Genomic DNA, 144179 nt, shown 5'->3' with positions numbered 1-144179 from the left:
AATTACACTGCATTATTTTCCTGTTTAACACTGTAAAGCTGCTTTGAAACAATCTGCATTGTTAAAAGCGCTATATAAAAAAAGTTGACTTGACTTGACTAAATGGTTTCAGCTCTCAATTGATGTCATTAACATAGAACCAGTATAAATAAAATCTATGGACGCTTTTTTCTGCCACAGAATAAAAAATAAAAAAGGTTACGGTGACTTTTTATCTCACAATTAGCCTTTTGCCGGCCCCTCCCCCAAAAATTTCTTGTGAGCACATTTCTTGCTCACAAGAAATGTGAGCAGGTCCGACAAACATTGACTCCAAGCAAGATGGTGAAGCGGTGCGCCCACAGCGTTTGTAAATTGGACACTAGATACCCCAAGAGATTGTCTGGAGGAGTTGTGTTCTTTCCATTCCCAACATGAGCGGTGCCAACAATGGATATTGTAAAAATAGTGTGGACGGCCCTACTCCCAGTTAAATGTGTCGAACATTACGAAGCATAAATACGTCTGCTCAAAGGTAAGGAACATATATGAAAGAGAAGTTACCTGGCAGTGCAAGAGCATGACTGGTCTACAAGGCTGTGCTGGTTGCATTTGAAGTACAGGTACATGGGGTTTCTCAGATTTCGCTTAAGACCGGTACGCATTAGCCTCGGTAGTAGTCGTGTCTCCTTCATTGCGTATTTTTATATTTTGAATATATCCCTCCACTGCATACTGTAACCCCTTTTGCCTGGATCTGGAGGATATCGTGGAGGTATTGCTCCAAAAAAGGCACGGGTATACCTCTTCCCGTCATGGCAATCTGTTGCGCTGGTCGTGTTTGACCATTTGTTTGTCAGATGTAGCAACAGTAACTAAGGGGGGCGGGGCTCGGCGAAAGGCTAATTATAAAGTCGCAAATGCGAGAAATAGTCAGAATTGCGATATAAACACAATTGCGAGAAATAAAGTCAGTATTGCGTGATATAAAGTCAGATATAAACTCGCAATTTCGAGAAAGTACATGTGTTCAAAACTATCTCCTTACCTTATCCCGATTCGCAATGGTAAACTTGTAATAATGTGTTATAATTTGAGTGATACTGATAGCTTTACGTGAGAAATTCGAGCATGGCGTCATTTGTCTTGATGCCAATAATTAATAATAATAATTAAATGTATCATTTTGATGGCAGATTGTAATCCAGAAAGGTTCAAACGACAATAATCAGTGACAACTGGAGATTCACCCATAGTCAAAAGCAAAAGATTAGACTGTACAGAAAAGTAACGCTAATACACACTAAATACACGTAGTCACGCAATGCTGATGTTGTTAACATTAACAATAATTAGCGATCGTTAGATTAATTGTAATGTTTTTTTCTCAGTTGGTCAGAACAAAAGTGGCAGACATGTTACTTACTTGTTCAGATGACATTTTCCGGTGAAACTTATTACTTCCAAGACGTAGAATCTGTGATTTCGAAGTACAGTATCCACACCGGTGCAGTGAATGAATGACAGCCACACATACTCCTCAAAACATTAGATTAATCCGCGCTGAGGAGCAATGCCGATGCACAACCCACGTACAGGTGATAATTCCTCAAATAATGGCAATTGCCAGCTTCAAACAGTTATGATGACAAAGAGGCAAAACTTACTTTAGAGTGAGAATTGCGAGATATAAAGTCAGAACTGCGAGATATAAAATCACAAAATTGTGAGATAAAAAGTCACAATTATCTTTTAAATTGTTTTATTCGGTGGCGGAAACAAGGAAACATTTATAAATGAGGCCCCTGGTATATGGTATCAAATATGTAATCATGTTTTTGAACAAACTGTAGAATTACCATGTTTTTGTTCATGCTAATGGTAATTTGTTCATGTGGATGATCATGTAAAGTAATTCATTACCATAATATATACCAAAAGTACAGGGCATTATGTTTTTTGAATGCAGTACCATAATGTATGTGACCTTACCATTTATAAACCATTGTATTTGAATATGGTAGTCATTCAGTATCATGCATTACCATGAAATTCTCTAAAATAATAATGTACATGCCATGGTTAATTCAGCAATATGCTGAATATATAAATATGGTTTTAGTATTGCTATAATGTTAGTCATTTAATTTAACACATAAAGGTTAAAAATGTCATAAAATCAACATATGGCAGAGCTCAAATACTGTAAAATGTATACTGGATAGTACACTGGATTGTTAGACCTAAAGGGACAAATCATTATGAGTCTGAAAAATTCATGAAGTAAATCTATGCAAATTCTAATCAGACATGCACTGTGATGGGAGAGCTTATCTCAAGGACCACGTAGACAGAAATTACCCAAGTCTGTTGTCAATTTAGAGCAGACGTGTGAATCAAACCCACATGCGGCACTTTAAATCGAGGCTGTTTGCTTGCCGAACACGGTCTCTGTTCAGGACCTCACCATATGAGCGGGGAACGCCAGAAACAGGTCCAGAGTAATATTCTCTTCCATTTATCCCTTTGAAATGTGAATTCTGAAAGACGACTGCCTTCTTTAATCAGTAGGAACTGCTTTAAACTTTCCTTTTCCTTACTTAATGGATTTTTCCAGAGAACATTATACATGACAAGCAGTTTCTCAGTATCTGAAGAAAAACCTCCATTAACTGTATGTCATCTCTCAGATCACAAATCCTAAAACGACAGGCTTCAAGGCCAGATGACACCTGGAGGGACTCATTTAAGGAATATAGGCTCTTTTCTTACAAGGAAAATTTTACAAAGCTTCATAAAAGATGCTCATATCATTTGAACACTATATTCCAGGTCTTCTGAAGGCATGAAGTAGCTTTGTGTGAGGAGAATAACAAAATGTGTGTCAGTATTCTCTGAATATTTTCCCAAATTGTTAGTGTTAAAAAAAAAAAAAGTGGCTCTTTTGGATACTTTCAAGGCAATTTGTACATTCAGTATTTTACGTTTTGGCATATAGGCGGAGATACAATCTGTTTATGCCCCAGCAGGGGTAGGTATGTTTAGGGGTGGATCTACATGTATCCCAAAATTGTATTTTCGTATGAAACAAATTGTACAAATTCATACGAAACTTATACACTTTATTGTGAGATCAGGTTGGACGCATCATGCCAGGTTCATGCAGCGCTGCGCAGGTTAATCGGCGTCTGGGATGTCGGTTTGAAATTTTGTCCAACTTAAGATGCCACATCACTGTGACGTACACCAATCAGGCATAACATTTGACCACTGACAAGTGAAGTGAAAAACACTTATCATCTCTTCATCATGGCACCTTTTAATAGTAATACTATGGTATTTGTTCATGTGGATGATCATGTAATTAATTACCATATTATACCAAAAGTACATGGCATTATCATGTTTTTTGGATATACAGTACCATAATGTATGTGACTTACCATTTACAAACCATTGTATTTGAAGAGCTCAAAGCAAATCCAGTATATATATATATATATATATATATATATATATATATATATATATATATATATATATATATATATATATATATATATATATATATATATATATATATATATATATATATACTGGATTGTTAGATCTAAATGGACAAATCATTATGAGTCGGAAAAATTCATGAAGTAAATCTATGCAAATTCTAATCAGACATGCACTGTGATGAGAGAGCTTATCTCAAGTGGGATATATATGACAGCATTAGGTGGGATATATTAGGCAGCAAATAAACATTTTGTCCTTTAAGTTGATGTATTGGAAGCAGTAAAAATGGGCAAGCGTGAGGATTTGAGTGAGTTAAACAAGGGCCAAATTGTGATAGTTAGACGACTGGGTCAGAGCATCTCCAAAACTGCAGCTCTTGTGGGGTGTCTGCAGTGGTCAGTATCTATCAAAAGTGGTCCAAGGAAGGAACAGTGGTGAACCGGCGACAGGGTCATGGGTGGCCAAGGCTCATTGATGCACGGGGAGCGAAGGCTGGCCTGTGTGGTCCGATCAAACAGACGAGCTACTGTAGCTCAAATTGCTCAAGAAGTTAATACTGGTTCTGATAGAAAGGTGTCAGAAAACACAGTCCATCGCAGTTTGTTGCGTAAGGGGCTGCATAGCCGCAGACCATTCAGGGTGCCCATGCTGACCCCTGTCCACCGCCGAAAGCGCCAACAGTGGGCACGTGAGCATCAGAACTGGACCACGGAGCAATGGAAGAAGGTGGCCTGGTCTGATGAATCATGTTTTCTTTTACATCACATGGATGGCCGGGTGCGTCACTTACCTGGGGAACAAATGACACCAGGATGCACTATGGGAAGAAGGCAAGCCATCGAAATACCGCAAGAGCGATTCGAGAGCAGCCATCTGGTTTCTCCAGAGCGGCTGCATTAGTAAACTGATGACACAGCATGTTTGACAATTGGTTGTATTCACCGATAACAACGATGACGTGTTTTGTGTTTATTCTGACGCCTTCAGTTCCGCTGATGCTCACACTGTTTTTATAACAGTGAACACTGTTTTCATGTTATCTTAACTCTTTTCCTGCCAAAAGAGTTGCCAGCCACCGCCAGATGTCATGGCCCCCAGAATATTTTGTATGAATATCTGACCTTGAATATCTGAATTTATCAAAAGAAAGAACAGACCCTCTGCTTTTAAATAGAAAAAATAAGTTTTATTGTGGCTTCATGCATTCTTTTTTTTTATCAACACTTGAATGTGGGTAAGTTTCATAAAAAAAACAACATTCAGACAAAAAGCTGAGAAAATCATGTTTTTGTCAAAGACTACATCCAGATCTGATTCAGAACGATGATCAAAACACAGGAGTAGATCGAGTCCATCAACACCCCCAAAGCTTCACAGTCCTATAGCTCGTTCTGGGTCGACATTTGCTGTTTAATGTTTACATATGAATATGTCTACATATGTGAATGATGACATATGATATCGCTTGTTTTTTGTTCACCGGTTTTTTATTTTGGTTGAACTATACACAATACAGATTGTCACTATCCACAATATATATTGTTTCAGTTTTGTATTGTGATATGCTGTGACAAAATATATTGTTACATCCCTAGTAGCTTCATGGTTTAAGGATGGTTAACCCAAGGGGTTGGTTATTGCCATACGACATGAACGCAATAAATACATTGCACCTAACAGTTATTTTTTTTAATGCAAGTATATAGTAGTTAAAGACAACATATAAAGTGTGACCAAATATAGATACACTCTATTGGAATTTAAATAATATAGGCTTAAGTTGAACTTTATTCTTGTACATAAAGTATTGAATTAAAAGTGTCACTGTTGCTACATGAAAACGTCTGAAATGTCTCTGTATTTAATACATACTGTCTGTGAGAAATATATGCAAACACTGTTTCTGTTCTTAAAACAAGTTTCTGTTTTGCACGTCTTGATTTTGCTGAGTTAGACGCATTCCTGGGTCAGCATATTTTGTTGATCCTGGAACAACATTCCTGTCCAAAAATATAGTCCTAGTCCTAACTCTAAACCTTACCCTACCCATAACTTATCCCTAAACACTGTTGTAGAAGCACCTAACCCTGGTTGTAAGCCTAAACTTGACATAAACTGTAAACTTGTCCCTCAAATCCGATTGGTTGATTGGAATGTTGTTCCAGGATCAACAAAGATATAGATCCAGGAATATGTGGTACTCAGTGAAATCAGGTTCTGCATATGTTTTCAACTGCAAGTTGAAAATCTTGCAGATCCGTTAAATCTAGTCGAACACACCTATCGATTTTTGCATGCCATGTAAATGAACATGCATGGAAAACGGAAGCTCTGACATTCTGCAAACTATCTCCTTCTGTGTTTCACAAACTGGTTTAAAACAACATGAGGGTGAGTAGACTCCAATAAAGTGCTTATTTTGCAGTGAACTATCCCTTTAAGAACACTATTTTTAACACGATCAGATGTGTCGTTATACCAGAGCAAAAAAGAAAAAAAGGTTGGATGGACTTGAAGATAAAAGAGCAGAGGACATCAGATGAGTATGTTCCTCTACGCTCCCACTCTCGCGAGCTCATTCAGATTCGTCCTCAGTAACCCAGGTGTCCCCTCGCGTTGCACCGTTCCAGGAATGATGAAGCACTGGGCCTCAAGAGCTCCACGCAGGCTGTTGGCACAATCTATTATGCATGATGAGATTTGGCCTCTCTCGATCTCTCCCTCCCTCCCTTCCTCTCTTGTTGGCCAGCTAGCTAGAACTCATTACTTTGTACTTGTTGAGTGGAAGCCGTTATTTCAGGCCCATTAGTTAGCCATAAGGGATTGTTATGTGACCACAGATGCACATTTTCTACATGCTAGCATGGAATCATTTTTTAATCTTCAGAAGCAAATGGAGGTTTGGGGCAAAGCGCCCCGTTTTGTTACTAGCATGTGCGTCCATGTATGCACGGCGAGTGATTGAAATCTGCTCGTATCCAAGAAATTCAATGCAGATACTGAAATGCCAAAATGAAAACTTTAAAGGGATTGAAATGAATTAAATTGTTTAACCCCTTAACTGCCACCCCCTTTTTTAGAATAGATGTGAAAATGCATTATTCAAACTTAAATGGTTGGTATTCAAGAATGCTTTGGAATACAGACCTAAAATGGCTTCAAAAAATTAAAGTATGATTATGTTATGGAAGTTTGAATTTACTGTAAATCAAATGTAGTGTACATGTTTTTAATATATATAAAATATATATTTGAAAAAAAATTTTTTACTGTAAAATTACTATAAAAATTTGAAGTTGATCTTACAAAAATTTAAGATTTAGTTTAGGCACTGTACCTAAAAGAGCCACCGGGTTTTTATGCATTCTCCTGTTACAAATTATTACATTTCTGTCCAAATATCATTTATATCACAAAATATGGAACCTTGAGACTAAGACCTTGCCGACGATATGTTTTGTCAAGATGTCCAATTTCAAAACGGTTTTCACAGGATGAATTTTAAGTTTGTAAGCTTTCGAATGATATCTAATTTAAGATAATTACTAAAATATGTGATATTGAAAAGAAAAAAAAAAGCCAATAAAAAAGAGCACCAAGCATCCCACTGGCGGGTTGGTGACAGTTAAGGGTAAAATAAGATTTAAAAAAATGTAATTTAAACCCTCTGACCCTCTTCATTTAGGGGTCACACTAGGCTCTTTCACTGTCAAAAGTGACCAAAGCCGATGTAATATATTTTTCTTCAATAATATTTGTTGATTATTATTTATAATTTGGAGGGGATTTTATGATACTTTGCAATATGTATACAAAAATGTCAAAATGTTACATCACATTATGAAATAAATGCTTTTCTCCAAAACAAGTTGGCCATAATTATTAAAACACCCTTTTATTAAATACTTTTTGCAACCTCCTTTTGCCAAGAGCTCTGAGTTTTCTCCTATAATGCCTGATGAGTTTGGAGAACACCTGACAAGAGATCAAAGACCATTCCTCCATACAGAATCTCTCCAGATCCTTCAGAATCACAGCTCCATCTTGCTGCTGCTTCTTCTCTTCAGTTCAGCCCTCTCATTTTCTATAGGGTTCAGGTCAGGGGACTGGAACAGCCATGGCAAAAGCTTCATTTTGTGCTCAGTGACACATTTGTGTGTTGATGTTTGTTTTGGATCATTGTCGTGATGGAAGATCCAACCAAGGCCCATTATAAGATTTCTAGCAGGTTTTGATTTTTTTTCTGTTGGCATTTGCTAGAATCCACGATATCATGTATCCGAACAAGATTTCCTGGACCTCCAACAAAATAAAATAGGCCCACAACATTAAAGATCCAGTGGTATACTTAACCGTGGGAATTGGGAACTTTTTATCCCTGTTTGCACCAAAACCATCTGGTGGGTTTGCTGCCAAAAAGCTCTTTTTTATGTTCATCTGACCACAGAATCCAGTCTCTTTTGAAGTTCCAGTCATGTCTGACAGCTGAATATGCTGGAGTTTGTTTTTGGTTGTTCTTGAAACCCTCCCAAACAACATGTGGTGATGTAGGGGTTGTTGTTCTGACCCCAAAACTCAACTAACCTTTGCAATTCTCCATCTGAGATACTTGGAGATTCTGTCTCCTTGCCGTACATTAAGACAAGATTCACATCCTCTTCCAGGCAGATTCGTAACATCTTTACTTGATTGGAACTTCTTATTTATTGCCCTGATGGTGAAATGGGGAATTTCAATGCTTTAGCTATTATATTACATCCACTTTCTATTTTGTGAAGCTCAACAATCTTTTGCTGCACATCAGAACTATATTCTTTGGTTTTACTCATTGATTAAGGGAATTTGGCATTTGTGTTTCCTCATATTTATACTTCTGTGTAACAGGAAGTCATGGCTGAACAATTTCATGCTCCTAGTCACCATGGTGTGCTAAAAAAAAAAATGAATGGGAATATACTTCAGATATTTTACTCATAAACAATTCAAGGGGTGCCAATAATTGTGGCCAACATGTTTTGGAGAAAAAAAAAACATTTATTTCATAATGTGATTTACCCCCCACTTTCAATTATTTTACTTCAATGAAAGGTTAGATTTTTGTGATTTTTTAAAAAATGAAAGATTAAAAGAGTAAACAATGCAGATTTATTGTTACAGCCATCTTTGATCATATTTACCAAGGGAGCCAATCATTTTGACCACAACTGTACATTTTCAGTCAGAAATGTTGTTCCAGGATCAATAACTTGGCAAACTGCTTAGTTTGAAATATAGGTAAAAAATGTTCATAAGATCTGGCTTAATGACAGAAAAAAGAGATGCATTGCAGTCTCATTATCAAGACTACTTTCCTGCCATTGTGCCACAAATCAAAGTAATCTAGCAAATTCAGGGAACATAATTTATGCACAAATCGGCTTCAGCCTCTATGGTGGATTTCACAGAAACCTCCTTCACTGGTTGGAATGGTAACGTAAATCTTGTCAGTGGTGAGGAGAATTAATGCAGGCCTGATAACTGCATGATGGCCCTTCAGTGTGATCATTGCTGTTAATGCCAGCTTTCTTGCTGGGGCTGCTTGACGCATATTATTGGATCATTGCAGTAGCAGACTGGATGACACTTCAGCAATCTTATTCATTACCAGGTCACATAAATCCTTACATCCTCTTGTCACTCTCTCATAAAGCCCTCTAAATGTTATTTCCCCTCTAATAAGCTCTTTAGTATAAATACAGACTTTTGGGGGGTTTTGTGAAGTGGCGATTGAGCCAAAAATTACCATAAGTGGGATCTGAGAAAATGGAAAGGAAAACAACAGAAATAATCAGCATAATAGTATAATTTTACATTTGACATTGCTCATCATCCCTAAACAAATCACTAAATTTGTGCTGTTGACAAAATGAACATGCTAAGACAAAATTGAATTATGTCAAATCAAGTGGCAAGAAGGCACAGACTAGTGAGCAGCCTCGCTGTCTAATGCCTTCATAGGCAGGGGCCTTCAAAGGCAGCATCTGCACACAGGAGATATGACTCATGATTAAAGGGTAACTTCAGTGATTTAGCATTAGGCTTTGTATCAGTAGAAACCCAGTAGTATATTCAAATTATGGTACTTTCCCCCCTCATATATATATATATATATATATATATATATATATATATATATATATATATATATATATATATATATATATATATATATATATATATATATATATATATATATATATATATATATATATATATATATATATATACACACACATGCATGATTTTTTTATTTATACAATATTTATATTTACATATAAGATAAATTATATAAATATATACAGTATATACATGCAAATATTTCTTAAATATATACATGAAGGAGAGTGTATTTATTTATACATAATAATTATACACAGTGCACACATATCATGTAAATACAAACTTTTATTTTGGATTCGATTAATTGCGATTAATATACAGTATATATATATATATATATATATATATATATATATATATATATATATATATATATATATATATATATATATATATATATATATATATATATATATATATATATATATATTAGGGGTGTAACGGTACACAAAACTGACGGTTCGGTACGTACCTCGGTTTAGAAGTCACGGTTCGGTACGGATTCGGTACAGCAGTTTTACAAAATTGCTTTTTATAAATTTTTATTCAACAGTGGTTTAATGAAAAAAAATTGTGTCTGTCCTTAAATTAATTCAGTTATAACTAAAAGTTTCTTAAAGATAATGCTGTAAACTATATAGGGAGCCCTTACTTACATATTGCTATTAAAGATTAACAACAGAGCCCAAACTATTAGCCTAAATTCAGTTGCTATTTATTTTTAGATATAATAATCAACACTCATAAGCTTCACATAAGGCAGTTTTTGCAGTAACTTCTAAATCGAATTATTATAATTTTTTCTCCAATTTTTTGTTGAAATATAATCATTTAGTGGCTGTAATTTTAATGACAGGTTTATTTAAACATACATTAAATAAACAAGACATCACTAACAGGCTAAGTAGTATATAATGAATATATATAGGCTAATATAATGAATATATAGGCTAATATAGTGCATGTATTCAGTGAAAGAGTTAATCTCTCTAACGTTAGTGAGCTAACAGCTGTGGACACTGACTTCTGAGGTAAACGTGATTCTACACGACATTGTTTACCAGCTGTTTTATTGTCTTTCCGCGGTTGAATCACAGATGGAGTGATTACACAACATATGATACGTTTCAGTAAGTTGTAATGTATCCTCAACAAGATATTAATTTATATTTATTCTCTTCCTGATCGCGACGCGTTCACTCGCGCAGCGCGCGCTGCCGCTTGAAGTTGAACTGATACGCGCCTATCAGTCACGTAACATTAAAGAGCATTAAAATGCATTTATCGTTTGAATTTCGTGATAAAATGGACTGAATACTCAATATGTTCGTGTGGGAACTAGGATTGAAGTGTGTTCCGCGCTTTAAACAAGCCGACTGTTAACTGTTAAAGATTGCATTCATAACCGTTCGGTACACGCGTGCACCGAACCGAGAGCCTTGTACCGAAACGGTTCAATACGAATACGTGTACCGTTACACCCCTAATATATATATATATATTAGGGATGGGTATTGACACAAATTTCACGATTCAGTTTCGATTCATAAGCTTGTGATTCGATTCGATTCTGATTCAATTCAATTCAATTCAATTCGATTTAATTCAATATTGATTATTTTATATATATCATGTACAGCCTACATGGCAAATTTTCTCTAGGAAAAAAAATCTCTCAACTAATGATGTAAACTAGGCCTATACATAGGAGTCAGTTGGTAGTACATTACTATTGAAGGTTAAAATTAACTGATATGTATACAAACACTTAAATTACACTCAAGGACGTTTTTATAATAATAAAGTTATATTAATATTTCTAGTCCAATTCGTTTTCTGAAATATAAACATTTAAATGGAGGCTTTGATGCACACATTTAGTAAAATGCTCCTCTTTAGAGTTAATTTTCGAGTTTATGGTCACTGAATATGTTTTTTCTGAGGTAAATGTGATTTTATGTTACAATCTGTTATACTTACGTATTTCCGCGGTTGAAACACTGATGAGACATGAGACGGATTCCGGTTGTACTGTATCTTTTAACATTTCTTCAGATGTTCATTCATCTTTATTTCACGTTGTAACTGGTATTAAAGCTGAGGAGATTAAGAGTTAATGTGCACTTCAAGTTGCCACTTCTCTTGAACTGAGATATGTCATGCAACATTAAACAGTTTGGATTTAACACAGGGTTTAATCTCACTCACAGAATGTAAGACACAGAAGGTCGCATGGACATTCATAACAGGGCGGTGCAGAGCAAAGCGAGTGTTCTCAATGAATTCCTATGAAAGTTAAGCTTCCATAGGCATGAACTGAAAACGCACCAGACTTGACACACACTGTGCGACTGTGAATGACTGTCAATGTGGCCGTGAATGAATGGCGGTCGCCCGTGCTCATTTTCGGGGCGGGTTGCTTGAATTGTGGGTTCTTGAAAACACAACAACAAAACGGTACAATGACAAACTCACTTAAATAGGCGCATTTCGCTTTGAAACCAAATCTTCCGCGATCATCTGGTCTGTCAGCTCCTCACTCTCTGATGAATTAAATCTGACTCCTGCTGCGTTTGTGCTGCGACACTCATTCGGCTCGTGCTGTATTGAGCAGACATGTTGTTTTTAATTGCAGTGTCTGTTCTCTAACTGAACTAAATTTTATTTTATTACTATAAAAATTAAAACGACGGTGGGGGCGGTGCCGCAGTGGGCAAGATATGTAACTGGTAGGCGTGACTTGGGAGGGGCCTCATAGGGCAGCGAAGCAAGTGCATTCTCTGAGTTGTTGTCTTTCATCCATATGAGCCAAAAATACATTTTCTGGCTTTTCTCAGTCTAGAAGGCACCAACTTCAAAAATAATTTCACATTTCTACTACATAAATGACCCAAATGTAAATACACATGCATCTCTGAAGTACCCCTTTAAGTGTCTTTTTCTTTAATTACTTATGTGACCTTTTACACCACAGACTGAACAAAATTAAGCATTGCTTGGTCATTGGTTTACCTAAATTGGTATTATCTAATTGGGTACTTAAATTTAACAGCTGACAGCTGATTGGTTAATTGTAATCCACATTCCTTTCTATCATAGGGATCCGACATTATCAAGATAATTTGTTCTGACACAGTTTAACTCTTTTAAGTTCTTGTCATATTTTATTACCATTTTCGAAACTTTAGCGAATAAACTGTGATAATATGAGAAAATGTTGAAGGTATCTGAATAAATTTTGGTTTGACTATATATATATATATATATATACACTGTAAAAAAAATCCTAATTTTACGGAAAATAACTCTAAATTGTTTACAGTATTTTCCTGTAATTTTGAATTATGTTTAAAACTATGTAAAATTACAAACTATATCTGTAAATAAACAACTTGACTGTTATTTTAAGGATTATATCATTAATGACAAATTACAGTAATTCTCATTTTTATAAAGGAAAATTACTGTATTATTTATACAGTATTTTTCTGTTTTCTTAAATTACATACAAATTCATGTAAAATTACAAAAAATATCTGCAAATTAACAACTTGACCATTATTTTATCATTAATGACAAATCACAGTCATTCTAATTTTTTATACAGGGAAATTACTGTATTATTTATACAGTATTTTTCTGTTTTCTTAAATTACATACAAATGTATGTAAAATTACAGAACTAATCTGTAATAAAATATTTAGCTCATTATATTAAAGGTTTATGTCCATACTAACAATTTAACATTATTCTTTGTAATTTTAAAGTAAATCTTATTAGTTTCACTGTAAAAATAAAATTGTAAAAAAATGGTAAATGACTGGCAGCTACGGTTGCCAAACAAAAACTGTAAAATTAAAGTAAAATATCTTAATTCAAATAAAGTGCAAAAACTTTACGTAAATTTACATTAAAAGTTTGAGAGAAAACTGTTATTTTACTGATTTTTCCTTATTTAAATTAAGATAATTTATTTTAATTTTATGTTTTTGTTTGGCAGCCATTGCTGCCAGTTATTTTATTTTTTTTTATTATTTTTTTTTTTTACAGTGTAGGTGTATTTTTACATTCAAACTGTAATTCTGGATACAAATATAACAAACTATATAGGAAACTAAATATCAAACAATAATCTGTTTCTAAAGAGTACAAATCTGCACTGCTCTCCAGGTTGAAACTTTCAAGCCTCTGCTCACACCACAAAACACCACTTGACCAATTAATTAAATATAACAGCAAATAAAAATAAATATACACATTTGCTAACTGTAGTTTAAAACAAACATTATTATTTGTAAGGTTATTTTCTGTCTTTACGTGTTCACTTGAGCGTGATTGGTCAATCTGAACGTCATCTAGAAATCTGGCCAATGACAACTGCCGATCAAATTTGAAAATGCACCCGTTGCCGTTGGAGTGCTCGCGGGCGCGGCAATTCTAATCTGCAACAGGACTGCTTCGTCGGTCCATTAATGCAATCACATGGATCATTTTACATCTGTTAAAATCTTATTTTGGACGAATTTTGATTGTGGGATGTTGACTGAGAACGAAAAACATGGATATGAACAGACATTTAAGTTACCAATGGCGGACAACAGATGGCAGAAGGTAAATAAATCCCTTTATATTTTTTCTACTGTCACATCAACCTATAACGTTAGTGCATTAAAGTTATATGCTAATCGCGAATAACTTGCATATTCTGTTTCTGTGTTTTGTTATGTTGTAATACTGTTAAGCTAGGACTGGGCACTATGACGATGATAGTGACTATCCAATATTGCACACAATTATCTCAAAATCCCTGTCATGTGAGGTATTCGCTTGATTGAAACAGTCAGTTATGTTTGAAGTAACGTTAGAGAGTTAAACAGTTAAAGTTAACGTGGGGAAACTCGGGTGCGTGTCATTGTGCTTTCGTTCTTAAAGGGGCAGCAGCTTAATAAACTGCCGTCCATTAATTTGAATCAAACAACAAAAGACTAGAGAAGACCTTCTGCGTTTTTAAGAATCAAGTGATATTAATGCATAGAATATCATGCAGTGAAGACTAAGCAGTATTATTCAGTAGTATTTCTTAATAAAATATCTATAAAATAACTATACTGTGATATTGTTATTGTGAAATAAAATTTCTCATGTATGAAGAATAATATGGTCATAATGCCCATCCCTACAGTCAGCTGGTTTTAAGATCAAGCTTGTCATAAAAAGTAAAGGAGTTTTGGAAAGAGTAGTCAGAGAACACTGTCATGTTCATTCATTCTGCAGAGAGGACAGGAAACCACCATCCTTGGACTCTGAAGAATTACAGGCAAACCAGGAGTTTGGATCTACTTTGAAGTTTTTGTATGGACCTGGTGAGTACATTTGGCAAGTCCATGTCTCTGTCAGTAAGTTGATAATTAATATTAAGGTTTTATCAAATAAATTAATATTCATTTGTGTGTGTGTATGTTTCTTCCCCCCTCATAATCCTGAAGTTTTGGGAATGAAAATCTGCCACATGATCTTCAGAGGAAGTGAGTATTCATGTCATATCCAACATTAATACTATTATGGTACCCTTATGTGTGTGGAAATGTGAACACATGCAACTCAAGGCACAACTCAGGTTCAAACGTACCTTCTTGAGTTTAAAAGCATAGCTCACTCAAAATGAAAACTCCCTCATCGTTTTTTTCACCCTCATATCTTATCAAACTTGTATGACTTTCTTCTGTGAAACAAAATATTTTGAATAATGTTGGTAACCAAGCTACATTGGACCAAATTTTATGCATAATAATTACCAATAACCATCTCAAAGCTGAGCGGACTCTGTGTTCATATAGCCAGAATATCTCAATGTCAAATGTTGTTTAAAGGAAAGGTACAAAAACAAAATCCTCCCTTTTTAAGGACTTTTCAGTGAATCAATATCTTTTTCTTTCTTTCTTTTACAGATCCAGCTGATTATTGGAGATTTGGAAAAGGATTGCTCATTATCTGCTGCTGTGTCTGTCCCTTCTGGTGCAGAATCATGGACCTGTTGTATGTTTTGATTTATATTTCTTATTACACTACATAGCTTGGATTCTGAATTAAAAGGTAAATGTTTGTCCACATATATTATCAGAGCTATATGGATCCCTCCGGGGTCAGTTGAATATAGAAGAAAAGAACATAACTTATTTGGAAAATACAAAGTAAATACAAAACAGTAAATGGCACAATTTGTTATTTTGTTATAAGGTGAAATCATGACCTCATCATGATATTAGGAACCCTAACTTACAAGATAAATGCAATTTTTGGTTTTTCAATTCCTCCTGGGGGCTCTGAAGAATTTGTTTACATAAATTTACATCTGAATAATACAAGTTTTAGAATCAATAGTGAATCCGTGACAATCTTGTAAATGTATCAGTTTTGTACTTTTTTTTTCAGTTTGAAATTTTCTTCAACTTTAAAAATTTTATGAAACTGTTCCACTGTTATCTGTATTTGAAATGTGTTATGTATTGTATTGTTTACAGACTGTATTTTGTCTTCCAAAATAAAACTGTAAATTTAACACTTTATTGAATGTTTTTTTATTGTAATAATCTGTAAAATAACAGTGTTTTTCTGCAGAATTTTTAGTACTGTCACTTTATTGAAGGTGTTTGATCATAATAATCTAGGAAAAATCAGTAAAATAACAGTTTTACACTGTTAAAAAATGGTAAATGACTGGCAGCAACGGCTGCCAAACAAAAAACGTAAAATTAAAGTAAAATATCTTAATTTAAACAAGGAAAAATCAGTAAAATAACAATTTAAAACTGTATAAAAATGGTAAATGACTGGCAGCTACGGCTGCCAAACAAAAACCGTAAAATTAAAGTAAAATATCTTAATTTAAACAAGGAAAAATCAGTAAAATAACAATTTAAAACTGTATAAAAAATGGTAAATGACTGGCAGCTACGGCTGCCAAACAAAAACCGTAAAATTAAAGTAAAATATCTTAATTTAAACAAGGAAAAAATCTGTAAAATAACAGTGTTTTTCACTAAAACTTTTAATGTAAATTTCTGTAAAATTATTGTTTTTGCACTTTATTTGAATTAAGATATTTTACCTTAATTTTATGGTTTTTGTTTGGCAGCCGTAGCTGCCAGTCATTTACCTTCTTTTTACGATTTTTTTTTACAGTGTATATATATATATATATATATATATATATATATATATATATATATATATATATATATACACTCACCTAAAGGATTATTAGGAACACCTGTTCAATTTCTCATTAGTCAAGTCAAGTCAACTTTATTTATATAGCGATGTTAACAATGCAGATTGTTTCAAAGCAGCTTTACAGTGTTAAACAGGAAAATAATGCAGCATAATTTTATTCAGCCGTCCAGCCATTCTGGAGAAAACGGTGATGTCATCAGCTAATTTCAATTGTCATACAGTGCCAGTGTGGGCTTTAGATCAGTAATTCGATCAGTAATTTAGTTTATATGGTTAATTTAGTTTAATAATTAGATTTATTTCGATATTTAGTTGAAAAATTTAGTGTCCCCAACTGAGCACGCCAAGCCAGAGGCAACAGTGGCAAGGAAACCAAAACCCCATCAGGTGACCTAATGGAGAAAAATAAACATTGGGAGAAACCAGGCATTAATGCAATTATCTAATCAACCAATCACATCGCAGTTGCTTCAATGCATTTAGGGGTGTGGTCCTGGTCAAGACAATCTCCTGAACTCCAAACTGAATGTCAGAATGGGAAAGAAAGGTGATTTAAGCAATTTTGAGCGGGGCATGGTTGTTGGTGCCAGACGGGCCGGTCTGAGTATTTCACAGTTACTTGGATTTTCACGCACAACCATTTCTAGGGTTTACAAAGAATGGTGTGAAAAGGGAAAAACATCCAGTATGCGGCAGTCCTGTGGGCGAAAATGCCTTGTGGATGCTAGAGGTCAGAGGAGAATGGGCCGACTGATTCAAGCTGATAGAAGAGCAACTTTGACTGAAATAACCACTCGTTACAACCGAGGTATGCAGCAAAGCATTTGTGAAGCTACAACACGCACAACCTTGAGGCGGATGGGCTACAACAGCAGAAGACCCCACCGGGTACCACTCATCTCCACTACAAATAGGAAAAAGAGGCTACAACTTGTTTGTTTGACAGTTGAAGACTGGAAAAATGTTGCCTGGTCTGATGAGTCTCGATTTCTGTTGAGAGATTCAGATGGTAGAGTCAGAATGTGGCGTAAACAGAATGAGAACATGGATCCATCATGCCTTGTTACCACTGTGCAGGCTGGTGGTGGTGGTGTAATGGTGTGGGGGATGTTTTCTTGGCACACTTTAGGCCCCTTAGTGCCAATTGGGCATCGTTTAAATGCCACGGCCTACCTCAGCATTGTTTCTGACCATTTCCATCCCTTTATTACCACCATGTCCCCATCCTCTGATGGCTACTCCCAGCAGGATAATGCACCATGTCACAAAGCTCGAATCATTTCAAATTGGTTTCTTGAACATGACAATGAGTTCACTGTACTAAAATGGTCCCCACAGTCACCAGATCTCAACCCAATAGAGCATCTTTGGGATGTGGTGGAACGGGAGCTTCGTGCCCTGGATGTGCATCACACAAATCTCCATCAACTGCAAGATGCTTTCCTATCAATATGGGCCAACATTTCTAAAGAATGCTTTCAGCACCTTGTTGAATCAATGCCTCGTAGAATTAAGGCAGTTCTGAAGGCGAAAGGGGTCAAACACAGTATTAGCAGGTGTTCCTAATAATCCTTTAGGTGAGTGTATATATATATATATATAAACAAATAACTTTATCTTATTTTTAGATATTCTTTTTATATATTATCTTCTTTTTTAACTTCGGATAGAGCGCATGTTCTCTGAATGTCAGAAACGCATATGTAAATGCACATACTTGTAAACGCTGTACACATCTGCAAGTTATTTGTAGCTCTAAGTATGATATCTAATTGTCAGTGGTGATGATGTATTGTTTTCTCTCACTCGTCGCCATACAAGAATGAACAGCTTCCACATCCTCTCTATAGTGCAATAAAAGAAAAACTCTAATTCCACATCATCTTTTACGACTTTATTATCCAAGCTATTGATTCAATTCATGTGAAATGGGGTGCCGAAGTCTTACATTTTCAGCATATGCTCGTAGCATGCCTTCTGAGCGATATGTGCTCGAATTACAACTGATAATGGATGGCTTGACATTTTGTTTTTCTAATGAAATCCTCCAAGCCTAATTTTGCTCTTTCGCTGATGAAAACATGAGTCATTATAGAGTGATTTGCAGTATAATCATTTGGGAGCTATTTCTGCAATGTTTTTTTTTCCAGGTAAGGCATAATGGGATATTTGTTTGTCAGTGATCGATGCACGTGTATCTGATTTGCGGTGTGTTGTGGGATGGGCTGCCAGATGGATTGTGGGACTGTAAAATCACAAGTGGTTTTCCTATCAAACAAACACTGGTGTAATTGGACACATGGACTGCAGAACACAACAAAAGTGTTCTGCTGCAAATTGCTGCATTCCAGTTCTTCTGGGACATTCCTACGTGCAAGTTTGCTTCAACTGTGTGTGCATTCGAGTCTTTTTTGCTGAACACATTGGGAAATTTCATATTTCTTTCATGATTTAGTTTCTCCCCCCTGACAGACAGCATATTAGTATGTATTAGGAAGAGTAATTTAAATTTTATCGATGTATTTTTTCAATGTCACACTGCCGCAGAGAATTGTGGGAAATGTAGTTTTGCCTCACAAGCCTCATTAACCTCATAAATGTGTAGGATTTTTTCTTTACAATATGACCACCATTCTTCGTCTTCATTTCTTCAAAATATGTAAACTATAAATTTGTGCATATCTTTTTTTAGCCTCATAAACCTGGTAAATGAGTAACATTTTTAACATCATTCTTCATCAACGCTGTGCAATATGTACACTATACATATTAAAATATGAATACAAATTGTTTTCTTATATTTTTGTTCTTTTTTGCAGGACAAAATATATCTAAATATCCTAAAATCAAGAAACATTTACTTAAGAAGGAAAATTACATTAAAATATCACGTCTTTTATAAATGTTCTTACCAACTGGCAAGTTTCTTTTTGTTTTAACCTGAAACCTGCCAAGCATGTATAATTTTTAAACATTTTGTTTAACAATTTGACCAACATTTTTCATTGGCAGTGAACAGAATATGTAGCCTGGCTCCGCCCTCCTACGTACTTCTGCTCAATTTTCATTTTCCTTCAGTACTCCATCTGGGATTGCGGTATGTTCTCTGGTTTTCTCAGATCAGAGGGAGTGGCTGAGAATGATGACGTTGATGTTGTGCGCTAGTCTGAGTTGTAGTTCAGTAATGGCGGCAGAGCGGTGCCACAATGGAATTAATAGCTTTGCATGCATCTCTATGCATGCGAAGCCATTCATTCCATTGTGGCACCGCTGCCGAATATCCAGAAGTTAAAGTCGGATCAGGAACAATCTTTGCTGAGTTTTGTTGGTGGCCATGATGTTGTGGCCCTCCTCCCCACGGGGTTCGGGAAAAGTTTGATTTTCCAGCTCGCTCCGTTAGTGGTGAAGGAGTTGGCCAAAGCCCTATTCGGGTGGTAATTGTTTTCCGTGGGGTCATAAGGTATTGTCATCATTTACAGGGGCTAGTCAGTGATTTTATTGCTGTCCGTCTCCCGCCACCCGCGTAAAAATCCCTGGCCGAATTACCTACTGTTTTTTTACAAACACCAAGGTCGTGTGGTAATTTAATTGCTGTCCGTGTTTTCAAGAATATATGACTTCAGAATTCACAGTTTATATCCTTTTTGACCACTGCAGAGCACCGTGCGGTTGCGCTTCGCTGTAATTTGGATGCATTTCTAGACTTGTATTTATTTAAATGCTGGCAAGTATTTACAAGAGCAATATATTTAATCACAAAAAAAAGGAAAACAAGTAAACATTTGAATTGGGCCGTTATTTACGGCAGCATTTATTCTTATCATACCAAGCATATGACATTTTATTTACAGCATACAATCATGTTATGGACCACATGAGCAGCGTGTTCCCGATCACAAAACTCTCCCCTCCACCGTGGATAAATCACCATCCGAATGCACAAGTTTTGATCACTGAGGTGGCGTGCACATTTATTTTTAGGGACTGCCATGTGAGAAACAAAGGCGAACGGCACATAACACACATCCCGACCATACGTTAGCGATTGGTTATGGCAGAACCAGAGTGGCTCTGGGCAGATCCAATAGTTTTAAACTTCATATAAACTTCTAATATATATAAAAAATTTAAATAAATTTTTTTGTTTTTTTTAATTAGTGGCACATTCTTGTCTTTTTTTTTTTAGATAAAAAAAAATCTAATTCTAATCTATCCATTGGCAAGTTTATTTTTTTAAAACCTGCTAAATGCATTTTTAGCAATAGCAAAAATCTAACAGTGCCTAAACTCAAAGAATAAATATAAAAAATAAAATAATTTTGTATAATTGTATTGTTCAGAAAAACATTTAAATATCCCAAAACAAGACACATTTACTTTAGACTTGATATTTTAATGCCATTATATTTTTTATTACCGCATTTGCAAGTTGTTTCTTGTTTTAGCCTCATGAACCTGCTAAATTAGTAGCATTTTATACAATTTGACCACCATTTTTTCATTAGCAGTGCACAAAATGTGTCTTAATTAGTAAGAAATTATTGTCTTCTTTCAAGGACAAAATATTTCTGACCCCAATTGCAGTTATTTTTCTTGTTTAAACATAAATCTCAAAATGTTTTATAAGATTTATGCTTAAAACAAGACATATATGAAAGTCTGAAAGATTCATGCATGTTTGTGACAGGAAGTTGTCATATATTGTGGGGTGAAAGAGCCATACGAACCTTGACATGTATTCAGCACTGACAGCCATTGTCATCTCCCTTCCTCTTCTTTCTGCACTTTCTCATCCTTTCTCAGTTTCTCACTCATACATCCTTTTTCTCGCACCTATTCGCTCTTTCTCACGCTCACTCCTTCACGCTCACACATTCCTTTCCGTGTTCTTTCTCTCTGGAAGTCTCAAAGTCATTATATCTCTTCGCCCAAGGTGAAGGGCGAGCTGTCACATGACTCGTCATCAGTCACTCCTCATTCCCTCGCCCAGCCAGGTAATTTGGAAGGAAGGTTTTTCCGACGGGACTATCCATGCAAGGAAAGGTACATTTCTCTGTGTGTTTGTGTTCCTGCAGCTGGTATGGGAGGAACTGTTTGAGGAGAGTGTGATAGCCGTAGCGGTTGGCATGAGGGAGCTGCCAGTCCTTCTGCCGATTTGACAGACACAGTTTTTTTGTGTCTTGACATCTGGCAGCAATCGAGGTGGACTTTTTCCTTGTTCCACAGGAATAACTTAGTCGAGAGTACTTTGGGGCCTAGACTTATTTTGTTAAAGTTATATGACGTTATATGGATCATTTTATTGTATGTGTGGTCTTTGATGTGACCAGGTACCTAAATAAACCTTTAACTCTATGTAATGAATGAAACAAATATAGTTTCCCAGTGTCCTTGAATCTGTTAACACATTTATTATTGGCTACCCCATTTTAATTTTCATGCTAAATTTTTATATTAACTTCATGTTTCGATAAGAAAGCATATATATAGGGTAAAAAGCAAATGTCCTAGTACTGAGCCTTGTGGTACTCCATACTGAACTTGTGATAAGAAAGCATATATAAGAAAAAAAATATATACTGTGTGTGTATATATATAAATGTAATATATTAGTGCTGGGTAAATTAACGTGTTAACACAGGCAATACATTTTTTCAGTTTAAAGCATTAAAAATATTTAACGTAATTAACGCAATGTTCGTTTTTATATCCATTTTTGCCTAGCGTTACATTATATGATCACGCTCTTATTCATGTAAATGCTTTTAAACCATTTAAGCGCGATAAGACACAAGAGAACACGCTGTATGTCAATGACCTGTCTGTGTGGGTGCGTCTCAATCAGATCCCTAGTTCAGTAGGCAGGGCACTGATCAGGGAGTCAGCCACATTCATGTACATTACACAATATACTGATTCACCACCTGGGAAGATAGTGAGCTCACACACACACACACACACAATGCACAGAAAGATTTGCACCAGTCTCGTGCACACATCGAGTTCTGATCTTAAAGTCACAGCAGTCAATAATGATGTCTGACATTAATGTTCATCAAAGAACAAAGGGAACAGAGAAAAGTGTAGCTTTAATGATGATTAATCTATATTTAATTTATTATTTATGCAGTTAAGAAAGGTGTTTGATAACTAATACATTTCTGTATATGTCTAACAGGGAAGGCCACAAGTAAATATAACATTTATTATAATGGGTTTATGTAAAGATTGTTTTAAGTTCCCTTTCGAGGGAACTCGCACTGCGTCGGTAACTACTCTTTGCTCGTTCCCTTTCTCAGGGAACAAGGGTTATAGTCATAACCCGAGCGTTCACTTATATTAAAAGTTGTTTTTTTTAAAGCTAATAAATGTTGAAATTGGTAGCTTTCAGTTATACTGTAATGTAATGTCATTGATGTTTCATAGAGATATTAGTATCAGTGATACTGGCCTTCATTCATAAAAAGATGCCATTATAACACACGTTTAAAATATACTGTCTTTAAATTGTTGCTACATTATTTTGGAGAGTAACTGAAATTAATACAATATCAAAATATTAAAAACTAAAAAAAATATTAAAAACTTGCGATTAATTACAGAATTTGTTTTATTATTAATTAGCTAATTTTTGTATCGATTCCCAGCACTTGTGATATATATATCACAAGTTGGGATGTATTAGGCAGCAAGAAGCATGAAAAATGGCCAAGCGTAAGGATTTGAGTAAGTTTGACAAGGGCCAAATTGTGATGGCTAGACGACTGGGTCAGAGCATCTCCAAAACTGCAACTCTTGTCGGGTGTTTTGTGTGTCTGCAGTGGTCACTGGTCAGTATCTATTAAAAGTGGTCCAAGGAAAGAACAGTGGTGAACCGGTGGTAGGGTCAAGGCCAAGGCTCATTAATGCACGTGTGGAGTGAAGGCATGTTGTTCCAGGATCAACAAGGATATTTATCCAGTAACATGTTGCACTTGATGAAATCAGGCTTTGTCAGTTGTGCTTTTTTCATGATTATTTGATCAGCTATTTCTTTCGTAGACACATACCTGAAAGTCTTGACAGACAGAAAGACATACAAACAAACAAACAAATACATACATACAAACATACCGATTTTCCCTGTTAATCTCCAGGGAAAAAAGTGGACTATATACATTTTAGAATATTTTTATCGATCACATACAAATGTTTAGTTTAGTTTAGTCTAGTTTAGTTTAGTTTAGTTTGGAGGATACAATTAACAAAATATTATTGTAATTTAGATAATTTGTGGAATTTTGTCTAAAAACTTTATAGTTACTGCCTGAGAACTGTGACAACTAGCCCCAGGCTCCCCTGTAAACACTTTAAATTGACGTTTCCATTAGCTGTTACACACTGTGCTACAGCAAAAGTGGACAGCATTTACCTTTTTCAAAGTGACATAATTTGTAATTTACATTCTTGAGTCTGTTTAACTGCTATCGACGAGGTGTGAGAGAGGTGGTCGTTACATGATCAGTTGCTGCAACCTCAAAAATTTTGTGACCCACCGCTTTATGGGTAATAAAGCTTATGTACACACCACAGCGTGCAAACAATTCACTTTTATGTCATCTCGGGCCGAGGGTGGCACAATTTTCCATTTCACTTTGTTTATGATGCCCACCTGGGCTTGTAATTAGGGGATGTGGCAAAGAGAAATGCTCTTTAAGTATAACCCACACTAAGATAATTCTCTGTCTAATTGAAATTTTAATTTGTTAGTCTGTGTTCGTGCATCAAGGGTTATCAACTTTAATTTGAGTTTGATTGTAGGATAATTGTTGCCACACTTTCTCTACAAAATCAAATAACTTGCATGACAGTATATTCCACATGTGGAACAGCTCGACCTCAGTAGCATGTCAGGTTGGGTCAGATAAAGAACTAGACATCCAACAATTAACTAGTCAATTAGTGAATGTATTCTTTTTTTAAACTTTAAAGGGTTCATGAATTGAAAAATCAACTTTTCCTTGTTAGTCCAAAAACAGCTTTTATTGTTACCAAGCACAGTGAATGACTCATTGTGAAATGTTTCTATCTATGACAGGTGAAGGATTGCCTCTGCAGAAGAAGATCAACACCTACTTCATCATTGCAACTTTGGCCCCGCCCACTGGAGTGTTAGTGAGATGACGAGGAGAGAATAGCAATACGGGGCTACAAATAACATTTCCTTCCAAAGGATCCAAATGCTTGGAATGTGGTTATTAATTTTCAACAATTTGAATGTCTGAGTTGAGCATTATTTATTTGTATTTGGTACATTTCACTGTGTATTCTTTGGTAAATCAGTCGCAATTTCAGCACAAGCTTTGCAAACAGACTTTTACGATACGGACTCAACAGTAATGCCACAACGTGAGTAACGTGCTAATTATAATGTCTGATCTGTGATCAGTGATTTCTGATATGTTATGATTCATGTACAGTCAGATGTTCTTTGTCTATGTGTCAGTAAATCAAACCAATGACTAAACTGTCAACTTAACATTGTTTCTCTTAAGGATGAAAATATGTTATTTAAACTGTGATTAAATTATATATAGAAAGCAATCAAGGATGCTTCCTTTACAATCGCTGAAACTGTCAATCAAACAGCATGAGTTTATCACACAAAGCTCCTGTTATAATCAACGAATATCTTATTTACATTGTATTTGCAATGTATTATGCAATGTATTGCAATTTACATTGTATTATGATAAAAGTATTCATGAGTGCAGAAATCGAGTTGCAATGACGAGATCACAGCATTCATGCACGTTGAGTGCAACATTATGTTGAATGTCTCTGATCGACTACAATGCTCATCATGCAACCTTTCATATCGTTAGCCTCATAACATAATTGCCTAAGTCATTTTTTGGCCAATCTGATCTGGGCAATTATGCTATGGGGCTAACGATTTGCCACAATCTAAATATAATGCCATATTCAACACTTTTCATGATTAGTTATCCTTGAGAGCTGTAATAGTACAAACATTTTAAAGGTGAGATGGTGGTCCAGTGGGTTAAACCACTGAACTGACACACAGAAGGTTGCTGGTTCGATCCCAGCGGTCACCACCAGTGTGTCCTTGAGCAAGGCACTTTACTCCATGTTGCTCCAGGGGGATTGTCCCTGTAATAAGGGCACTGTAAGTCGCTTTGGATAAAAGCGTCTGCCAAATGCATAAATGTAAAGGTTTTTGAGAGAGTTACACATTTAATATTTAGCTATTTCATATGCAAAGATACACTGAAGTTTCACAGCAGCCAATCGCAGCAGTGGGCGTTTACAGTGAAGTCTCACAGCAGACACACCCCTTCAAACTGAGCGTTCAAATCAAAGGCTAAAATCAGGATAGAAAAATGCCTTTTATTTCTGAAGTATGACAATTTTTTATGTAAAAATCATACTAACATTATCATACTGCACCCCAGGAAACATTAAAAAACAATAAAACAATGCAGTTCATGATCCCTTTAATATTTGAATAATTTATTTTATTTTTATCTTATTGTTTTCAAGTTTTTATTTCATTTTTTATTTTATATTTAGCAGTTCTTTAAATGTGCTTTTTTAAACAGTTTTAAAACATGCTTTTATAACAAATTCACTACAATTAACAATACATTTTAAGATCATTACTGTCTTCAAACCAGTCTATTTATGAAAAGCTTCTTTATTATTTTTTTTAAATATTAAATATTAAATATTTTTTATTTGAATATTTTATTTATTTAATCAATTTTAAATTGTTTTATTTTAATTAGTGCTGTCAAACGATTAAAATATTTAATCGCGATTAATCGCATTAATGCCATAGTTAACTCACAATTAATCACAATTAATCGCACATTTTTATTTATTCTAAATGTCCCTTGATTTCTTTTTGTCCCATTATTTTTTCTTATTTTAATGCTCTTATCAACATAGAAAAGTGGATCGGCTTGCTTTGTTCAAATGTTTGTTTTATTGAAAACAACATTGGCATACTGTAGTGTTCGATTTCACACCAACATTCTCACTTGAAGCAGTCATTCACACTTGGAGCAAATAATCGCTCACACAATGTAACACTGTCCATCAATAAAAGGGTGAAAAAAAATACTTTGTTGCACAAACAGCCCCTTCAACAGCCCTTTCTAAGGGATCAAAACAGGGTGATACAAAATAAAATTACAAAGTGCACATGCAAGGTAAACTAGGACTCCGCCTATAGTGCAGTTAAACCAGGGGTCGCCAACTAGCGGACTCCGGTCCAAATCCGGACCGCGAAGCCTTTTGACGTAGGCTAATGAAACAGTTAACGTTGCAATGCTCACTGTTACTACGTTCAGACCCAGACGCGCGGTCAAGCATGCAGGTGAATCACACCGGACGCGAATGACGCGACATGCACGCCGCTTAATTCGCGCCGCAGAATGTCTATTTGCGTCTTTGCATTGACTTAAATCACTCGCGCAAAACGCTTCATTCGCGTCCGGTGTGAGCGCACCATCAGAGCAGAAAGCAGCGCTCAAGACAAGCACTTTTAGTTGAAGACCTCTGAGTTAAACCATGGCATAATACGTTTCTCATTTCGGCGTCTCACGCTTGCCATCCACGTCTACTCTTTTAATGGCCCAAACAAGTGTGGGCAGCCGCAGCGTGCCTGATGTTTTGTTTCCGGTCTAGCTACATCCGGAGTGGTGTTGTAGTTTTTCTAACGTTACTAGTTGCTGCAACAGCATGTGAAAAAACTACAAAGTTTGTTAGACCAAAAAGAACGTTAATCTCGCGATAAAAAAATTGACGCCGTTAAAATAGGTTTGCGTTAACGTCGTTAATAACGCGTTTAACTGACAGCACTAATTTTAATAGGTAATAACGTAGACCTTTTAAAAAAAGTTTTTATAATATATTTCAAACCATGTCCCTAAATCACCTTAATTATGCAAGGCTTCTTGAAGAGAAGTCGATGAAGATATGTAGTTTTTCACACCCCTACTTAGTAGCTTTCAGATGGCAGTTATCTGCAAATCTGTCATTCATCTCTGGACTCTTGTTTTCTCTTCCAATTTGACTGTTTTCTCTTATCATTCATAACAGAGCTGCTTCATTGATTAACCAGAAACTCTCCAGCACGTCTGGCTTAGTATTCTAGACTGAAGCTGAACATTGCATGAAAATATCACAGGCTGTTCATTTGTATGTTGATAAAACGCAATCTCTCGGTACCTGACCGAATTTGTAAATGCGATCCTTTTGACATTTCCGAATGCCAAGCAACAATTACTCTACGCTGAACTCCTATACATCTAGGCCTCTACTCTCCCACTGGATATCCATGGGGATTTGACTGTGTTTACACCTGACTGTCGATAAGATTTTAATACCCAGCCAGATGTGAAAAATAAAGATAACACTTTAAAGCGTTAGCTGGAGCAGTTAATCATTCCACCTTTAATAATCTTCATATGGGCATGTGCATGTGTGGCAATTACACAATTGTCTGACTGTATATTTATAGTGTGGTTTGATGTTCAAATTACAGAAGTAACGTATGCCTGATTAAAGGCTGTTTCATCCAGTCCTTCACTAGCTACCACTTGTCATTTTTTTGTCATTTGATTCCATCTGGAAATCAATCAGAATAGGAAGCCTTTAATACATTGGTCCATTTTTGACTAAATGCTCTTAATGGGTAATATTTATCTTCAGTGAATATGCACAGTGGAGTCTAAAAGTCTGAGACCACATTAAAAATCTGAGTTTTGAAATCTAATTTAAACCTTAATGAACAGAAAGTTTTATTTTGAGACATTCAATGTAACATTTTTGAGACATTATTTAGATATATAAAGCAATTGAAGCACTAAAGATACATTCTCAAATCTTGCTGGATAGCATTGATCATCAGGTTTTGGCCGTCAACTCAAATCAAACTAAATTATATAAAAAATTAAAAAAAAAAGTCTTATACTTTTTGACCCCACTTTATATTTGTATATATGGTAATATACCTTGCTTCTGATCTGTTTCAGTGTCATAAAACATTTCACTCGATTCTCTATCAAGCTGCCTCATCTTGATTGTAAGTTTCCAGAAAGGGAGAGTATAATTGCTATCTGTGCTCCCAGTCAGAGCAGAACTAATTGGCACTGATGAGTTTGCAGAGTATCGTCAAAACATGACGTCAACGCACACATGCCTTTTTGGCTGTCAATGTGTCCACGCAGGCAGTGGAGGGAGTGAGAGGGAAGTTTTATTGGCATGTTCAACTCACACAGCTCGGTTTTCCTAATCTTAGTGAGTACTAGGCTAGCTACTGATTCAAGGTAGTCTGTAATACCTGGAGAAAGTCTCAGTAACAGTTACAATGTGAAAGCTGCCATTTTTGTCTTCTAAATCAATCAATTTCAAACATCTTAGTTGTATTTGACTATGCCGATCACCACAAAAATACACACACAGTCCCAAAACAAATGTACAAAACAATGTACTAAAAACGGAAAAGGTTTTTGTGGCGAGAGAGACGTGTGAGGAGCGAGCGAGACTGGTGCGTGATTGGGAATGAGCTTCACCTGCAAGGCACACAGGTCTCGAGTCCTCTCATGAGGGATTCCGGAGGCATATACGGACAAGCGACACCAGTGAAGAACGAGAGAGGACCAGACCTGTGTTATGTTTACACTATGTGTGCAGCAGTCCTTCGTGAGGAGGCTGCCTTTTCCTGTTCGCTGTTTTATTTTCTATTTTCATTAAAATTCACTTTATTGTCAGCCGGTTCCTGCCTTCTTCCTCCTTTTTAATAAAGACCTCGCTTCAACGCGTTACAGTCGTGCCGAAACCCGGGACGGAAGAAGGGATGCGCTTTCAAAGAGCCCTCGCCACTGAGTGATCAAGTGGTGCTGCAGAGATCGGGCAGTGTGGAAGGACTATGGTCGCAGAAGGCTGCCCAAAGTGGTGATGCTGGATTGCTTGAAGACCCGGAGCGGATGGAAGCGTCTGTGCCATACCCCTGGGCCAAGGTGAGATGAACTGCAGGAATCCTAGAAGGAGCGGAGGAGTCGCCATGGCTTGCCAGAGGCCGGAGCCCGCTGCCATCTGCTGGATCGGAGAGGAGCGGGGAGCACGGGTCTCACTGACGACTGCCTTCGAAAGGACGAGTCATCGCCGGCCTCCAGGGGGCGGAATATTATCGAGCCATCCCATGGGGAACAACCAGCGCCATTGCATGGCACTGCGAAGAAGAACTTGATCGTCGTGGAGGCACACACGGAAGACAAGAACAAGTTGGATAAAGGTGTTATTTTGATTTTTTTTTGCGCACAAAAACTATTGTCGTCGCATCGTAAAATTATTGTAGAGTCACTGTGGTGAGATGGACTTTGTAACGACGTTTTAAGTGCCTTTTATGGATCTTGGAAGTGTGAATGTACTGAATGCCAATGGAGGCCTATCTGAAGCCTTTCTCAGCCATCAGCTTTCAACAAAAATATCTTCATTTGTGTTCCGAATATGAACGGAGGTCTTACGGGTGTCGAACGACATGAGGGTGAGTAATTAATGACAGAATTTTCATTTTTGGGTGAACTAACCCTTTAATGACATTCTAATCAACATGATGGAATGTGTTGCTTTTTCCACTGATGAGTTTAGGGAAATAACTGTGGAATTCTGAAATGTGGTGGAAAATGAGGGCTGGCTGAGTGGGCAGCACTGTTACCTGACAATAAGAAGGCATTTGAGTCCTGACTGAGCCAAGAGGTCTTCTTTAATATGAAGTCAAATCAAGTCAAGTCACCTTCATTTATATAGCACTTTTTACAATACAGATTGTTTCAAAGCAGCTTTACAGTGATAATAAGAAAATAATGCAACAAAGACTTAGCTTGTGTAAGTTTGTGATTGATTCGCTTCTTCTGTAAAAATCATTAGTTATTAACTTAGGGGCCGCTTACACAACACTGTTTTAAACTGAAAGCAGAAAACTTTTAATGCGTTCTGGCCGTTCATTTACATTACAACGACGTTTTGGTGGCATGAGAACGCAAACTTTGAAATAGGTTTCAAAGTGCAAATTTTTATCATCTCCATGTAAACTTTAAAAACGTGAATCTGTGAAAATGGCGACGACACGCGTTATGTGTTTAGTCTATAGGCAAGCGTGTTTGAATGCGTATGTGCACCGACGCGTAGACTTTCTTTACAATGTGACATCGCCAAATTACTTGTCTGGCATGCATAATGCAGCATTAGTCGTTTCCACGGATAGTGTGAATTGGAATCATTTTGATAAGGTTTTCATCTGTACAAAGGAAAAAACTTTTGTCGCGAAAAAACCCAACCCTTTTGTCCTGCCGATAAGGCCATCGCAGGGGATTATCTAGTTGATACAATCTCTGCTGACACTTCAGGTGCGATCACGTGTGGTCGTGTCTAGGCGCAGGTCCTTCATCTGATCTGGATATGGCTCAGATCCGGCTGACTACTGTAAACCTCGGGATAAGCAGAGAGACTAATAGTAGCGTAGATGCCATTCTTCTTATGATGTAACGAGTACATCAGGTGTTATGGGAAGTGTTCCCAGTTCTGGCTGACCTAGTTAATGGAGCCTAAAGCAATCATTTAACTGATTTGAATAAAATAAATTGATAATGTTCTATGTGTATGCCGTAGTAAAGTGATGTGTTTTTAGTCTAGATTTTAACTGACAGAGTGTGACAACTTCTTCCCGAACAATGCTAGGAAGACTGTTCCAGAGTTTAGGTGCTAAATAGGAAAAGGATCTACCACCTGCAGTTGATTGTGATATTCTAGGTAGTATCAACTGGCTAGAGTTTTGAGATCGCAATAGATGTGAGGGAGTATAATGTGTTAAGAGCTCGTTCAAGTACTGGGGAGCTAAACCATTTAGAGCTTTGTAAGTAATTAGCAAGATTTTAAAATGAATACAAATATTTAATAGGGTGTGTTGACAGAACCGGGCTAATATGGTCATACTTATGAAGTTTGCATGTTCTCTCTGTGTTACTGTGAGTTTCCTCCTAGTCTGAAAGCACAATCAAATAATTCAAAATATGTAATTGAACTTTGTAATTGAGTTTGGGGATGTGTAGAACACAAATTGGAATTGCAGGTAGAGATTCCGTCTGGGCTTGTATGAGCTGAGAAATAATACACAACTACAGCTAATTTATATAATAACATTTTAGGTGCATGGAAATAAGTTACATTGTGTTTCTAAGAAGACTGACTGAATTATGCCTGGAGACACGAGGAGGGAAGATGAAAAGATTTCATCATCTTTTCCCAAAGACATTGACGTGACTTGAGGCCCAACTCCATACTTGCCCCAGCGTGGCATCCTCATGGGAAGTGTGTCAAACAAAGCGTGCAGAATATGAAAGAACCTGGATCCCCTGATCTATCCAGCTACTCGCGAGAGGGTCAAGATGAGTGGAATTCATTAGAAAACACATGCTGTGCTGTGCCGATGCTCTCCTGATGGGCTTTGCATGAAAAAAAAAAAAGAAAATCCTGAGCATGCCACTTGCATTCTCTCACTAGTGACAGTGTCTTTTGTCATGTACAATATAAGTGCGACCCATCAATCAAAATGCTGCGGGTGCAAAGAGGGTCAGTGCAAAATGAATGCGCTGACAAAAATGCTGAAGCAGTGCTTTGGACTACCGCCATACTTCAGGCCTTGTTATGCAATCCCATGTGTGTTGCAAAGAAACGTAGATGAACGAAAGGTTAATCTGCTATATACACCGCAACAAATAATAAAAATTATAGTGGCAGAGGTGTCGGTGTAATGCTCATTAGCGAGATGCAATAAGGTGCAGGGCAGTATGGCAATTGCTTTGCAGCAAATTAGAACTGATAAATATGGCGGAAAATGACCCCCTTCTCCTTCCGAAGCAGTGTTGGATGTGTTCAGCTAATTAGCAAATTGGTATTTGCGGAGTCAGACTCTATTTCCACAATTTGGTGGGAGTTCAAGTGATCATTTGCTCTGAAAATTAGGCCCAGAGGAAAGGGTAAACATCAGCAATTAATGGCTGGAAGATATGGCTACTCCTGGACAACGCAGCTGGATTGGCTGTTAGGAGTTACCGGGCAGCCAAGGGAAGTCTATCAACTGATGAAAGACCCTATTTCCCCTCTTCCGCTCTGACTATTGGATAAAGCAAGTGCATTTTAGCATTGGTCACTGTTGCCAATTTAGATGACGTCACGGCTGTGTGTGCGTTAATCGTTGGAGTATTGATTTATCTAAATCCTCTTGGTTTATGTCGTCCAGACAAATGAAGACAGAGGGCTAAAAGTAGGTGGGGATTTTATTGATGGCGGCCTTCCCATTGCTTGCCCTTCAGGTGCTCTCGTGGAAATTTAAATGCTGTTAGGTTTCTTAGCAACCCGAGAGAACAACCCAAAAATGTTCCATCCCGTCTTACAGGAATTTATGAGCTGCACACAATGAATTTTATGTCTTCTTGATACCCAAAGTACAAAGGCTAACGTTGTATGGATTATACTTGCAGTCACTGTCACACAAATGCATGTTCAATGAACGTTCTCATTGTTGAATGGATTTCGCTTAGTTCAGACTTGACAGCTGAATGGCACCGGCTGCTCCTTTGCACAACGGAAGCCCGATGGAGCTCAGCCATAGAGGCCTCTGCAAAACGTGCTCTTCACATCAGCCAAAATATCCCCCATTCTCAAGGACAGAGGCATGATGGGCTCGAAAGTAAACAGATAAATGGGTATATGCCTGAAATAATCAAAAACATTTGATAAACCCTTGCAAGACTTAAAATGCAATCTTATGATCAAATGGATTGTCTGTATCAGAAATGACACAGATAGGAAAGGACTCTTAAGGTTCTTCTCAATTTGTTCCAGTCTCAGCGATCAAACAGCATGATGGATGATAGCTGAGAGGGATGGATGACTGTTTTGTTTTGTTTGTGCTTTTTTTCCTGATCTAGGATACAAAGTCATCCTAAAATTTTGGCATGTGCGATGCGACAGTCATTGTCAACTTGTCAATAACAATCTATATTAAATCTTTTGGGGGAAAAACAAACAAAACACAATCCACACTGACAAAAAAAGTACCATGGTGTCAAGTACCATTCTTTGAATTATCGTTAAGAACCATGTAAAAGGTATTGGTTGGCTAATGATGATGGTAGCGCTGAAAGCATATTGTAATTCGGCCTGACAAGGGCGCTACAAAATCGCTCATAACTCCTAAACGGCAATTTTTTCAGGTATTTTGGATTTTTTGAAAAACCTACGTCTGTTAGGACCACTATCGTAAAAGATGATTGACAATTAGCATATAGTTTGGATTGACGGTATGGTTCTGTTTGGGCAAGAACTCCGTGCGCATCCATGCAGCTTAGCATGGATAAGAGAAGGAAGAGCAGCAATAACCCCCCTTAGGGTAAACAGAACAGAACCAACATAATGTATTGCAGTTATCATTAATGTCAATATTTAATGTACAAAATAATACAGTAATTTAGTCTGATTCAAGGGAAATCAGAAGGCCTCCCAAGTCTTTCTGGTAGAACTGACGCTACGCTTGATTTTTGTGAACTATAGGTTTTTGGCCCAATCGGAACCAAACCAGTGCAGCAAGATGCACGAGTCTGATTGTCAATACCTATCAAAAAAATGTCTAAGGGCCACCAAAACATTCAAAGTAGGCATGGCCACTTTTACTAAAATGGCTATAACTCTTGAACGGAATGGGTATTTTCACCAAACTCGGCACACATGCGATGAAGAACTCATTCTGTGGTTGAGCAGCTTGAGCAGCTATCAGACAGGGTTAACGGAGGCCGATCGGAACTAAACTCGCTGGGCCTGTTTGACTCACAGCCCTAGAGGTCTGTGAGAAATTGGAAAGAAATCGGCCACCAGGAGACCACCTTCACATTTTTCACGTGCATACAGGATTGTATACTACGCGATTTGCCGACAACATTCATACCACATGGTAGAACTCCTCATTCTAAGACATACAGTGCAGTACAATTCTCGGGACTCTCTAGGTCAATAATTATCCATTTTTTAAAAACGTTTTGGCCTTTGGATAGCTATAGAGCTGGGTAATTTAGAAAAAAGGTGTGGCCAAGTCTACCCAAAAGCCTATCACTCCTAAACAAAAACTTGAAAAGAAAAAGAGAACTTTGCATCACTAGCTGAGCACATGCGGCAAATGATTCTTAAGAAGCACTTTTATGGAAAACAGCCAATGGGTGGGGCTATAACTGTTAAAAAGCTTTTAAAATCATACTTTTCTTATGGTAAATTGCATGTGTTGGCTGTAAATGGTATTTTCCATCTATGATCAAAGTGGATATGCTAAATAAAACAAAATATATTTGTACGCATTGGCTTAAAGGTCTTAAAGCGCTTGAACCCTGATATTTTTTTTTTAATTAATTACTGATTCATCATTTAAATCAATAGCAGAAACGTTACTTTAAAAAGTGAAAAGAACCAGGTTTTTGGACAAGAGACGTTATGTTCCCACTCCTCTTCAATCAGATCATTTTAAATCGTAAACTCCTGGAAAGTTTTCCGTCCAAGGATCCAGTAAGTAAATGCATTCGAACAGTTAGTCCAAAACAGCCCTAATGCAGAGAAAACACATCCGATTTCATCAGAGATGGCAGAGAGAATAGTGTATTTGACTTCAAACCATGATCCCTCTCCTTTTCTGTGATTGTTTCAGAGCAGCCCAAGCCGTTTCTCATCGTGCTGTGAAATACAGACTGAACGGCGGCTCAAAACACCCGACTGCTGCATGAGCATAATAATACGCAAACAACATCCCTCAGTTGGATAAAGCAAACCAATGTTGTGCTAGTAAAGTTTTGATGTATGACGATTGTAATAAAGGTAAAGACGATTACAGTGACCCTGGATCAAGCTGGGATTTATACATACATGTCCTTATCTCTATCCCATATGCCAATCCTAAACATGATGCAGTGGGTCATGTACATGCTCAGGACAAAAGCTGTTGGCTCACATACAGCCTGATTTGAGTCTGGCCAAGGTCATGTCCAAATCCCACCCAATAGTTATGTCCAGTGGAAACTATATGTCCTTAAAAAAGGTACAAGTAAAATGGCATAAAAACATCCTAAACCATATCCTGGGCTGCTATCTTAACCATTAGATACATCTATTCTAGGAGAATGTTGTTCAAGCCTTAACCCAACTTTGCTTTACACAAAAGTGCTATCTGATATGATCTGTCCCATTGTAGCATTGTAGTACCATATGTTGTTCAGGCTTTAAAATCATATTTGAAAACTAGCTTCGCCCTTTGGGGCCTGTAGTTCTCTGAAAACAAACATTAGCTTTAGCACTAGCACTAAAGACGAGACAAGTCAAGTCAAGAGCGCTGTCGGCTAGAATGAAACAGCAATTATTTATACTGCTACCAAATTTAGTGTGCCCTCTTAGGGATGGTTGTCTCTATCTTAACGTCATTTTTGCTATACATCATTTTTGAGATTGATTCGGCAAGATGAAGTGCTCTCAACCAGTAGCCCGTCATTCCATAAAAGTCCATAACTTGTCTTTTCCATCCTGCCTTTTTCATTTTTTAATTGGTTTTAAAAGGTGATGTCAATGATGCTAGGAGTAATTTGACTGTCAGCGGGATATGCCCTTTGTCTTGGCTAATGAGTGCAGGCAGCAGGGAGGAGTAATTAGCCATAATTTGCACTATACTAACTTGCCGAAGGTTCCTAAAGCTCGCCTCGACTTTTCCCCTTTCTCCGCCCCAAGAAATGTCAGTGGCCGTTGTGTTAAACGATGGTGGCGTCTAATCAGCCCTAGCTGGCATGTGCCTGTGCGAATGCTCATCATTAGCGCCCTGCTTCTTTTAACACACCCCAGTTTTGGGAAGGGCAGTACCTTCATTGCGACCTTGAGTAAAATAAAGAGCTGGATCTTGTTAGCACAACTTTGTACCTACTGGGTATTCATAAGCCTCTGGATTTAAATCCAAAATCTTTAGTGACCCAGGATGTAATTTATTACCCTCGCCCTCATTCATTTTTTAAAGTTAGACATCAACCTTCTTAGTATTCCTCAATCAATTCATTATGAACAATATAACAAGAAAAAATCAAATACAATTTTAAAAGAATGCCTGTTTCCTCATTCTTTTTTTTTGTTGTTGGTAAAAATGTGTATAGGATCGCTAAGGACCTGAGGGGTAAGTATATTTTTCTGCACAACAATAATTGAATATTTGATGACTGAATAAGTGCAATTCCCCTTCAATGTCTGATACACAATAGCTGCGTTTCCATTACCCTTCAAAATGCGCAAACTGAAATTGCGAATTGAAAATACGGCCAATGGAAATGCGCCAATCTTGCAAAAACTCCCATATATCACAAAAAAAGTTTTAACGCTTGCATGAGGTGGTTTTTCAGGCAATTTGGAAAAAGGAAATTTTCGCAAACCTGCAATGGAAACAGTTTTTTCGCATTTACAGGTCACCTGGCACTTTTGTTTGGACAAAAAACGAGACAGAGTTCTTTATTAAACTAATAAAAGAAAATAGAGTTACAGGAATACTGATTCTAAACAACAAAAAAATGCCACAAATGATCATGAAGACCTTGAAGCAGATATGAGGGAGAAACACCCAGGAACACCTCATACATGCCGCTCCCAAAGGGGCTTTCCTTGCCATTAATGCTTGGATAACACGCCTACGTCTGCTTCCATTAATAATAACGGCCAGGGCTGGGATATACATAAACCCAACATACGGGGCATAATTTTTGGAATTACTTATTGCGAGAGGAAAAACGTCTCGGTTACGTGTGGTAACCCTCGTTCCCTAAAGGAGGGAATGGAGACGTCCGTCGGTTGTACAGACGAATTGGGATCACTTCAGAGAGCCCCTATCAGCTTTGAGATATAGAGAACGGACCAATGGGCCATTGGCATGCGAGATTTGCATCTCGTGCTCCGCCCCGCACTGCGGGTATAAACAGGAAGCGAAAGCAACACACTGACGTTTTTCACTGAGGAGCCGAAGTGACTCGGCCATGCAGTGATGGTAAGGAACTGTGGCGACAGGGCGTACGTCTCCGTTCCCTCCTTCAGGGAACGAGGGTTACCATATGTAACCGAGACGTTCCCTTTCAGTCGGTCACGTTTGACATACGTCGGTTGTACCGACGAATTGGGATCCTTTTGGAAAACGCCACAGTTACTACCACTTCCAGCGCCCAGCGAGAGCCCCTCAGACCCCGTTCTGAACCGGGCTGGGAAATTCACGCAGGGAGAGTCACACTGCTGTTCCGCAAGACGCACTCAGCAGACTATTGGATAACGCTGGGAAAGCGGGCCCCAGAGGGACGCTGCGGAAGCCACATCATGCCCGGAGGGAGTTACCATGTGGAGAATACACGTATGGACTGGCCTTGGGCAGTGCAACATACGGAAGTCCCAGGAGTGGCCCCGGCCTGTTGCAGGTGGGGGAACAACACCGTACTGAGACGGCAGAGGAGCTCTGCTGAGGGAAAGACACGAGCTCGCCGAAGGGAGCTGTACCATGGAGAATACACATATGGGACCGCCGCAGGGGTCGCAACATATGGAACCCAGCCTGACACAAGTTCCACCAATGCATAAAAGTGCCAGACCTGGCGTTGGACGCTCTGCCACATCCGACTGCCGCGGGTTGCGGAGGACTCAACAGGGTTTGCCATTTCCTGGGGAACTCGACTGGAGAAAATAAGCGCACGTATCCGTTCCATGGGGAAGGGAATGGAGCAGCAAGTCGACACTTAGAACGGGCACTTCAGTGTTGCTGACTATGGGAAGTGAGCACACGAGAAGCAACCGGCTCTACACGTAGGCTATAAAATCTAGCGAACATGTAAGGTGTCGCCCAGCGTGCAGCTCTACAAATGTCTGTCAGCGAGGCGGCACGAGCCAGCGCCCAGGAAGAAGCTACACCCCTGGTGGAGTGGGCTCTAACCCCTAGCGGGCTGGGTACGTCTTAGGATTCATACGCCAAGACGATGGCATCCACTATCCAGTGGGCCATCCTCCGCTTGGAGACAGCCTTTCCCTTCTGCTGGCCTCCGTAACAGACAAAGAGCTGCTCTGAGGTCCTAAAGCTTTACGTTCTGTCAACATAGATGCGCAGGGCACGAACTGGACAGAGAAAAGCCAGGGCTGGGTCTGGCTCCTCCGAGGGCAGCGCTTGCATGCTCACCACTTGGTCCCGAAAGGGAGTAGTGGGAACCTTGGGCACATATCCGGGCCGGGGTCTCAGGGTTACCTGAGAGTTGCCTGGCTCGAATTCCAGGCACGATTCGTCAACCGAAAATGCCTGCAGGTCCCCTACCCTCTTGACAGAGGCCAATGCAATCAGGAGTATCGTCTTTAGAGACAGGATTTTCAGCTCAGCTGACTGCAAAGGCTCAAAGGGCGCTCTCTGCAGTGCGGTCAGCACCAGAGTTAAGTCCCAAGAGGATATAGAGGGAGGGCGAGGTGGATTTAGTCTCCTCGCCCCCCTGAGGAACCTTATGATCAGCTTACCTAAGGATTCACCATGATTCGCGGCAATAGCGGCATTGTACACCTTGAGGGTGGAGGGAGACAGCCTTCGCTCCAACCCATCTTGAAGGAAAGAGAGCACAGATCTGACCGAACACTTTCGGGGGTCTTCTCGGCGAGAAGAGCACCAATCGACGAATAGGTTCCACTTCAGCGCATACAGCCATCTCGTAGAGGGGGCTCTGGCGGAAGTGATGGTGTCTACCACAGCCTGTGGTAAGTCACCTAGAACCTCCGCGTCCCGTCCAGGGACCAGACATGGAGTTTCCAGAGGTCCGGACGCGGGTGCCACAGGGTGCCCCGTCTCTGAATCAGGAGGTCCTTCCTCAAAGGAATGGGCCAAGGAGGTGCTGTCGCGAGGAGCACTAGTTCCGGGAACCAAGTCCTGTTGGGCCAATACGGAGCGACCAAGAGGACCTTGCACAGTGTCTGTGCGAGAAGGCTCACTGGGGGAAATGCATATTTGCGTAGGCCCCAGGGCCAGCTGTGTGCCAGGGCATCCGTGCCGAGGGTTCCCTCGGTCAGGGAATAAAACAACTGGCAGAGGGTCGTGTCGGGGGTGGCAAACAGATCGATCTGTACGACCCCAAAGCGACCCCAGACCAGCTGGACCACCTGGGGGTGGAGTCTCCACTCTCCGGGGAGCACCGGCAACCATGACAGCTCGTCGGCCGCACGATTGAGCGGGCCCGGAATGTGGATGGCACGAAGGGACCTCAGATGCTTCTGACTCCACAGGAGGAGATGGCAGGCGAGTTGGGACATGCGGCGGGAGCGTAGACCACCCTGTTTGTTGATGTATGCAACGGCCACAGTACTGTCCGTCTGGACCAGAACGTGCTTGTCTTTGAGCAGTGTTTTGAAGCGGCTGAGAGCAAGACGAACTGCCAGCAACTCCAGGCAATTGATGTGCCATTGCAGTTGGGGCCCCGTCCACAGACCCAAAACTGCAAGCCCGTTGTACGTGGCACCCCAGCCGGTGGATGAGGCATCCGTGGAGACAACAGAATGCCTGGACACTTGTTCTACAGGCACTCCTGCCCATAGAAATGAAGGGTTCGACCACGGGCTGAAGGTTTGGCGGCATCTCCGCATCAGAGGGAGCCACTGTGCCCATCTTGGGACTCGGTCATGTAGCCAGCGTTGAAGCGGTCTCATATGAAGCAACCCTAGCGGCGTTACTGCGGCTGCGGATGCCATATGCCCCAGGAGCCTCTGAAAATGTTTCAGTGGTACCGCTGTGCTGCGTTTGAACAAATTCAAGCAGTTCAACACCGACTGGACGCGCTCCTCGGTGAGATGCGCTGTCATGGCGACCGAGTCGATCTCCATCCAGAGAAAAGAGATCCTCTGTGTGGGACAGAGTTTGCTCTTCTCCCAGTTGCCCCGAAGACCCAACTGGCTGAGGTGCCGAAGCACCATGTCCCTGTGTTCGCACAACTGATCCCGCGACTGGGCAAGGATCAGCCAGTCGTCGAGATAGTTGAGAAGGCGAACACCACGCTCTCTCTTGGGAGCAATGGCCGCCTCCGCGACTTTCGTGAAGACATGGGGCGAAAGGGACCGCCCGAAGGGCAGGACTTTGTACTGATATGCTCGTCCGTCGAATGCAAAGCGTACAAAAGCATGTCGAGGGAGAATCGAGACATGAAAGTACGCGTCCTTCGGGTCGATCGCTGCAAACCAATCTTGGGGACAGATTTACCTGAAGATGCGTTTCTGCGTTAACATTCTGAACGGCATCCTGTGGAGGAGGCGGTTCAAGTGTCGCAGATCCAAGATCGGTCGTAACCAGCCGCCTCTCTTGGGTACAATGAAGTACGTGCTGTAGAACCCGGACTTCATATAAGCTGGAGGGACCGGCTCTATCGTGGTGCTGGAGTGGATCTCTATGGAGTGGTGCTGTAGCCATCTCCTGAAGAGCAGTTTCCTCAATCTCTGGGTGGCCCGTCTCAGGGTCTCTTACGACGCCGCTTGCCACCTGGCTTGGCAGCGGCCTGGACGTCCTTCCCGCGGCCAGCTCCACACCTACGCCCGGATGGAGGCTGCTGCTGGACTGGGGCGGGGGCGGCGGCAGGCGGACGTCCTCTGCGACGGGCAGAAGAGGGTGCTGGGCCGGCGGCGGGGTGGAGGCAGCAGTGGACCGCCTGTCCGCAGGACCTTTAGGCCTTCGCAGTCAGACTGGAAGAAAACCTACATGCCTTGGATGGGAGATGAGGGTCTCCGCGGCAGTTGGAGGCGGTCGCCGGACACAGTTGCATCGCGACGGCCCGCTCAACTGGTGGGATTCTCTCGTAACCCTTGGCCTGCCCGCCGTCAAGGGTAGTGAGGAGGGAGGAGCCACCAGGTCTGTTTCTGGCACTGAAAGGTGTTGTCCATGACCTGGTAAGCTCCTCATGCACCTCTGGGAAGTATGGTACTGGGGCGGGACGCTGAGAACCAGTGCGACCCCCCCAAGAAACCATTCATCCAACCTAGAAGGTTCGGGATGTGGTGGAGGGTTCTACACCAGCCCAACCTTTTCGGCGGCCCGGGAAAGCATAGCCGTCAACTCAGGGTCCGACTCGACCGTTGTCACTCTCCCAGAGGGAGGCAGTACAGCCGAGTCTTCATCCTCTGAGGACAGGAACTCCCCCTCCGATGCAGCGATCGACATCTGCTCGTCCGCGGGCGCCCCGAAGGGAGGGGCCAGCATTTTCCTCCGGAAGCACCACCGGCTGCGGCGCTTGTGAGGGATCAGGGGCCTGCGGAGGTATGCTCGGCGGGTTTGTCCTGAACGTGATCCTCAGGTCACCCCGGCCATCCGTCGAAGTAGATCTATCTTGGGAGATAGCTCTAGATTGAGGTATGGGGAGGGGGACTCCACCTTCCCGGAGGTAAGCGAGTCTCGACCTAAGCGGCGAGATAGTCATGTTCCTGCACTGAGAACATGAGCTATCCACAAAAGCCGCCTCAGCGTGCTGAATGCCCAGGCACGTGAGACAGCGATTGTGACCGTCAGCGAGCGACAGGGAACGACCGCATCCAGAAACGCACGGGTGGAATGACATCTTGAAAAAGACGTAGTATCACACCCGTTTTGCTCTCTTGTTAGGAAACGCTTTTTTCAGAAGTGCTGAAGCACCCAGGGAAGACCGCGGCAACACACAGGGAATAGTGCAGCCTGTGTTTGCACTCAAGGAAACGCCCCACCATTAACCAACAGGTTGCTGTGAAAACAGCAGTTTTTTTTGTGGATGCAGCAGAGTCTCGCGGTCGCGCTGGTCAAAGCCGTCACACCAGCACAGCGTCCCTCTTCCTTCTCTGGTAATCTCTTTTTTTTTGATGATTTCGCTGAATAATCAGGAAAGCAGTCTGCTTCATCAACGCCGTTCGGCTCCGAAGTGAATGAGGTCAGTGTGTTGCTCTCGCTTCCTGTTTATACCCGCGACGCAGGGCGGAGCGTGAGATGCAAATCTCGCACGCCAATGGCCCATTGGCCCGTTCTCTATATCTCAAAGCTGATAGGGGCTCTCTGAAGTGATCCCAATTCGTCGGTACAACCGACGTATGTCGAACGTGACCGACTGAAAGGGAACATACATTTTAGTCACATGACATCGGTTAATGGAAATGCTGTCATTTCACAATCGTTTTTTATCGACATTTAGAAAATATCGCAAACATTTTATGCAAATCTGTAATGGAAACACGGCTACTGATGAAGTGACGTTTCACTCATAGTTACTGCAGGTAATAGACTTGCAATAGAAAGTATAATCAGCAAAACTTGAAATGGCTCAGCGATTTATTGCTGAACGCAATCAAATATTAGTGTCACTTGATGGTGGATCTGGTGAAGAAGCTGTCAGCGATCAAAATATTGATATTGAAGATGTTGAGAATGATAGTTTTGAGAATATCTTTGAGATGGTGAATGTACTGGGATATGAGCTCTGACGAGGACAGTGATGATGGTATAAAACATCTGCTCAAACTGAACACTTCCAAGCTCCAAAAGGGAACAAAATATGCTTTATTTTATTCTTCTGTAATTGTTACTCTAATATCAGGAGAGTTTTATATTATCGCGACAGGTATTCATTCGTGTGAGATATAGATCCGGGTTGCTAAAGACCCGAATATGTAATAATATTTATATTCCACCACAAGCAGACACGGGGCTGGCTTTATCTGCCCTCCATGATGTGACCAGCGGCTTCATAAACAAACACCCCGACGCTGCTTTCATCGTCGCGGGTGATTTTAACAAAGCAAACCTAAAGAAAGTATTGCCAAACTTTCACCAGCATGTCTCCTGTCCCACACGAGGAGCAAACACACTGGATCATTGCTACTCTCCGTTTAAGAACGCCTACAAAGCTCGTTCACAGCCAGCTTTTGGCAAATCGGACCATGCCGCCATTTTCCTCACACCGGAATATAAACAAAGGCTCGTTCAAGAGCCCCCGGTGAGGAGGGAAGTCAAACGCTGGTCATCCCATTCAGAGATCACGCTACAGGCAGCTCTTGATGACGTCGACTGGGACATGTTCCGCGCGAGTTCTGAGGACGTCAGCGAGTTCACAGAAGTGGCGCTCTGCTTTATTAACACACTGACAGAGCAAGCCACACAAACAATAACTATAACGTCCTTCCCTAATCAGAAACCGTGGGTGGACAGTTCAATTCGCACTGCAGTAAACTCGCGCACCACCGCTTACAATGCCGGTCTCCTAACGGGGGATATGAGGGAGTACAAAGCTTCATGTTACGCCCTCCGGCGCGCCGTTAAAGCCGCAAAACTCCGCTATAAAGACCGAGTGGAATCTCATTTCCAACTCAACGACTCCCGGCGGATGTGGCAGGGACTGAGAACCATCTGTGCTTTTGGAACTAAATCCTCTGCAGAGGTGAGAGCTGATCCGTTACTGGTGAACGAGTTAAACTCTTTCTACGCTCGCTTTGATGGTAATCGCGGCAGCGCGACTCCGGCGAGTGACGCGTCAGAGAGAGTCCCTCAGAGCAGCAACGGTCACGTGATCTCTGTCTCGGAGGACGAGGTTCGGAGGGCACTCAAACGTGTGGATGTCAGGAAAGCTGCTGGGCCGGATGGTATTTCAGGTCGTGTTCTGCGGTCCTGTGCTGATCAGCTCGCAGGGCTCTTTACATCCATATTCAACGAGTCCCTTGCTACATCTGTTGTCCCCACCTCCTTCAAACGATCCTCCATCATCCCTGTACCTAAGATCAGTAAACCCTCTTGCCTAAATGACTATCGTCCAGTGGCTCTCACATCTTTAGTCATGAAGGTCTTTGAGAGACTCATTAAAAACAACATTTGCTCCTCCATTCCTGACACTTTGGACCCTCTTCAGTTTGCCTATCGTCCCAATAGATCGACTGAAGATGCCATTTCTCACGTCCTTCACTCCTGCCTCACTCACATCGACAGCAAAAGTGGGAACTATGTCAGGCTGCTATTTATTGACTATAGCTCAGCCTTTAACACCATAGTTCCCATTAAGCTAACACACAAACTCCTGGATCTAGGCCTGAATTCTTCTCTCTGCCTCTGGATTGAAGATTTCCTCACTGGCAGACCCCAGGCGGTGAGAGTAGGCCAGTTCACCTCCACCTCCATCACCCTGAGTGTTGGAGCTCCACAGGGCTGTGTGCTGAGTCCCCTGCTCTACTCTCTCTACACCCATGACTGTTTGTCCACACACAGCTCCACCTCGATCATCAAGTTTGCTGATGATACTGTTGTCCTGGGTCTCATCTCCAACAACAATGAGACGGCATACTTGGACGAAGTGGAGCAACTGACATCATGGTGCCAGGACAACTGTCTCTCTCTGAATGTTAACAAGACCAAAGAACTGATTGTGGACTTCAGGAAGAGACAGCATCGGTCATACTCCCCTCTCATGATCAGCGGGACACCGGTAGAGAGAGTGAGCAGCTTCAAATACCTGGGTGTGAACATCTCCGAGGATCTGACCTGGACTACACACATCCAGACACAGGTGAAAAAAGCCAGGCAAAGACTGTACCACCTGCGCCAGCTGAGGAAATTCAGGGTTTCACCAGCCATCCTGAAAACTTTCTATCGAGGGGCGATAGAAAGTGTCCTGACTCAGTGCATCACAGCGTGGTACGGGAACAGCACCAGTCACGACTGCAAAGCCCTGCAAAGAGTGGTGCGCTTATCCGAGCGCATCTCAGGCTCAGCTCTCCCGTCTCTGCAGGACATCTTCACCAAACGCTGCAGAGGTAGAGCTACTAAAATCATCAGAGACATTAATCACCCTGCAAACTCTCACTTCACCCTGCTGCCATCTGGTAAGCGCTTCCGTAGCCTGATGGCAAAGACTGAAAGACTCAGGAGGAGTTTCTTCCCCCAGGCCATCAGACTCCTGAACTCAGTCACGTGACTCACTTCACCCCCGCACACGCATAAACATACGGTCTTTCAACATTAACATCCACATACTGCAATTGCACTGCACTTTACGTCCCTATTGTTACTGCGTAACAACCTGTAATAAACCTTGCACATTATACTTCTTTATATATACATATTATATATTTTATGTTAACCACTTATTTTTAAGTCTACAGTTTATCTCACTTATCATATCCACATATTTTTTATATTTTTATTTTTATCTTATTTCCTATTTTTATCTTTTACTTGATTTATTTATAATTCTACTTATGTTAATACTTTTTATTCTAATTTTATTCTATTTCTATTTAATTTCTTGTAACTGTTATTTGCACTGTCCATGGAGCGGACCTGTTTACATTTCACTGCCAGTTGTATATTGTGTATATAACTGTGTATGTGACAAATAAAACTCTTGAATCTAATGATTGGCAAAACATTCTGCATTTAAGGGTTAAATTAGCAAACATTAGAACATTCTGATGGCAGAGACTGGATCTATCATTTATGTGTTTGACATAAATACATATGATAGCTTTAGGCTATTTTGATATTATCATGTTAGCGTTGCACCTCCATATCCTTCTTCCAATATGAATCCAAATCAGATACGCCTGTAGCTTCCTGTGAAACAATTGGGGACAGAAAATATGAAGCATTCCTGATAGCGAATCCAGAAGGATTTCAATTCACCTCTTCCATTCCTCGTACCCTGTTGTGTCTAGTGTGCAGGCAGAGTGCACACTTCTAGCACACTTGACAAGATAACAATCATCTCCCTCAGCTGTTTATTTCAAGATTTTCAGCACCAAAACCCAGAAATGTCATTTTGATGTTCTGTTCAAAATGCTTGGGTACTTAAACCACAGCGCTGCAGTTGACGGCGGCACCCATGGTCTAAGAAAGTTGTTTAGTATGCTCGCCATTATGGTAACAGGGTGAGAAATGACTGGAGAGTCGTGGTTGGATCACCATGGTGAGGATTGTGAGAGCCTTATAGTGAGTGCCTATCTTAAGAGGGCTGAAGTCTCTGTTTGGGAGCTATAAGTCAGACCAAAATCACCCGCTGCCTTCTTCCTGGCTCTCGAAGAAAATAGGCCAGTCTGGAAGTGGCGTCTCGCCTCGCAGCTGAATAGCTGAGAATAATAAAACCGGCAGTGATCCGTATGGAAATATGTACTCCCCTTATAATCTGAGTTATTCATGAACCCAGCGGCCCAGGAAAGCTGCGACTTTCTCTCAGATGCGTATGTTTATTTATATATCTGTGTGTTAATAGAAGGTCAGATAGCGAGATTAGCATGGACTCATTTTGTGGGATACGGTGGGAGTTTTTTATATGCACTTCTTATCCTTTTTACTGTCTATCTCTGCTGACGCATCAAATCAGATTTTGTCCTCTGTTACACTTCTGCAAAGAAATGATACTGGCGTAATTTTGGACTCTGCAATGAGACTTCTTGTATTTGACTAATGTCTCTAGGCCCCTATCTTTGGCCTCCCCATCACTTCTGTTTTCCATGCTGTCATTTCTACCATCCCTCTTCAACTTTCCTGTCCTGTTTGCCCTCCTTATCTTTTCGGGCACGTCGCCCACTCGTTTTTATTCCCAGCTTGCTCATCACCAGAATTTTGCTGTGAAATCTTTAATTAAAGTTTTACGACTCGTGAGATTTCTCACCCACTCACATTTACCCGCTGAGGAGTCACTTCATTCTTCTTCCCAACCCTCTTTCGCACTACCGTTTCCTTCCGGAGCTCTGGATTGGCAAATGACATATGCTGCCCAGCTGTTTGGAAAGATTGGCGGGCTTCTTGTGAACTAGGCGGTTTTACAGCTTCGGCTCTGCCTGTCTTCACGTCTTCTTAAATGCTTAAATGTTTCTCCTCCCCATGAAGAGTCTCTGGAGCTGGATCAAACTGCTGGGTAGCTGATATCATCTTGCTAGATCGGAAAATGTGGATGCATAAAACCGTTTTTTTGTCTCTGCTTGGGATTTTCTAGCTCCTTGTGTCATTCCCTACAATGGTAGCTGTAATGGGTGGTTTGAAACCATGTAATCCTATTTCCCTCTTACATTCCAGACTGTGGAGGAGGATATCATTGCAGCTCAGACTTGCATAGTTCTCTGCGTTCGCTAACTCTACAGCTGTGTGGTGGAGGGTAATCATATACCCATATAATGTGCAAACACAGTTAGCACCCAACAGAGCATGAACTACCAAGCTAACTCAGCAAAATAATGTATTCTGACTTTTATACAACACGAATAGATCTTAGAGCACTTTTTTAGATGCACTCACGTACAGTTGCAGACCCCTTGCAGAATCTGTGAAAATGTGAATAATTTGAAAAAAATAAGAGGGATCATACAAAATGAATGTTATTTTTTTTTAGTACTGTCCTCAATAATATATTTTACATAAAAGATGTTTACATGTAGTCCACAACAGGGGTTTTCAAACTGGGGAAGATTCCAAGGGGTCCCCAGAAAATTTCAGAGAATAAAAAGACAAAAAAAAAATTGATAAAGTCTACTGAATATTATAACTGTTTCATTTCTAAATGTTTCTCTCCTTTCTTGCAGTATACATTACAGAATTGTATATGTTTGCTTTGTATTTTTAGTTTGTTTTTCTCACTATAGTCCCCTTTATCTCGCTCACTGGGGTTGTAAGGCGGTATTCTTAACGCAGTACGTAAGCTGCTTACATAAATTTATTGTGAAAGTTGCTTATACAAATAATTTTTAATCGAAAATGTTTTTTTCAGGTTTATACATCCAACATTAAAAGCCAATTTAAGTTGGGAAACAATATGTTGTATTTATAATGTCACCATTACTATTTATCTGACAGTTTAAATGTTTTTTGAACATAAAAATAGATGGATTTTAGGAAGGGGGTCCCTCATAAAGGTTCATCATATTTGGGGGTCCTTGGCATCATAAAGTTTGAAAACCCCTGGTTTATAAAAGGACCCCATTCAAAAGTTTATGTACCCTTGATTCGTAATGCTGTCATCACCTGATGATCCGCTGTTTTTTTTGTTTTGTAATGGTTGTTCATGAGTCCCTTGTTTGTCCTGAGCAGTTAAACTGCCCAAAGTTCTTCAGAAAAATCCTCCAGGTCCCGAAAAGGATATTTGAACCCTTTCCAGCAGTGACTGTATGATTTTGAGATCCATTTTTTCACTCTGAAGGACAATTGAGGGACTCAAACAACTAGCCTATTAAAAAGGTTCAAACATTCACTGATGCTCCAAAAGGGAAAACCTGTTGCATTAAGAGTCAATCTTCTTTTGAACATGCAAGTATATTCTGTTGCTTCCGAAGAGCAGTACTAAATGAAAAAAAACAACAACAAAGATATTTAAACAAAATAAGAAACATTTGGACATCCTGTCACACCCGGCTCTTAATGCATTGAGTTTCCTTCTGGAGCATCAGTGAATGTGTCAACCTTTTTTACTAGTTGTGTTTGAGTCCCTCAATTGTCCTCAAGGGTTCAAATATGAAAAAGAGGCTGGAAAACTGAAAAATTTGCAGGACCTGGAGGATTTTTCTGAAGAACATTGGGCATTTTAACTGCTCAGGACAAACAAGAGACTCAAGAACAACCATCACAAAACAAAAAAACAGCCGTGGATCATCCAGGTAACGGCACACAGTCTTGTATACTATATGTAAAGATATTTTATGCAAAATATCTTATTCAGGACAGTACTACATAACAAATTACATGCATTTTGTATGATCCCTCTTAAAATTATAAACATTTTCACAGATTCTGCAAGGGGTTTATAAACTTTCAAGCACCACTGCAAGCATCAGTTGTGTGCAGTGGTGTTTTAAAATGAGGAGGCAAAGTCCTCAAATTTTTTTTATATACATCAAATGTAAATTAATGTTCCTGTTACACTTAATTTTCCTGGTTAAATACACATTACATAAAATACAGTTTCCTTTCAGTCTGTCACTCCGCGTTACCTCAGTGACTGACAGAATGGGGGTTTCGCTTAAAAGCCTATCACCTTCGAGTTCTACAAAACGAGCCAATGGCAAAACAAAGCCATGGGTCTGCGGAATTTGCATAGCGAACTCCGCCCACCAGCATGGGTTTATAAGGAGCTGCGCATGCAATCTCGCATTATGTTTCTGATTCGGAGCCGAGTGTTCACTTGTGTTCACCGAGTGTTTACGTGGCCGCGATCTCTGAAAATGTTTTCTGAAGAACATTGGGCAGTTTAACTGCTCAGGACAAACAATGGACTCGTGAACAACCATCAAAAAACAAAAAAACAGCCGTGGATCATCCAGGGAACGACACACAGCACTGAGAATCAATGGTTCATAAACTTTTTATCAGGGTTATTTTCATAAATTCAGCTATTTTTTTTGTCTTGTGGACTATATGTAAACATGTTTTATGTAAAATATCTTATTCAGGACAGTACTAAATAAAAAATAACATGCATTTTGTATGATCCCTCTTATTTAGTTAAAATTATTCCCATTTTCACAGATTCTGCAAGCGGTTCACATACTTTTTCATGCCACCGTATATATATATATATATATATATATATATATATATATATATATATATATATATATATATATATATATATAATTTTTTTAACTAATGTTCAGCTTTTCTTTTTAATGGTCAATCATATCACTTTTCCCCATTCATTTCAATTACTAACCACTAAACCCACCGCACATATTAGGGGCTCTATTTTAAAGCAATGGGGAAAGAGGAGGCGCGTCTCCCACTGTAACTTCACCTGCGGGTGTCGCTGCGGGTTGGACAGTACAGTTTATAAAAACGAGTAACTTTTATGCTTTTAATCGTCAAATTTTGTAATATTTGCTGTTTTACTTTTGTAATATCGATTATTTTGTCATTTTGAGGAGGCACTTTATATATAAGTTTATATATATATATATATATATATATATATATATATATATATATATATATATATATATATATATATATATATATATTAAATACTGTATTACACTGTAAAAAAAAAAAAAAAAAAGTTGCAGCCTGAAATTAAGTACAATCAACTTGGATGTTTAAGTCATTTCAACTTAAATTAGACTGACTTTAAAAAATGAGTTGTATCTAGTATAACTTATAAAAAAAAAGAACATTTTGATGAGTTAAAGCAATGTAAACACATATGTTATCATAGCTTATTGATCATATCATTTTTTATAGTGTATGTTTAAATAAATGTATCCATCCATGTTGTGAATAAATGCTCAGACTTATACTATTTGCTTTATCTCAGTAATATTCCTTGTTACTGAACAGTTCAGTAAAAAAAATTAATAATGACTACAAATACATTTCTAAAATTTCTACTGCCATTGGTAACTGAAAACTTGAATTTAATTCATTATTTGCTATTCCGCATACATCAACAGTCTTGGAAAGACTATTTTGACTACTGCTACATAGTATTACAGTTGCCAGCATTTTACAAGGAATTGTCTTGAAAGGTCATAAAGCACAAGTTATTTTGGAACTTTTATTTGTTTGGACCTTAGCTAGAAATTAAATTGAGAGACTGAACCTCTTGGAACTTTAATTAAATACCACTGTTCTAGACCTTTTCTCCCAACTAATGTCACTTTTCTGGGCCATTTTTGCAATGACCTTTAATAAGCTGGTCCCAAGGTGATTTTTAGTGGAGGAATGAAGTCAGTTCCACAGGTGTTCTATAGCAGAGCAACCACAGGTGTAATTCATCACAGAAATTAATTTTGCTACTCTAAGGGTACTTTTACATGACAACGGTGTACTAAAAACCAAACACTTGTTAATTTGCTTTTTTCACACACAGAAGACAGCATTGTCAAAACAATCCCTGTTTATCCTTACAGAAAAACCATATGAATTTCACATGTGATCACATGTGGGAAACATGTCACCACATGTTGCAACAAAATTTAGCACATGTGGCAAACATGTTACCAACATGTGAAGCACGTGGAAAATGTTTCCACGTGTTGTAATGGCTTTTAAACATGTGGATCACGTTACCACATGTCACAAATACAGCTTAACTGTTGTTACTTGTACCAAATGTTGCCACAAAATGTGGCACATATGGCAAACATGTTACCACGTAACAAATACAGCTTAACTGTTGTTACTTGTACCAAATGTTGCCACGAAATGTGGCACATGTGGCAAACTTGTTACCACGTCCCAAATACAGCTTAACTGTTACTTGTACCCTGTTGTTTTGTGTGTTAACTCGTATTGCTCTTGTTTCCTGTCCAGTGGTTGTAGTACCTTGTAGTTTTCCTTGTTAATTATTTTTTGACATGGAGTTACAACGTTAGTTAGTAGAATGTCTAAAGTGTATAAAAGACTATTGTTTTGAAGCTTACCAAGTTTTAAAAGTTCACAATCTACTCACATTTATTTTAATGACATACAAACAATTGTAGTGTATGTGTGTGTGTGTGTGTGTGTGTGTGTGTGTGTGTGTGTGTGTGTGTGTGTGTGTGTGTGTGTGTGTGTGTATACGGATCATCTAAAACCACTAAAAATGCTGTATTATTCATGCCAGGCCAGTAGTTATTGATGTCACTTTGTAAAGAAACACTACGCACCTATAAATTGGACACGTAATACACATTTACATTTACATTTAGTCATTTAGCAGACGCTTTTATCCAAAGCGACTTACAAATGAGGGAAATAGAAGCAGCTAGAGCAGTCTAAGGGCAACAATATCAACAATATGCAAGTGCTGTAACAATTCTCAGTTAATCTATCACAGAACAGAAATCTATTTTTTGTATTTATTTTTTTTATAAATAAATTAGACAGACAGACAATGAATAGAATGATAAGTGCTATTCTCGATCGGTCAGGTGTTGCTGGAAAAGATATGTCTTTAGACGTTTTTTGAAAATGGCTACAGACTCGGCCGCACGAATTGAGATAGGCAGGTCATTCCACCAGGTGGGAACGGTCCAGGAAAAGGTCAGTGACAGCGATTTCATGCCTCTCTGGTATGGCACCACGAGGCGTCGTTCACTGGCAGAACGCAAGTTCCTGGAGGGTGTGTAAGTCTGAACGAGCGAGTTTAGGTATGTTGGTGCAGAGCTAGTGGATGTTTTGAAGGCGAGCACCAGTGCGCACACATGCGCATGACGTCACCGTTTTCAAATTTGTTTTTGTAGTTTACACTGAGACAACAACGGTATTGTTTGCAAAAACTTGCACTTTGAATCCTGTTTTAAAAAGTTTGCGTTTTCAGGCCCCCAAATGCATAAAAAGTGTTCCCTTTCGTTCAGTCACTCCGAGTAACGTCAGTGACTGACGAATGGGGATTTCGCCTAGAAGCCTATCATCTTCGAGATCTTAGAAAACGCCTAATGGCAATGCCAATGCCATGGGCATGCGGAATTTGCATGCGTAACTCCGCCCCACCGCGTGGATATATAAGGAAGTACGGAGGCACTATCGCATTATGTTTCTGCTTCGGAGCCAAGAGCATCTACGCTTCACTCCTCAAGCCTTCTGAGTTATTGTCAGCTTCTTCGAGACGATCAGCTTTCCAGTTCGGTGTTGGTGTGATGGCAGGTTCCAGTGATCGCATACTTCCTGTCTGCTGATCTGTGCAGTGGCCTGTATCCAGCTGGTGTGCGCTTCCCTGGGCGATTCGGCATCGACTGCGAAGCTCAGGCAGCGCTTGTGGATGAGTCATGTCGGTGCTACGGTCGAGACTCAATAAACTCCGTCCCGGAGCGAGAGTCCCCTCTGCCACACCCCAATCTGCGGTCTCCACGAGAGGGGGCACTTTGGCTGGTGGCCAGGGTGACCTGAGGGTGATGGTGTGGAACAAAGCCCAGATGCTCATGCCTCGGGCCACACCCCCCTCTAGCGCGCCATACCCGCCTTGCGTTCAGGCTGAAACATCGGGGCTGGCTCCTGCTGTCCCGATTGTTTCGTTTGGCGCAACGGAAGATGAAGAGATGTCGATCGCTGCATCTCAAGATGGGCTGGAGTCATCCGAGGATGATGATTCGGCTGTGCTGCCACCCTCGGGTGCACCAGCATTGCCCGAGTCGGACCAGGATATTGACAGCCATGCTCTCCCGGGCAGCCGCGAATCTCGGGTTAGAGTGGAACCCTCCGCCCTGACCTGAGGGCTCGCGGCTGGACGATTGATTTTTGGGAGCGCTGCGTGACACCCGTCAGGCCAAGCCCCCAATTCCTTTCTTCTCGGAAGTGCATGAGGAGGTTGCGCGGTCCTGGAAGTCCCCGCTGTCTTCCTGTAAACATTCGGCAGCATCCTCCGCCTTCTCCACCCTTGATGGGGCCGCAGCTCATGGGTACACTGGGGACCCCCCAGTTAAACGTTCTGTTACGATGCAACTGTGTCCGCAGGACGCTTCAACCTGGCGTGGTGACCCAAATCACCCCTCCAAGGCCTGTAGGTTCACATCAACTCTGGTGGCAAAATCCTACAGAGCTGAGGGGCAGGCCTCTTTGCATGCCATGGCTACCCTTCAGGCCTCCCAGGCCAGGATGCTGTGCGACTTGCACAAGGGTGGAGCTGACCCAGGGCTCAGAAATGAGCTCAGTGCCGCCATCGACCTCGCTCTCTGGGCGACAAAGGTGGCCGCACACTCCCTGGGCCAGGTGATGTCCACAGCCGTGGTCCAGGAGAGGAACCTCTGGCTCAACCTGGCCGATATGTGGGACGCAGAGTGGACACGTTTCCTCGACGCCCCCATATCCCAGGATGGGCTATTCGGCGGGGGGAATTGAGCTTTGCCCAACAGTTCTCAGCTGCTCAGAAGCAGACTAGGGCTATTAAGCACATACTGCCCCCAAGGCCAGCTGCTGCCTCCACCCAGCCGTCGGCACAGTCAACTCAGTCTGCTCCCCGCCGAGGGCCCCCTCCTGCGGCTCCCACCCCTCCCGCACGGCCCCAGCAGCAGCCTTCACCCGGGCCGCACCGTGGAGGATGCCACAGGAAAGCGCCCCAGTCTGCTCCAGCCCCGCAGCCCGCAAATAAACGCCAGGCTAAGCGGCGCTCCCGATGCGGACAGCTCAGGGATGGGCAGTTCTTTCCGGGAGATGGCAGCAGGGGCACTCCTTCCCCTGGTGGAGGGCAGGGGGAGAATCTTTTGTTCCGCTGCTGGCCCCCGGGTCAGCAGCACCCTAGTGTGGTTAAAGAAAGAACTGACACCCCCATCCCTGAGCACCCAGAGACTGGTGACGGCAGTGTGTGCCGACCCCGGGCCATGCCACTCTAGTCCCTCTCTGTCGCTAGCCTCCTCTCAGAGCAGACCCCAGTGGAACGTGTGTCCTTCCCTGGTCTCCCTGTCAGAACGCAGCGGCTGACTGTGCCCCCACACCGGGACGCCAGTCACGTTGCCTCGCTGCCCCACCCGGGGTACGTCTGTGGTCCGAATGACCCCGCTGGTGCAGTTTGGTTGGCCGATTGGTTTGCAGCGATCGACCTGAAGGAGGCCTACTTCCATGTCTCCATCCTACCTCGACACAAACGGTTCCTACGGTTTGCTTTCGAGGGGCGGGCATATCAGTACGCGGTCCTCCCATTCGGGCTAGCTCTGTCCCCTGGCGTCTTCACGAAGATTGTCGAGGCAGCACTTGCCCCCATCAGGCAGCACGGGGTTCGCATCCTTAACTACCTCGACGACTGGCTCATACTGAGTCACTCTCGAGAGCAGGTGTGCGAACACAGAGACCTAGTGCTCCAGCACTTAGCCCGTCTGGGCCTTCGGGTCAACTGGGAGAAGAGCAAACTCTGCCCAGTTCAGAGGATCTCTTTTCTCGGAATGGATATCGACTCGGTTGCCATGTGCGTGCAGCTTACCAGCGAGCGCGCGCAGTCACTGCTGACTTGCCTCCGTCAAATCGAGAGCAAGAGTGCGGTACCACTGAAGTTATTTCAGAGGCTCCTGGGGCATATGGCATCTGCAGCTGCGGTAACGCCACTCGGATTGCTTCGTATGAGAGCACTTCAGCACTGGCTTCATGATCGAGTCCCGAGATGGGCATGGCAGTCGGGGACACGCTCCGGGTACAAGTGACTCAGGCCTGCCTGCAGACCCTCAACCTGTGGTCAAACCTCAGCTTTATATGGGCAGGAGTGCCCTTAGAAAGAGTTTCCAGGCATATTGTTGTATCAACAGATGCCTCTGCCACGGGCTGGGGTGCCATGTGCAATGGACATGCTGCCGCGGGCTCCTGGACGGAGACCCAGCGCCTCCTGCATGTCAATTGCCTCAAGTTGCTGGCAATACGGTTTGCCCTGCACCGCTTCCGAGCATTGCTGAGGGGTCAACATGTACTAGTCCGGTCAGACAACATGGCCACTGTAGCGTACATCAACCATCAGGGTGGTCTACGCTCCCGCCGTATGTCTCAACTCGCCCGCCATGTCATCCTATGGAGTCAGAAGCTCCTGAGGTCCCTTCGTGCTGTCCATATCCCGGGAGATCTGAACCGTGCAGCCGACGAGCTCTCACGGTCTCAGCCACTTCCTGGAGAATGGAGACTCCATCCCCAGGCGGTCCAGCTGATTTGGGAACAGTTCGGCGACGCACAGGTAGATCTGTTTGCCTCCCACTACTCTTCCCATTGCAGCCTGTTTTATCACCTGACAGAGGGCACACTCGGCTCGGATGCACTGGCGCACAGCTGGCCGCGGGGCCTACGCAAGTATGCGTTTCCCCCAGTGAGCCTTCTCGCACAGGTTCTGTGCAAGGTCAGGGAGGACAAGGAGCAGGTCATGTTGGTCGTCCCTTACTGGCACGGCTGGACCTTGTTCTCAAAACTCCTACTCCTTGCGACAGCCCCTCCCTGGCCGATTCCTCTGAGGAAGGACCTTCTCTCTCAGAAACGGGGCATCCTTTGGCACCCGCGTCCCGATCTTTGGAACCTCCACGTGTGGCTCCTGGATGGGACGCGGCAGGTTTGAGTACCCTACCACCTCCGGTGGTGGCTACCATCACTTCAGCTAGGGCAGAGTCTACTCGACACGCCTATGCGTTGAAGTGGAACCTCTTCGTCATCTGGTGTTCTTTTGCCAAGAAGACCCCTGGAAATGCCCGATCGGGTCCGTGCTCTCATTTCTCCAAGAAGGGTTGGAACGAAGGCTGTCTCCTTCCACCCTCAAGGTTTATGTGGCCGCTATATCAGCCTACTATGACCTTGTTGAGAACAAACAGGTAAGCAAGCACAACCTGGTCATCAGGTTCCTGAGGGGAGCCAGGACTCTACATCCTCCTCGCTCTCCCCTCGTACCCTCTTGGGACCTCGCAGTAGTCTTAGATACTCTGCAGGGGGCTCCCTTTGAGCCATTGTGGTCAGTAGATCTTAAGTTCTTGTCTATGAAGACAGCGCTCCTGACTGCCTTGGCCTCCATCAAGAGGGTAGGGGACCTGCAGGCATTTTCGGTTGACGAAGCGTGCCTGGAGTTCGGGCCGGGCAATTCTCACGTGATCCTGAGACCCCGGCCTGGATATAATAATAATAATAATAATAATAATAATAATAATAATACATTTTATTTGTAACACACTTTACATTAACCAAAATCTCAAAGTGCTACAGATTTAAAACAAAAATAAAATAAAATAAATAAGAATAAATAAAACTGAAAAATAAAGTAACAAATTAATCAAAAGCTCTGCTAAAAAGGGGGGTTTTAAGACCACATTTAAAAACATCAACAGTCTGTGGGATCCGCAAGTGGTCAGGGAGAGCATTCCACAGACGAGGGGCTGCTGAGCAGAAGGCCCGATCTCCCATAGTACAGAGTTTGGTCGTGGGAGTTTTAAGAAGACATGTTGAAACAGACCAGAGGTTACGTGTTGATGTTTGTGTGGTGAGGAGTTCCTTGAGATAGGTGGGTGCGTCACCATGGATGCACTGATGAGTGAGGAGGGAGATCTTATACTCAATCCTGAACGAGACAGGTGGAGTGATTTGAGAATGAGGGTGATATGGTCGTATTTGTGCACCCTCATCAGGATCCTAACAGCACTGTTCTGAATACACTGCAGCTTCTGGAGATTTTTGCCAGGGATACCGATAAGGAGCGCATTGCAGTAGTCCAGCCTGGAGGCGACAAAGACGTGGACAAGCTTCTCCGCATCTGCCAGTGTTAGTAAGGGACGAAGTTTGGCAATGTTTCTGAGGTGGAAGAAGGAGGTCTTAAACAGATGTTTGATGTGAGCTTCAAAAGTAAGTTGGGATTCCATTCTGACCCCCAGGTTGGTGACTGATGTGGAAAGTGGAATGTCCTGATCCGAGAAAGCAATGCTGGTGATAACGGATTTCCAAACCTGAAGTGTAGTGTCGACTAGGATTGCTTCAGTCTTGGAGCTGTTTAGCTGCAGAAAGTTTTGCTTCATCCACGCCTTTATCTCATCCAGGCAAGTGATAAAAGTGGATGGAGTGAGGTCAGCAGAGGGGGTAGAATTTGTCCTAAGGTAAAGTTGAGTGTCATCAGCATAGCAGTGAAAAGAAATCCCATGCCGGCTGATGACACGGCCAAGGGGGAGCATGTAGAGAGGATGAACAGGATGGGGCCGAGCACTGAGCCTTGAGGGACACTGCAGGTGATGCTGTGAGACAGGGATGTAGCTTCTCCCAACGCAACATATTCAGTTCTCCCAGTGAGATACGATGAGAACCAGTTGTGGACAGAGTCAGAGAGCCCGATGGTGGAATGTAAGCGGTGAAGGAGGATGTTCTGATCAACCGTATCGAATGGGGAACCAGCATCTGCCGCCATCAAAAGGTTGTTTGTGACCCTGATCAAAGCTGTTTCTGTGCTGTGTCCTGTGCGGAAACCAGACTGAAATTTCTCATACAGATTGTTTTGTTTTAAATGGACCTGAAGCTGTGCAGCAACAACTTTTTCCAGCACCTTAGAGAGGAATGGAAGGTTGGAGATGGGTCTGTAGTTGTCAGTAATATCTGGGTCTAAAGTGAGTTTTTTAAGAAGTGGTCTGATGATAGCAGTTTTGAGTGATGAAGGAACATGGCCAGCCTGGAGGGAATGATTAATGATCTTGGTTATGAGGGGACTTAAGACACAGAGGTTAGATTTTACCATGGCTGTGGGAAAAGGCTCAAGTGCACAGGTGGATGGTTTCTTCTTTCTGATGATGTCCTCAACCTCGCGCTGTGTGATGGAGAAGCAGCAGAGATGTTGGAAAGTCCCAGGCTGTGGATCGACAGTCGGGACAGGCAGAGCGGAGGTGCTAGAAAGATATGTGCCCAATTTTCCCACCACTCCGTTCAGAGATCAGGATGTGAACCTGCAAGCGCTGCCCCGGGAGGAGGCAGACCCAGCCTTGGCACTGCTCTGTCCAGCACGCACTCTCCACGCTTACGAAGACAGGACGCAGTGTTTCAGGACCTCAGACCAGCTCTTTGTCTGTTATGGTGGGAAGCTGAAGGGAAAGGCTCTCTAAAAGCAAAGGTTGTCTCACTGGATAGTGGACACCATTGTTTTGGCTTACCAGATGCTGGGGCGTCCATGCCCCCTTGGGGTAAGGGCTCACTCCACCCGGAGTGTAGCCTCCTCTTGGGCTTTAGCGCATGGCGCTTCGCTGATCTGCAGAGCTGCAGGCTGGCCGACACCTAACACATTCGCAAGATTCTACAATCTCCGAGTGGAGCCTGTGTAGCAATTATGGCCGCAGACATATAGATGAATTAATCTTCCAAATGATTCGATCAAATTAACATCCTTTTCACAAAAGCCCAATTCAGCTGCTCTAGACCCCAGGAAATCGACCATCGATCACGAGAGAGATGGGGGCTCAATTCTGCCCGGAGCTACTAGTTGTGGACAATTGACTTCCTATGGACTCGAAACTCAATTATCGAGGACAGAGGGCTCGTGGTTAACACAAGACAAAGAAACAGACCAGAGATCTGTCTTTGCAATGACCGGTAAATGAACTCCACGTGACACAGCTAAAACTCCAAGCAAGCTCACAGAAACTTTTAGCTTATGGAGTTCATCAAATAACTGATTATTGGACTTTCATTCAAATAGCCTTCGACATAGCTTGTTAGTGTGTTTGCAACGTGACTATTAGGCATGTATATTACTCACAATTCATGCAATTATGTAACTATTGAATGAGTGGATGAAAATGCATCATGTTTGGTACCGGTGCGTTCGTATGAGTATAATCCAACAGATGAGCTGAATGAAATCTTTATAGAATTGATCATGTCCTTATAGTAAGAAATTAGGTATAAATTTACTCTCTGCTTAAGAGCAGGAAACTAAATTCTATAAGATAACCCAATTTTGTGGGAGGGGTGGAGACACAGTCAGGCCAGGTGCCTCCGTTTCCCTCTGGGCGACCCCCACACGTGTATTTCCACCGTAAGCCTCCTTAAGCAGGTGTCTTTCCCTTGGCAAGCCCTTGCCACCCTGGGGTTAAAAACCCACCTTCGGCTGGTACCCCAGAGCTCTCCATATGCAGCCCTTAGCGGGTCATATGTGCATTCCTAAGTCCTCCCTACGGGCAGGCGTCTTGCCGCATTTTCCACCTGGAATATGCTTCCCAGTGTACCTTGGTATTCCTGTGATAAGTGGGAGTCCTTCGTCCGTACTAGTCTTACGACAGGGTACTCGCACTTATGTAGGGCACTGGAAGACAGCCGAGTGGCGTGATTACATTGGGACCCCCATTCGTCAGTCACTGGCGTTACTCGGAGTGACTGAACGAAAGGGAATGTCTCGATTACGTATGTAACCCTCGTTCCCTGAGGAGGGAAAGGAGACATAACGTTCCTCTGCCACATCCGCTGTACTGCTGGAACGGCCGGGAGTTCAGTCTTGGCTCCTCAGCAGGTAAACATAATGCGATATTGCCTCCGTACTTCCTTATATACCCACGTGGTGGGGTGGAGTTACATATGCAAATTTTGCATGCCCATGGCATTGGCATTACCATTGGGCATTTTCTAAGATCTCGAAGATGATAGGCTTCTAGGCGAAACCCCCATTCGTCAGTCACTGACGTTACGTCTCCGTTCCCTCCTCAGGGAACGAGGGTTACATACGTAACCGAGACGTTCCCCTTTTAATTGAAAAACTGTGTTGTTTAAAACGGCCCTTAAAAGTATTGCCAAATGATTTTATTTTGTTGTATAAGGCAGAAATATTCAGACATTAAGTTTTGCTTAAGTGTCTAAATATATATATATTTTTTTATGGGTACTGTATATCCTAATAATATTAATTGTAAGAAATACAACATTTCTAACATTTATGAATGCAGCGTATTGAACAATAACAGATGTGAATACTGCAGTGCATCTGTGTTTTTTGGCACATGTCGCTTTGTAATGCTGTTAAAAATATATTTGTGTCTTTGTTCTGTATTATTTTTCAATATTTTTCATATAACCGTATCATACGCCAGAGATGGAAATAAAAATACAAATTGTGTTATCACAAAGGTTACAGCATGCCTTCCACAACAGAAGGTCAAGGGTTCAGGTGCATTGTAAATCACTTTGGATTAATAAAATCTGCCAAATCAATTAATGAGAATTTGTTTATTTTTATTTGTTTATACTTTAAATAACACCATAATTCCTTTGAAATCACACCAAATCGAAGTAAATCTTATGGATGAGAATTCCCACTTGATGGATCGTCTCCGACATCCATTCCCTACTTCCCTCCATTGCGGCTCTTCACACAGAACCATCTGGACACTTGTGACAAAACAAGCTCTCAGGTTTTGAGTGAAGACAAAGCTGAAAGACTGAAAGATCTGTGAGTTTCTTTCATGGCCATCTACCAGGGGATTTGGTTTGGTGCGTTACCAACTGCTTGCACATTATATCCTGCCTTCATATACATCAATGCCCACAAACACTCATACTCCCTCTCTGCATCTCAGACTGCCTAAGCGTGCATGTTTGAATTAGGAGATTTACCAGCTGATCCTTTGAAGGTTCTTGATCCTAACGACAGAGAAAAAATTGTGTCCCAAGAGAACATGAAAACATTTAACAGCTCAGTGGGCATCGAATTACAAAAATCCAATCTAAACAAGGATTATGTGATATAATAGCACCAATAAGAGTGTAAAAAGGATTGTAAAGTGTTAATTTACCGTCAAAAAAGTGGAAATGCAAAGTTCATGCATTCAATAGAAATCAAACCCATGACCTACTGTTCTACAGGAATACTTTACAAAAAAAATATTTTGCAGAATGTCCAGAGTCCTCTTTTCCATAATACAATAAATGTGGAGAACCAATGATGTTAGACATCATTGAATTCAAACCTGATCTGAATTTTTGCAGGTCATTGCTAAAGTGTTCTGAGTGCATTAATATGGTATTCTAAGGTGTTCTAAAAAGTTAACTTAAAGGGATAGTGCACTCAAAAAGCAAAATTACACCATGATTTACTCACCCTCAAGCCATATAGGTGTATATGACATTCTTCTTTCAGACGAATACAATCAGATTTAACATTTTTATATTTAAAAATGTCCTGGCTAATCCAAGCTTTATAATGGCAGTGAATGGGAGCCCAGAATATGAAGCCCAAAAAAGTGCATCCATCCATTATAAAATTAATCCATACTGCTCCAGGGGGTTAATAAAGGCCTTCTGAAGCAAAGCGATACATTTGTGTAAGAAAAATATCCATATTTAAAACATTATAAAGTAAAATATCTAGCCTCCGCCAGACCGCCTTCCGTATTCAACTTACAAAGAAACGTAACTGGCGCGACATATGACGCGTACGTGTTTTTGAACTGCAAGAGGAATTACACTTTCTTAGTGTATATATATATATATATATATATATATATATATATATATATATATATATATATATATATATATATATATATATATATGAAGAGTTTCGTTGCAAAACGAGATATATCCATTTTGAGAAATGTTGGTTATTTGACATTATTATTTAAGACATCAACAGTCAAGTTCATTCACAATTTTTTGTACATTAAACTATTACTTGAGCTCAGTGAAGGCCGGGACACAATATTCTTCAAATCCAGGATATTTTTTATTTAATTTTATGTCCATAAATAAGTCAAAAACCATGCCAAAATGCAACATATTTATCTTAACATTGTCAAACATCTTAAATTGGTTAAAAAAACAATACATCATAAATATATGGAATAGTATATACAAAGATTGATTAATAATAATAAGATTCCGAGTTAGTTTTGGAACATCAGAACATACACAACACAACATAATTTTTTTTTTTGCAAAACGCTATATATCCACCTTAGGCTATATTCTACTACTGTAATACCATTAAGAAAAGCTAGTGAATCAATGTTTTGTGTGTGTGTGTGTGTGTGTGTGTGTGTGTGTGTGTGTGTGTGTGTGTGTGTGTGTGTGTGTGTGTGTGTGTGTGTGTGTGTCGGCATGACAGACCAACATTACTCGCAGTCGCACGATGACAACAATTCATCTTTGTATGTTTTCCCTCCCCTGAATGCCTTGCCCGTTTGTCTTCTCCCTTTGATGATTTTCTTAAGATGCCGTCCTCTTTCTCCCAACAGCAGCTGGAATGACCGGCTCCAATCCGTCATCGAAATCCATAACGTTAGCTTGACTCTGAAGCTTTGATTCTCTGACTGACAGACAGCTGTTGATCAGTGACGTAGCCTACGTGACTGACAGCTCGCCTACAGTATAAACTGGTAAACGTTTTTTAGTTAGCCTATTGAATCCTCTTTTTAAAAATATGTTTTTTGTTTCGATATTATCGTTAAATCACTGAGCAAACTCGGAGCACTTCACCGGCGGTGACTCTCTCCTCGCGTGACATCCTGAGCTTGCGCGGCATCCTGAACGTTCTATATCGCACTTTGTAAAGAAACTGGGCTGGCGGATATCGCGTTTTGTGAAAAAATACATTTTGTAGTTGGCTTAAAATGTACATTTTCAAATCTTATTAATGGCAGCAATTCACACATAGATTAAGGTACATCTAAACAGTGATTTCCAATAATAAAATCCAAATGTCAAAAAATGGCGTTTATCGCGTTTTGCAACCAAACTCTTCATATATCCACAGATGCTTGATTGGATTGAGATCTGGGGAATTTGGAGGCCAAGTCAACACCGCAAACTCGTGCTCCTCAAACCATTCTTGAACCATTTTTGCTTTGTGGCAGGACGCTTTATCCCGCTGAAAGAGGCCACAGCCACCAGGGAATACCGTTTCCATGAAAGGGTGTACATGGTCTGCAACAATGCTTAGGTAGGTGGTACGTGTCAAAGTAAGATCCACATGGATGGCAGGACCCAAGGTTTCCCAGCAGAACATTGCCCAAAGCATCACACGGCCTCTGCCGGCTTTCCTTCTTCCCATAGTGCATCCTGGTGCCATGTGTTCCCCAGGTAAGCAATGCACACACTTGGCCATTCACTTGATGTAAAAGAAAACGGGATTCATCAGACCAGGCCACCTTCTTCCATTGCTCCGTGGTCCAGTTCTGATGCTCACGTGCCCACTGTTGACGCTTTCGACGTGGACAGGGGTCAGCATGGGCACCCTGACTGGTCTGCGGCTATGCATCCCCATACGCAACAAACTGTGATGCACTGTGTATTCCGACACCTTTCTGTCAGAAACAGCATCAAATTCTTGATCAATTTGAGCTATAGTAGCTCGTCTGTTTGATTGGACCACACAAGTCAGCCTTCGCACGTGCATCATTGAACCTTGGATGCCCATGACTCTGTCGCTGGTTCACCACTGTTACTTCCTTGGACCACTTTTGATAGATACTGACCACTGCAGACCAGGAACACCCCACAAGAGCTGCAGTTTTGGAGATGCTCTGACCCAGTAGTCTAGCCATCACAATTTGGCCCTTGTCAAACTTGCTCAAATCCGTACGCTTGCCTATTTTTCCTGCTTCTAACACATCAACTTTGAGGTAAAAAAATTTCACTTGCGGCCTAATTATATCCCACCCACTAGCAGGTGCCGTGATAAAGAAATAATTAGTGTTATTCACTTCACCTGTTATGTTACTTTATTTATGTTAATAATGTACATTTCAATGACATGTTTTTTTTTCAGACTTAAACAGCATCCATTTACATTAATTGTTCAGAAAAGAGTGACTTTGACAAGCTGCAAATTTCTCCTTTTTCCACAGAAGAAAAAATTTCACGTGGGTTTGGAAAAACATGTATTTTTTTATCTTTACACAATTCAACTGTAATGATCATCCATGTTGTATTCTCCATTATTCAGTCTGTCATCTTCCATATCAAAGCTCCATGTGCTGCTTTTTCCATTTTCAGTGATCTTGCACCCGGCCACGGCCGGCCCACAGGATTAATGCTCTGGATTAGGAGTCAAAGAGGGCACCTGTACTTTGTCACCTGTTGGAATTGTATTGTGAAGCCTACAGGGTACAAATCTGATTGAAGCTTTCTCACTACTGGAGACATTTCCCTACAGTCACCTTCAGGTACACACACACACACAGCTGAGAAAATGTAATGAGGTCTTGGATGAAGCCCGGCACACTATCCTTTGCTTTTTCTGTCCTTTTTCTTTTTCTTGAGTCCTTGTGGGTCTCGTCGCCGAAACAAACTGGCCATGAGTTATTTAGCCAGTTTTGCTTTTCCGCCTGCCAATTTTCCTTCTTAACGTTCCCTTGCCACAGATGGCATAAGGAACAGCAGTAGTTAAACTTTGACTTTTCCGTTTTAACCTGCTCAGATTGAACAACATCACTCAAGTTGAAAGTGAGCAAGTGAATGCAAAGAAAACAGATGGTAAACACATTGCCAATTCCAAACGATAGCAGAATAGAAAACCGGCAGCTGATTTTGCGACTGTCATTAACACGTATGACTTCTCGACAAAATTTGTAGTCTGAGATATACAGAAATATATGCTTTCCGGTTAGTGTGTGGGCGCGTGGCAGAGAAAGAGATGGTTTGTGTGTAATTCTGAGCCCTGAGGGAAGTTACATACCCGAATGGCTAAGAAAAGCAAAGGCTAAGAAAGCAAAGACACGGACTTTGGTGAAGCTCCGATTGGTCAAGGGGGGTGAGACTAGACAGAACCCCATACATTATTTAGCATAGGAGGGGAAGCAGATATGAACAGCACATCTAATTTAAATAATATTATGTTTTTTATTGGCAAATGGCACCAGGAAAAAAAAAGAAATATGTGTGAGAGCAATTAAATCTATGTCAAAAAAAACACATTTCAATTAAAATTTTTATTGTATTTACATATCTGTTTATGCAAACATAACCTCAATACTCTCATGTGGGTATTTTTAGAAATATAGTTGAACTCAACAAGGTTTCTGGACAAAGCTATTTATTAGAATTCCTATTTTACACTTTTAAGAACCCTCCAAAAAATTTGTCAAAACTATATTAAAATGTAAAAGCAATATATATTTAGTTTGTAAGCAAAATTATTGTCAGAACATCTTCTTTTGTTGTTAGAACACGCCAGTATTGGGGAAAGTTACTTTTAAAAGTAGTGTTACAATACTGCGTTACTTTCTGCTTTTGCGTTACTAAACTGAGGTCCTGACTCTCTGTGGTCATAAAAGTTCCCAGAATGTCCTTCGTAAAAAGAGTAGGGGTGTAACCCCGGCATCCTGGCCAAATCTGCTGCAGTTCTTAATACTTTGAGGAAAGATAAAGGATGGAGCAAGATTTGTTTTGCAAACTTTAATGTTACATCAGTCATTCACATTAGTGCTCGGCTAACTTATGCGCTGTTATTGATACAGTTCCCGCATGTGTCCCGCAATAAATTAGAAACACATACACACACCCTTGTTAATGCTTATGGTGAGGAATTACAGTTGAAACATCTCAAAATGTACCTCAAACTGAGTAGCATCACTGAGAAATGTCCTGCTGAAGGTTCGGGTTGAATAACTAGTTTCATCATCGATTCGGACTCGCGCTAGGATTGGTGTAAAATCTGTGTCATTGTTATGGTGTGTAAAATCGCTAAGCTTTAGGAAGTTATGATAATGGGCGTTTATTTCCGAAATATGCACTGTACGCTGTAGACCAATCACAACAGACTGGGCCATCTGACCAATCAGGGAGGGATTTAGAGAGACTGATTCATCCATCGAGTCGTTTGAGAATCATTGAACATTGTGGTGATGTGCAATGTATATTATGAGAAAATTAAACTGTTTTTTGACCTTTGAGACTCCAAAACTAAAACTTTAAAATAGCATAACAGGGGCACTTTAAATTTCAACCACAAAACTCCATTTTACTGTTTTTGTTCATTTTGAGTAATACTGAATCTGTTTTTGTGCAAGTGAGATGAGTAAATGCATGCTCACATTTAGTCTAGAACTACAGTAACCATCATGTTCACACAGAGCACACAACGCCTCTGCACTGACTACTGATTTCTCTCAACATGGGGACAAGAGAGCTGTCAGTCAATAAAAGGTAGAACAAAGTAACTTGCGTTACTTATTTGAAAAAGTAACTAAGATATTTTGTAAATTTAAAAGTAATGTTCCTTTACTAGTTACTTGAAAAAAGTAATCGGATTATGTAACTCACATTACTTGTAATGCTTTATGCCTACCAATGCCTCTGACTAAATAATTTATCAAATAATAAAAAAAAAGAAAAATATTTTTTAAACTTCTACAGTATGTTGGGCTTGTTCAGACGGCAGCAAGACAATGGACGATTCAGTGGAAGACAAATGTGGTAGCAAGTTCTAACGTCATCAGTATAGTTCAACGAGTCTGCGTTTTACAAAACCATAGTTCCAACGAACATTCGCAAGTTGTGTTTGGAACGACAGCTTTCGACCTGTGGTTAGAAGCTTAGTTTGCATGACGTGGACTTAATAAATCCTTATCTTGAGCAAAATAAGCAAGCTTGACATTCAGTACAATCTATATCTTTAATTTCAGACACATACAAATGTAATTTACATCTTTTAGTTTGTTTTATAGCACCGTTTTAGGAGAGTGCGCATGTGCATACATGCTCTAGTACATAGGAACGAGCCAATGATTGAATCATTAAAATGAGAAATTAGTCCTCAGATGCTATATCCGTAATTTATAGCAAAAAATCTGGCATTAATTCAATCTCAAACCGATTCTTTAAAAAAGTTATTACTCCACCACCCTGCGTGACATCATTAATCAACATGGCTGAAAGACAAATTTGCGACAATACGGCTTTGGGAAACAGTCATGACTAGCTAGTTGATTTCTTCAAGGATGCATCACACTATGGTAGTGAAGCAGCGAGTTACGTTGTTGTATGGGAAATGCAACCCAGAGCGTTACTGATAGACTGGGAAGAGAAGAGCTGCAACAATGTCAAATATGTGAAACAAATAAAGTGTTTTTGAACATTCAAGCATAAAAAAAACTGTTCTAGTAGCAAGGTTATTTTCGTAAACGAAAACTGAAGACTAAAACTATAGGTCAAAAAACATTTTCGTAAACTGAAATAAAATTAAAAAATCATAATAAATGAAAAACTAAAACTAAACGAAACTAACAACTCTTACTGAAAAACGAACTAAAATAAAATAATAGTTAGCAAAAATAACTATTTGTTTTCGTAATTAATAAGCTATCTTTACTGTGGCGGAAAATCTGACCTGTGGCGGTTGAGCGAGTGTCTGTATATGGCGCTACTGCGCGTGAAGTGAGCTGAGGAGATTAACCGCTGTCCTGTGATGCGACATGTGCAGTGAACACTGCTAGTCCTAGGCAGCTGCTCACAAAGAATGCGTTCGTGCCAGTGAAATGGGAAATTTTAACTTAAGCTCACTGCTTTTAGAATGCTGTTTCATACACGACAAGAGTAATTTGGTGCAACTACAAATTTGTTGGGGGCGCAGCCAGGCGCACTCTAGTGGCGCCCTTAAACTTACTTCCCATTAAGCATAGAATTAAAACAAATCGAAAGCGAAATAAAACACACTGTTTATTAAACATGATCATCCTTGGGCGCCCCCTCAGCCACACGTTTAATTACTTAACCTGATTATTAGATTGAATTGATGGTGAGTATTGTCGAGCACAGATGTTCAGGCATTAGGTCAGGCAAGTGCTCATCACTGGCGCGTTCTTCAAAAATGAAGCGGTCTAAACCCTCGAGTGCACAGGGACGGAAAAAGAGAAAGGCAGACGATCAAAAGAAAGCCCAGTATAGAGGTAAGTCTTCTCATCTCAGCCATAAAGGTGTCAAAAGAAATAAATTTACTTCGTATTATCGATATTATCAACTTCAGATCAACATCATATTTGGTCAGTCTAATCTAAAGGCCTTTGCAACGTTAAATTGCGAAGATCTTGAGTTTTCCCTGAAGGGCGTGGCGTGTCCGTGGCGGCCTCACAAAATCTGATGTTTTGCCATGAAACAGGAAGTTGTTGTAAGTCAGGCATACAATGTCCAACCTGCCACAAACTTCATATGTTTGATTAGAGTCCTGGCCTGAAGACATCTACATATAAGTTTCAGAATTAGGCGTGGCAAAATGGCTCCATAGCGCCACCTACAACATTTCAACTAAGTGCCCCTCCCGCTACGTTTCACGTACATGTATGAAAGTCGGTAGACATATGTAACAGCCCAATACCTACAAAAAAGTTCCCTGGTACGAAATCTGAAAAACCAACAGGAAGTGAGATATTTTGATTTTTCTTTACTAAATTGTTGCAAATTTTCCCATTTCCAGATGTTGTACTTTAATCAACTCCGCATAGAGATTTAATCAGATCAACATCATATTTGGTCAGTCTAATCTAAAGGCCTTTGCAACGTCAAATTGCGATGATCTTGAGTTTTCACTGAAGGGCGTGTCCGTGGCGGCCTCGCAAAATCTGATGTTTTGCCATGAAACAGGAAGTTGTTTTAACTGGGGCATACAAATGTCCGATCTGCCCCAAACTTCACATGTTTTATAAGAGTCCTTGCCTAAAGACATCAACATGCCAATATTCAGTGACAGTCATAGCGCCACCTGTGGGCAACAGGAAATTACATGTTTAACACTGTGATGAACTCCTCATTGAGATGTAACCAAAACAACATCCTATTTGGTCAGTCTAATCTAAAGGCCTTGGTGATGTTATATTGTGAAGATCTTGAGTTTTCCCTGAAGGGCGTGTCCGTGGCGGCCTGACAAAGTCTGATGTTTCGCCATGACACAGGAAGCTGTAGTAAGTCAGGCATACAATGTCCAACCTGCCCCAAACTTCACATGTTTGATAAGAGTCCTGACCTAAACCCATCTACATGCAAATATTCAGTAAGTCATAGCGCCACCTGCTGGCAACAGGAAATGGCATGCTTTATACTATAATTCACTCCCAGAAACACTTTTAAATATGCCATGAAATGCCAAACATGCTAGAAACACAATAAATCTTTCAACACGTGGATACGTGCTACTGTATGTGATTTACGGTATTAAACAGGAAGTTGTTGTAACTCAGGTATACAATGTCCGATCTGCCTCAAACTTCACATGTTTGATAATAGTCCTGACCTGAAGACTACATGGCAATATTCAGTTATAGTCGAAGCGCCACCTGCTGGCAGAAGGAAGTGTGGCACATTGAAGTGAGTTTGCCATATTTCTCCTATATTGACCCGCTTAAATGCATGTCGCCCACTATTCACTGTTTTCCTGAGGCCACCGGGTGGCGGTGCATGTGCGAGGGCCCTTTCATCGCTGCTAGCAGCTTTAATTTGTTTAAGTGTCTTTACAGGTGCTTAAGAGAGTTTTTGCACAGTTTATGGAGTTAATATTTGGTAAATATCCTTGAACATTCTTTCTAGCATTTGTGTATGACCAATTTATTGCAGTTGATCCTTCAAGTCTTAATTTTCTTGATTAAGTGTTGGAATGACTGTAAAAGCATTTTTGTTTGTTCATCCATAGTTTGAGTCATAATTTGTTAAATATCTTCCAACGTTCTTTGTAGCATTTTTGTTTGTGCAATTTATTAGAGTGTATCATTTAAGTCATAATTAGCTTTTTAAGTCTTGGAGTAACTATAGGAGCATTTTTGTTTACAGTATAGTTTTTTATAAATACTTAACCCATTTGTTCCCAATTTTTTCTGAATGGCATGTTCTCATGGGCGGATCTACAGGGGGGCAAGGGGGGGCAGGTGCCCCCCCCCCCCCCCCCCCCCCCCCCCCACTCTAGAGCCTTGCCCCCCCAGCTGCCCCCATAACTTTGATGATCCAAAAACTGTACTTGTAAAAACAACCCGCCAGTATGTCCGGGTATATTTAAATATTTACCAAAAGTAAACCGTTTAATTTTTTATTTTAAATGTATTAAAATTAAAATACATAAAATACCCCTCCCCCCCGCCCCTCAAATACTAGCTACGTCCCTGATTCAAGCGTGCAGAGCGGCGATCGCTCAGTCTGGCTCACACACAGCGAGTCTGCTGCGGTGCGGTGGCCCTACAAACCGACTGGAGAGACTGAGCTGCCCCAGAGCCCCTGAAGGTGAAGTGAGTTTCCCCAGGTGTAGTTTAAACACATGTTTAACTTAAAATTACATTTTTAATGAATGTATTGTATGCTAAAGAGGATTCAGCATCAGCAAAAACAGCGAGTCTAATACGTTAGCCAAAATCAGCGGTTGTGATTCGTAAGAGCACTCTTCCCTTTGATTAGCCTAATTTTGATTTTAGTAAAGACAAGAACAGCTTAATAAAAAATATTGTATCCATAACAGCCAACTCTCACGCATTCACCGCGAGACACACGCAATTGACACTTTTCACACTCTCACGCCGCACATACATTTTCTCACGCACAGAAAAATCGCGAAGCAAAGAGGACACGACAGACTAGACAGAGCAGGTTACTTATGATATAAAAAAAATCTCAGCTCTCAGATTCTGTCACTTTTATTACGAAATTCAAACAATAAATGCCGTTTTGGCGCTTGTAAATGTTATGCGACAGATCCCTAGCTGCACGTGTACCGATCATCTCTACTAGCTAATAGTAAATAAACACGAATGGACAATGTTTAAAGAAACAGTAGCCTACAACTTACCAAAATGTATATTTCTCATACATAATATCGACCAATCAATCTAACAAAGGGGTCAATAAAACTGGAGAACAATTATGTCACATAACATTTACCTCAGGAAAGCCATTTAATGACCATAATAGGCTATAGCACAGGGCTGTCCAAACTCGGTCCTGGAGGGCCACTGTCCTGCAGATTTTATCTCCAACTTGCCTCAACACACCTGCCTGGAAGTTTCTAGTATGCCTAGTAAGACTTTGATTAGCTGGTTCAAGTGTGTTTAATTGTGGTTGGAGCTAAACTCTGCAGGACAGTGGCCCTCCAGGAGCAGGATTGGACACCCCTGCTATAGCACATTAGTTGGCTAGAAAAAAAAGAGCTATAGAGAGTATTTTGCTAAATATGTGTAGTGTACCATATTACATATTTATTATATTATTTATATCATTAAATAAAGTTATTATAATAAAAAAACGCATTATATGTAATTTGAGTTATTTTTAACCTTAAATAACACTGCCAGCTGATAGGGCTCTCTGTATGTTTACAGCATTAGGTGAGTTGTTTTTTCTTGAGATTAGGTACATCTTTTGTGCCTAATAGTTAACCAAATGAGTCAATATTAAATCAAATCACAATAATTGAATTTAATTAAAATAGCACAAAAGCGTAGCTTACCAGAAATTGTACCATGTAAACACCGTAACATGTTGTCACTAAATCCAATAAAATTCAGTTGTTACTAAAATGTTAGTGACAATCACAATACACTTATTGTGATGCAATTATTTTTACATTTGATTTAGTTAAGCAGTCCTATTAAATCCAATTCCTCTCAGATATCACAGCAATGAAACCAGGTTACAACTGGGGAAATAACAAATACAACAGGATTAAGTAGTCTAAACATAACTGGTGTGTGCATGTGATAAGTCTTTCTGATTTTATATTTGTTATATAGGCTACTTATTAGCTACATGGCCCTACAGTGTAATGTAATACAAGGATAACCAGAGGTTTTCACAAATTGACTTTTGCAGGCAAGAGTAGTTGAACAAAGTAGCTGAAGTATACAGTAGTATACTGTTTTGTTTTGTTTGAACACTGGGCTTATTCCTGTTGTGAATTAAAAACCTTCGTAGTGTGTAAGGGCATGATTAAACAATAAGTATTGTAGTTTAAAAGTGGTTTTGTGTTTGTTTTGTTAAAGCAATTCACATATAGGGATTTCAATGTACCGTCTACCCCTGCCACCCTGCAAAGACCTCTTGCCACCCCTTTGCCCCCCCATGTAAAATTTTCTAGATCCGCCACTGCATGTTCTGCATTTATTTTCCCCAGGTTTTGGTATTTTTTCTTGAAAATCGTATTTGAATCTGTGGCAACTATAGTTGCTGGTGGGCAAATATGTTGTATGCACCCCTTCAATGTCAAAAATGAATAAGAGGAGAACATTTAGCATCTAACTCAAAATAACTGCTTTCAACAGATCAATCTTTATTCATAATCAAATTTATTATGTTTGACTAAGTATACTAAAAACTATAGATCTGTTGTAAGATTTGTTTTGTTTGGATGATTCTTGAGACCTTCATGATTATGTTGATATATATATTTGGGGGAAACCAAAGCTCAATCTCGCAGGGCAACCAAAGAGCTAGAGCCGGCCCTGCATTTATTTGGTTCTTTGTTCAATCTCAGACCATTGTTTGTTGTATAGGTCATAGTTTGACTCTTAAAGGTGAAGACCCAACTTTATGCATGTTTTGTAAGATTCCCCTCTCCGTTAAACATGTTTTGTTGGACTGTCCTGGGTTAAAACAGGTTTAAACAAGTTATTTCACTTAAGGACTTATTTAGTAAGATTATGCATGAAAAGGTTTTGAATATAGCCTTAGATGCTGACATGGCATTAAATAAAACAATCTGTATTACATTATTTTATTATTATTATTATTAAGATGTCTGCATAAGGGTAAACTCTAATCTGTGCAAACATTAAACTTTGCTGAAATTAAAAATCTTGCTTTGGTCTTTACACTTCGTTCTGGTAACTCTGCTAAACTATAATTACTAAAACTAAAACTGAAACTTAATATATAAAAACTAAATAGAAATGTGTTTACAAAATAAAAACTAAACTAAAACTAGCAAAACAATTTATAAAACTAACTAAAACTAAACTGAAATTTGTAGCAAAATTGAAAACGATAATAAAATAAAAACTAATTTAAAAATGTAAAACTATTATAACCTTGTCTAGTAGAGCCCAAAAACCAAATCAAGACTTTGTAAAAGGGCATAATAGGTCCTCTTTAAATGCATACATCTGCTCATCTCTTTTGCATGGGAGGAAGACGACCATCAGTTCATGTATAATTGAGTGGCCATCAACCCTCCCTTCAGCTGAGCTGGGATCTGAAGTCCTGTCTCAAGTCCACACCCGAGACCACCAGAGCGTGAGCAGGTGGAGGGACCCAACAGATGGTGACTCTCTTTGTGATTTCAGGACCCCGCTCACAGGACAAACCCACCCACATTGAGAGTGACATCCTCACCCTTGATCACTTCAGCCCTTGAAGGCTGGTGCCACTTTCCTCTAGTCAGATGGGCATCTCTCTTCAAAGATGCCTGAAGAAACTCGATCCAGACAGGCTTTGAGAGACAACAAGGTTCTGAGTGCTGTTTTGGTTTCACATTTCACCACTATTAAAATGAGTTATTCCAGGTTGGGCTGCATCGGCAAGTGCTAATTGTGGACGCAAGCTAAATTAAGTACTGTTATTTTAACCCTTCTGGTGGTTAATCAAAGTAATTATCTCTTACAGAGGCTCATAAACATAAAGTTACTCTAATGAGCCTCTTGTGCTGATTTTCAAGGAAGCATGTGCATCATTTGGCCGTGTTAAGTGTGCCAACTATTGTTGTGTATATTTAGATGTAGCTATAAAGAGGTGGCAGATAAGAAATCTATTAAAAAGATTAAAGAGAAGCGCAAGCGCATCTGTACTCTTTGAATCATATTAACCTCATGGCATGTTTAGATTTCATTATATGCACTTTTGACAAGATAAATCAGTTTGCCTTATCCTGTTCCTTTGAGCCCTTCAATGTCAGAAACCGTTTTGTATGAAATATATTTTCTATTTTCTATTCCTTTTGGTTTTGTACGAGTTTTATCACCTCATATTTCTATTAATATATATATATATATATATCACCAATTAAAACTTTATGCCAGGGGTCTTCAAAAGGGGTTCATCAATTGTTTAATCTCAATTATTATGAATTATAATTTTAATGTCATTGCATATGTACAGTAAATACATTATGTGATATGCCTGTTATTGAAAAAAACATGTTTTATATAATATGGAATCATCTTTCTATCCAACAAGGATTTCCTGGCCTAAAAAAGGCTGAATATCCTTCGCCTGCATAACATAACTATTTGTGTGATGTTGATTTATTAATGTTCACTATTAATAAATCATTCTTATATTCACATAAAATGATTTATATGCTTGATGTACATTATAATAATTCTGATCCATCTGTCAGAAACTTAAATGAGCTTCATGAATATAGCCATAAAGAACCAGAAAAATGGAAATATTTGATATTAACAACGCAGAATGTGAAGTTCTTCCTAATGATGTTCAATATCTGACTGGAACTCGCAAAATTCCCCCAATAAATGAAATTGCTAAGCAATAAATGTTTCATTAGGCCCTGCATAATAAAAAAATCCTCCTGTCAATTAATTTTGCACATTTGCATGTAAATATTTTAGACTTGCCAGAAGCCATTGAACTGCAAAACACAACTCATTGTCATATTCTAAAGAAAAATAAAATGTTCCAAAAGTCGCCAACACAATTCTGCGATGTTGTGAGGGGTTGCCAGGCTGTTTCTATGGTTTTCTGTGTAGTTTCTAAGCTTTTTCTTAGCCTATCTGCTAGTGTTAGCTTGTTAGCGTTTACATCCTCTTTTGCTAGCCTCCCCATTTGACACTGCGCTCCTGGATTATTGATCTGAAAGTGCATTAATAGTTAATGACTACAGACAGATGGCCTTTTCTCCACGTTGAGCGTGTGATTCAGGCTGGATAACTGAATAGAGGTCTAAGATCCGCGAGCACGAACATCTGCAAATAGTGAAGCAGACACAGCGGGTGGAAGGCTAAAGGGACAAAGGAACTAGTGAATAGTGTTTGTACGAAGAAGTGGAAGAGCAAATATATAAATTATGGATAAAACTATATGTATATGTGGCCGTTCAAACGTTATGTCAGCAAATAAGACACAGCCATAACATCTAAAGAAAAGGGGTTCTTTTATTCCTGACTGAGCCTCAAATGAGACACAGCATTAATGTATGTTTTTGTTCAAGAGAAAAGCAGTTTTAGAAAAACATTCCAATTAATAAGTAAAATTGGCATAAAATAAACTATCAAAGTGACTCCAATGAGTGCAGAAAACAAAATAATAAGAGTCTTGCAAAACAAAACAAATAAAAAGGTGGTTTTCACATTGATAATCTCAGAAACAAATAAAATGAGTGCCAAAAACAACGGTAGTGGCCTGTATGTGCCTAATGAAAGAAATAAAACAGTATACATGAGAAATCTGCACATTTCACCACATTAATACATTATAATCCACAGTTTGACCCCTTCTGTTCAAATCAAACAGTAATTACACTCAAGAAAAATAGTATACACTTGAACAAAGGCACAAATATTCTTTATAACTTATACATTAACACTTTAGGAAAATAAAATAATCAAAACTCACTTTTATTGAGACTTTGAAGCACAGAAAAAGCTCACGTGGCAGCTGGTGCACGTGCAATATCACGTGTGGTTGTTCTCCCCTCTAACACGGCATAAAGAACAATAATTACTCAAAGTTGCATTAATATATGAAATAAACCGTGTTATTTAACCTTTCAACAACTTTTTATAACATATTACAGAGTAACTCACGCTCAATCTTCCCCAACGTCTCTGTATTTCCTTTCACACGGAAGATCTCTCACGTGCAGGAACACCACACTCGTATGAGCAGCGAAATCAACCATACACTCGACAATATCACACGACTGTTATCACCACAGATTCACAAGTCAATATCAAACTGGAAATGTTCTCTCTTTAACAGTTTAATCGACTATTTAAACTGTGTGAACTCCCTCTGTGTGACTCTGTCTCAAACTGCGCTCTCTTTCAGTCTGACGCGCTCCCACTCATCTGCGCATGCACACACCCTTAAAGGGGACAGCGCACGGCTGAATCAAAGCAAACATAAGGGCAAATCACCAGGAGAATTTATCAAATATCAGGCTATTCCTGCCCCGGTTACACTCTCCCCTGCCTACAGTCAACGTCCTCGATGACTTCAAACATGCTTTAATCATCCACTACTCCTTGTAGTTTTCCAGATGTATACAAAACTATCCCAGCTAACACTTGGGAAAGAACATCGGGACTAAAAGACACAGAATTGCAAGCCGATTTAGGCAGCCTGTTTGGATTGCTATGAACCCCAGCAGTAGGCCGCTGGGTCCTGCGTGGTGAAGGACAGGGTACATCCACCTGGGCACTCTCTGCCCTGGGCTTTCGGGGAACAGGAACTGGTTTATTCACCACCACATCCAATGCTGAATCCTTTCTTTCTGTTTTGGGTTGAGGGAACTGTCTTACAATACTCGCCTCATCATCTACTTGCACTCCATCATTGTCCTCCACTTCTCTTATTTCAGCATCATCCTCTGGCTGCACCACTGGCTGCTGCAATCTCCCAAGCACTTCGTCCACTGGATCCTCCTTAGTCCATCTGGTTTCCTCCACCAGCACACATTCTGCATCCAGTGTAGGCATTCCTTCCACCAACTCCGAGGTAGGAACTTTTACAGGTGTCACTCTTTTCCTAGGCATCGGCACTGGGACTGATCTTGGACAGGGCCTGATGTCTGACCTATGCACTCTTTTTGCAGGACCACCTCCCACCGGTTCCACGGTGTAGGTTGTTCCATGCACCTCAACTACCGTATACACCGTGGGAGCCCAGGCATCCTGGATCTTGTTCCTTCCTGGAGGACGATATCGTAAATACACATGCTGACCCACTGCTACCTCTGGACAATACACCACATTCTCACGTTTGGCAACACGGTCCACTGCCTTTCTTTCAGCATACTCTCGTGCTCTGGAGTGTGCATCCTGAAGCCGTTCCTTATGGACAGACAACCAGGTAGGCTCTATTTCCCCTCCTGTCTCCTGACCCAGCAAAGCATCTACTGGTAAGTGTGGCTGCATTCCAAACAGCATGTAATATGGAGAGTAACCGGTGGAAGAATGGGGAGTCACATTGTAGGCGTACACCAGCTCAGGTAAGTACTCTGGCCATCTCCGTTTCTTCTCAGGTGGTAATGAACGCAAGAGATCGTGCAGAGTGCGGTTGAATCTCTCACACTGCGCATTTCCCTGGGGGTGATGTGGCGTAGTGCGGGATTTTCTTACCCCGTACAGCTTACAGAGTTCTGCAATAACGGCACTCTCAAAGTTCCTCCCCTGGTCTGAGTGAAGACGCTGTGGCACACCATACTTAAGGAACCATTCCTTCAGAAGGACCTTAGCTGTAGTGTCTGCCTTCTGATTGCGGGTGGGGAACGCCTGGCTGAACTTAGTAAATACATCGGTTACAACTAAGACATTCTCCCGCCCATCCGATGCAGGCTCTAGTGTGGTGAAATCCATCGCAACCACCTCTAATGGATGTGACGCCAAGAACGGGGCCCAAGGTGCTTGTATCTTCGGCTGCGGCATTTTGGCTAACACGCACCGCTGGCACTCCTTCACCCACTTATCCACAGCATCACTCATCCCAACCCAATAACAACGCTGCTTGAGCAGGCCCAGCGTCCTCTCAATGCCCTGATGCCCCATCTGGTCATGGACACTTTGCAACACCAGCTTGACCAGACATGCAGGGAGCAGCAACTGCCGGCATTCCCCATTGAACACATCTTCAATGACTCTAAACAACAGCCCCTCTCTCTCTTGGATTCTATCCCACTGCTTAAGCAACAAGCGCACAGATCGAGACAAGCCTTTTCTCTCCTGCTTTGTGGGTTTCCTCTTCTTGTCCCAGAAACACTTAAACGTGCTGATGGTCGGATCTTCCTCTTGGAACTGACGGAGCTCATCTTTCGTATATCCAGGTAGCGTTGGGGTATTCTCCAGGAGTTGTCCCTCTTCATTCCCTTGATCAACGATGGCTGATTGTAGCTGTATCGTCCCTCCATTTCTAGGCCCTTCCATTAGCCCTGACAGATCAGCCTCCACTGCCGTTCCGGTGCGGAGCCCGCTGCAAATAGCCACACAGCCGTCGTATTCCGAATCTTCAGTTACCACCTCCATTCCCTCTAGCCCTGGTCTTCTAGAGAGAGCATCGGCTGCAGTGTTACACCGACCAGGGCGGTACTGCACGTCAAAATCGAAGACTGCAAGCTGTGCAACCCACCTCTGTTCAATTGCACCCAGCCTGGCCGTGTTGAGATGACACAGAGGGTTGTTATCTGTTAAGACAGTAAACTTCGATCCCAGCAGGTAACTCCTGAACTTCTCCCCCACTGCCCACTTGAGTGCCAGGAGCTCCAGCTTCATACTGCTGTAGTTCCTGTCATTTCGCTCTGCACCCCTCAACCTCCGACTTGCATACGCTATCACGGTTTTCCTTCCTCCTTGCTGCTGGTATAGCACAGCGCCTAATCCCAGGTTACTGGCGTCAGTCTCCAGCACAAACGGTAGGGTAAAGTCCGCATAGCCCAGCGTTGGCGCACAGGTAAGCTTCTCCTTGAGGTGCTCAAAGGCCTGTTGGCATTCTGTTGTCCAGCAGCCCTTGAACAACTTATTGGCCTGAACCACACTCCCCTGGTGAACACAAGTGTTAACCACATCATGAAGCGGACCCGCCACTCTAGAGAAACCCTCAATGAATCTTCGATAGTAACTGCAGAACCCTAAAAAAGATCGCAGCTCCTTTAGAGTGTTAGGGATCGGCCACTGCTTCACTGCACTCACTTTGTCTGGGTCTGTAGACACCCCCTGCGCTGATACAACATGCCCCAGGAACTTTACCTCGGACTGCAGAAAATGGCACTTTTCCACCTTTACCTTTAGACCAGCCTCCCTCAACCTTTTTAGCACAGTCTCGAGCCTCACCAAGTGTCCCTCAAATGTACTTGAATAGATAAGCAAATCGTCCAAGTATACAAGTACCATTTGAAAGACCAGATCACTCATTATGCTTTGCATGAGACGCTGGAATGTCGCAGGCGCATTACAGAGTCCAAACGGCATTCGCTGGTACTCATACAGCCCAAATGGTGTAATGAAGGCTGTTTTGTTCTGATCCTTCTCATGAACTGCCACCTGATGATAGCCACTCGCAAGATCAATAGATGAGAACACATTGGCCTTGCTCAAAGCATACAGACTCTCGTCAATTCGTGGCAATGGGAATGCGTCACGTCTAGTTTTAGAGTTCAGCTTCCTGTAATCCATGCATAGTCGGAGACTCCCATCAGACTTACGAACTAACACCACCGGAGAAGCATACGAACTGGAGCTTTCTCGGATGACACCCTTCTTAAGTAATCCGGAGATATGGTCCTTTACCTCCTCAAATTGGTTTGGGGGTATTCGTCGGTATGGCTGTGAGACAGGGAGGTCATCTTTCAGGGGAATCTCATGTTTTACCAGGTCAGCATAACCAAGGTCTTCGTCACAGGTGGCAAACACATCCAAGTATTTCATCAGGAGTGCCTTCAGCTCTGCCTGCTGTGTAGGGGTACCACCTATCCGCACTTTATCCAATGGACACTGCAGGTCACTCCCAACCCCTGTCATTGATCTCTGGTAGACGGTAACTTCTTCATGATCTGCGGAGATACGATGGAATGTAACCTCGCAGGAGCTACCCTCAAAGCGACGACCCTGGGTAAGTATCCCGAGTTTCAACTTAGGCGGCAACCACACATCCTCTGGTGACAAGTTTACTACCTGCACTGGGAACACTCGACTACCAGGTGACACCAATGTAGGAACCAGGACCAGGCCACCTGGCAATGAGGTATTACCTGGTTCAAACAATCCTAAGCCCCCATTTCCAATCAGTTCCTTGTGTGTTTTAGCCTGAATTGTAGCAACTGAGCCTGCAGGTACATACAGCTTATGTGTGCCTATTGTCCGAACCATAGAGGTCGCCTCCACTGGGATAGCCTCTTGCACCTTGTTAAAGGCGGCTCTCCAGTCAGCATCCAACGTCCCTTCCAAAGCATTGTCAAACTCAGCCAGAATCAACTGTTTACAGCGCTGCGCTATGTTCATGCCAAGTATGCCTGGGGGCGCTGAGTCGGTTGCCCCTTCCTCTTGGTCACGAATCACCAGGAACCCACACCCAGGTATAGTCAAACCCATTACCTGGATATCAAGTTCGACATACCCAAGGTAGGGAAGTGGCAACCTGTTGGCAGCGGTAATCTTCAACCACTTGGTCGTACAATGCATGTCTTTATCTTCTCCATGAAGATGCTCTTTAAAGAAACTCTCTGTCAAAGTACTCACATTGCTGCCAGTGTCCAATAGGCACCTGACAGCTATCCCCCCAATGTGAATTTCGACTTCTGGGCACTTGCCCACTGCACGCTCCAGGAATCGCTCTTTGGTAAGGGTGCCACTGTTTGAGCCATCAGTGCCACCTCTCATTGCTCGGCTCTTCGCAATGGAGGCGCACAGTTTCCCTGAAGACTCTGAGACTCTGGCGTAGCTGGCACAGGGTTTTCACGGAAGCGTGGCACAGTGCATTGCCGGGCTATGTGTCCAACACCCTCGCATCTTAAACAAATGGGTTGGCCATCACGGGTATATTTTGGCTTAAACCTGGCCTTACTAGGTTTCTCACCACTTGAGTCAGACCTCTGGATCGTGAGGTCACGGACAGCATTGGTAAGTTCCCCGATTGCTTTCCCTTGTTGTGTAATTACATTAATTACTTCCTGCAGGGCTACACTCAAGTCACTTGGTACGGTCGCAGACATTCTCGCATGCTCTACATTTTCCCCCACACCCACTAGATTTCGGTTTCTAGCAAGATTAGCTGCACGGGGTCTCTCTTCCAAACACCACATAAGGGCCTCCTCACGGACTTCAAATAATGTAGCGTGAGGTCGCTCTCTAATCACCTTACGCAGTTCCCTACGGAGAATTGAATCCCTCACCCCCTCTATAAACTGATCTCGCAATGCCATCTGCATGTTCGGAACAATATGGGGTGACTGCTGGAGTGCAGCATTGAGCAGCAAGGACAGGGCGTGTGAATAATCACGGAAATCTTCACCATCCAATTGTTTCCGTGCATAAAATGCATGTAACAACTGGGGGGTGCTTCGCTTTTCCCTGAAGGCTGCTCTCAAGTAGGAGAACATGTCTTGAGGTAACTTATCCTCCCCTCCCATACACAACCTGACTTCATCTAGAGCGGAACCCCTTAAGTGGGAGAGGATAAAATCCACCTGATCCTCTGTATTTAAACCCCTAACTCTGATTACTCTCTCAAGTTCCTCGATGAACTCATCAACATTTTGGCAATCTTTACCCGGATCCCCACTGAAAGGTACAATCTGTCTCTCTCTTGGGATATACACATAAGATCTAGTAGGTACATTAGTCATGTTAGAAAGCGTTGACATTACTTGGTCATGTCTACGTCCCAACTCCAGTATCTGTGACTGTAGCTGCGAGATGGGGTTACCTCCCTCAATGTCCATTTCCGGAGCTGCAGCACCTGCACCCTGAATGTCCTCACCCTGGGAGGCTGCATCGTCCCTGTCCTCAGCGTCCATGACTCACAGTTGCAGAAAGTCTCAGTTCTCAAACAGTTCAATAAGCACCGTCCTTCACAATCTCCTCCGTTGCAGCAGTCCAGGTTTGCTGGCCCTTGGTCCTCCTGCAGCTCTTTTCAGGATGGCACACAATATTCTGCAGGTCCTTATAGCACTCAGCCGCCCTTAACCACTACCGTTGTTTGCACCCTACTATTTTAGCACTCTTATCACAAAAATAAACCAATCCCAAAAAAAAAACGGAAACCCCACTCCTGGTACCAAATTAGATGTGGCCGTTCAAACGTTATGTCAGCAAATAAGACACAGCCATAACATCTAAAGAAAAGGGGTTCTTTTATTCCTGACTGAGCCTCAAATGAGACACAGCGTTAATGTATGTTTTTGTTCAAGAGAAAAGCAGTTTTAGAAAAACATTCCAATTAATAAGTAAAATTGGCATAAAATAAACTATCAAAGTGACTCCAATGAGTGCAGAAAACAAAATAATAAGAGTCTTGCAAAACAAAACAAATAAAAAGGTGGTTTTCACATTGATAATCTCAGAAACAAATAAAATGAGTGCCAAAAACAACGGTAGTGGCCTGTATGTGCCTAATGAAAGAAATAAAACAGTATACATGAGAAATCTGCACATTTCACCACATTAATACATTATAATCCACAGTTTGACCCCTTCTGTTCAAATCAAACAGTAATTACACTCAAGAAAAATAGTATACACTTGAACAAAGGCACAAATATTCTTTATAACTTATACATTAACACTTTAGGAAAATAAAATAATCAAAACTCACTTTTATTGAGACTTTGAAGCACAGAAAAAGCTCACGTGGCAGCTGGTGCACGTGCAATATCACGTGTGGTTGTTCTCCCCTCTAACACGGCATAAAGAACAATAATTACTCAAAGTTGCATTAATATATGAAATAAACCGTGTTATTTAACCTTTCAACAACTTTTTATAACATATTACAGAGTAACTCACGCTCAATCTTCCCCAACGTCTCTGTATTTCCTTTCACACGGAAGATCTCTCACGTGCAGGAACACCACACTCGTATGAGCAGCGAAATCAACCATACACTCGACAATATCACACGACTGTTATCACCACAGATTCACAAGTCAATATCAAACTGGAAATGTTCTCTCTTTAACAGTTTAATCGACTATTTAAACTGTGTGAACTCCCTCTGTGTGACTCTGTCTCAAACTGCGCTCTCTTTCAGTCTGACGCGCTCCCACTCATCTGCGCATGCACACACCCTTAAAGGGGACAGCGCACGGCTGAATCAAAGCAAACATAAGGGCAAATCACCAGGAGAATTTATCAAATATCAGGCTATTCCTGCCCCGGTTACATATATGTAATGAGGGTGAGAATTATGATGACATGGTTTAATGTATTTAGACAGTAGAGCTGATAATAGCTCGGGTGGGTAACTGGAAAGTTGCTCGTTCGAGACGTGACCCAACACAATGTTCCTGTAACACACAACCTGGCTTCATGGGAAAAATGGGACTTAAATAGGCAACATTTATGCAAAACATGAAGTACATACTGCATATACAATTCACTGGAGCTTTTGCAGTGCTACTTCAAATCAAGTATCTACACAATTTTAACAATATATTCCAAGTCTTTTGAAACTTAGTTTTGTGGGGAATGAACTGAAATGTATGTGTGTGCATGAATAAATATGGTGCATAAAGATGCATTCCCTCGTGAAAAAAACTGCACTTTAAAGTGCCCCCTTTTATGCTATTTTAAAGGTTCCCAATTTTGTTTTGGAGGTCTCACAGGTTTACATACATCCAAAGTCAAAATAAAGAAAGGAAAAAAAAAACTTTATTTTTCTCATAATATCCATTGAACATAACCTACTTTCTCAGTGTATGAAACGGTTCAATAAAGGATTCAGTTTCTCTAAACCCCTCCTTTCTAAAAGACACATGCTATGTTTGAAATCGCCCCCTATACACCCATTCACTATTCCCTACATTGGTCCACTGATATAGTCCACTTGAGGGAGTGAATGAAAACGAGTGAATGAATTCGGACATTGAGTGAGCCAGAAGGGCTGCCACTTTTGCAGTTTCTGCTTGCTGTTTATTTGAAAAATAGCAAACCAGCAGCTCCAGTAAAAATGAAAAGATTTATCTTGAACTCTGCCGTGGAAACTCCCATGTATAAACCTTAATCAAACTATTTAATAATCAATTAAAAAGGAATTTATACCTGTATGCATGATATTGCGCTGGGCCAGTGCAGTTTGGAAGATGGATGGATGATTGATTCAGCTGCGGGCGCCATCTCCTGGCAGAAATATCCCCCTTTACCCTTGAATAGGGCGCTATTCGAGGGAACAGCCATTGTAGTGGTGTCCGAAACCATAGTGGACGTTATTGAGTGCACTCATTCAATCGCACAATGCACCGCTATAACAAGTTTACAACCGATGTACGCTTGACGGCTAGAGAATACCCATAATGTACTGTGACTGTGAGAGTCGCGCCGCGTGTCGAATTAATTTCTGCGTCTCGCCAGGAGATGGCATCCAAGACCAATGCTATTGGACCCACTCACTTTTATCTTCTAATTCAGGACGTCTGTTTACCTACCCCTAACCGATAATATACAACCAATATAGTAGCTGGTCAGTAACTATATAGTATATTATATTATAGGTTACTATATAATTATTTTTTTTACATACAAATAAAGTCATTATTTTTCAAATAAATGTTTATAAGTTACTTTATTATTATTCCTTGTACATTATTTCCCCGTAAGTTCTGCGCCACACAAGTAGAGAGCGCAATAGGGTTAACTTTAAGCTTGTTGACTTACAAGCTGTTGACCATTGCGTAAGAGAATAGAACGTCTTGTTGTATGAAAAGTTATTCATTTTGTTGTTCTCTCAGTTCTATAATTTAAAGAACAATAGAAGATAATATTTCGTAAAAGCACGACGTGGTGATGCAGCAGCTGTTCTCTGAGAAAAAATCTTACGGGAATACTCGTGCAGGTATACGCACTGCGCGTCACAAAGCAATCACCACACTGTAAGCATTTTATTTTATTTTTATTTTATTTTAACTAACAAGCAAAGCTCAAACAAAACGGCATCCCCTCCGGCGCCTTCAGTGTCAGAATTCGCTCACTCGTTTTCATTCACTCCTTTAAGTGGACTAGTGGAGCAATTGGGAATGAGGGTACACGGGGCGAATCGGACAGCGGTAATTCATTCAGCGCGCGACTCTCACAGTGAATTGAGAGCACAGTATATGGTTGAGAGTGAGAGTGATTCAAAAGCATAAGGAGTCGTTTGCTCTCGAAACGCTCTCGCGGTACTTATGAGCCGATCGGTCTGCGCAGCGCTGGTGCATTGAACAAGCCTCTTCTCCAGCCATTGCTCGTACTACATCGGCTGTACACTCGTTATTGCGGTGCATTGTGGGATTGAATGAGTGCACTCAAAAACATCCACAATGGTTTCGGACACCACAAACCCAAGTGGCTGTTCCCTCAAATAGTGCCCTATTTAAGGGTATGGGGGCGATTTCGAACACAGCCCTAGGGCTGTTTTAATAATAGCCTCGTTACTCCTCTTCCATTTCGGCATGTCTTCATTCCGGCTTGTCGTCATAGACAGTAAAAGAAATGGACACAGCGACCCCATAGACTTCACGGAGAAAAATTGAGGTCATGTAGAAGCACTCACTTCCTGATGGCTGAGCGTACTGCGCAGCCGCAGACTGAGCTTGACGACGTAGATGTGACGTGAGCAACTTGTCTGACAGTTGTATGTCTTCTAGTAGTTGTGCAAAGGGAAATCTGAATCACCGAATCTTGTAGAGACAGAGACAGTGAGCAGGAGCAACTTTTGATGAATGTACAGGATTTGTGAAATCTTTATCGGCGTTTATGCCTCCATGTCACCCCGATTGCCTCATAGACAGTAAAAGATTGCCTGTGAGCTTCTCCTTGGGTCTTACGGTACAGCGCGACAGAGTCGCGTGGTTAAGACGCAATAGCCTACGTTTTACAAAAACGGCTTCTACGGGGCGATAGTGTAAGATACAAGGTAATGGAGCATTTTATACATTGTCGTGTTTGTTTAGAAATAAACAATGGACAAATGGAGTCTTTAAACGCCTCAGATGTAAAGATATTCGCTGTCAAAGTGAGGCCAAAATGAATGGGAGGCAATGGGATGCTAACAGCAGGTGATGGCTTGGTTAGCAATGGCTGCCCCTATGGAAGGTACGCTTTCCGGGGGCTGGATTACCCCCTTGCTTGTCGTCAAAAAAAAAAACTTGCCAGATAAATCGCGCCATCCGGATAGAGTGAATTTGATTGTGGTTGGATGAGAAGGTTGGATGTTATCAATAACCATTTTTTTTTATATAAATGTACATTTGGTGAGTTTTTGGGCTTGAAATCGTCGACCCAATCTGGCAACACTGATCACACATTCAAATCATGGTTATTGATAACATGCCTCTGAATTTTGACTTTTTGCACCTTTACAATATCTATAGGCAACTAGTCATCCAATCTTCCACTCCATGAAACACGGCTGAAATGGTTAGCCGAGTGCATCTAAAACATTTTTAATATAACATTATAGTCATTATGGCCTTTAGAAATTATTTTTTTGAGGAGGTGGGGTATCCACTGTGGCGCAGCCTAATCTTTTGTCCTTAAAGGGATACTTCACCCAAAAATGAAAATTCTGTCATCATTTACTCACCCTCAAGTTGTTCCAAACCTGTATGAGTTTCTTTGTTCTGAAGATATTTTGAAGAATGTTTGTAACCAAGCAGATTATATGCAACCATTGACTGCCATAGCATTTTCCCCCTACTATGGCAGTCAATGGTGGCTCTATCTGCTTGGTTACAAACATTCTTCAAAATATCTTCAGAACAAAGAAACTCATACCGGTTGGAACAACTTGAGGGTGAGTAAATGATGACAGAATTTTAATTTTTGGGTGAACTACTCCTTTAATGGCATTTTCCCCCCTTACATTACTTTTACTTTTATACTTTAAGTAGTTTTGAAACCAGTACTTTACACTTTTACTTGAGAAAAAAGCTTGAGTTGATGCTTCTACTTGAAGTCTTTTTAAACCCTAGTATCTATACTTCTACCTGAGTAATGAATGTGAATACTTTTGACACCTCTGGCCTTAAGGGAAAAAAGATATGTAAGTCCTTTATGTAATGTAAAGATTTGTAATGTTGCTTTCAGTTAAAACAGCTCAAACATGCATTTTAGTCTGGGACTAGATAAGCGTTCACTGTGAACGCTTAAAAAGAATATATTTAAGTGTGAACTGAATATAATGTTTTTGGACACTTAATTGCAAGTTATTTACAATTAAATGAAACTATAGTTTAAAGTTATATTAAATGGATTTTGTTTATTTTTAGAGGACTTAACTCATAATTCATAAAATAAATAGGAGAGTATTATTTTATTTAAAAATAATAATAATGAATTAATGTTTAATAATATATTAATGTTTTTGTCACACCAACAAGGTAGCCACGTTTACATGCGCACTTTTTTGTCATTCCGATTGAAAGATTCGGTGGACTGTTTACATGAGACGTTATCTAAACCGATCTGGTGTTTACATGTGCTGACTTTCAGTAGGAATCATTTTGTGACATGCGCACACATCTGCCGCCTCAGATTCGTTACGTATCGTGGATCAATAGTTCTGTGTTGGTAATTTTTATATTTATTTATTTTTCTGTGGGCGGACATGCAGTAGTTTAGCCTAATTTATGTCCTATACAATGGCTAGTTCAACAGCTGTGAATGATGAATGCGGAATCAAAAATTAATTCAATTCATTTATTTTGAAAAACACAAAATTAACAATAAAATGCCCTCAAATTATTAATAAAAACATAGGATATACGGTGAAACAGGAATGAAGCATTCAAGACGTGCTCAGCATCATTACTAGTAGTACTAAACATATATATTTCAGATGATTAAGGAAAGATCCCATAATCACAAAGGTATAAATATTAACAAAAGTAATTAAAGTAGACTGTGGGTAATGTTACTTAACCAATTTGAAGCAGTTGTTGATTTTTTTTTTATAGCTAACTTAACTAACGAGAAACAGAGAGCAGCTTGAATGTTCCCCGTTGAAATGGCAGCTCTCAACGGCCACCAGGACTTGTACAGTTTTATAAAAGCTATTTATTATTTGTCGTAAAGTGTAAGAATCACCTCAGAAAAATAAATTATTCTGTCAGGCGCAGTTGAAGCCTAGGACAAACGCTGTCAAGATGAGATGGTGGAGCCAGGCTATGTCTGTGTCATTATTCCAACATCATGTTCATAACATGTTCATAACTGCAGTGGTTTTCTCTGTGAGAATGTAATTTTCAATGTTGCAATACTGTAAAAAAATAGTCAAGTTTTTCCCTTTAGATCAGATTGGTAAGTCAAATGAAAGTCACTTTGCCATCTGACATTAGTGTCAGATAAATGACTACTAACTTACAAATGCTGTAATTAAACTTAATTTATTCAATATACAATGAGTAACTAGACAATGGGAAAGACTTGGTAAAGACTAAAATCCGCAATCTCTCAGTCCACCCTATATAAAACCGATTAATCTTAGTTAGGCATTTTCCTCTAAAGTGGCTATTAATACTCCTTTGTAAGACTGGAATGATCCAGTTGTGTAAAAATGAATCAATTCATGACATAAATGTGGATCCATATGAGGCGCTTATTCTAGATTGTGATTGGGTCGGTGGAACACCCACACACCTATTTTCCAGCTTAAAACCCCCAACAAACAGCACAAATCTCCATAAAGGAAAACTAAATGAATAGCACAAGAGGATTAGGGAGGTTTTCAGTGAAAGTCACTGGTCTATTGTTGCTTTTGGGTGAGAGACTGGTATTTATTCTTGGTTCACCCGCTTTTTAGGGGTCGTGAACTATCATTCTTTTGTGTCCTAGCACAAACTCCTTTCTTTCAAGAGTCAGACTTCATTTCCTGTGGCTTTTCAGGGTCAGCGGTTTTGTTCTCCTTGTGGATCACTGGGTCTATTAAGACCGAAGCAACAGAAGCTGATTAGGTGGACCTTAATTACTCCGCCGGTACCCTATTACTCTACCACTGGCTGTTTTCACTCATCCCTGTATTTTCATCTATCGTATCTCTTCTCCTCTGAAATTAGCTTCACTCTTTTGTCACATTAATGTGAAGACTGAAAGCAGGGAATCTGTAGACGAGCGAATCCGTTAAACCTAAATATGAGAACGTATGATAAAAGACTTGAGCTAAAGTTAGAAGCTTTATGCCGCCCAGTTGTGGATGGTTATTTGTTGCACTCATTCAAGCTTTGGTTGACCTACTCCACTTTCTCTTTCTATCTTTCTTTCTTAAAGTTCTTAGTTCTTAATTTTCTATGATGATACTTATTTCAAAATAATTTTAGGGGTTTAAAGACATCATGTGACCATAATTAAGAAAAAAGCCTCAGTAAAGGGATTCTTGAAAGAAAAACCTATTTAGGTAGTTCAATCTGTCATTATTGGTTCTTACTACTCAGGGCTATTATAGGTAACTAAAACCATAAAAAACAAAGGCAACATTTCTTATTTTCATTTATCATAATTGATGTAAAAAAATAAATAAACAAAAACACACACACAAAAATCAGATGTTTAACTACAAAAAAACTGAAAATATAAAACTGACTAGTATTATTAAAACTATATTAATATGTCAGTGATACTAACACAGTTACTGCTTCTCCACTTATTAATATTGGCAAAAATAAATAAGTAAATAAAAATACTTTAACATATCTTAAAATATATTTTAAAAGAAAGAAAGCAAGAACAAATGTGACAAATTATAAGAAATCATTTATAACTGTAGAAATCTACATGACGGTAACTGTAACATGTATGCTTAGTTTCTGAGATTCTGTTTGCCTTAGTTCACTAATTAGTCTCGTTGGTTGTTAATTAGTTCCCCACACCTGTTCTGTTTAGACTCTGATTACCTCTTGTGTTTATAAGCCCTGAGTTATCCTTTGTTGCATTCATTATTAAAAGACTATTATTTCTTTAATCTCATTCCTTGTACAAGCTGTGACTACAGCCACCTGTGACAAAATACAAGACTAAAAAGATAGAAGATGGACTTACCAGCACTGCTTCGCCTCATCACCTGCAAGAATCGGCCACTGGTGGAATATTGGTGGTGGAAGCTCCAGCAGGGCGATGCCCCGTTCACCATCAGTGAGGCAGAGAGGGAGCCCGGACCCACGCATACCACCACTGCAGAGTCGAAGTGCAGCTCCACTGGTGTTGTCCTTTTCCTCAGCTCTGCCCAAGCCACTAACTCTGTGCGACCCATCAGATTCGCCTTAGGCTTCCAGATTACCAGCTCCACACAAGGATGAGGATTCCCTGCTTCACCTCAACCTCCAGGTCCACCTCAGCCTTTTGACTCCATGCTCCCTTGACTCCAACGTGGTCTGTCAGCCCCAGGACTCCTCCCGGCTCCCTCATCCTTCTGGCTATGCCTCAGTCAGTCGTCGCTCTGCATCCAGCATGGACTTCCAGGTCTCCGGCTGCGCCTCGACCCTCCACCGCTTCCGCTGCACCAGGCTCCTCCTTCCCTCTGGCTTCCCCACCGTCCTCACTTCCTCAGTCCCCCGCCCTAGTCTGTCGAGCCCCATCTTCAGCTCGGTCCTGCGAGCCAGTAGCTTTACCTTGGGCTTCCGAGCCTTGGATGACGGGGGCGGTGACAGAGGGAGTAAGGATGATGGGGAAGCCTCAGTCAGTCGTCGCTCTGCATCCGCAGTGGACTTCCAGGCCTCCGGCTGCGCCTCGACCCTCCACCCCTTCAGCTCCACCAGGTTCCTCCTTCCCTCTGGATTCCCTGTCGTCCTCACTCCCTCAGTCACCACCCCGGTCTGCCGAGCCCCATCTTCGCCTTGGTCCAGTGAACCAGCAGCTTTACATTGGGCTTCCGGGCTGTGGATGACCGGGGTGGCAACAGAGGGAGTGAGGATGATGGGGAAGCCTCAGTCAGTCATGGCTCTGCATCCGCCATGGACTTCCAGGTCTCCGGCTGCGCCTTGACCCTCCACCCCTTCGGCTCCACCAGGCTCCTCCTTCCCCCTGGCATTCCCTTCCCTCGTTGTTTTGGTGTTTATTAGTTCCCTACACCTGTTCTGTTTCTACTCTGATTACCTCTTGTAGTTATAAACCCTGAGTTATCCTTAGCTCCTTGTCCTGTATCGTTTAGGTTTGATGTGGTTGTGTTCTCCTGAGTTGCACTTATTATTAAAAGACAATTATTTCCTCAATCTCCTTCATCACTCGAGTCGTGTCTACAACTTCCTGTGACAGTTGTAATACAGAAATACAGTGTTTACCTTCAAGTACACAATAAAACATTAACATAGTTAAATTATGTCCCAGGCTTCTCAGGTGAATATAAATAGTTTTGTTTGCATCAAACATCTACATTATCCTCAGAACAAGCACACAGTGACTTTTTGCTCTAGAGTTCATTCTTTAAAACATCAAAAGTCTTCTTGACTAAAGATCATTGTTTATGCGCGCCTACTCCAATAACTGCCTACTCCAATATCTGACAACATTAATAAAATAATTTGCATAGGGAATTGTTTTTTCTTCTCAGTCTCAGTATTAAATCAGCCTGTATTTGTAGCTGATTATTTCAATGTAATTACATTGTTGTTCAATGTCATGAGAGCCAAACATAAGTATGAAGCTAAAAATATCAGTGACCTTAAAAAACGAGGCCCAAGCTCTTAAAGCGGCTGTTAGCAGCTAATTAAAAGCAGCTTGAGTACTCGCCCGTCTCCTCAGCTTGCTGTAATTTGTGAAGGAAGTTACTGTTAAGCACTGATCAAAGTCCACATTGGTGCTACTCCTAACAAGTTAGGGTACCAGTTGGATTTGGTGCTGGATTCAGCCCAGCTTAAGAGGGGACGTTTTGCTTGAAGCTAACTTTAGCAACACCATCGCTGAGGATTAGCCTGTGGCACTTCAAACCATCTCTGGACTTCTTTCCTGGAAAAACCAGGTCATACCAGTCTAGTGTAAGTCACCAAATTGACCAAGGTGGTCTACCAGCTAGTAGTCCAGCCAATCAACAACCTAATCCAGCTTGGACTTGCTACCCTTTGAAAATGTACTTGTTTTGTTCACTTTTTTTTATTATTGCAATATACAAAGGGTACAGTGATATTATTAAATGTATACAATACTTTTTTATAACTAATAAGGGTGGACACAAACATGAACAGTAATGACACTAATACATTTTCATTTAATTGCAGTTAAGATGCTTTTAAGTGTCTCAAAATATTACATTCAGTTCACACTAAAATATATTATTTGTAGAATAAATACTCTTTTTAAAAACTATCTTAAATGTCCTTCTTTTTCACTAGGTGAATGACGATTCATGTGGGAAAAAGCTGTTTTCTCTACCAAATCCGTCCAAGAGAGTTTTATTTATGATTAAACAATCTAGAAAGGACAAAGTCACGTCCGGTTCCCAGAGCACAGCACAGAAAAGAGCAACATGGATCTTGAACCCACAGCGAGGTCAGTTTCGTAACATTTTCAAATGTTCGTAGGTCACTGTGCATTTCTGTTGTCAATTCAGAGTCAAAGGTGCTAGTAAAACATTTAATCTGCAGGGACTTGAGGAAAAGAGGCCAATGGACAAATGTCTCAATAAATGAATCCCTACATGTTGTCCCTTTGGGATAGGTTGCTAGGTAACAGAGGCCTTGTTTTGCAAGCACGACAATAATGGTAGTTGATTTGGAATAAATAAACTGGACAGGAGGGTGGCATATTCAGGGCACACGTGTGTCCAAATAGAATGGGAGGGTAATTTAAGGCATTAGGTGAGCAGCACATTGTGATTTTGTGGTTGTAGGAAATGGGAGCACTCTGGTGTGGACATGTACCCATTCAGCATGAAAGAGAGGTCTGCTCTGCTTATAATCACAATTAAGGATTTTAAATAGATATTCTGATGAATATGGTCATATTTCACTCAGGCATTAAAAGAAAATACATTATGTACATACAGCAATTGAATCCTTTTTTTTTTTGTTTAAGGTTACTCTCATTCTCATTAGGATACTCTATACGTTTTAGAGGTATTTAAATGGTACATAACACACACAGTTCCTGCCAATATCATGTTAATCTTGAGTACCTATAGAGTAGTATTGTATCCTACATATCTCTGAAGAGTCTTTAGTTTTATCATATTTATAAAAGACAGATACACTGTACTGATTCTTTCTGAAAACAGCCAAACTCATGGAGGCGTGCAGTGGGTGGAGCTAAAGAATCACAAGCACACACATACCTATGACACATACATACACACACAATACATCATTGCATTATCCCTGGATAACTTTCGATTCACTATACATATGTGTTGTTTACATCATATGCACTCGAATCCTGAAGGAGTGTATTTGGCACAGAAATACTCATAATGACTCAAATGGACGTCATACGTCCAACTCAGTTTTTTTTTATTTAATTTTGGCCATGTTTAGCATGCAAATCCAACACTCAGTGTACATAAAATAGAATGCATGAAATAGCATTACCCCTTTAAAGTATTTGACTCACTGTAATGTGATTTTACTATGATTCAATACTTTCAAAACTTTTACCTTCCCTTAGGTAAACTTTGCGTTCAATCTCAAAGAGCTCAGAGTTTTGCGTGCGAACACAAAGTTTCTCGGGGGATGCAAACATTTTGGGAGGGAATGCAAAGTTTCTTTGGGGAACACAAAACGAGAGAGCACAAAAGCATTAAAATATATTTTTTTCTCCCATCTTATATTTTTTCCCACCACAATGTTAATTAGGGAATCTGTACCTATTGTCCTAGATTATGCAGACAACTTTAGTCAAGTAAATTCAAGTCGTTTGGACTATAATGTGTTTTTATGAAGTCACAATGTTACTCATTTAAATAATCTCCGCCCATGGCATACGCAAAAAGAGGATGAGGCCTGGTTGAACTGCATTAGAGAAGGCAGTGTTTATTTTTTACAAGGCACTTTTTTCACCTCATTTCCATTTTGTTTGACCTTCCTAAGGCAGACAAACTTTAATTATTTAAAATAATTTTAAACACTGTTCCTAAACATTATAACCCCAACGTTTATCTGTGTGCTGCATCTTTTACAGAGAACAACTTACAGAATCTAAGAGAGTACAATGCAGGCTATGTAACAAAAGCTTCTCCTGAAATAAAGCAGTTCCCACTTTGTCGGGAGAACCTGTTGTTTGTGGATCACAACTTGTAAGTATGTCTTATTATTTCTAGTTGTGTTTTCTATTAACAGTTCCAATTATACGTTGTTGCTACGATGTAAACAAAGGGCAAAACTTTACCTCTGCTAGCCTGCTAGCCAACATTTATAGTGTATTAACATAGAGTGTATACTGTAGCATTTGTAAGCTCTCGCTTTTGTAAGGCTGTTCATTGCCCCTTAGGAAAACTATAGTTTTGTGATTGATTACTGTTTGTATAAGTTTTGCGACTAAGTATCATGATTAAATGGTGTGTAACTTTGTATCTAAAATGTATAAAAAGATTACAAAAAAAACATACCACTCTGTTTGCAAAGTTGCTCTGGACGATCCCCTTGTTTGTTAAAATTTTTAAGTGTCAGGCTTGAATTGGTTTGAAATTGACACCATCTTTAATATTTACTTCTGAGTAGAGCTCGCGGTTATGGTAAGGGGCGTGACATTTACCTAACACGCAGTGTCAATCACAATACACTGAGCAAACTAACTAATCACAGCACATTTCGGAAGGAGGGGCTTCCTCGAAACAGGAACTAACAACGCTTTCGGGCCAGACTTGGGAGAGAGGAGCCGTAACAATGTAAAATATGTGATAAATTGTGGTATTTGAACAATCAAGCATGAAATCATATTCTAGTGCACCCCAAAAACAAAATCAGGACTTCATAAAAAGGCATAGGACCCCTTTAAGTCATTGGATGATTCCTCCAACACAGCTTTGGGGCGGGACTATCTGTTTGTCCAACCAATGACAGACAGGGAGTGGTTGGGGAACATTTTTGGAAATTATTTTTCAATAGTGGCACATGAAATTACACAGGTTAGTTTTAAAAATATTTATTTTATATATCTGTTTTTTTTTTCATACAATGAAAGTGAATGGTTACTGGGCTGTTGAGATCTAAAAAAGCCACAAAAGTGGTCCAATTAGCTGAAATTGAGATCAGTATTTGATCCGCTTCCCCTGCAAAGGATGTTTCACGTTAAATAAGCATGAGGGTGATTAAATGATGACAGATATGTAAACATATCTAAACATGAATGGTACATTAAAAAAATATATTTACTTAATTTTTGGGTGAACTGTTCCTTTAACTGAGGCTACAATGTTGGACATTTTTGGATGTGCATTTCAAAGAAAAAAATAGTAGTATAGCTGCTGTAAACGATGTTATTGGATATTAATAAAAATCTCTTTTCGCCCTTGAGTACATTCTCAAGCTCTTCTCATTTTGAATGTGCAAATGTTTATTTGGTCATGTTCTCACAGGGATATCATGGTATATTTGGATCCAATTAGTTCACACTATCTTCCCTCTAATCCCAGATTATGTTACGCAGCGTGACAGTAGCATGGCAATTTTGTAATCTTCAGTTATGTATTTTAATGTGTTTGTTTTTAATAGCGAGGGCTGGCTAAACTGATCAGAAGAATCTGCACAAATTCCCCCGGCTGCACGGTGACCAAATAACTTTCATGTCATCATTGTATGCAATCTTTTCCACACGGTAAATATGCTAATGACCAATTATGATGCAATAATCCACAGTTAATGAGAGAGCAATGTCAAATGGTTTTTACATGCAAATGGAAGGGCGTATAGCGGTTTATAAACATACATGTCTTAAATTACAGAGGAGCCTGGATACCATAAAAGATTCAAGCTTAATAGTTTTGGACATGCTGCATGCTTGATATTGGTTAATTACAACAAGAAACGCCAAGGGCGAATACTGAAGATGTGTGTGCGTCTATGGAAGGGAGTGTGCATTTTTCCGTGTAAAATTCAAGAAGAATTCAAGGTTAACCTTGACAAAGACTCTTTTTGTTTATTTTAAGATGTCTCTATGTTTAACAGTGTTGGGAAATAACTGGTTAAAAGTTGCGATTCATTTTTAGTAGCCTGATAACATTTCACTTGGCATTTTCAGTCGGGAACTGATTAAAAAAATATTATTCACCAGCTTGTGTGGCAAGTCTATTTAGAACAAAATGTTTGGGTACTTTTTATTTTTATAAAAAGTTATTAGCAATGTTTGGGAAAGTTACTTTGTGTTTACAATATTGTGCTACTCATTTAAAAAAGTAACTAGTTACTTTTATGAAAAGTAATGCACTTTTGTGTCACTTTTCCTCACCTGGGCTGGGCTTGCTAGTTTGTTTTTAATAACAAAAAAAAAACAAAAGTATTATTTTTGGAAGATGTAAAGGCTCATTCGCACCAACGGTGGAATGAATAAGCCTCAGGCTAAAGGAAATGCAAAATCACACCTGTACAGTAGAGTACAAACCTTTCAGCTGTGCTGCCATTCTGGATCACAGAAGAAGATCGCAAATGTGATGTTTAACCAAAGACATTTTTGAAGCAACAGAGACATTGGTTAATAAAGTGAGATTAAATACATAAAGTGTATTTGTGTAATTTAACATATTTAATTATTGCAGGTTTGTGTAATTGTTACAATCGCTTAGGCAGGTATAGGCAGAGACAAGTAGGCTAAGTCGAATAGTCAAATGACGCTTTACTGAACAGGATACAGACATGTAGCAACACACTCTGCATAAACGAGGCCGAACACAGACTGAAGGAGACAAGAGAACTAAATAGCAGACAGTAACAAGTTAATAGACAAGACGCAGCTGAACAGAACTAAACTAATGAGGGTAACCATGGAGACAGATGAGTGGCGGGAAACTGAACAAAGGAACATGTGACAAACGAAAACAGGAAGTCCATAAACAAAACTTAAAGTCCAAACAGACAGATATGTAACAGTAATATTCTGAGTTTGCATTTTACTGTTTTTTTTTCATTTCTAGAAATACTGAATCTGTTTTTGTGCAAGTAAGATGAGTAAATGCATGCTCACATTTAGTGTAGAACTACAATTACCATCATGTTCTCACACAACGCCTCTGCCGATTTCTCTCAACATGGTGACAAAAGAGCTGTCAGTAAATAAATGAAGACAAAAATATATTTTGAATATAACAAAACAAGATTGAAGCCATTGACTTATATTTTAAAAACAAACGCTTTCAGGTAAAAGTTTCCCTACAAGTTCATCCAGAAATTATAATTCTGCCATCATTCCCTTGTGAAAAAGAAGTGCACTTAATTGTACTGAATGTGCACTTGTAGTGTACCTCAAATGAAGGTCACTTAATGCCTGGCTCACACTACAGGAGTTTTAAAATCCTATCCGATTGTAAAATCTGGTTGCAGCACACACTTCAGGAGAATCTTTGCAGATTTTCTTCCCTCAAATCTTAAACATGCTCACACTATAAGATTTGAAATTCGTGAAGCATCACACACTACAAAATGTTATTAAGATTATCGTGCCAGAGGAAGCGCGTCACGTGATCTACGCAGCAGATCGGAATCGGAGAAAATGGATACTGTAAACCGTAAACTTGCTCTATCAATAATGATCGCTTGTTGTGAAAAAAAAAACAAAAGCGTAAGAATAAACGAGTGTGGATGAGAAAATGTTTGGGGAGACGGGATCAACATGGACTGTCAGTTCTTCAGCGAGAAATGGAGGTAAAATTTACCTTATATTACTATCATAAGCCCTAGTATTCGCACGGGATTAATATTATCTGGGGACCTCGTGTGATTTAGAAATTACTCCCCACATCTGAATTTTGCGTGGCGCATTCGCACGGGATAAGCAAAGCCTGTGATTTTACTCGAATTTACTGACTTATCTCCCGGATATGATGTCAAGACTTAATGTTTTTTTTGTTATAGATATAGCTGTATGAAATTATAAACAGTCGTATCAATATCATTTTGATTGTTTTATAGTAATAAAAATAATAATTTAGTTAAGTTAGAGAACAGACGCTACAATTAAAAACTGAACTGAGCAATATAATATATACGGCGGAAGATTCAGTTTCAAACCTAAATGTAAAAGCGGCCATTTAAGCGAGTTTGTCATTGTCATTTTCTGTTTTTGTGTTTTTCATTAAGAATATTAAACACACCATTCAAGCAATTTACTCCCAAATTAATGCTCATTCTAAAGTGAAAGTATAATCTGCGCGGCCGCACGGGAATTCATAACGGTGCGCATTTTATGCAGCCTAGCGCCATTCTTCGTGAAAGATAAAGATAAAAATGCACACAGGAAACAAAAACCTTGCAAAAATGATATACGATCCGCCTAAACCCGGCCAAATCACAGAGATGCCGATTCGCAAGGGACTAATATTATCACAGGGCCTCGGTGTTTGGCGAAATATGGTAGGTCATTTGCGGGGGAATATTTACTTTACATATTACAGACATGGCCGATTCGGACGGGATTAAGATCACAGACATTCTCTGCAATTAATACAAATCACCAGATGTCCCCAGATAATAGCCTACTAAACCCGTGCGAATAGGGCTATAGTGTGCTAGAATGTTTACCGTTATAATATTGCCTGCCTAGTTCAAAAGCGACAGTGTCACCTTTTACAGTGTAGATTAGTGCTGTAATATGAAAATACAATTGGTGCTAGTATAGTATAGCCTGACGTCGTCATACTCAATTCTAGTCAGAATATGAGTCTGATTCTGCTCCGTTGGGCTGTGATTATGGGGCATGTTTCAACCGAACCAGGAAAGACCTCAATTGGATAGACCTACAACCAATCAGAGCAACGGAGCGACGCTTAACGTTAGTTATCAAATGTCAACAGAACTCAACTGCACTGGGTTCCCATGTCCGCGGGTTGAAGCGACCCCAATTATGTGATATACAGACCCAGGAATGCGATTTTTAGCTGCCAGCCCTGCCAAAATAACACATATTTTACCCCCCAAATGCCTTTTTTTCCCGGGAGAACCCCCCTGGAAAGCTATTGGGCTTGTTTTTGGCTAGTTTTGAGGAACGTTAGCAATTGGGCGGTTTTCTTGTAAAAACTTGGCAACCCTGTCTGCACGCACGCTGGAATAAGTTACGTTAGAAGAAAAAGATGTGTAAAAGAGTGTAAACGATCTTTGCCGGTGTTGTAAAAAAATTATTTAAGGATACACAGAGTACTTACCAACACGATCATCATTTCTGAGAGAAATAGTAAAGGTGAATGCATATACAACAAGTTCTCCTTTTAGGATTAGAACAAATTGAACCCAAGCGCTCTTTGGTGACGTGGATGATTACGTTACTGTTGATCATCTGTCCATCATCGTCTAAAGCCCGCCCTGACAATTTCATTGGTCCGAACAGTTTCTGTTCGGGCATAATTACTTCTCTACGGAGAAAGTCCAGACCGAACTGCCCGAGTAAAAATGTTGTGGGCGGGGCTAAGTTCGGCTGGCATCCAGGCTAAGTATAGTAGGCTATGTATTATGAAATGTGTCTACTTATAAGAAACAATGGTTTGCAGCTTTCTCTCTCTCACACACAGCGCGCGCGCACATACATAGTCGTAGACTTGTTTCCTTTTGGCTATTGTGACAGTACTGACGTTATTACAATCTTGCTCATCCCGATAAATATCAAACATGTTTGATATGATCAGGGCGAGCCCGATTTGTGTGAGAGCAGATCGGGAGGGGCAAGATTTTATCTGTGAACGTCTCACATTACCAGATAATCTGCGCCGAACATCGGAACCGATCGAGGTCGTGGACTAGATTTTTTCTCAGAATCTCGGGAGGGGACAATCGGCCATAAATCGGCCTAAAACTCCTGTAGTGTGAGCCAGGCATAAGCGTACTTAAAGAGAGTACACTTTCGTGACTTTTTCTTAACACATATAAGTACACTTTAAAAAGTGCACTTTGGAATAATGTCAAATAAAAAGTTCTAATCTAATAAATTATTATGTTTCAACAATATTTTTTTTCTTTCTTAGCGTTATTCCTGCTCATTTGCAGGGAAATGAGCTTCCGCTTCACACACACTTGATGCCCTTCCTGACACAACCCAGCACTGACACACACACATACGCATGCAAGCACGCACGCACACACGCACGCACACATACACACGCATGCACACACACACACACACACACACGCATGCACACACACACACACACACACACACACACACACACACACACACACACACACACACACACACACACACACAGTTTTAACAATATTTTGATGTGCTTTAAAGAAGTGCACTTATTTTGATGTCTTATAACATATTAAAGCACATACAAAGTACTTGATTATAATTTTATTTTATAAATTTATAAATTTAAAAAGTACTAAATAGCAATATCACCATTTCAAATGTGTAATTACAAATATATTTAAATACATGACATATACGTTTCAACAGAAATTGTATTTTCAGTTCACACCTACTGTAAGTATATTCGGTAATACTATTTTTACAGTGCTTTGTTACACATTACATGTACTTACCATAATAATTACTATAATTTGAGTATAATTACATTCAACAAACCTTATCCACAACCTAACACTATAGTAAATACATGTAGTTAATTATTATTACTCAGCACTTAAATTTATAATTACACTGTAACATGGACATCTTAAAATAAAGGGTTACACTTTATTTTAAGGTCTCATTGTTACTCTGTAATTATATATTTAAGTACTGAGTAATAATAATTAACTAAATGTACTTACTATACGGTTAGTATATAGTTCATATAATTAAATTACTAAATATTCAACTATATTACTTTCCATTAAATTCTGTTGCATTATTTTCCTCTTACCATTGTGAAGCTGCTTTGAAACAATCTGCATTGTAAAAAGCGCTATATAAATAAAGGTGACTTACCTGCTGAGTTTGGATTAGGATTTGGTTGAAGGTTAGTTGCATGTAATTATGCATAATGTACTGTTATTACTATGGTAAGTACATGTAACGTGTAACAAGGACACTGTAAAATAAAGTGTTACCAAATAAAGTGTAGGGTATATTCTTTTAAAGTATATTATTTCTATAATAATCATGCTAAAGTGCTCTTCTTTCTCATAAAAGCTATACATATTTTCACAGTTAAAGCATTTAGTGTCCATGGACCACAGAAACACCCTAAAACCAATCCTTATGATTGTAGTTATTCATATAACTAGTTATTCTGAAGCCATACTATAGCTTTCTTCTATGGAAAACGGAGACTTGAATGTTCTTTCGAGTCCTACAGAACAACAGTTTTTTGAGTAAACATTCTATGAATCAAACCGATCTACATCTCAGACTAATTAAAGTTCAGTGGGAGGTGTTTTTTAAGATCTATTGACGTCTTGAAATCTATTGACGCCTGTGTGACCTTGCAAGACTGAGGCTTGGTTTTTCATTGATGACTCATTTTGCACACCATTGACCATACCATATGCCACAATGTGCTACACACTTATGGAAATAGACGTCTTCTAGCAAACTATAGTGTGGAGAAGAATTTGAAATATGTCGTCCAGGTTACTGAACTGTTTCTTCAGTAAACAGCACTTGGTGAATATTGATTTTGCATGCAGTGTAGAAAATATGTCATTTAGTTCCTCTATGTGTATTTTTCATTTCACAGTTCAGATTTACTTCAAATGTCAGCTCCATTAATTCACACTTGATTAGCTGCACAGGTGATACGGCTTTCTTCAGACAATATTGAAGGTTTGGATCCAGCTGGGAGTTTTTAGGGTACGTCATGTGAGAGTTCTTGCCCTTGTGACTCACTTCAATCAATGAAACTCACTCCAAGAGAGTTAAAAGCCATTCCTCAAGGGTCCAATGGATGATGATAGCACCGTCCTTGATTTGCGCTAACGTGTTAATGGTTTGATTAAAACAGAAAACAATATTCTCAACCATAACAATGTCCTAATGTATTCTCTGTGTCTAATGACTTTTGGTAATGGACAATTTGCTTCCTTAATTTAGCCAGGGAGTCCCAGACGTGGGGGAAGTAAAAGAGAGAGAGGGAATAGAGGGAGGTTAGGAAAGACAACATTGTCTAATGAAAAAGGCCAAAAAGTTAACTTAACAATAACAACTATTCTTCTGATTTTGCTATGTGGTTAAACCTCTTTAAAATGTAAAAATGTAAAGTTTTTATTCAGTGAGATTAAATGCAGTTCATCATTTTAATGTGCAATTTATTGCTATGTGGTTGCTGGGGTGTTGCTATGCAGTTACTGAGGTCATGTGAGTGGTTGCTAGGGTATTCTGATAGCCTAACAAACCAGACCCACATCAAGATGTTAGGTCTGGGAACACTCCATTGGAAGGGCTAAATCCGAGGGGCGGGATAAATGGTTGTCTTTCAAATTCCCAATGCACGCAATAGGATAGCGCTACAACCAACCAGAGCAACGAAGAAGGTGAAGCGGAGCTAGTTGATAGATTAAACTTTTGCCATATCCGGCCAATTCGAAAGACAGCTGTTTGCCAGCTTCTTTGTTTACAAGTAAATCAATTCTGCCATCATTATGTTAAGCCCGCCCACCGACTCTATACATGCTGTGATTGGCCTGACTAGAGTTTGTTTTTTTCTAGCTTGCAGGCCAATGGAGAGTTGCTAGATGCCCTGGCTGCAAATTATATTTGCTGCAGCTAGGGTGATTCTAGATTTCTAGGCTAGTGTTCTGAAGTATTTTTGCAGTGCATTGTTATAGTGTTGTGAGTGGGGTACTAAGGCATTTCTAGAGGGTTGCTAAGGTTTTCTAAGTGTTCCATTGCATTGCTGTGGTGTTCTGAGTGATTATTACGTAGTTTCTAGGGTGTTGCTAGGTGGACACTAAGGTGTTCTGAATTTATTTTATTTTTTTTCAGTTTGTTCCTATGGTGTTATGAGTGGTTATTAGGGTTTTCTTAGTGTTTCAGCATATTGCTATGATGTTCTGAGAGAAGAAGAAATAAATAAATACTTAAAGGGGTCATGAAATGGCTTTTACATTTTTTTATACTGTTGTCTGAGGTCAACTTATGACGTTTGCATGATTTTTACATTCAAAAACATCATAAAGAATAAATTAATAGGCTATTTTATACCCTGCTTTGAGCCTAGCTCCTGAAACGCCCACTTCTATGATTGGCTAACAAGTTTTCGCATATTATAATGAGCTTCGGCTCCCCAGTCATTACACGTGGGGAATTGTTTTGAAAACTTCCAATGTGGAAAACGGCAACCAGAACGATTCGCCCCCAGTACTCGCAAAATGTCTTTCAAACAAACACAATGATTTATCTCTCATCCACCCACAATTAATTAAAATTTTATTTTTTACTATTTGGTGCGCCCGATCGGTGGATATAACCACAAACCGTGCATCACTAACACACACACGCATGCACGCACACACATACAAGCCAAGTATGTGCATCAGTAAAACTTCACTGCAGACAAATCGTCATGTTCAAAACTTCCACGATTGTATTTTTCCTTCAAATATCAAGTCAAGAGAGTGAACAATGCACATCAAGAAAGGAATTTTATTTCACTAAGATAGCCCGTCGGGCAGGCCGGTGATACTCTTTGGTAGCCCGACTGGAAAACACATTAGCCCCTGGACATCGGGCTAGCGATTTTGCGAGCCCTGGCCCATGCATGTTCGAGTCTGATTCCGAATCGCAGGAAAATGAACCAACAACACCTCTAATACAAAGGATACTCCAGCTTATTTGTTGCACCATTCCTGTCGGATCCAATATAGAAGGCACAGCATTGTTTTTTAATCTCATTCTGTCTGAAAATCCAGTGAACAAACGTGCAATGTCTTACACACGTTAGTTGGAACTTCATTCAAAATAAAGTTCAACCACATTCAGTATATTGGAAACCGAAGGAAGCTTATGCAGTGGCTGTGTTCTTCCACAACCAGGCACTGCACACTCTTTTGTAATCTTCAACGGCATGTTTATGGCTTGGTAGCTCGATCCGGTTTAGAGATATGTAGACCTATGTTATTTATGTTACATGTCATGTGCGAATCTGTGGGTGGGGCTACAGATGTATTCTGCTCTGATGTCACAGGGAGGCAAATTCGCAGATCCCTCGTTTGATGAGCCAGCTGTCAATAAAAGCTTTTATTTGACTAACAAGGACGTTTTCAGCTCCGAAATGTACAGGATATTCTTATATTACGATGACCTTTTATATATCAAAAGCTCAAGGAAAAGTTGATTTCTCAATTCATGACCCCTTTAAGATTGTTTATTGCACACATGTACATATACAGGCTACATGGAATATAACAAAGAGCACAATGTGCTGATAAATATACATTTACATATGTACATATGTTTGATCTGAGCACACCAAGGAAAGTTTTCCATATTCCACAAAATGTTATTTATTTCCATGAGTTTTCTTGGTCTGGAAATAACCATTTTAAAATTCCCTATTGTTTCTAGGTTATCCATGAATTATACTTTTAGAACTAAAATTCTACCAGAAAGACTCGGGAGGCCAGATGATATACGATAAAATAGCAAGTTTATTAACAGACCAGCAAGTATTATAATTAGAGGTTCTTTGGCGTAGGCCCCTCCGTAGCTCTCATCTCGAAGGTAACAGACTCTGCATTTCCTGCCTGATGATGAAGGCAGGGGCGCAGCCGACCCCCTGGGAGGTATAGACGGGGACCATCCTGATGGTGGTGGTGGGGAGGATGGAGGTAATGTTGGCATCAGCATCTGAGAACTCGGACATGTGAGTACCGATCTTTTATACTCTGAGAATTAGAACATGATTGGTTAGGTCTGGATGTAATGAGTGATGTAACATTGAATCTTCCTGGCAGAACTTGCGCTAGAGCTTCATATAATTCGGTTAACAATGCATATGCATCAACAGGATTTGCAGTCCCCCTTTTGCTGCCAAAAGAGCCCTGGCTCGTTGAGGCATGGACTCCACAAGACCCCTGAAGGTGTGCTGTGGTATCTGGTACTAAGATGTTAGCAGCAGATCCTTTAAGTCCTTTAATTTGTAAGCTGGGGCACCCATGGATCGGACTTGTTTGTTCAGCACATCCCACAGATGCACGATTGGATTGAGATCTGGGGAATTTGGAGGCAAAGTCAACACCTCAAACTCGTGCTCCTAAAACCATTCCTGAAACATTTTTGCTTTGTGGCAGGACGCATTATCCTGCTGAAAGAGGCTACAGCCACCAGGGAATACTGTTTCCATGTCAGGGGGTTAACATGTTCTGCAACAATGCTTAGGTAGATGGTACGTGTCAAAATAACATCCACATGGATGGCAGGAGCCAAGGTTTCCCAGCAGAACATTGCCCAAAGCATCACACTGCCTCCACCGGCTTGCCTTCTTCCCATAGTGCATCCTGGTGCCATGTGTTCCCCAGGTAATTGACACACACACACCCGGCCATCAACGTGATGTAAACCTTGATGTAAACTTCTTGAGTAAGTAAGGAATAATTGACGATGGGCCGTTGAATTATTAGAAGAATAATGCACAATGTCGTGACCGCATCACCACCTCGGGTGTGCATTATTTTTCTAATAATTCAACAACCTGGAGTCAATTATTCCGCTTATACTACGGTTACCACACCTCAAGACATCGATCCGATGATATATTTAAAGGGATTCGTTCGGTTTTTGTACTTAAATCGCGATTGTGAGTAGGACTATTTCTACCGCGTCTCATCCAAAGGCTTGAGCCATTGACAGCATTCTTCTGCAGTTATTCGAGAGCGACAGAGACACACAGAGAGAGAGAGAGAGAGAGAGAGAGAGAGAGAGAGAGAGCGAGCTTGTGTGAATTAGGCTACCTCTGTGCGTCTCTAAACAGCGCTGTTATTACGTTGAACATTTTATATTCACCGTAAATATTAAAATTTACTTTAGGAAAATCGTCTGTCATGTTGTTGTTTTTTTTAGTCCTGTAATTTCCGTTTTTACAGTTAACTATGTGAAATGATATGGAACTGTAATGCGGTCAAGAGATCTGCCTGGAACTATGTTCGCTGTGCGTTTCCCAGAGAATAATTGCACACCTCAAAACGTTCATCAGCCAATCAGATTCAAGCATTCAACCTTAGTATAATTTGCATTAACTTCTTGTCTCTTTTTCATCGGACCACACGGGCCACCCTGTTGCCGGTTCACCACTGTTCCTTCCTTGTACCACTTTTGATAGATACTGACCACTGCAGACCGGGAACACCTCACAAGATCTGCAGTTTTGTCAAATTTGCTCAAATTGTTAAATTCAAATTCTTCTAACACATCAACACATCAACTTTGACACCCACTAACAGGTGCCGTGATGAAGAGATAATCAGTGTTATTCACTTCACCTGTCATAATGTTATGCCTGATCGGTGTATATAAACATACACACAGATATACATATACACACACATACATGTATATATATACACACGTTAAATTGTCCATCCATGAGTTGCTGTTTAAGAAGTATAAATATTAGGAAATACAAAGGCCAATTTTCCTTAAGGCCCATTCACACCAAGAATGATAACTATAAAGATAACTATAACTATAGCTATATTAGCATCTACACCAGCAGACGACATCTTTCAGTTTATTCTAAGTGTGCGCGCTTGTCTGTCACTTTAAAGGCTCGAGCTCATTACAGCAGGATGGATTCTGATTGGCTGTCAATATTTTATCGTTCATCAGCTGGATTAAATCGTTCTGAAAGTGATTCCAACGTTTCCCAGTGCAGTTATCATTATAGCTGTAGTGTGAACTCTGCTATTCTTTAAAGGGGTCATGAACTGGCTTTTTACATTTTTTTATACTGTTGTCTGAGGTCAACTTAAGACGTTCCATGGTTTTTACATTCAAAAACATCATAATGAATAAGTAAAAGGCTATTTTCTGCCTTGGTTTTGAGGCTCTCTGAAAAATGTTTGGTTTTGATGGGCGTGCCGCACTGAAAACTTGGAAGTAAACGCCCACAGCTAGGATTGGATAAGATTTGCATATTTAATGAGCTTCAGCTCCCCTCAGTACATGTGGAAATTATTTTGAAAGCGTCTGGAGAAATGCTCACAGGGCTCGAAATATATCTTTATCAAACAAACACAATGATTCATCTCTCATTCACCCGCGATTGATTGGAATGTTGTTTTTGTATTACTTGGCCGGCCCGATTAGTGAATATAACCGCGAACCGTACACACACACACACATGCGCGTGTGCGAGAAAGGAATGTTATTTCACTATTTAAGGCCGGTGATACGCTTTGGTAGCCCATCTGAAAAACACATAGCCCCGGAACGTTGGGCTTTGCGAACACTGGTGTTACAAGTCCGAGTCTGATCACGAATTAACCAATAACACCTTCTCCAGCTTGTGACAGCGTGCTAAGGTATGTAATCAATAGATATCAAACGATCTGTAACAATGCAATACTAACACATATAAAAAACATGTTTTACTCACATAAGTGTGTTGCACCATTCCTGTCGGATCCAATATTGTGTTTTAATCTCAATATGTCTGCAAATCCAGTCTCAACCTGTATCTTGTTTACAATCGATTTCGCGGTGAAATGAAGCAAACAAATGCGTAATGTCTTACACACGTGAGCTGGAACCGGCATGTTTATTGCTCGGTAGCGCGACCCGTTTAGCTCCACGAGTCGGTAGGTTGGCTTGAGGCGGTGCAATGACGCAATGTCATTGCCATAGAAACCAATGCAGATATTCTGGAAAACTAAAGAGTGGCATGGACACACAAATTGGATCAGAACAGTTGCGATACACAATGTGGACAGTCAGTCATTTTAAATCAGATTCTAAAAAAAAGATTTAAAAAATTGTATTGGGGTAACTGGGGTAACAAAAAAAAAATCCTCATAATCCTCTGCTCTCATCCAAAAAAAAACAAAAAACTGCAGCATATTCAGTTGTCAGACGCACTGGAACTTCTATAGTCAGATTAAGCTAAAAAAGGAGATTTTTAGCAACAAACCCACCAGATGGGTTTGGTGCAAACAGGGATAAAATAAAAAAAATGAAATACCCCATGCCCACAGTTAAATATACCGCTGGATCTTTAATGTTGTGGGCCTATTTTTTGTTGGAGGTCCTGGACATCTTGTTCAGATACATGGTATCATGGATTCTTGCAAATACCAACAAATAAAAAAATCAAAACCTGACGGCTTCTGCTAGAAATCTTATAATGAACAATTGTTGGATTTTCCATCAGGATAATGATCCAAAACAAACATCAAAATCACCACAAAAAAAGGTCACTGAGCACAAAATGAAGCTTCTGCCATGGTCGTCTCAATCCCCTGACCTGAACCCTATAGAAAATGAGTGGAGTGAACTGAAACGAAGCAGCAACATGGAGCTGTGAATCTGAAGGATCTGGAGAGATTATGTATGGAGGAATGGTCTTTGATCTCTAAACTCATCAGGCATTATAGGAGAAAACTCAGAGCTGTTATCTTGGTAAAAGGAGGTTGCAAAAGCATTGAAAAAAGGGTGGCAATAATTGTTGCCAATGTGTATTAGAGAAAAAAAAATCATAATGAAATTTCCCCCCATTTTCAATTGTTTTACTTCAATGAAAGGTTAGATTTTTTTTATTTTTAAAATAAAAGATCGAAAGGATTAACATTGCAGATTTATTTTCACAGCCTTCTTTTCTCATATTTACCAACGGTGCCAATAATTCTGACCACAACTATATATATATATATATATATATATATATATATATATATATATATATATATATATATATATATATATATATATATATATATATATATATATATATATATATATATGCAAGGCATGTTTTACTTCAGAATATGATCAGAAATATACAGCACTCATATAAAATAATAATAATAATAAAAACATAATGACATTTAAAAAAAATAAAACAAGGAAGGAGGAGGGGGATTCAGCTAGGAATATGACTTCCCGGTTTGTTGAATCCATTCTGATATAAAACAAGTTCAGCTGTGGTTTTATGTAATTGAAATCTATTTTTGTTGGTGTGCAGTGATTGAATCCTATGATGGCATTAGAATACAAGCATCGCTCCATGAGGGCTGATCTCAAGTGCTTGCTTCAGCTTAAGCAGACTTTATGCCTACTCTTCAATGTCATCTTTTAAAATACACTTCATTCCTTTGTGTTTTCCTCTGTGGAGAGGTCCGACCCTCTGGAATTGCTCATAATATAGAAGAGCTCTAAAATAAAGTGTGAAAAAAATGTGGTGTTGCATTTAAAACACAGCATTAGATACAGGGAACCTCTTCAACTCTGATAGTTATTATGAGGGATATTTTGATAGTCTTAAGTGTGGATCGTATAATATGTGTGCAAAGAAGCAGAATATATTATGTGCAGGGTCTCTGCTGGTTTGAAGCTTTTAATCCAAATTTGTGAAATATATATTTAAGAAATTCAAGTTTTAAGGCCCATTAATACTTTCAGTGGAACTTTATGAATGGTGATTAGGACAGGGTGATACCAGTAAAAAAAAAAAACCCTCCCTGTTTAACAAAGTCAATATCTGCCACTGTAGGCAGTACAGAAACTGTATCCCCATATATATTATGAAATGCATTGATAGTCTTTTTTAATGCAGTACTGTGTTCTGCATACTTGAACGTTTATTATTGATTTTTTTTTTTATGCAGAGCTGAAAAAACAACAATATGAGCTGTAAATTCTTTGATTTATTTTAATTTCACGTTTAAAGTGGCTCTTGTGCCTTTTCAAGGGCACATCTTTACCTCAGAGGCTCATTCAAAACCAAAACTTAAAGCAAAAAGCAAAAAAAAAAATAAATCTAAGCTGCCATAGTCTCTTGTCTGTGTAAATAACTTTGAGAATGTAAGATCTCCTCAAAGAAACAAAACAAAACAAAAAAACACAAACACAAACAACACAAAAACCAAACAAACAAACAAAATAAAATAAAAACAAAAAACAAAAGCTGCCTTATAATTTTCTGTCAATAAACATAAGAATTTAACTATCTGGTGCTCTTCGGTCATTTCTGACCGAAAACTTTTCTGTTTTGAAATGTTAAAAATCACAGCTTCATCGGAATGATATGAAACATGGTGAGTTTTCTTGCATTATGTATGTAAACACACAAAAAAACTGGGGTCATGATTCGAGCATGCTAATTGGTCGTTAAAAAAAAAGTAGCGTTCATTGTCTTCGGTCATAAATGACCGACCATAGGAAATGAATGGGAAATCGGCAAAAATTCACCGAATATTTGTGTACAATCTACAAATCGGCCACAATGCTGAAAAAAGTACACAGCAGTAAAGGGGTGGCACTCTAAAACATCAAGAGTGTGATATTGACACATCCACTCACACTCACACACACACACGCACACTTACACACACACACACACACACACACACACACACACACACACACACACACACACACACACACACACACACACACACACACACACACACACACACAACACACACACACACACACACACACACACACACACACACACACACACACACACACACACACACACACACACACACACACACACACACACACACACCTATGAAAATCTGGACCTATGAACCACATTTGGAATTTTTAAAAATCACAGCTTCATCAGAATGATATGAAACTTGGTGACTTTCCTAGCATTAGGTATGTTAACACAAAAAAAATTGAGGGCATGATTCGAGCATGCTAAGTGGTCATAAAAAAATACCCCCACTTGTGCTCTTCGGTCAAAAATTACCCCCATAGGAAATGAATGGGAAATCGGCAAAAACACAAAAATTCACCGAATATTTGTGTGTAAAATCTACAAATCGACCACAATGCTGAAAAAAGTACACAGCAGTAAAGGGGTGGCACTCTAAAACATCAAGAGTGTGATATTGACACATCCACTCACACACACACACACCTATGAAAATCTGAACCTATGAACCACATTTGGAATTTTTTAAAATCACAGCTTCATCAGAATGATATGAAACTTGGTGACTTTCCTAGGATTAGGTATGTAAACACACACAAAAAATTGAGGGCATGATTCGAGCATGCTAAGTGGTCGTAAAAAAAATACTCCCACTTGTGCTCTTCGGTCAAAAATCACCACTATAGGAAATGAATGGGAAAATCTGCAAAAACACAAATTCACAGAAAAAATCTATATTTCTAACAAAACAAAAAAAATATCGGTAACACTTTAGAATAATGGTCATTAGATAACATTAGTTAACTACATTAGTTAACATTAACTAATAATGAACTGCACTTATAAAGCGTTTATTAATCTTTGTTAATGTTAATTTCAACATTTACTAATGCATTATTAAAATCTTGTTAACATTAGTTAATGCACTGTGAACTAACATGAACAAACCATGAACAGCTGTATTTATATTAACTAACGTTAACACAGATGAACAAATACAGTAACAAATGTACTGCTCATGGTTAGTTCATGTTAGTTAATACATTAACTAATGTTAACTAATGACCATTATTCTAAAGTGTTACCAAATATCTAAAACTTTATAATAAATAGTCTTTGAGATTTTTTAAATATATATTCAAATCCATCAAAAACAAAATTATTAAATGTGTTCAAAACAGAACTAGGGAATTCTCAAGCCTCTCCATAGAGACCTCTAGTGATTACACCCATGGTTGCATGATTTCTTAAATAATTACAAAAGAGGGCACTAATCTGCCTTCAAAAACATTTTTTTGGAAGGCCTAGACTCTATTTTTTACCTGAAATACTGCAATAATTAAATTCTTTTTTTTTTTTAATTACAAATACATTTTTTGTATAATTTTCAATGGCAAAAATAGACCATAATTATTGTATAAATATTAAAAAATACCATCAAATCATCTCAAAATACAAAATTAAAAAGAAAAAATATTATTGAAGAAAAATAAATTGCATTGGTTTTACTGGGGTGGAGGAAGTTTAATTTTTAGGTGTCCGGTCACTTATGACCGGGAAGACAACCAATGTGTCACAATTCACCAGTGTGAGTGCCCATGAGAACCACCGGAGGGCACTCCACTTCAGACTGTCACTCCACCCCGGACTTGTCACTTCATCATAAACTCCATTACCCATAATCCTGTGCCCGGACTCATCATCATTCATTGTTTGCACCTGTGTCTCATCACCTCATTACCCCATTACCCCAGCCTATATAAACTATGTTCACTCTATCATCAATGGCGAAGTCTTGTTTGTTGTAAACTGCATTTCTGAGCGTTTCCCTGGTTTCATGTCTCTGGTTTTGGATTTCTTGCCTGTTCCGTGGATTACCCGTTTGCCTGTCTCTCCTGCCTTGTTTGCCTGTTTGGACTGCTTGCCTGTGTATGACCTGTTACCTGTTTTTGACTACGAGTGTGGATTACCCTCTAAATAAAGCTGCATTTGGATTCTCAACCTCTGTCTCGGAGCAGTACGTTACAGAAGACTTCGCCTACAATGAATCCAGCAGCACAGATCATGCGTCTCAGACAGGGTGATCGCCCGATTGAGGACTATGTGCAAGACTTTATTGAACTAGCACACCTTTCCACGATGGACACGGAATGTCTAATGATTTTTTTTAGAGGAGGGCTATCTGAGCCACTCAGTTCATTTATGCCACTGCACAATCTTTCTTGGACTTTAGAATTTTATATTGACTTGGCACTACAACTGAGCGGTTCTGCATTCACTGTGGGAGTTTCAGATGAGGAACACTGCACTCCCGCAGTACCCACCAGTCCAGAGTCTCATTCCATCACTGACCAGCGTCCAGAGATGGCTCCAGCCACTGACCAGCGTCCAGAGATGGCTCCAGCCACTGACCAGCGTCCAGAGATGGCTCCAGCCACTGACCAGCGTCCAGAGATGGCTCCAGCCACTGACCAGCGTCCAGAGATGGCTCCAGCCACTGACCAGCGTCCAGAGATGGCTCCAGCCACAGACCTGCGTCCAGAGATGGCTCCCGCCACTGACCAGCGTCCAGAGATGGCTCCCGCCACTGACCAGAGTCCAGAGAGGGCTCCGGCCCGTGTCCAGAGTCCAGAGAGGGCTCCGGCCCGTGTCCAGAGTCCAGTGAGGGCTCCGGCCCGTGTCCCGAGTCCGGTGAGGGCTCCGGCCCGTGTCCCGAGTCCGGTGAGGGCTCCGGCCCGTGTCCCGAGTCCGGTGAGGGCTCCGGCCCGTGTCCCGAGTCCGGTGAGGGCTCCGGCCCGTGTCCCGAGTCCGGTGAGGGCTCCGGCCCGTGTCCCGAGTCCGGTGAGGGCTCCGGCCCGTGTCCCGAGTCCGGAGAGGGCTCCGGCCCGTGTCCCGAGTCCGGAGAGGGCTCCGGCCCGTGTCCCGAGTCCGGAGAGGTCTCCGGCCCGTGTCCCGAGTCCGGAGAGGGCTCCGGCCCGTGTCCCGAGTCCGGAGAGGGCTCCGGCCCGTGTCCCGAGTCCGGAGAGGGCTCCGGCCCGTGTCCCGAGTCCAGAGAGGACTCCGCCGCCTTCTGTCACGAGTCCAGAAAGGACCCCGCCTCCTGTCACGAGCCCAGAAAGGACCCCGCCTCCTGTCACGAGCCCAGAAAGGACCCCGTCTCCTGTCACGAGTCCAAAGAGGACTCTAACCGGGCCACCTGCTCAGCCTGCTCCACCATGGGGGTCTTCAACCTCACCTGCACTGCTGTGGTGGTCATCTGCTCCACCGTGGGGGTCTCCAACCTCGTCTGTACTGCTGTGGTGGTCATCTGCTCCACCGTGGGGGTCTCCAAGACCGCCTGCGATGCTGTAGTGGTCGTCTGCTCCGCCGTGGGGGTCTTCAACCTCGTCTGCGCTGCTGTGGTGGTCGTCTGCTCCGCCGTGGGGGTCTTCAACCTCGTCTGCACTGCTGTGGTGGTCGTCTGCTCCGCCGTGGGGGTCTTCAACCTCATCTGTGCTGCTGTGGTGGTCGTCTGCTCCGCCGTGGGGGTCTTCAACCTCGTCTGCGCTGCTGTGGTTATCTGCCCAGCCTGCTCCATCCTGGCCTCCTGCTCTGCCTCAGTCTCCAGGCCCTCTTCCACTCCACGGGCCTGGCCCTCCATCCCGCCCCCAGGTCCACCTCCGCTCCACCTCCCTCCAGTATTATTATTATAGGAGTGTCTGGAAGCCACTCCTTAGGAGGGGGGCTATGTCACAATTCACCAGTGTGAGTGCCCATGAGAACCACCTGAGGGCACTCCACTTCAGACTGTCACTCCACCCCGGACATGTCACTTCATCATAAACTCCATTACCCATAATCCTGTGCCCGGACTCATCATCATTCATTGTTTGCACCTGTGTCTCATCACCTCATTACCCCATTACCCCAACCTATATAAACTATGTTCACTCTGTCATCAACGGCGAAGTCTTGTTTGTTGTAAACTGCATTTCTGAGCGTTTCCCTGGTTTCATGTCTCTGGTTTTGGATTTCTTGCCTGTTCCGTGGATTACCCGTTTGCCTGTCTCTCCTGCCTTGTTTGCCTGTTTGGACTGCTTGCCTGTGTATGACCTGTTGCCTGTTTTTGACTACGAGTGTGGATTACCCTCTAAATAAAGCTGCATTTGGATTCTCAACCTCTGTCTCGGAGCAGTACGTTAGACAATGCAACCCCTAAACGAAGAGCACCAGAGGGTTAAGACCTCCACAAACAACATTTAAGATTTTAAGGCTCCTTCAAATCAAACCAAACTAAAAAAACGAAACACAAAACAAAAAACCAAACTAACAAAAGAAATTAAAACCAGCGGTTCTTCAGAGGTTCTTTGACTAAGGTGCTATATAGCACCTCTGAAGAACAGCTGAAGAACCACTGAAGCAGCAAAATTGGTGCTATATAGCACTAAAAAAGGTTCCCCTATGATTACGAGCCAAGAACCATTTTTGGTGCCATATAGAACCTTTTTGTTTTAGAGTGTATAAACAAGCTCGAAATACACATTGACTCTTATTTTGAAATGTCTGCGCCTTACTATTGCAGTTGCAGAATGCTTCAAGTTCAGATGAGGGAGATAAAATATGCATTGTTACAACCATCTAAAACATATTACTATATAAACGTCGTAAAGTAAACATTGTCATTAATCATCAGCATTAGATCATAAACAATTGCCTGGCATAAATGTGCGTTATTCGTTGATTGTGAACTGCTCTGGAGCGCTGTATTGGGGATGTGTGAGCCTGTAGAGCGTGCAAAAGCGCCGTGTTTTCCAGCGGTTAGATCAGCACTTTCAAATCAAATGTGCGCATCTGTTACATAGGTTATCGGTTTTGACTGGATCTCTTCCCTAATCGTCCCTCCCTAACATTTTCGTCTCGTTTTTTATTTGTTGCCGAAAATGACTAAGTATTTGTCATAGTTTTTGTCATCCAACACTAGTTTTTATTTAGTTATCGTCTCGTTCTCGTCAGTGAAAAAAGGTTGTTTACGAAAATTATTTGTCAACGAAATTAACACTGGTGCATGCTGATGACGTTTTATTTTCTGTAATAACTTGTGTCGTAGGTGTCATCATTGTACAGTCTACACACATGTCGTATCCAAGTTTATTAGATCCATGTCGTACAGCATGATTTGTAATCTGACCAAAATCGTCTGTAGCAGGCATTAATCAAACCAAACATGCCAAGTGTGAACACACCCTAAAATACCCAGAAACAACTTTTAAGAGTTTATGAAGGCAAAATATGCACACTAAGGGCCAGATTTACTAAACAGGGCAAATTAGCGTGAAAATGCAATTCCAAAAAATCACAGATGGGAGTGGAAAGTTCAGTGTGATCTACTGACGACCCTCAACATTTTTTTTTGTGGGCGGTAAATAATGTCGCAAATACCAGTAAATTGGCAAACCTTAGCACATCACCTTGCATGATTCGTTTAAATACTCTCCTCCCAAAACTCCTACAAATGCATATGCAATAAGATCAGCCACAAAAATAACCCTGCCCACGCCTTTTGGGCCCTATTTTAACAATATGAGCGCATGGTGCAGGTGCACTTAGGGCGTGTCCGATTCCACTTTTGCTAGTTTAACGACGGTGCCAGGCGCAATGCCTAAAACGATTATACCTAGAATCTAGACTCTGAGTCATGGGTGTGTTTTGGGCGTAAAATGCAATAAACCAATCAGAGTCTAATCTCCCATTCCCTATAAAGGTGCACTGTGTACATTTTAGCGGCATCTAGCGGTGAGTTTGTGGCAACCGTCTACTACTCACACCTCCCTTTCAAAGCACGTAGAGAAGCTACATTGGCCGACACAGTAGTCGTCTGAGACAGCAGAGAGCAGCTAGCGCTCTGTAGAGCAGTTTGTCCGTTCAGGGATACTGTAGAAACAGTGTGGCACAAAATGGCGATTTTACTGTTAGGGGACCTGTGGTGTATGTAGATCGAAATGGCTCATTCTAAGGTAATAAAAACATAACAGTTCATTATGTAAGGTCTTTATACACCACTGAAAACATAGTTATGTAGGCTATATTATATTGCATTTCTGTCAACAGATCCTCATAAATACTACACATTGCACCTTGCAAAGCCAATAGCGCTCGTGCCATGGCAAATTCGCTATTTACATGGAGGAATTTGCGAGCGGAAAGACTGAACGCTTCTCCAGAGAGGCATCCTTTTATTTTTAACATTTAAAAATGTTTGTGTGCTGCTGCGCGTCCCTGTGTGTTTGATAAGCAGAGTGTACACGCATTGTGCAGCCGCCTATAGGTGCATATTAGGCACTGAGACAGGCAAGAGCAGCTTCCAAATCCACAGTACTTATCTTACTGGATTTGTCTGCTGCTTTTGACACAGTCAATCACCAGATCCTCCTGTCAACTCTCATGAAGATGGGCATCTCAGGAACTGCTCTCCAGTGGTTCAAGTCTTACCTCTCAGGTAGGTCTTTCAGGGTGTCATGGAGAGGTGAAGTGTCGCAGTCACGTCATCTAGCCACTGGCGTTCCCCAAGGCTCAGTGCTTGGACCACTTCTCTTCTTCATCTACATGTCATCACTGGGATCTGCCATTCAGAAACATGGCTTTTCCTATCACTGCTATGCCGAAGACACTCAACTCTACTTCTCATTTCAACCAGATGATCCCACGGTTGGTGTTCGTATCACTGCCTGCCTAACAGACATTTCTGCCTGGATGAAGGAACATCATCTGCAACTCAACCTTGCAAAGACAGAACTGCTTGTGGTCTCAGCCAACCCAGCACTTCATCACAATCTCTCCATTCAGCTAGGTTCATCAACCATAACTCCGTCCAGGACAGCCAGGAACCTTGGGGTTGTGATTGATGATCAGTTAAATTCACTAACCACATTACTGCAACAACCCGGTCCTGCAGATTTGCGCTATACAACATTAGGAAGATGTTAGGAAGACCCTTCCTATCAGAGCAGGCCACACAACTCCTGGTCCAAGCTCTTGTTCTCTCCAGACTGGACTACTGTAATGCTCTTCTAGCGGGCCTTCCGGCATGCACTATCAAACCCTTTCAACTGATCCAGAATGCAGCGGTGAGGGTGGTCATTAACCCTTGTGTTATGTTGCGGGTCAATTTGACCCGTTTAGATTTTTAAGTTGTCAGAAATATCAGTTAACCTATGTTTTTTTCTTTAAATTTTGTGACTTTTTCTCATTTAGGGTCATGTACATGCATGCAAAGTTTCAACACGCTGATGTGTTTTGACATATACACACACGTTTACTGTTACGTTCGTGATGTTCACGGGTCAATTTGACCCGCATATTTTAATGTTCTAAGGCAATTGTAGAGACCCAAAATAATAACATTTCTTGGTTATATTTTGTTATTTTAGTTTTTTACTAACCTATGAAGCTAAAAAAATTGCTTTTCCCCATTTTTTCAATACAGAAATATTTTTTGTTTGCCACAAATGGTAAAAATTAGCTATAATATCTTTTTTCAATCTATCTGAAATACTATCTAACCTACATTGTTTTTCTTGAAATTGTGTGACCTTTTCTCATTTAGGGTCATTAACATGCATGCAAAGTTTCAAAATGATAATGCGTTGTGAAATGTGCATATCAAAATTTTATACACTCTTGCTGTTTGTGGATCAATTTGACCCATATAGGACAGCTGTTCAAAAGCAACTGTACAGACACAAAATACAAAACACTTTGTTGTATCTCAGAGCTCTTCAACTATTAACAACTTCAAGAAGCAGTGTTTTGAAATCGGCCATCATTGTATAAATCGTAAAAGTAACGTTTAAAACAAGTTATAGAAGTTTATGAACATGAAAATATATAACATATATATTTTTATATTTTATATAAAATATACATTTTACAAAACATGTTAAATTCTAAAACCTCAAGAAAATCAAAGCTAAATATCTGAACAAATTCTGTACCAAATGTTAGGTTGATATCTCAAAAAAAAAAAGTTTTTGTGTGCAGTACCAACGTTTTCCACTAGATGACATGTAGACTCTTCGATTTCCATATATGGTTTGAGTGATCTGAACGTTATATTTTCATACTTTTCAAAATATCTTTGAAGTAGACATCCTATTGAGAAGTAGTTTGGGCAGTAATGTTAATATTTGATTTGAATTCAATCTCTAAAATGCATATAAAAAAAACATGGAAAGAGTCAAAACGTGCGTTATAATTTGGTACCGCATCACAAATGACGAATCTATTGCTCTTTATCTCCTACTCTGTCATCTCTTTTGAAAATCAGTCACCAAATATGAAAATTAGAGTCTGAAAGCTTTAAAATGCTATATAGTTGGTCAAGATTACTTTAGGTTTAGACTAAGATAGTATTGTTCTAAATGTATAAAAGCAAGTGTCCTAAGGGGCAATCTTAAAAATAAAAATGGTTAAAAGTATTTTTATAAATCGTAAATTCAGATATTTATTCTTTGTAATGTGTGAAAAGTATTGATATTAAAAGTTAATTGTTTGTACCTGATTGTATGTGTTTTTTCATAGTGTGATTTTTGGGGAATTGTATTGAATCCAATTAGGGTCAATTTGACCCGGACCATAAGGGGTGTAACCAGAAATCGAACAGTGCACAAGGGTTAATGAGCCGAAGAGAGCGCACGTCACCCCTCTCTTCATCAGTCTGTACTGGCTGCTAGGGCTGAACGATTAATTGCATTTGCGATAATATCGCGATATGATAAAACACGATTTCCTAACCGCAAAGGCTGCGATTACAGTCTGGTCACGTGACACGCGAGAGTAAAGTCTGCAGAAGAAGCAACTTGGCACGTTACACATGCCTGGCCTAAAAGTGGAAAAAAACTGTTTGTGTTTGATCTATCTAATATTGTGTTGTTCATACTATAGGCTACAATAGAGGTGGGAGAAAAGATTCTTCTCCAATGATTCTGGATCGATTCTGAGCTTAGATTTTAACTGCAGGTGCGTGGTGGCGCTGCGTGTGTTTTAGAAACACCCATATTCTGATTGCTTCCATTATCTCTCTCTTTCTCTCTCTCTCTCACACATACACAATCACACACGAACCATAAAATAATATTTCATAACGTCCGGAACGGTTGACGGCGCGAATCGCAATGACATTCGCAGGCTTCTTTGCACAGGATATGCGCTGTGAGAAACTTAGCTTTGATGTCACGCTTCCAGAGTGTGTTCTCGCCCGCCGGTATTTTCCTTACAAACGCTCAACGAAGGCTTCATTCATGTCGTTAGGAATGCAGTGTGCTTGTATATTAAAAATAAGTAACTCACAGACAGAAGGTTTTCCATTTCAAATGCTCACGCGGCGCTTTGTGAAGAGTGCTCGCGAGCACGCGTCTGTGTGAGTCTCAAAATGCTTTTATGACGCAAAATTAATGTAAACACCGTCAGTAATGTCTTAATGTCTTAATGAATTAATCAGACAGGGCAAAAACATCTTATATTTCAAAAGAGATCTGTGCATTAGTGTGAATGCAGGTCTCCCGCTGTCTATGATGATGTCATGATTAATAATCAAACAACAGTAAAGCTGAGAAAGAGAAAAATCACTCAGTTCAGACACTCTTAAATACTGAAAGCACTCTTTGTTCATTGCTTGTAATATGTTTTTTGTTCCTCTTTATGATTTACTAGCTTATGTTCCCTTTCGAAAGGGAACTCTCGCTGCGTCTAGCTGACGCTATGGGGAACGCCCTCGGCGTGACTGGTGTCTGAAGCTACTATCGAATCACGGCAAAGTCTTTGACCGACGTCAGCCCATGACGTCATCAACGTGCGACCCGGAAGTATAAAAGGGCGCCGTGCCAACACATACACATCTTTCTCGTCTTCAGGGACTGTCTGTTTGAACTGCTATACGAGTTAAGGTAAAACAAATTCAATTATTAATACACACGAGTGTGTATTTACTGCCTGGGATCAAGAGCATGCACAGTCAAGTTCATTTGAAGTTGTTTGTGTGTGAGTGTGAGCGGTTTTCAATCTGAGATCGCTCCACTCTAGTCTGGCTTTTTTCCTGAGGGAAGAAAGTTTGGCATATGGGACTGGATGATGCTGTCCCGCTCAAGCTGAGGCTGAGCGTTGGCATACATCATGGGTTCTCAGATGCAGCTCGCCGATCGTCGCGACGATCTGGCGGTTAACGAGACTAAACAGCAAGTGCTCTTAGGGATGGCTGGTGAGAGTGGTATGAATCCTCTCAGCCACCCTGACCGTGTATGCTGAGCTGATGAATGTTATGGAACGTACTGCAGGCAGGCTGCGGCTGCCATGTTGGCGCGTTAGAGGAGAGATCGCTCGTGGTAGATTGCACAATCGTTTTCTCCTTGGCCATAAACCATCAGCTCAGATGAGCCTTCCATTCCTTCTTGATCTTCTTACAGAGATCGAGAGGGCATGGAAGAATCCATATTCGACCCAATATTCATCAGCATCAGCGTTTAACTTCGCTGATGTCGAGGGGATAGGGGAATATGGATATGTGTTGAGGCTACCGACTGGCGAGGAAAGTTTGCAGACTTTTCTCGCATTTCGTGGGCATCAACACTGAGAGCTCAAACTGTGCTTTAATGGCAGGGGCATACACGGCAGCGGGTCAGGCTGGTGCTGCTTTTCACACCATGGCGGTGTTTCAGGCGTACCAGGCGGACCTGCTGGAGGATCTCGACCAGGGGGCCGGGCTGTCCCCTGAGGCGGTTGCTGAGCTGCGCCGCACCACAGATCTTGCTCTCCGGGCCACCAAGCAGACTGCTGCTGCCATCGGCCGCTCTATGGCGGCTATGGTGGTCACGGAGAGGCATCTGTGGCTGAGCCTGGCTGATATCGGGGAGAAAGAGAAAGGCTTTCTCCTCGATTCGCCGGTTTCGCCGACTGAACTTTTCGGCACCTCCGTTGAGGCGGGGGTTGGAAAGTTCAGGGAGGCGAAGGCGCGTTCAGCGGCATTTAAGACATGCATACCGCTGAGATCCGCGCCCCCACCCAGGCAGGCGGGACCTGGTCCTTCACGGTCTGAGGACCGTAGGCAGGACCAGAGAGCTAGCGTCTCCTCTCGTGCCCCCCCCCTCCGTGGAGGAGCAGGGCACAGAGGAGATGGGATTCCCGGGGGGAAAAAGGATCTGAGGGAGGTGATCCAGGACCAACGCTCTCGGCGTTGGTGATGGATCACTTCCCTTGAGGGCGGTTACATCCTAGCCCTCTCCTTTTTCCTTTTTAATGTCTTTTAATGATTTTTTACTCAGGCACTTCTTACATCAGGCCTGAGGCGGGCCCATGATGAGTAGAACTATGTTCTGACGGCCCGCCCGGACCTGCTCAGTGAGAACGCCCCTTTCAGGCATTCAAGGGCGGTAGAACATGGTGGTGAGAACCGCACAATGAGTCTTCGCTCAGCATGCCGCAGGTGAGAGTGGTCATTTTTGTGTATTACACTAAAAATATGTATTTCTTACAGACCCCAGGTTTCCTGTATAGAGTTGGGTATTCATCAACGACTGAACGCTGAGGCGTCAGTTGGGATGTGGATGAAGGAGGCGCGTTGCTGAGGCACCGCCACCGTTGGTAATATGTACCACTTAGATCGGAGGCTCTAGTAAGGCAGATGCCAATGCTGAGGCATCAAGGTACTGCTAGCCTAGCTGGCTATCAGGTTAAAGAGGGGCAAAAACGCTCTCCTGAAGGTCGGCTGTCAATTGTAGGCCTCAGTAGGCCTCTTGAACAAGGCGCGTTTTCAGTTGGAAGGCCTCAACCAGGCCTCACTGGAGGTATGTACCGATGTGCGCATCGGGACAGCTAGCCTGGCGGCTATCAGGTTGTAGGCCTCATCAGGCCTCCCTGAAGGCCCGCTGTTAGTTGTAAGGCCTTATTAGGCCTCCCTGAGGGTGAGCTCTCAGGTTGTGATCACTACCAGAGGCAGGTTGTAGGCCTCATCAGGCCTCCCTGAAGGCCTGCTGTTAACTCTAAGACCTTACTAGGCCTTTCTGAGGGTGAGCTCCCAGATTGTGGTCACTCCCAGAGGCAGGTTGTAGGCCTCATCAGGCCTCCCTGAAGACCTGCTGTTAAATTCTAAGGTAGTAGGCCCCATCAGGCCTCCCTAAGGTGTTCCTGGGATCCAGTCATCTAAAACAGTTAAGCACGAATTGCAAACAGGTAGCAGGCCTCTCCAGGCCTCCCTAAAGGCTGATTATCTGGTAGTAGGCCTCAATAGGCCTCCCTTGAGAGCGAGTTCCTTAATCAGGATGCTCGGATAGCCTGCGTAGCTTGACTGTCGACTAGTAGGCCTCAATAGGCCTCCCTGAGGGTGAGCTCCCAGGTTGTGGTCACTCGAACGAGGTAGTAGGCCCCATCAGGCCTCCCTAAGGCGTTCCTGGGATCCAGTCATTTGATACAGTTAGCACGCATTGCAAACAGGTAGCAGGCCTCTCCAGGCCTCCCTGAAGGCTGGTTATAAGGTAGTAGGCCTTAATAGGCCTCCCTTGAGGGCGAGTTCCTTAATCAGGATGCTCGAAAAGCCTGCGTAGCTTGACTGTCGGGTAGTAGGCCTCAATAGGCCTCCCGGAGGGTGAGCTCCCAGATTGTGGTCACTCGAACAAGGTAGTAGGCCCCATCAGGCCTCCCTAATGTGTTCCTGGGACCCAGTCATTTGAAACAGTTAGCACGTATTGCAAACAGGTAGTAGGCCTCTCCAGGCCTCCCTGAAGACTGCTTATCAGGTAGTAGGCCTTAATAGGCCTCCCTTGAGGGCGAGTTCCTTAATCAGGATGCTCGAAAAGCCTGCGTAGCTTGACTGTCGAGTCCCAGATGGTGGTCACTCGAACGAGGTAGTAGGCCCCATCAGGCCTCCCTGAGGTGTTCCTGGGACCCAGTCATTTAGCACGTATTGCAATCAGGTAGTAGGCCTCTCCAGGCCTCCCTAAAGGCTGGTTATCAGGTAGTAGGCCTTAAATAGGCCTCCCTTGAGGACGGGTTCCTTAAACAGGATGCCCGACTAGCCTGCGTAGCTTGACTGTCAAGTAGTAGGCCTCCATAGGCCTCCTTGAGAAAACAAGGGTAACCTCAGCAGGCGGTATTGCTGTCAGGTAGTAGGCCTCACTAAGGCCTCCCTGAGGACGGAGTCCCGAGCCTGGATGCTTGGGTTTCCAGCATGGCTTGCGGTTAGGTAGTAGGCCTCTATAGGCCTCCCTGGAATACCCGCTATCAAGTAGTAGGCCCACAGGGCCTCCTTGAAGTTAAAGTTCCTGAGCTAGGCACTTTGATTACCAGTTCTCTGTGAGAAATTGTGGTAGTTGGGCTTACAGCTGGAGGTTACTCGCCAGGCAGGCTCAGCTGCTCCCCTCTATGAGGGTCGTCTATGAGTGCTCAGCCGCCTGAGCCTGGTCAGACGGTCGTAGGTCTCTCATGAGGCCTCCCTGTTAGATCAGTCATTAAGGCCCTTTCGGCCTCCCTACTGCTTTGAAACACAAGCACCTGGTAGATCCTTGATTTGAGCAGGCAGACTCCCCTCGATAGCAAGGGTTGAAAAGCACTACGCTGAGTGTTGCTCTCTTGGATAACCCGTCTCTGAGTTCTGGGCTAAGTAAGACTGCCTGTGTTTCAGTCCCTTAGCTTGGACGCCCCTTGGGCACCATCCAGAGGCTCTGTTTGAACAGACAGGGTTGGCTAAACCGAAGTGTCCATAACACTTAGGGCACCAGGTCAGGCCTCCCTGGTGGCACTCGGGAGAACATTTCCCGAGTAGTGACTGGCTGGGGTTCCTTCGGGTCCCCTAGCCACATTCCCTTGAAGGGACCCCTTCTTTGGAAGTAGTGGTCCCGGGCCTTCAAGCTGTCTAGATGGAACTCCACGCAGTGCGTTAGGGTTCCGTTTAGTTGTATAGCTTGGGCTATGACCGTAGGGAGTGCTGTCACTGTCAGCCCAGGACCTGAGGGGGAATCGCTCAGGTTTTTCTATGAATTACTTGAGTTGACAGTTGTCACTGCCAATGGGCAGACACTCCCCTCAGCATGGCGGCGTTGGTATATCGTTCCCCATAGCGTCAGCTAGACGCAGCGAGAGTTCCCTTTCGAAAGGGAACGTCTAAGGTTACGTATGTAACCTCTGTTCCCTGAGAACAGGGAATGAGCGCTGCGTCGCGTTGCCATGCTTCAGGGCCTATCTGCCATACAGTCCCTTCAGACGAGAAGATGTGTATGTGTTGGCACGGCGCCCTTTTATACTTCCGGGTCGCACGTTGATGACGTCATGGGCTGACGTCGGTCAAAGACTTTGCCGTGATTCGATAGTAGCTTCAGACACCAGTCACGCCGAGGGCGTTCCCCATAGCGTCAGCTAGACGCAGCGCTCGTTCCCTGTTCTCAGGGAACAGAGGTTACATACGTAACCTTAGACGTTTTGCAGCTATATTAGTTTATATATTTAAAATTATTAACATGCAATTGTTTTACTTAAAATGTTATAATGTCCTAGTTATTTTAAAAGCTTATAATTACATACATCATAATAAAAAATTTTTTAAGTTTTTAATAAATTAATGAGATTAATTAATAAGGAAAAAGTTCAAGAATTGTTTTGGAATCGGATCGTGACTCCCAGAATCGGAATCGGATCGTGAGATACCAATTAAAGATTTCCACCATTACTATACAATGATGTATTGTTGAATAATACAGAAGATAAAGAGTTTAAAAAATAATCGCAATATTGGTATAAAAAAAAAAAAAAAAAAAAAAAAAAAAAAACAACGCAATTAGATTTTTTTCCAAAATCGTTCAGCCCTACTGGCTGCCAATAGCCGCTCGCATCAAATTCAAGGCACTGGTGCTCGCCTTCAAAGCAACCACTGGCTCTGCACCAATATACCTAAACTCGCTTGTTCAGACTTACACACCCTCCAGGAGCTTACGTTCTGCCAGTGAACGACGCCTTGTGGTGCCATACCAGAGAGGCATGAAATCGCTCTCACAGACCTTTTCTTGGACCGCCCCCACTTGGTGGAATGACCTCAATTCGTGCGGCCGAGTCTGTAGCAATTTTCAAAAAAAATCTAAAGACACATCCCTTTGTTACAAACAGAGGTGACACGGAGAACAAAGGCACGTGAAAGCAGAGTTTATTACTGAACCAGGAAGTGAGCAGGTGCGGTGAGAGTCAGAGTGAGAGTTTCTGGTAATGCTGTATATGTTGATAATACGATACCTCTTGGAATCTTGAACACAGGAACAATGGATCGAAGGAGACGAGGACCAGGAGACAGGACAAGACGAGGAGACACTCAGGGTTCGTAGGAGATCAGGTAGGTTATCAGGTGAGTCCGAGGAAGCAAGCATGTAGGGTCATGTACAAACGATACCGGACAGTGACTGAGTGTGAACATGGGGCTTAAGTGCAGGTGGTGATTACTGTGGGGATGACGTGCAGGTGTGTGTGCTCAGTACTCTGGTGATTGGGATCGTTGTGGTAGTGAGGAGGTGGAGCCTAGCATGCTTGTAACATTACCCCCCCTCCACGGCCATCTCCTGAGGGCCGAGGACCCCGACGCCGTGGTGGTCGACCTCTACCCCGCGGTGCCGGTTGATCAGGGCAGGTAGCGTGGAATGTCTCTAGTAGATTTGGGTCAAGGATGTCATGCCTGGGTACCCACAATCTTTCTTCAGGGCCATACCCCTCCCAGTCTACCAGGTACTGGAGTTGACCACCACGACGCCGGGAGTCCAAGATGTCCTGGACCTGATATGCTGCGCCGTCGTCAACGAGAAGTGGAGGGGGAGGCTCCGGAGTAACGCCAGGCTCTGGGGAAACAGAAACAGAGGGGTAGTGAGGTTTCAGGAGAGACACGTGGAAAGTGGGGTGAATCCGGTACTGAGGGGGTAGTTGGAGTTTGTACGTCACCGGATTGATCTGCTGCAGGATCTCGAAGGGGCCAATGAACCTGAGACTCAACTTTTTACACTGCAGACGCAGTCTGATGTCCCGGGTGGACAGCCAGACCTTCTGCCCCACCTGGAACGTCGGAGCATCGGAGCGGTGAAGGTCGGCTGTCAACCTGCGTCTGCAGAGTGCCCGTTGTAGTTGGTGATGGGCTGAGTCCCAGACCCTCTCACACTCCCGGAACCAGTAGTCATCCGCAGGGACGTCGGAGGGTTCCCCGGACCAGGGGAAGAGGGGCGGTTGATAGCAGAGTATGCACTGGAAAGGTGTCAGGCCGGTGGTGGGTTGTCGAAGTGAGTTCTGAGCATACTCGGCCCATCCTAGGAACTGGTTCCAGGAGTCCTGGTGGCTGTGACAGAAGGTACGGAGGAAACGGCCAATCTCCTGGATCTTTCTTTCCGTCTGCCCGTTCGTCTGAGGATGGTATCTGGACGTGAGGCTGACGGTTACACCTAGGAGTGCGAAGAAGGCCTTCCATACCTTGGAAATGAATTGAGGACCTCTGTCAGATACGATGTCTTTGGGAATGCCATAATACCGGAAGACGTGGTTAAACATGGCTTCCGCGGTCTCTAGGGCTGTGGGAAGTCCTCGTAGTGGGAGCAGCCGGCAGGACTTCGAGAAGCGATCAACCACTTCGAGGATACAGGTACAGTTCTCAGAATTGGGCAGGTCTGTGATGAAGTCCACCCCTAGGTGTGACCACGGACGGTTGGGAACGGGCAGAGGCAGGAGTTTCCCAGCTGGCAGGTGTCGAGGGCTTTTAGCCATGGCGCATTCCCGGCATCCCCGCACGTACCTTCTGACATCAGCTGGCATGTGTGGCTACCAGAAGCGCTGGCGTAGCAGCAAGAGGGTTTCATTGACCCCAGGGTGACCAGTGCCCAGTGATGTGTGTGAAGAGTGAACCAGATCGTTGTGCTCGAGTGATGCATTGCAAGCCCGGAGGACAGCCCGGCGGCACGTTGGTGGAGGCATTGGTAGAGGGCAGGGTCTCTTCTGACCATGTGATGGGACTGAGGAAGAGCTTCGTGGGGAGAATGGGTTCCGCTTCTTCCTCGGAACGTTCCTCTGGGCCGTGGATGCGGGAAAGGGCATCCGCCTTGATGTTCTTGGCCCCTGGCCGGTAGGAAATGTGGAAGTCGAACCTCGTGAAGAAGAGTGCCCAGCGAGCCTGTCGGGGGTTGAGTCGTCTTGCCTCTCGGAGATAACCCAGGTTCTTATGATCAGTCAGGACCAGGAACGGATGTTTGGAGCCCTCTAGCCAGTGCCTCCACTCCTCCAGTGCGAGCTTGATGGCAAGGAACTCTCGGTTACCGATGTCATAGTTAACCTCCGCCGGGCTGAGCTTGCGGGAGAAGAAGGCACATGGATGGAGACGGCTGGGGTTCCCCTGCTGCTGAGAAAGGAGCCCACCCACCCCTGTGGTGGAGGCGTCCACCTCCATGACAAAGGGAATCTCGGGATCAGGATGGACCAGGAGGGGAGCTGTCGTGAAGGTGTCCTTCAGGGTCTGGAAGGCTTGGGTGGCGGATGGGGTCCAGGACAGAGACATGGGCTTGTTGTGGAGAAGGCTGGTGAGGGGACTGGCGATGGAGCTGTAGTTTTGAATGAAGCGTCGATAGAAATTTGCAAAACCCAGGAATCGTTGCAGTTCCTTCACGGAAGTGGGAGTTGGCCAAGACCGGATGGCTTCCACCTTCCTCTCATCCATCCGGATGCCACTGTGATCAATGTTGTACCCGAGGAACTGCACAGAGGGCTGGTTCAAAGGAGCACTTCTCGGCCTTGAGGTAGAGCTGGTAGTTCCTCAGGCGTTGTAGGACCTCCGCAACGTGACGGTGATGGTTGGCCATGCTCCGGGAGTAGATCAAGATGTCATCTATGTATACCAGCACGAACCTGTGGAGACACTCCCGGAGCACCTCGTGGATGAAGTCCTGGAATACGGAGGGGGCGTTGGCGAGTCCATATGGCATCACTAGATACTCGTAGTGACCAATGGGCGTGACAAAGGCGGTCTTCCACTCGTCCCCCTCACGTATCCGGATGAGGTTGTAAGCGCTGCGGAGGTCCAACTTCGTGAACACAGTGGGACAACGGAACTTAACTGTAATGTTGTTTAATGACCGGTAGTCGATACAAGGCCGCAAGCCTCCGTCCTTCTTTGCCACGAAGTAACTGAAAGGGAAATTCCAGCAGCAGTAAGGTTCACAGTTGTGGTGAGTGGCTTCATCTTAGAGAGAGAAGGGATGATTGCACTCACCATGGGTCGAGGAGGACGGACTGGGCATTCAGAAATGTTCGAGGGTTCGAAACTGTAGAGCATACTCATTAACTGTGGAGGTACCTTGTTTCAGATGATATAACTGTTCTCCGATCGACGAATCCCATGATGGTTTCCCAAAGACCTCCTTAAAGTGAGACATGAACCCCGACAGGGTCTGGATCACTGGACTGTCTGTGGACCACATGGCTTCCGCCCAACGGAGCGCTTTACTGGAGAGTTGAGATGTGATGAACGCTACCTTAGTGCGATCGTTGGGGTACAGGCGCGGCTGCATCTCCAGGACCAGCGAACATTGCAGAAGGAATCCGTTGCAATCCTCCGCCAAACCAGAGAAGGGCGCCGGTCTGGCCATGGGACTGGCGTACTCGGGGGCGAAGAAGTGGTTGTGTGGATCCCGGAAGTGCTCGCCGGTGAAGGTGCAGGTGCGCTGGTGGGAAGAGCTCGCCGAACGGCGTCGACGAGCTCTTGGAAAGGATCCGGGGTGCTCATCCTGGTGCGCTGTGTTGGTCCGGTATTCTGTTACAAACAGAGGTGACACGGAGAACAAAGGCAAGTGAAAGCAGAGTTTGTTACTGAACCAGGAAGTGAGCAGGTGCGGTGAGAGTCAGAGTGAGAGTTTCTGGTAATGCTGGATATGTTGATAATACGATTCGTCTTGGAATCTTGAACACAGGAACAATGGATCGAAGGAGACGAGGACCAGGAGACAGGACAAGACGAGGAGACACTCAGGGTTCGTAGGAGATCAGGTAGGTTATCAGGTGAGTCCGAGGAAGCAAGCATGTAGGGTCATGTGCAAACGATACCGGACAGTGACTGAGTGTGAGCGTGGGGCTTAAGTGCAGGTGGTGATTACTGTGGTGATGACGTGCAGGTGTGTGTGCTCAGTACTCTGGTGATTGGGATCGTTGTGGTAGTGAGGAGGTGGAGCCTGGCGTGCTTGTAACACTCTTCCAGCAGCACCTGACCAATCAAGAATAGCACTTATCATTCTATTCATTTTCTGTCTGTCTAATTTTTAAAAATTAAAATAAAATAAATTCTGTCCTGTGTGTTCTGTGCTAGATTAACTGAGACTTGTTACAGCACTTGCATATTGTTGCCCTTGACTGTTCTAGTTTCTTCTATTGCTCTCATTTGTAAGTCGCTTTGGATAAAAGCGTCTGCTAAATGACTAAATGTAAATGTAAATATTACTAACACGCCCTTTAACCCTCTGAACCCTGAGCTGTTTTGGTGTTTTGACATGCCCTGACATTTGAGCTTATATCTGTTACTTGTATAATTTTCATGGCTAAAGTCTGAATATTCAGCACAAACTCTGCTACAATAATATGTGAGCAGCATGTATGTAAAAGTTTGTAGTTTTGAGAAAATTACGTTTATGCGTGGTTTGTAAAAAAAAAAAAAAAAAAAAAAAAGTAAGTCACTGAAATAAAGCCATGAAACCCATACTGAAAGTTTTTTCACAAGACTTTCGATAACTGGATCACGTAGGCTAGAATTTTTGCTTCAAGACTATGTAAAAATCACTCTGGCCACTCATTCACATAAAACAATATACTGATTTAAAATTTGTAAGACATGTTTTGTGTCTGGAAGGCTTATGCGAGGAGGGCATGAATCATGAATATTGATGTCTTTCACACCTGAGAAAGGTAAAGACCCTTCCCCTAATCCCAATGGCCCTATATCAGTTTAATGACTGTGAGGTAACTTGAACAAAGAATGTGAAGAGATTAAAAGAAGGCTTTTTGAATTGTTTGCATTCATTTTCAACACAACATAACGAAGGACAAAAAGTGGGACAAAAATAAGGGATAATTGTGGTTATTTATAAGGGATCTAAAAACAACCTATTAATGCACAATTTAATCCTAAAAAGATTGTTCATGTCTGTGAGGCCAAAAATTACAGAGTAGGCCTATTTTAAGTTGTTTTACACAGTCATGAAGAAAAATCAAGCAAAACGCGCGGGCACGTTTCTCGGGTCCTGAGGGTTAAATAACACAAAAAATACTGCGCTATTGACATTAGACCAGGTTTTTGTTGGTCAATGGCACACTTGTTTTCAGTTTAATCAAAATGGCAAACCGCCTGAACACACCTCGTTTTCAGACCAGCACGCACATGGGCGAACAGATGGGCGCGAGTGCATTTGCTATTTAAATAACGTGCTGGGTGTGAAAATTATAACTGCTTTGGGCTGAAACGTGCAAAAAAAAATTGCTGCGCCTGCCGTCGCATTGCGCCAGGTGTTTGATAGGGCCCTTTGTTTTCAGCGCAAATTTTTCAATGCGTGTCTTTAGTAAATCCTTAAAGTAGTTTTTTAGTTTGCGTTGGCGCAAGCTGTTAGTAAATCTGGCCCTAATTCTGCCAAATAATCTCCTTGCGTGTGGATTTGATAAATATTTTGGCAAACTTTCAAACCTGTTTAGCTACCAGTTTGTATAGTGATCTCCACATTTAACAAATTTCAAACAAATTGTTCACAAACCAAATGGTTCACAAAAGAATGAATCTATGAAACAGAAAACTCAAATCTATTTTGGAGATTTTCCCTCAAAATGTCTGACATTTATGACGAAGAAGCTGCCTAGCAACACTCTAGTAAATGCCATAGAGAACATCCTTGCAACCACTGAGCATTTGTAGCATCACTTTTTTTTCAAATTTTTTTTTCATACAATGCTATTTATATATAATCTAGCTAACGCGAAATGTCTGAGCAGGATAATACCAGACAGATTTTATGTAAATGTTACAGGCTCCACTTCATTGATCTGAAATTCCATTTAGCCATATTAATGCAGCAATACTGCAGTGAAAACCACATCTCTTAATTTCCACTGAAAAACAACAGCAGTTCCCTCTTTGGAAAAGTATGTCATACTGTGAATCGCAAATTATCATGGAGCTTTTGATTAGAGCTCTTGGCTTTGTTCTTGCAGTAGTAATCATTCACCAGCTTCCCACATTTCTTTCTTTGATGGTACGTTTGAAAACAAGTGTCTGAAGAAGTGTTTCACAAATACTCGGGGTCTTTTCATCCAGTGTATTTGGAGTATTTGCTGAAATTGCACAGTGCATCTGAAACAATATTTGTCAACCTCTGACTGAATGCAACCATGGGCTTCTTTTGTTGTTACTGTCCTTAAAAGCCCTAAATATGCGCAACGAGAATGGGATGTGAATTTCATTGCACCGCTTTCCTGCGATGCGTGAATGAATTCACGTCATATTTTGTCAATGGGTTATTTCAAAGGGAATAAATGTCATGATGAATTTTCCTTGGGATCTGACAGCGCTTTCACAGTGGCTATTTAATGATGCCAGTAAGTTATCGCTGCAGCACCAGGTACAGTGTAAAACGCTGGCATGAGCTGCCCAAGGCGCCTCAGCAGTTTTTCCCCTCCGTTAATGAGGTTCAAAATGAGCAACTCGCCACTTAATTGAACTTTGTGTTTTGCTGGAGTTCAAACAATGGATTCACTCTGCTTTTCATTTTAGCAGCACCAAAAGCAGAAAAAAATCCATGAACAGGCACTGTAAGTGGAGCGCTGAGTGTTTTAACAGGGTTTATAATGAGACTGAGCCACACTTATTGTGAGGACTTGGTTTAAAAACAGAAAAAATCAGGTATTTTCTAAAAGAATACATTAACTATCACTTTTATTAGATTGTAAGTTTGTTCTTGTTCCAGTACGTAAGACTGTCACTACAAAATCAAAATCAACTGCAGGCGGTGGATCCTTTTCCTATTTAGAACCTAAACTCTGGACCAGTCTTCCTAGCATTGTTCGGGAAGCAGACACTCTGTTTAAATATAGACTAAAAACACATCTTTTTACTATGGCATACACATAGAACATGATCAGTTTATATTATTCAAATCAGTTAAATTATTGTTTTAGGCTGCTTTAACTAGATCAGCCAGAACCGGGAACACTTCCCACAACACCTGATGTACTGGTTACATCATAAAAAGAATGGCATCTATGCTAATGTTAGTCTCTCTGTTGATCCCAAGGTTTACTGCAGTCAGCCGGATCCGGGCCGGATCCAGATCAGATGGCGGACCTGCGCCTAGACATGACCAACAAATCCCTGAAGGCAGCAGAGACCGTGTCAATTAGACTCCTCTCCCCTGTGAAGGCCTCATCGGCATGACATCCTCAACAAACCCGTCTCCGGTGTGATGACTTGGCTCTTTCGAATATTCCGATCTAATAAATGCCTCATCGACACGACATCCTCAATAAACACGTCTTTGGCGTGATGACTTCTATCTTTCGAATATTCCGTTTCCGATCTAATAAATGCCTCATCAACACAACATCCTCAATAAACACGTCTGCGGCGTGATGACGAATATTCTGATCTAACATGACTTCTGATTTGTAATGTTGCCAGAATCATGATCATACACTGTTTGTTCGTTGGCCAGAGGAGAACTTGCACCCCAAGTGAGCCTTGTTTCTCCCAAGGTTTTTTTCTCCATTATGTCACCTGATGGAGCCATAAATAAAAATTGTCATGAAGAAAAATGTACTGAACTCATCACTGACTAAAACTATTAATAAATTATATTCACCAACAATACTTTCTTGCCACAGATCAGGCATTCTGAATTTTGATTTTTAAATACATTCTAGGGGCAAAAAGTTTAGACGCACACAGATATCAAGAATCAGCATCTGAATCTCAACAATGGTGACATACTTAATGCTGCAGTGCATGCTGGGAGCCTGGTGTTTTATACTGTGGTGGCTTAGTAGGGTTGGAGCTAAACTCTCCAGGACATCAGCTCTCTAGGACCGAACTTGCCTACCCCTGACTTAGAGGTACAAAAATGTACCCTTAAGGGTACCACCCCAGTGACAAGCCATTGTACCTTAAAAGGTACAATTTTGTACTCTTTATTTTGAGAGTGTGAAGCTGCTTTGAAACAATTGGCAGTGTAAAAAGCGCTATATAAATAAAGGTGACTTGACTTCATATAGTATGATAAAGTGCTAATATGGAGCTCATACATAAAACACCTCAATTTTTTCACCTACTCTATATCTGCAGATAATTATGTCTTAGTAAGATGGTATTTAAATGCTTAGTTTTATGATCAAAGCTCTATAGTTTTAAAACGTATGGATAATACATTATGGATCATATGATACATTTTAAAATGAGTTTTCTAAAAAAAAATAATAATAATAATATTAATATATATATATATATATATATATATATATATATATATATATATATATATATATATATATATATATATATATATATATATATATATATATATATATATATATATATATATATATATATATATTTATTCTTATATATACGTAGACCATTCTTCTAGAATCGCATTTGTGAGGTCAGACACTGATGTTGGACGAGAAGGCCTGGCTCACAGTCTCCGCTCAAATTCATCCCAAAGGTGTTCTATCAGGTTGAGGTCAGGACTCTGTGCAGGTCAGTCAAGTTCCTCCACACCAAACTCGCTCATCCATATCTTTATGGACCTTGCTTTGTGATGTCATGTTGGAACAGGAAGGGGCCATTTCCAAACTGTTCCCACAAAGTTGGGAGCATGAAATTTTCCAAAATGTCTTGGTATGCTGAAGTATTAAGAGTTCCTTTCACTGTAACTAAGGGGCCAAGCCCAACCCCTTAAAAAATAACCCCACACCAAACTTTGCACTTGGCACAATGCAGCCTGGCCTAACCGTTCTTCCGGCAACCGCCAAACCCAGACTCATCCATCGGATTGACAGACAGAGAAACGTGATTTGTCCTTAAAGAGTCCAGTGGTGGCGTGCTTTACACCACTGCATCCAATGCTTTACATTGGGATTGGTGATGTATGGCTTGGATGCGGCTGCTCTGCCATGGAAATCCATTCCATGAAGCTCTCTACACACTGTTCTTGAGCTAATCTGAAGGCCACACAAAGTTTGGGAATTGAAAAGGAATTGAATAGAAAGTTTATTTTTTTGAATGGAGAAGTGCTACTGTTAAAATGTATTTTGATGTTTTGGAGTTCGGACAAGTACATTTTTGTGCTTCGATTTTCTTCACATATAAGCTCCAAGGAGGCGTTTTTGAGCCAGTCACCTGAGTCGTAGGAACATGACATCATGAGCACAGTGGTTGACGGATGGTGCCGCAAGCACCTTCAGCAAAAATAAACACTCAGATGAAATCAATTGTTGCGCTTGAACCTCACTTGACCACGACAGTCATTGTCAAAAAGAAGGCATTTCTAAGTTATTACAAGCGCTCAATATTATACATTTCCAAGCAATCAGCGAATACTATCAGTCAAGTGGTTATCTGCCACTCGTTGCATCAAGATAGGCCTCGATTGCCAGCGTCAGAATGCTTGACAGCAGCTGAAACATTACGCTGCATAAAAGGGGAGAAAAGCAGTCTTAAATAACATCTGAAGAGTAGGTCGTGTTATTGAATTACAACAAGGGCTGGGAAACAATTAAGTACTGATTAAATTCCGTTTTCGCTGACAGGAGGCAGAGACAGACAGCAATTTCCGCTTCCCATAGATTAAATTAGCCACCATCAGCACGATTCCATTGAAGTTTGGGGGGCCAAGAGAGCCTACAAGGAGATTAGTTACTTTGTGCTGGAACGCTCTGAAGTTGGTAAAGCGAGTCGGCGATTGATTGAAAGATTTGGGACTAGAAGGGAAATTTAAGCAAATTCCCTCTCTGATACGGGTCTCACTTACAATTGCCCCACGCATTCAAATAAGACTCACTGCCTGATAGTTTTTCCAATGTCCGCTCTCCGCTTCTTTCTGAAGTAGACAATGGCACCACAAGCTGCTGCTTTTGACTGCAGGACAGCTTTTCCTACTCATCATTATTCAGCACAATTTCACAAATATATTACGGATGATTAGAACGAAACATTAGCGTACATGTGTTTTCACAGGCTCCCAGGGTTGACAAGCACTCAGGTGATAAGTAGCAATTGAATTTGGAGATGATATTACAAATGTTCATTATGACTTAATCAGGGTTTAATTGGATGAAATTGACTGGAGTGACACTTCACTAAAGGTACTCCTGTTGTCAGAACAGCTATTATTTAAAAAAAAAAAAAATCAGGCAAAAAAATTAAATACTTATTACATTTCAAGCTATCACTTATTTTAAATTCTACCTTAATTACTTATTATATAAATTAGCACTGTTGATTTTATTCAAAACAATTAAGTATAAATAAAACAATTAATAAAAAAGTAAGTAAATAAATAAATAAATAAAATGTACCTAAATATTATAATAAATATAATATAACACCTAAACGATTACTGTTTCATAATATTCATTATTATATAAATAAATAAATAATAATTTCCTCTTGTCCATATTTTGCTTTAAAAATTTAGGTAACACTTTCTATGAAGCCCATGCTTGTAATGAATTACAGCCCCATTTATACTTAATTATAAGAATAAAATAGACCTGTATTAAGACCTGTACTGCATTATAAGAACAGCTATAGTTACATTTATATTATTTGTATAATTACTTAACTGAACATTATGACATTATGACCTATAAAGTGAATAACACTGATTATCTCTTCTTCACGACACCTAGTGAGAGGGACATATTAGGCTGTAAGTGAACATTTTGTCCTCAAAGTTGATGTGTTAGAAGCAGGAAAAATGGGCAAGCGTAAGGATTTGAGCAAGTTTGACAAAGGCTAAATTGTGATGACTAGACAACTGGGTCAGGGCACCTCTAAACTGCAGCTCTTGTGGGGTGTTCCCGGTCTACCGTGTACCGTGGTCAGATCAAACAGACGATCTAAGTTAATGCTGGTTCTGATAGAAAGGTGTCAGAATACACTGTGCATCGTAGTTTGTTGCGTATGGGGCTGCATAGCCGCAGACCAGTCAGGGTGCCCATTCTGACCCCTGTCCACCGCCGAAAGGAGCATCAGAACTGGACCACGGAGCAATAGAAGAAGGTGGCCTGGTCTGATGAATCATGGAATCATGTTCTCTTACATCACGTGGATGGCCGGGTGCGTGTGCATTGCTTACCTGGGGAACACATGGCACCAGGATGCACTATGGGAAGAAGGCAAGCCGACGGAGGCAGTGTGATGATTTGGGCAATGTTCTGCTGGGAAACCTTGGATCCTGCCATTCATATTACTTTGACACGTACCACCTACCTAAGCATTGAATAGAATAGAAAACTTTATTGTCATTGTACAGCTGTACAACGAAATTGTCTCATTTTGAAAGTGCATACACATAAGAAAACTATACAATTAAACAAAAGTAACCCGTGCAAATATGACAGATATGTGCAGTAAATTGTTGGAGACCATGTACACCCTGTCATGGAAACGGTATTCCCTGGTGGCTGTGGCCTCTTTCAACAAGATAATGCGCCCCCGCTACAAAGCAAAAACCGTTCAGGAATGGTGGAGCACAACAACGAGTTTGAGGTGTTGACTTGGCCTCCAAATTCCCCAGATCTCAATCCAATCGAGATCTGGGGAATGTGCTGAACAAACAAGTCCGATCCATGGAGGCCCCACCTCGCAACTTACAGGACTGAAAGGATCTGCTGCTAACATCTTGGTGCCAGATACCACAGCACACCTTCAGGGGTCTAGTGGAGTCAGTGCCTCGACGGGTCAGGACTATTTTGGGAGCAAATGGGGGAACAAAACAATATTAGGAAGGTGGTCATAATGTTATGCCTGATCAGTGTATATGTATAGAATAGTAATACTTACTTATAAATAAGTATAAATGGAGCTATAGTTCATTATAAGCATGGGCTTAATAGAAAGTGTTATCAAAATTGACTGAAACTCGTAATTCTTAAAGGGCTCTTGAATTGAGAAATAAAATTTTCCTTGGCCTTTTGAAATATAAGAGGTCATCATACTATAAGAATATCCTGTAAATTTCAGGACTGAAAACTTCCTTGTTAGTCCAGAAACAGCTTTTATTGTAACCAAGCTCAGATAACGACTCATTGTGGATTGTGCGAATAGATAGGTGAAAGACCACTTCTGCAGATGAAGATCAACGCCTACTTCATCATTGGAACTTTGGCCCCGCCCACTGGCGTTTTAGTGAGATGAGAGAAGAGCAATACAGGATGGGCTACTTTTCACTGTGGATTCTTTGGTAAATTAAAAGCAATTTCAGCACAGGCTTTGCAAACAGACTTTTACTATATGTACCCGACAGTAATGCCACAACATGTGAGTAACGTGTTGATTCTAATGCCTGATCTGTGATCAGTGATTTCTGATATTATTCATGTACAGTCAGATGTTCTTTGTCTATGTGTCAGTAAATCAAACCAGTGACTAAACGGTCAACTTCACATTGTTTCTCTTATGCCTGGCTCACACTACAGGAGTTTTAGGCCGATTTATGGCCGATTTTCCCCTCCCGAGATTCTGAGAAAAAATCTTGTCCACGACCTCGATCGGTTCCGATGTTCGGCGCAGATTATCTGGTAATGTGAGACGTTCACAGATAAAATCTTGCCCCTCCCGATCTGCTCTCACACAAATCGGGCTCGCCCCGATCATATCAAACATGTTTGATATTTATCGGGATGAGCAAGATTGTAATAACGTCAGTACTGTCACAATAGCCAATAGGAAACAAGTTTACGACTATGTATGTGCGCGCGCGCTGTGTGTGAGAGAGAGAAAGCTGCAAACCATTGTTTCTTATAAGTAGACACATTTCATAATACATAGCCTACTATACTAGCACCAATTGTATTTTCATATTACAGCACAAATCTACACTGTAAAAGGTGACACTGTCGCTTTTGAACTAGGCAGGCAATATTATAACGGTAAACATTCTAGCACACTATAGCCCTATTCGCACGGGTTTAGTAGGCTATTATCTGGGGACATCTGGTGATTTGTATTAATTGCAGAGAATGTCTGTGATCTTAATCCCGTCCGAATCGGCCATGTCTGTAATATGTAAAGTAAATATTCCCCCGCAAATGACCTACCATATTTCGCCAAACACAGAGGCCCTGTGATAATATTAGTCCCGTGCGAATCGGCATCTCTGTGATTTGGCCGGGTTTAGGCGGATCGTATATCATTTTTGCAAGGTTTTTGTTTCCTGTGTGCATTTTTATCTTTATCTTTAACGAAGAATGGCACTAGGCTGCATAAAATGCGCACCGTTATGAATTCCCGTGCGGCCGCGCGGATTATACTTTCACTTTAGAATGAGCATCAATTTGGGAGTAAATTGCTTGAATGGTGTGTTTAATATTCTTAATGAAAAACACAAAAACAGAAAATGACAATGACAAACTCGCTTAAATGGGCGCTTTTACATTTAGGTTTGAAACTGAATCTTCCGCCGTATATATTATATTGCTCAGTTCAGTTTTTAATTGTAGCGTCTGTTCTCTAACTTAACTAAATTATTATTTTTATTACTATAAAACAATCAAAATGATATTGATACGACTGTTTATAATTTCATACAGCTATATCTATAACGAAAAAAATTCGAGTAAAATCACAGGCTTTGCTTATCCCGTGCGAATGCGCCACGCAAAATTCAGATGTGGGGAGTAATTTCTAAATCACACGAGGTCCCCAGATAATATTAATCCCGTGCGAATACTAGGGCTTATGATAGTAATATAAGGTAAATTTTACCTCCATTTCTCGCTGAAGAACTGACAGTCCATGTTGATCCCGTCTCCCCAACCATTTTCTCATCCACACTCGTTTATTCTTACGCTTTTGTTTTTTTTCACAACAAGCGATCATTATTGATAGAGCAAGTTTTCGGTTTACAGTATCCATTTTCCCAGATTCCGATCTGCTGCGTAGATCACGTGACGCGCTTCCTCTGGCACGATAATCTTAATAACATTGTAGTGAAACGTTCGTTGTTACAAGGAGGAAGAAGGCAGGGTCAGCGTGACTGGTACTCGTGGTTTTTATTCAAATTCTCTTTATACAACTTAAATGTGCGCACACCGCGCTTCCAACAACTCAGGCTCAAAATAACTTGTGCAATTCTCTTTGTCCAGTCCGTCTCACGACCACGAGTTCCCAGCCAGTGTCTCTCTCCCAGTGGCCCATTCCCATCTGGCTTATATACCGTCTCTCCGCGCCAATCACTGCAATTAGACACAGGTGTTTCTCATTATGCACTTGACCTACTTACTCACCGTCACTCTCCTGACTCTCTCTCTCCGTGCAGACTTTGCTAAACCACGCCCCCTCTGCCACATACCCCCACCGTTCGACTCAGGCCGAGGACCCATCCGGCCTGCAGCCCCTCCCCCCCCATTTCTGGAGAGGAAGTCAGCTACAACCATCTGGACCCCCGGCCTGTGGACCACCTTGAACTTAAAAGGCTGTAAAGCTAGATACCAACGGGTGATCCGCGCGTTGGTATCCTTCATACGGTGGAGCCACTGCAGGGGCGCGTGGTCCGAACAGAGGGTGAACTCCCTTCCCAGGAGGTAATATCTGAGGGTGAGGACGGCCCACCTAATGGCCAAACACTCTTTTTCTATGGTGCTGTACTTAGTCTCTCTCTTAGAGAGCTTACGACTAACGTACAGCACCGGCCGCTCCTCACCCCCCACCTCCTGGGACAGGACTGCGCCCAACCCCCTGTCCGACGCATCAGTCTGCAAAAAAAACGGAAGAGAAAAATCAGGAGAATGCAATAACGGTCCACCACATAAAGCAGCCTTCACCTGGGAAAAAGCCCGCTGGCACGGCTCCGTCCACTGGACGGTATCTGGTGCTTCTTTTTTAGTGAGGTCAGTCAGCGGGCTAGTAAGGTCCGAATAATTAGGTACAAACCTTCTATAATATCCTGCTAGCCCCAGGAACTGCCTCACCTCCTTTTTGGTCTTGGGTCTCGGACAGGTTGCAACTGCTGCCGTCTTATCAATTTGGGGACGCACCTGTCCATGGCCCAAGTGGAAGCCCAGATACCTGACTTCCACTCGCCCAACTGCACACTTTTTCGGGTTGGCCGTCAGCCCTGCCCCTCTCAGCGATCCCAGTACCGCTCGCAAGTGCTGCATATGCCGCTGCCAGTCATTACTATAGATGACGATGTCATCTAAATACGCCGCGGCATATGCAGCATGCGGTCTCAGAATTCGGTCCATGAGACGCTGAAAGGTGGCTGGTGCCCCGAACAACCCGAAAGGAAGCGTAACAAATTGGTGTAATCCAAACGGCGTTGTGAAAGCGGTCTTTTCCTTGGATAATGGTGTCAGAGGGATCTGCCAATACCCTTTTGTTAAATCCAATGTCGAATAAAAGCGAGCCGTACCTAGTCGATCAAGCAGCTCGTCAACCCGAGGCATTGGATATGCGTCAAATTTTGACACAGCATTCACCTTGCGGTAGTCCACACAGAAACGGATCGAGCCGTCCGTTTTAGGAACTAAAACTATCGGGCTCGCCCAATCGCTGTGGGACTCTTCTATTACGCCCATGTCCAGCATTGCCTCTAATTCTCCCTGAACTATTTTCTTTTTATGCTCAGGCAAGCGATACGGCCGGCTGCGCACTACAACACCCGGCTCTGTCTCAATATGGTGATGAATGAGGTTTGTTCGACCGGGCAGGGGCGAGAACACGTCTGCAAATTCTGCTTGCAACTGGGCTACGTCAGTGAGCTGCGAGGGTGAGAGGTGATCTCCCCCTGGGGCCAGAGCAAGGGATTGCACTTTGGAACTCACTTCTGGCCCGAGATCCTCCTCTCCACTCACCACCGTCGCTAGCATCACTGACTCCGCCTCCCTCCACTTTTTCAGGAGATTAAGGTGGTAAATTTGACGTGCCCCGTTCCTGTCCGTTCTAACCACCTCATAATCGAGATCCCCAACTCGTCGTGTGACCTCAAATGGTCCTTGCCACTTGGCGAGTAATTTAGAGCTTGACGTGGGCAATAATACAAGTACCTTCTCCCCCGGTGTAAATTCTCGTATCCTAGTTCCCCTGTCATATAAGCGGCACTGTCTGTCTTGGGCCTGTAGCAAATTCTCCCTCGAGAGCCGCCCCAAAGTGTGGAGTTTTGCTCTCAGGTCCAACACATACTGAATTTCGTTTTTACTCTCGGAGGGTCCCTCCTCCCAAGCCTCTCGCATGACGTCAAGCACCCCCCGTGGTTGACGCCCATACAGAAGCTCGAAGGGGGAAAACCCCGTGGAGGCTTGCGGGACCTCACGTACCGCGAATAGCAGGGGTTCTAGCCATTTGTCCCAATTTTTGGCGTCATCCTGGACGAACTTACGAACCATTGTTTTTAACGTGCGATTAAATCGTTCCACCAAGCCGTCTGTTTGTGGGTGATAGACACTGGTGCGAATCGATTTAATGCCCAATAATTCGTATAGCTCGCGTAACGTACGTGACATAAACGCCGTGCCTTGATCAGTGAGAATCTCTTTCGGGATTCCCACTCGGGAGATTAGGCTAAACAGTGCGTCCGCCACACTCTTCGCTGAAATGGTGCGGAGCGCTACTGCCTCAGGATATCGAGTTGCATAATCCACCAGGACTAATGCAAATCGATGTCCTCGTGCAGATCGTTCTAATGGCCCGATGAGGTCCATACCAATTCTCTCGAAGGGGACCTGCATGAGAGGAAGGGGGCGCAATGGCGCTTTTGGGGCGGCCGGCGGATTTACCAGCTGACATTCCCGACATGCAGCACACCATCTGCGTACATTCTCGTGAATGCCCGGCCAGAAAAATCGGGTCATTAAACGATTTAATGTGGAGGTCATCCCCAAATGCCCAGCCATCGGATTACAATGAGCCGCCTGGAAAAGCATTTCCCGGCGTTTTTTGGGTACTAACAACTGAGTTGTATCCTGCTTTGTCTGAGCGTCCTGGGTCACTCGATACAACTTATCTTTTAAAATAGCAAAATACGGATATGAGAGCGGCCGTGCAGGGTGGACAGACTGACCGTCGATGGACTGGACCTGATCAAACGCATTTTTTAGCGATTCATCCTGGGATTGCTCCAGGGGAAAATCATCGCGCTCCGAAAGGTTTAGTCTTTCAACAGCGCTCCTTTCCCCTGCAGCCACTCCCAGAGGTCCCGGCTCAGCCTCGCCCACCTGCAC

Source organism: Gobio gobio (genome assembly GCF_949357685.1).
Source record: "Gobio gobio genome assembly, chromosome: 24".
NCBI lineage: Eukaryota > Metazoa > Chordata > Actinopteri > Cypriniformes > Gobionidae > Gobio > Gobio gobio.
This window is presented reverse-complemented; position numbering follows the sequence as displayed.